Source organism: Magnolia sinica, chromosome 12 (genome assembly GCF_029962835.1).
Source record: "Magnolia sinica isolate HGM2019 chromosome 12, MsV1, whole genome shotgun sequence".
Classification (NCBI taxonomy): domain Eukaryota; kingdom Viridiplantae; phylum Streptophyta; class Magnoliopsida; order Magnoliales; family Magnoliaceae; genus Magnolia; species Magnolia sinica.
This window is the reverse complement of record NC_080584.1, coordinates 6,617,757-6,761,935: the sequence shown is the minus strand read 5'-3', so window position 1 is coordinate 6,761,935 and position 144,179 is coordinate 6,617,757. Positions and strand designations below refer to the sequence as shown.

Here is a 144,179-nt window from a genome sequence, read left to right as displayed (position 1 = left end):
TTCCAACTGGCTCGTGACTGTATTGAACTCGTTTAGATGTTCAGCCACGCTCCCACCATCTAACATCTTCATGTTGAATAGCTATTTCATAAGATGAACCTTGTTAGACGCAGAGGGTTTTTCATACATGGTAGCTAGGGCTTCCATTAATTCTTTTGTAGTTTTCATCTTTGCTATATTAAAGGCGGTGCTTTTAGACAAAGAGAGTCAGATCGTTCCTAAAGCCTTCCTATCCAGTAAAAACCATTTATCATATGTCGTCTTTTCTGGTTTCTTCTCTTTTCCTCCTAAAGGAATATAGAGATCTTTCTGAAAAAGATAATCCTCTATCTGCATCTTTCAGAAGGCAAAGTTTGAACCATCAAACTTCTCAATTTTAGTTTTTCCTTCTTTCGTCATCGCTCCCAATAGAACTAAATCAATAGCTCTGATACCAGTTGTTGCGCAGCACGCCAACAACGCAATGAACCGGGATCCAATCTTCGATATCACCCACAAACGATGAACAAGAAGAATTATAAACTAAAAACATATTAAAGTAATCCAAACAAACCATAAGACAAGATATACGTGGAAAAACCCCAAACTACGGTAAAAAAACCACTGATGCAAACTTCCACTATGAAGAAAAATGAAGATTACAAGGCAATATACTAACCTCTCCCTTGGAAGTATAGAGAAAATCTCTTGCCCACACCTTAGAAAAATTTCTCAATATTCACCTTAACCTTAGAATAGCCCTAGGGACCCCAATTTATAGTTTTGGCAACTTCCCTTTCGCACCCTTGCGAAAGGCGACTCAATTTTCTGCAGTCCGCATCAAATCCGAAAACGAATCTGCGTAACCTCGACTGGACGAGTGGATTGCACGACCGGTCAAGCGGATCCCACGACCAGTCGAGCATGGCCCACGACCGGTCAATCACCTCGGACCCAAAAACTAATGCTCGCTGGACTTTGAGTCGAGCCGGTCCACGATTGATCACGACCGATCGTGCAGTGATGCTCGCTGCACTTTGAGTCGAGCCGGTCCACAACTAATCACGACCGGTCGAGCAGACCTCACGACCAGTCGAGCAGGGGCCACGACCAGTCGTGTGTCCCCTAGATGTAGCTCCACATCATTTTCACACTGGGCTCGAGTGGAGTCGCCTATTGGATGCAGGGGCACACTTGGGGTGGGTGACCCATGCGATTTGGGGCCTATAGAGGAGGTCTCGTGTTCGAGACTCCTCACTATTTTGAGGGGTACAATATGTGCAGCCTTGTGGCTGGAGAGAGTACACCAGATGCTAGTGTAGAGTTACCCACTGAGGTCATTCCGGTAATGGATGAGTTACGTGATATCTTTCTTGATGATCTACCGGATGAGTCTCCCCTTAGGAGGGATATAGAGCACACAAGAATTTTTATTAATCTTCAATAAATGAAAAAAGTTATAAGGGGTGCCTATTTATAAGAAAACTTTAACCCCAAAACTTGCGCCATGTGCGCAATGTCACACCCCAAACTCGGAAACCGGGCTCACAAAATTTTCGATCGCCGAATCCGGCGCCGACAGCCTCCGTAGAACCCCATTCTCGGCTCCCAGCGCCCATTCGCCAGGTTCCGATCCTGGGATGTTACAAGGAGGATTTTCAACATCAGTTTGATTCGTAACAAGCATAACCAAAGGCATAACCCACAAACAACAACCAAAAACTCCATCACATTTCCACTATGACCAAAAACTTTACAAGTACAATGAGCATAAAGGGAAATACAATGATGATGAACCAAAAGCTCCAAAAGATCTGCTACGCGTCCAAGTCTCAGCGCTGCTGCGATCCAACGTCACCTGCACGCAACGGTCGTGCATAAGCTTATAGAAAGCTTAGAGGGTGGTGAAAGTGTATGCTCAAGGTGGTAATGTACTTATGCAGTATCAGAGTAATGCGGAACATGCTGATGAATGCCAAGAATCCCATTAGCCGTACCAAGGCCATGCGGTGCAAAGAATGATGTCGGCCATACCAAAGCCATGCAATGCGAAATGCAACTCAAGCATGCAAATCCTCATCTAAGTCCACATATCAATACAGCTCAAAAATCAGGGATATCACCGGGGTCTAGTATACTCCAAGCCAGATTGCCGCCCCATCGCGCGCAATAAGGTGAGTGGAAAAGACCTCACTATCTGCCTGCCAATATCGGGCTCGGCTCGTCAATAGCGGACCCATTCCTCGAGCTGGTCAGACTCAGCCTAGCATTGCCCCCTACTCTCGGGCGGGTAAGGTCGCACCCCCTTCCAACCGACCACGACACAGTGGAAAGCGCAACCGTCTGGTAATCGGCACTCAGCGCTCATGCATCCACTCGGTCTAGACGTTGGAGCAACCTCCTGGTACCATAAGGGTTTAGGGACTTTCACCCAGGGATATCTATCGCACCCCATGTAGAACAGTATTTCCGGTATTCAATCCTGCCAACCACGATACGTCTGTGGAGGCTACGGCCCTGATGTCGCTAGGGCATACAGTAACCATATCACATGATGTGAATGCATGAATCACACTATTCAGTCATGCAGCAATCCTGCGTGTATCGTGTGCTCATGTAGGGCAACACATCCTGTACGGGAGCCCCTAAACAATCTGCCCAAAGGCATATGCTATGATCAGTCATTTCTCATATCAAACATACGTATGATGCATATGATCATGAATCATGGAATTAAACATGTTATATGGGATGGATGATGTTCATAACGAAGATGAGCCTAGACAACCTACACATAACACGTACGGCCTATAATGAGCCCTAGGGAAAGTCATAATGCGGACATTTAACCAACACTATACTTGCAATGGGGACGTTAAACCGCCATTGCTCCCAAGGTACAGCCCGACGTAAACATCATTACATAACCCATGTTGGGATCGTACATTGCAATGGACCTTAGGCACATCCCATTGGGCCTTAAGTACGTCAAATGGGCCATATCATATGGGCCTTATATTCATCAAGTGGGCCACATCATTAGGCCGCACCAATGGGCCTTATGTGCATTGCAATGGACCATGACCCGTGGGCCTTAGAGTGCATCAAATGGGCCTACTCACATGGGCCTTATGTGCATCAAATGGGCCTCGCCAATTGGGCCCCATATGTACATGAAATGGGCCTCAACCCATAGGCCCTAATACATCTTAACGGACCATAACCCATGGGCCCCTAACACATCAAATGGGCCTCGACCCATGGGCCTTACATATAAATCAAAGTGGGCCTCAATCATGGGTCAAAAATAACTGAGATGGGCCTTTTATATATATATATATATATATAGATATATATATATATATATATATATATATATATATATATATATATATATATATATATATATATATATATATATATCAAAGTGGGCCACAACCATCAATAAATTGTATATAATATAATATGTGTATATATATAACATATAATATTATATATAATATATTATTTTATATATATATATATAAAACATATAATATTATATGTAATATAATATTATATATATAAATATATATACACACACCAACACACACACGCACACGAACACAGCCAGCCCACCGTCCCTGGACGGTGGGAATAAAACACTAGCATCACTGTGGGCTCCATGTGGGGCCCACCATAATGTTTATGCTTCATCCAAACCGTTGATAAGGTCAAGCAGACCTAGATGAAGGGTGAAAACAAATTTCACCTTAATCCAAGACTTCTGTGAACCCAAAAAGGGTTTCAAATGTAAATATTCAATCCCACTGTTTCCAATGATGTGGGCCACCTGAGTCTTGGATCAAGATGATTTTTGGGGTGGACCCACGTCAGGGGGTGGCCCACCCGATGGACGAGTCAGATGTCATATAAGCATCAAGGTGGGGCCCACGACTACAGCCATGCTTGGCTGTACGTCCAGCGTCCGTCCGCTGGGCCTGGCGCGCAGGCAACGCCTGCTACCCTCTCTGACACAGCAGCGTTGCTGCTGTGTTACGTTATATATATTTTTTTTCTCTGAGGATTTTGCAGGTGGGGTCCATATTTGGACAATCCACTCCATCCAATGTTCTTCCATGGCTCACCACGAGCAAAACAAGTCCAATATTGGACATATTTTGGGGTATAATAGTTTCAGGGAAGGTTTCAATGGTGAAAACCACCATTTGCTATGGTATGGCCCGCCCGAAGGTCTGATTGATCCCATCTTTCGGGTCAACTCCTAAAAGAGGCTTGGGAAAGGAATGGATGGTGTGGATTTAACACATACATTAAGGTGGGACCCATATGAGTGGACCATTCCAAAGCTTGGGAAGAAGCTTATATTTGTGTTTCTTCCAGCTGGCATATGCGTTGGAGGTGGGCCCTGCTTAGGTGGGCCACCAAGTGATGGATGGCATGGGTACTGCACATATAAGATGGGCCCCACTTATAAATGGTTTGGATAAAGTACCTACCTCATGGTGGGGTCCATTCAAGTGGGCCACATAACCTCATTATCATCATAAAAATAAAATAAAATAAAATAAAAGAGAGAGGGATAGAGAGTGAGACCCGCGTGATGGAGGGACCCCGACACTATGGGCCCTCCCTTGCACTAAATCATACATCAAGTGGGTCCCATTACATGTGGGTCCATGAAATCGAAATCCAACGGTGGAGATCCCTTCTCCACTAAAAGAGACGGTCTAGATGACCCTAAGCATGTAAAGAAATAAACATCATGATGGGGTCCATGGAGAATGGCCCCATCATGGAATGATCATGATGATCCAAGGGGGCCATCGGCCACATCTTAGGGTCCAAAGTGAGATCCAAACCATTGATCGGTTGGCCTCACTTGGCCCATCTTAAAAATATCAAAATCTACCCTATCAAAACACCCACCACTTGATCTTCTTGCTCCCTTGGCTTCCTTAGCTCCTTGTGCTTCTCTTTGATGGAGGAAGATGAAAAATGGATGGTTGAGATGAGAGATGAAGGGGTAGGAAAGGTGGGCCTCACAAATGCATTTTCTCACCATGGGAGGGCTTGGAGAGGTTCATACGTATGATGCTTTCTTGCTTGGATTGAATTTGAAAAAAAATGAATGAGAGAGAGAGTTGTAAAGGGAGAGAGAGAGAGGGAGTGATGGGTGATGGAGTGATGGATGGGAGAGAGGGATGGGGGATGTAAGGGACTTTATGACTTTTTGGCAAAAGTTGTAAGAGAGGGTATGGTTGGTGTAAGAACTTTTGACTTTGGGGGTTTGCTTGGGAAAAAGTGAAAGGTGATGTGTTTTTGACATGATGGGATTGATGGGATTGATTGATTAATGTGACACTTTGTAGAGATTTCCTCGAAATTCGCACGCGCGGCGTTTTCCTCGCACCGAACGCTGGCCCACATCTCCCAACCAGAGCATCGCATCAGCGCGCGAGTCGCGGCATCGGAACCGCGGCAACGATGCGGTCGCTAAGGTATAAGTCCTGAGTTGAATCGACTCGGGTTGACGGCATGAGAATCTAGGTCGCGCGCAAATACCGGTTAAGGGTCGAAGGTTGCCGAAATTCGACCGGGAAGACCGCAGAAGCCTATGGAACGGTACGGTCTAGGATACGGGGCTTACACGCAACCTATTACTTAGCAATGAAGTAAACCAAAATAAAAACTAATCAAATAAATCTAAAACATTCATGATGTTCTAAATAACATTAATAAGCAAAACCTAAAATATGAAATCAATCTGACTAGTGGGCCACGATCATGAGATCACATGATGGGCTTTTCTTGACTAACGGGCCTACTCTTTTGAATCAAAACTCCATCTTCTACCTAGGAGGCCCTCCCTGGACATCGTCATTGATCCAGATCGACGGTGGGGCCCACCTTCTTCTAGCATACGTATGTCAGAGGGGCGGCGTGAGTGCGCATATATGCGTGATGTCCCCATCAATTCTCTCTAGCTGCGAAGATTTCGCCACTGGCGAAATAAAACTCCTGAACCGCTCCAGGATGTCAGGATCAAGTCTCTAAAGCTCCTCCTCAGTGAACCACGTGCTGTCTGAAGCTGGGCGTGACTTCCATTTAACCAGGTACTTCTGAAACCCGGCGTTCGACGTTGAAACTATCTGATGGTCCAGAATATCCTCTATTTCCTTTTTGGGTCTGTGAAGGTTAGGTATGAGAGGTAGAGGCTGAGAAAATGGGTCGGGAAGGGTAGGTATGAGAGGTAGAGGCTGGAAAGATGGGTCGGGACGGGTAGGTATGGGAGGTAGAGGCTGAAAAAATGGGTTAGGAATGGTAGGTATGGGACGTAGGGGCTGAAAAAATGAGTCGGGACAGGTAGGTATGGGAGGTAGAGGCTGAAAAAATGGGTCGGGATGGGTAGATATGAGACGTAGAGGATGAAAAAATGGATCGGAAAGGGTAGGTATGGGAGGTAGAGGTTGGGAAGAAAGGTTAGGAAGAGTGGGTATGGGAGGTAGAGGCTAAAAAAATGGGTCTGGAAGGGACCATGGTTCAAGGGTTAAATATGGAGAATGAGGAGGGTAAGCGAAAGGCCGAACAAAGTATTAGTGATCCCCTGAAAAGTAACTAGATCCTCCACGTTGAATGTGGAACTAATTCCCATAGAAGGTGAAAGATCTACCTCATACGCATTGAGACCGTTTCGTTTTATAATTTTGAAGGGTCCAGCACTATGCATGTGTAACTTACGAATGGTCCTTAAAGGGTACCGCTCGAGCCAGATGCGGCCTGTCACAGAGTCCCCAATATTGAATTATTTGAAACGTTTATGTTGATTTGCAGAAAATTTGTAATGTTCATTACTAGTAGTGATCTTCTGCCTGATTCTTGATGCCATGAATGAATGTGATGCGCAAAAGACTCTGCAGGCTCTAACACCTTATGGGACAGTGACATAGGGACAAGATCAATAGGTTTCCCAGGTTTATAAACAGTAACGACTTCATAAGGACTGAGACCTGTAGACCTATCAACAGAACTATTAAACGCAAACTCGGCTGAGGTATTATGGTGTCCCATGTTTTGGTGTGCTCTATATCCCTCCTAGGGGGGGAAATCATCCGGTAGATCATCAGGAAAGACATCACGTAACTCATCTATTATCGGAATGGCCTCAGTGGGTTACTCTACACTAGCCTTTGGTGTACTCTCTCCAATCACAAGGCCGCACATGTCGTACCCCTTAAAATAGTGGTCTTGATGTCTCTCATGGGGTGGGTGCACGGGTGCACACCCATAAATGATTCCTTCACTAACTCCATTCATTGGTTTATCCTCTAGGCCACCTGCCTGAGATTGGACATCTACCATAATGGTTGGGTTTGTCCTGGCGATGGTCTTTAGTCGAGTAATGCGTACATCAAGCCACTCAAAGCATTAGTCCATTTCTAAGCGTTTAATCAAAAACTCCAACTTTTGGGACAGCTTGTTTAGTGACTCTTGCAATTGTTCCATGTTTAGTATAGGGTGCCAACTAAAATTCAGCAATATAGTTGTCAAAATATAAGGTTTTTTTTTTAAAGAAACAACCTAGTTTCTAAAAACGAAAAAGGAAAGCTTTTTTAAACAAGTTAGGAAAGTTTCTATAAAAAAAAAAAAAAAAGCAACCTAGTTTCTAAAAATGAAAAAGGAAAGTTTCTAAGAAAAACAAATTAGGAAAGTTTCTAAAGAAAAGCAATCTAGTTTCTAAAAACGAAAAAGGAAAGTTTTTAAAAACGAAAAAGGAAAGTTTCTAAAGAAACAAATTAAGAAAGCTTCTATAAAAATTTAAAAAAAAACAAATTAGAAAAGTTTCTAAAAAAAAAAAACCTAGTTTCCAAAGAAAAAGAAAAAGGAAAGTTTCTAAAAATAGAAAGTAAGTTAGTTTCTAAAAAAGAAAAAAGAAAATAAACTAGTTTCTAAAAAAGAAAATGGAAAGGAAATTAGTTTCTAAAAACAGATTAAGAAAGTTTCTAAACCTAGAAATAGAAATGTAACGCCCTGAAAATCGGGGGTCGAGTAAAGCTCTACTCCCGAGTTCCAACGCATCACTTATGCAACATAGATAATGATGAGTGAATGTTGTACATATTAGTGCATTTAAACATGAGTAGGATTATACTAAAACAGCATATCATACGCCAGAGTTAATGTAATTTGGCAAGCGGAAGACTGAAGTATATGCATTTAATTATGAAAACGTTTCACAAATTTTAGAGTATAAGTATGGAACCAGGCTAAATATGTACATGTGTTGTTTCTAACCATATAAGATGCAGGAAGTAAATGTATTCAACTAAATAAGTATCCCAGTAGTCCCTGCGCATCGGTATGAAATATTCATAGATCCGCCCGATAGTTGAACGTAAGAGAATCCTTCCTCCTCACCTACGAAGTCCAACTCTACTGTATAGACCTCGCCAACCTGCATCTAAACCAGAGTCTGGGTGATGTTTTAAAACACCATCCCAGGTGGGAATGAGTAGCTAATTCAGTGGAACTATAAAGCAAAAGTTAACATGTAATCAATTCAGTCAAGTAGTAGTGATAAAGCAGTGCAACAATCATTCCTAGGTACTCTGGTTAATGCAATGATGATATGTGTTAATAATGCATGCCCTCGCCTACACTCCCTCTACGACATCATCTTACGATCGCGACATGCACCCCTTCCTCTGTGCTCAAATCCAACGCCAAAGGCACATGCAAATGCGGTGCATGTACGAGATTAATCAGGTTCTTAATTAGACTTATTTATACAGTAGGTTTGGAAAGCTAAGGTACCTCCATTTATATCATTTACCCAAACAATGATCCATCTAGGGTCATCAATCCTAGTTTGTCATATACGATAGGCAAGTTCCAGGTCGCTATGGAGAGGCTTGTCACCTCAGCGCAGGCCTAGTTTATACTCGAGGTCACTATGGAAAGGCTCGTCACCTTAGCGCAGTCATAGTGTATACTCGAGATCACTCCATCGACGCCCTACCAACTAGCAGTCTATTTTCAAAGCCTTGTTACCAACCTGACTGGGGACCACAACTAGGATGCGCCGAGGTAGGCCGACAGCTCGAATACAGTGTCTCATACTATCGTATTCGGCTCATGAGTTTGGGTTGCTCACTGGTCACTACGGGGAGACTCGTCGCCCCAGCATAGGCCGACAGCTCGACCACGGTGTCCCATACCACCATGCCTGGCTAATTAGTCTTAGAGGATCATGGTATCAAGGTTAAACGGGCTTTGCACTGGTAAGTTGGTACCTTAGATTCAAGCAGTAGCGTCCATACATGGTGAACATACATTTGGTCAATCGGGTTACTTGACAAGCTCAACTGGTACGAGCATACGTTGAATTAATCAACATGGAGTGCATACGCACTCCTCGTGGCCTAACCACTGCCAATAATTACCGTACGACTCGGATTCCTCGAACGTATCCGTCGTGACTAAAACAGTTCGGCCACCAATAGTAAAACATTATCGATTGCTTGGACTACATCATAGCCCCAATCTCACTCCAAGTGATAGCATTCACATGTGATAATCAAAGACAACATGTGACAACCAATCTTATATAAATCTCATTTTGAGCATTTCAACAAACACTTAGTACACATGTTATCATATACAGGCATTTCATCCATAAATCACATAGTAGTAAGATAAGTTACACAAAGGAAACTATAACTATAGATGAGGGAATTGAGAATCCTATCTCAACACCCTCATTAAATACATTCCAACAAGCATTTTCTCATTCAGGCATTTTATCAAACACTTATACTACACATATCAACATACATGTAATATATTAGTTAAAACACATATTTTAGCAAATCCTTTTACATAGGAGTTGCCACACGTACAACAATAATGTATTCTTAAACATCAATCATAACAAGCATAAACCATAAATCCATATTCATTCAAACCATTCAACAAACACGTAAAATGCATTAAAAATCAACATAGTTTATATATATATGTGTGTGTGTGTGTGTGTGTGTGTGTGTAATATACAGAAGATATCATATCACACATGTGATAGTAATCAAGTCAGTCATAAATCATTAACTGACATTGAAAGCCTTGAAAACCATAACCTAAACGTTTATAGTCCACATCTTTCACCGGTAAACCCGTACCGAGCTCAATTTAAACACTACGTCTTTGTCTACGGCACAACGACAACCTATAGCATGAAATATGTTAGTTATTTCACAATTTACTCTATTTGGATACCTAAAACAGGTTCGGGTTAGGATTTCTTACCCAAAAACAGAGTTGAAAGCAATGGTGTAACGACACGGAAGAGACGATTCGATACGTGGAGCGGTGGGAACGAATCCCAACTACTAACTCTAGATCTCTCTCACTTCTCCTCACTTTCTCCTCCTCTTTTCTCTCTTCTCTCTCCTAGGATTAGAAAAATCGTATGAAATGAGAGAAGGGTGGGTTAAGGGTCTTATATAGGCCCAGAACTGGTTCAAATGGCCCAAGGGCCATGGTATACTTAGGTTATAGCCAAAGAGTGGCTGTTTTGGTCCAACGGAGCTCATCTTGAGGTCCATTTCCTGCATATGGTATGGAAAAAGTATTCTGACATTGGATCTAGGTCAGGTTAAGATTTTGGTTGGATCAAATTTGTGGATCGACCGTGGAGGACCAGTTTCGGTTCAACGGTCATCGTCACTCGATCAGGGACACAAGTGCACTGACATGTGTAGAAAATTTTTTCTAATCTGAGGGTATAGTTGGGTCAGAATCTGACGGTCTAAAACCTTAAATTTGGCCTGCAAGCAAACAGCTTAAATCACTTAAGTTTAAGTTCATTTCCTAAAAATATTCGCGTTTCTCACACACTTCGCTCCGGGCTTAAGTTGTGCGGTTCGGGATACTATTTAGACTTGATTTTCGGGATGGTTGTCAAGGCCAATAAGGTGGTCATAACCGTATAGTTTTGCGATAATCGAACTTTCGACGCGCGGTCCAAGTCCGATACGGAGTTTCAATATGCTCCCGAGAGCAACTGGGTTTTGAGATTGATCCTAGATTTCTAGATAATGTTGGGTTAGCGATTCTAATGGTTTTAGGTCTTGAAATTCGTATAGAAAGTGGTTCGAGCCAATCCATCGATTGTTTAGTTTAGTACTTAACTAAATTCCGCCCTAATTACGACAGAATAAGGTCCTAGGGTAGTTCTATGCCCCCTTTTGGCATTTTTAGTTAATATTTTATTTTAATTATTTTTTAAGTAGTTCTTCATTAAGTCTACTCCATCTCTACTAAATTTCATTAGATTTTATGTTGTAGAAAATCCTAGAAGCAGCAGCTGTCCAAACTAATATTTTTAAATAGTTGTCACGACGACCTATATTTAACTATGTTAAAATTTTTATTATATTTTTTACATATTTTTATATGAAACTAGACCTATCAAGCTTCAATCTAGCTTTTGAATCACATAAATCAGAATTATAACGAGAGAGATGACTTTTTGAAGTCGAAAAAAAAAAAGGCAGAAAACGGGCCGCCCGGCCCGCTTTAACCCGCTCGACTCGCTAGATGGCAAGGCCTCACCATTTCGGCGATGGCATCACCGTTCGCGGTCTATTGGGGTGATGCTACCCCCCCTCCCCCCCCGAGGTGCCGGATACGCAAGAGACCCACCTGGGGTCCCCCCAATTTGCTTTGTTTGGCCCCTCGAGTCCGTTTGATGTGGTTTCACCACCCGATATTTGAAACGGGTATATCTTTCAATCTTGAATGAGTTACGCGACGTGCAATATATGATTTTGGGGTAGGAGAAGTTGTTCTATCCAAATAACCTATTTATTTCATAAGATTTCAAAAGTTTAATGGTTAAAAAACTCATTTTATTTATTTATTTACTATTTATAATAAATTTTAGTTTAAGTATTGTTCTTTATCATTTAAACTTTAGGATTCATGTCTAATATGAAAGTACTTAGAAAATTTTTAAAAATAAAGTGGTGAAAGGTGAGATTTTGAAGGAAATGGATTGAAAAGGGATTTTAGACTTTGGGATTGAGTTTTTAAGAAGTTAATAAGATGTTAGGATCGACCCATTGCCTAATGACGTCTAACTCCAGGTTGGCAAAAATTTGGGGCGTTACAAGAAAACTAAGTTAATTTCTAAAATAATTCAAATAAGGGGATAACAGAAAATTTCAGCAGCTTATGTCAGGGTTTATGGACCTCTAAACAACCCTATATGATAAGAATTGATACGTAATGGACATAAACAACCAAACCCTAAACATGTAATGAATTTCCCTACAAGAACCCTAGGCTTTGATACCAAATTTGATGCAGGACATGAAAATTAAATATGATCTGCGAGATTTCAGGCTTAAGATCACGTTAGTTCAGAAACAATTACACAAATTCCATATCCCACATGAAAGTCCAAACATTCAATTAAAGGGAATCTATGCGGGTCCAGGCCTATGCATGATAGGGCTGGATCAATAAAAATTATGAACCAAACGATACTCAAAGATAAGAAATAATCATCCACACATACATAGTAATCAGTCCATAATCCAAGGGATTCATAAATTCCAATTCGAGGAACCCTAGGGTAAGAAAATGGGCATAAATTTGAAATTTTAAGTAATTTAGGGTTAGGTTTAAGGATTTTAGGTGAAAGCGGAGTGAAAGAGAGGAGAGAAACGAACCATAGAAGTACCGCACGCGTGGACAACAACAATGGCCCAGACGCATATGCGTGTGATCCCGGCCGCACGTGTGTAGGACTCACTATTCAGAAAGGAATAGGGGCTCTGAGAGGCCACTGTGATCACAAACTAGCTAGGAAGGAATAGGGGCTCTGAGAGGCCACTGTGATGTAGGGATTTTATCTATATTGTTCATCCATTTTGCCATATCATTTTAAGGTAAAAGCACAAAAATACATCTATTTTGCTATATCATTTTAAGGTAAAAGCACAAAAATAAGTCACATCCAAGGTTCCGGTCCTTGCCCTTGTGGTAGACACCGAGGAGTTTCAACAAGAGGTCTTGGGTTCAAAACCCATAAATATGAGATCCCACTATGGCGTGCGTGAGTGTTCCCCACTGTGTGGTCCAGTCGAGCCTTGGATCTGTCTCATTTTTTGAGTTTGTACCTTAAAATGATATGTACAAATGGATGGACGGTGTGGAAAAAACCCATAAACCATAGTGGCCCCTCAGAGACCTTGTTCGTTTGTAGCTAGGGATGGATAGGGTGGTACCTAATCCACATCCCAACCAGACCCGTTTTTTATCTGGTTCCCAAAAATGGACGATGGACGTGTTTAAATCATGTAGGGTCCATCGATTACCCATGGGGCTGGGTGCTGACAACCATGTAGCTTAATCAAACCGTTCATGTGATGGGCCCCATCGCTGATGCCAGATGAACTAAAACTGTCCAAAGATGGAAAATTCTACAACTTTGATCAATGGCCCACAAATAGACAGTTAAGGAAAAGGTAGAGCAGTATTTCACAAGAAAAGGCTTGATATTCCGGGCCTCTTTGAAGTTGGAATTTCTATGGATTGTCCTCCATCCATAGTAGGAAGAATGATTTCAACGGTTCCGATCATCTAACTAGGAGGCTGATCAGTTGTAGCAACCGGACACATCGGGGCCTGTTAATTAATGAAGTATGAGATCAAGGTGTAGGCCCCACACAGGATTAACTCGCCCAAATGACGTCTGTGGACTGTTCAGGCCAGCTTAATGGGTGCTGGGCCACCCTTGAGTTAGAAAATTAGACCCTGCTTAAGTAAATGCGTTGGGCCCACTTAGTTACCATGGCCAGAAGTCTCATAATCCAGACCACATAGGTCCCCTAATGTAGATTATTTTCAGGCATCTGCATCCAAAGGCAGAGAGTCCTCATTCATTCATACTTTAGAAATGTAAGAAAAAAAAGGAGGTCCACCCACCACACCAATGGTCACAATCACCATGCCATGGAATCACCCGCACCATATGCATTTCACAACAAAAATAGAAGCCAAATAGCTTGTGGCATCCACCATAGGGATATCTGCTGGCCTGACATGGCCTAAGTTCTGTGGGGCCCACCATGATGTATATATTTTTATTAGGTTGTCCATCTATTTTGTTAGTGTAATGCCCCGTGTTTTCAGGACCCGAGTATATGACTCGTTTTCCAAAAACTCGAGTGTTAATCTTAAAGAATAGTCGAATTTGAGTATATATATATATATATTTTTTCTTTCATCAGAGTAAGCAGATGAGCGTAGAATGGACAAGTAAGCATAAAAAAAAATTTCAAATTTCATTTAAAATATACGAAAGGTTGTCCATAAGGACTTATACAAACCAATGTTTCCAAAATTAACAAATACAAAAATTACATGATTCAATACATGAGAAATAGTAGAATGCAAGTAAATTTGAGCCGCAAGACCCCTCAGCTTCTCAAGGTAAATACAATCATGCAACCCTAGCAGTTGAACCCGACTCATCATCAACCCGAACCTGAAAATACCTAAGCCACTTGTGCTACCTGTACGGTTTTATTTAGTTAATAGATTAGTGGCCAACTCAGTGTGAATTCCCCTCAAGATTACACATTGCCGCCTTAGCTAAGCATAGTTAAAATGATAAGGCAATCAAAACAATATATGATGCAGTCTTTTTTATATGCATGGATGCGTGAATGCACATCAACTTAGGGATGCACATCCAGTCGGACTTAGGCTCGTCGCCCATGCAGTCATCGACCTGGGAATGATCATCTAGTTGGAATAATAGGTCGATAGTCGGTGGTCTGGGAGCTAGCGAAACGATACCCTAATAATTCTAGGGCACATGCTACAGCATTCAGAATTAACCACCTGTCATCGCTAATATGTTATGAATGTATGATTAGCCAACCACTATTAATCCAGTTACAATCAGCCAATTTAAGTAACTCAATGGTCACTACGGGAGGCTCGTCACCCAGCGTAGGCCGACAGCTTGGGCATAGTGTCCCATGACCACCATCCCCGGCTCATAAGGTTTCCTCATCTTAGGATGTTTAATGGATGCTCGTCGACCAGTGGCCAATCAAATTTCATAAGTAAGGATTTCCATCGCATGGTATGGGTCATCGAAGGTACGCAAGGCAATCACCAAAACATAAGAAGACGTTAAATCGCAGCAGAAAAAGGGTGCTCGGTACATTAAATCAATACGACAAAGGGGTGAGATAAGATTAAACCAGGACGGTTAAAGAGATTGTTTCTAGGCCACTCAAGCCGTATGGCCTATGGATGGTAAATCTCACATTAATATTCCATGTCCCACATAACCTCCAATCGAGGGTCTATTCCATTCCACACTCCATCATGTTACATTCTAAGTATGGGTTCACATACACGAGAAGGCTTACCCACTAATAAGTGTAGTGAATATAGGTCCATAGTGACTTACAACGATTCATGTGAAAATATACCGCTACAGCATGGCAGGCATATGTTAAGCATAATAATCACAACAAGTCATGATGTGAACTATAAATTAAAATGAGAGCTATCATGTAAGTAACTATCGCATGCAATCATGTTTCACAATTATCAACCGTAAATCAGATATAAATTATGTAAGAGATCGCATGCTATGAATTAACAATTTTGATTCTTAATAAAGACTATAACTTAAACTAATTTGGAGATAGAAAGCTTAAGGAGAAGAAATCATCACCTCATGTATCAAATCGCCAACTGACGATGCTAGGAAGCGCATGTGCCATTAGAATCAAATCCTACCATACATTATAAAATTCTACAGTTAGATCCGACCCCAACACACTATTTATGTTTAAAATCCTAACCTAGGGTTTGGATTTCATATGTCTTGAGTTCAGGTCTACGATAATTTTTAGAATTTGAACTTTAGTTGGTGTATCATTAGTTACAATAACTATTAGCATTGATATTATAATTTATATTACCTAACATGGTAATAAAAATCATTATAATAGAATTAAAATTGATGATAATAATATCACACTATTAGTGCATTGTAATATTATTTCTAGTCGAAGTTATTAAAATAACATTAATTGTTACAACAGATGTAAAATAATGGCAACATTATTAATAACAAAATAAGTGATGACGAATCTGAAGAGAAATGGGAATTCTCACCTTATGACCCGGTTCGAGTCGAGTTGACTCGTCTGAACACAACCACCCACCCACTGACTCTCTCTATCTCTCATTCCTTCCTTTCCTCTATCACTCTCTTTCCCTTATTCTCCTTCTCTTCTCTCTCCCTAGACTTCCCAAAAACCTGAACTGGACCAACCCACACCCAGCCCAGATGGACAGCAACCCTGACTCCCCTGACTCGGCCCGATGACTCGGCTCGGTTTGAGCTCAACCCGGCACCCACTCTCTCTCTCTCTGTCGCCATTCTCCCTTTGATTCTCCTTCTTTCCTTCTTGCTTCCCTTCTTCTTCTTCTTTTCTGGCTAGAAGCAGCTCCAACCTGACCGGGACTCGCCCGACTCGTCCCAACGGTTCATCAGCGAGTCAGGCCGAGACTCGGTGCTAAATGAAACCGGACAACAGTCCCCTGCTCTCCCTGTTCTCCCCCTCACTGATTCTTTCTCTCATTTCTGTTTCTTTCTTCTTCTTTTCTTCTCTCCTTCTGCTGCTGGAAGCGTCCAACAATGGGCGCAGCAAACCACGCCCCAACTGGCCCAGATTTGGCTCAGTTCGAGCCGCTGCCGCACAGGGCAGCCGCTCAGTAATCTCCTTTCTCTCCTTCTCTTCTTTTCCTTCCATCTTCTTCCAACACCAGGGACATCTCCGTCTGGCGAGACGCTGGAGATGGCACGCCCGAACGGATCTCGACTCAGCTTCGAACGGCGGAGAAGACGATGGCCGTTAATGGCGTTTTCACCATCGCCGCGTTTTCTTCGAATCTGCCTCCATCAGACAGTCCATGAGGACTCTAGAGAGCTTCATCGAAGCTTTAAGGAGGATCGGCTAGTGGTTCGAGGGAAGGAGGCTGCGGTCGTTTTCTGCTCTGTTTTCTTTCTTTCATTCTCCCTTTTCTTTTCCTTTTATTCACACAGCTAGAATCAGCTGGCATTGGACGGCCAGGATTTTCTTCCCATGGACGGCTGAGATCCGAGGGTGAGTGTTCACGCGGATCGCCGGCAGCTTGCACGGAAGGCAGTTTCTGTTTCTGGAAACGTGTGTTAGTAGGGCCTGTTCGCTCCGGCGATTGTGCGAACACACGTGTGATATTTCGTGTGAAGCAAATAGTTTTGGTCAGGGCTGAGGGACGCACACGATGGACGGTTTGGATCGTCCATGGGAAGATCATATCGTCCATGGGAAGATCATGGTGGGCCGTAGATCCACCCAAACAGGGTCAATCCGTTTGAAACGGACGTTGGCAGGAGATCCTCCCTTTTTTGGGAAACAATCGGGTCAAGCCCGATTTGACCGAAGGTGGAGTCCTGTGCACTGCTGGTGCTTTCGCACTGATCACGCACACCAATGTGGGGCCCACCGTGATGGTTTTAGTGAATCCACTCCGTCCATTATGCTTCATGGCTTCATTGGGCCATCTTGGCCGGAGATGTAACAGATCCAAAGCTTATGTGGGCCATACGCTTCAATTCCTAGTTCTAATGGTGGATTTCCATTGATCAAATGGTTGGATCATCCTGAAATTGAATATCAGTGGTTAAAATGGTCTTAGGGACCGCTTAGTGGTGAATTTGTGGCTGAGCTAGGGAATAGATGACCCAATATGCCTTTAGATCATTGAATATTATTATTACATATTATTTCTATCACATATATAGTATCTTATTTTATTTCCCTCTAATTTGCTGTTGAGGGTTAGGTTATTAGGACCATCTGTCTCAGAATTTCATATTAATATTATTATTATTATAGTTTTTAATAGTATATTATATATTTTGAATATCAAGGATTTGATTGATTTTAATTTGTTGATTTCTATCAATTCTATGGGCGGATAGCTGCTAACTCTAATCAACCTGCTTCTACAATGTCATAGGGCTCCAATAAGCATCTAGATAAGGTTTTCCAGTTGAGTTTTAAAGACTGGTTAGCAAGTCGATGTAGTTTTGTTATACCTTGGGTTATCTAGTTATGTGACAGTCTTCCATATTGAGTGATGTGGCTTGATAAAATGGTGGATCTAATGAATGATGATTGATACATAGTTCCTCTGATGAGTCCTACTACAAATGTATGGTATACCTTGAGATTGAACAGTGGGTTTGGTGATCCAAGAGCTAATGTTCGTAATGGACGGTTTGATTTGTCCATCAATGAAGTGGTGATCCTAAGGAAGGTCTCTTCAATGGTATAATGGCCCATCTTGAAAATCGACCGATAGATAGCTTGATGTATGGATTGGGGCTACATTTAAATGGTCGGATTTAGACTACAATGCACATCAGTGTTTACTTAAGTTAGGCTTGTATTTATACCAAATTTGGTTACACGATAACACTCGAGTACTAAAAAGTACGGGGTGTTATAGTTAGCTCATTTAAAGGCATGAGCCCAAAAAATGATGTAGATCCAAAGCTCAAGCGGACCACACCATAGAAAATAGTAGGGATTGAACGTGCATTGTTGAAAGGGCCATGAGACCGACATAGGCCACTAATGTAGAGTGGGTCGTGGACAGTTTCATGGCCAAGATGGATTAGAAAAGGTCTGGTCGATGACAGAAGTGATCTGGACCGTTAGAACTTAAAATGAATGTATCTTGCAAATTAATTGAAATGAGCTATGCGGGGTTAAACATGCTAAATTTGTGAAAAAACTATCAGATCGATGATCAAATTCATGTTTTATTTTCGTTTTTACTATTTATAGTAAGTTTTAGTTTGATTATAAGTCTTCATCAGTTGTGCTTTAAGAGTTGTGTCCAATGTGAAAAATACTTAAAATACTTAGGGGAACGTCATAATTCGGCCTAGGACACTAACTATTTTTGGCCAAAATCCATGCGCACTAGTAGGAATCATAACTGTAAAGCCGCGAATTCTAGGAGTTTTAGTTGTAGTTTAATTCTGAAACTTAGTATCCCTATTTAAAGGGGTGTAATCTCATTTTTATTCATCAATCAAATTATTTTAAATTTCTTAGAATTATTTATATTTTCTTTTCCTTGTGGATTCAAAATTTCTCTCGAGGAATCCATAAAAGTTCTGTAGATTCGGAATAATTATCTCCCTCAGGAAGACGATGCTCGACCTCATGTCATTCTATATGTGTGTGTGTGTGTGTGCGTGTGTGTGTGTGTGTGTGTGTGATTTTTAAATGGTATCTATTAAGGGCTTGTTTGGATTGATGGTCAAGGTTATTTTGCACCGTGTTAAATGTTAAACAGCGAATCTAATAGATCTACATTGTGCATCAAGAAGATTCCAAAAATCGATTCAAAAGGTAAGATTTGATTAATCATTAGATGCAAGATCCTTAAGAACATAATTAAGAAGAGCCCAAAACCACCCGCTTCTCGTAATAGGCCATACAATCATATCATAAACATGGTATAATAAAAATATTATTAATTCTAGTCATAAACTGAACCGTGAAATCTACTATTTAAATTTACAATTCCAAAATAAGATTGTTTGAAGAATCTCATGAACCGTAGACACTTGTTTGTTGAAAGGGGACCACTGGATAATTTTCACTTTTAACCATCCAACAAATGATAGTCAGATAATTGAATAAGTGTAATTTGTAGTCCTTAATACATCTAAATTGACAGATATGTGAACTATTTAATTTGAAAGTTTTAACTAATTGTATGCGGCATGCGTATCATCCATCACACTCCGCTGGATTATCAAACTTTTTTCTTTTCTATCCTGAACAACCTAACGAGAGATCCCAGAATTCCAACCGACTAGCCAAACCCCGAGACCCGCGTCAAACACGAGACAGATTGGCTGCGGCCCAACCAACGGATGTAGGGCCCACAGGGAGACCCACCATTGTGTTTATATTCCATCCAAACCATTCATAAGGTTAATCTCACTGGGAAAAACTGAAAAAAAAAATATATTATCCCGATTGGAAACTTTCATGGCCCCACAAAGGTTTCAATGGTCAGAGTTCAATTCTACTGTTTCCTGTGTACGATTGGAAAATTTTCATGGCTCCACAAAGGTTTCTGAGATTTTGAAACTGATGGACGCATTGGATTTCTCTTTGGCCCATATACGATTCTATACGAGAAGGCATATACAATCAGCTGGCATCGTCGGTTGTTTCTGAGTGGAACTAAGAAACGTGTTAACCCGGTAACACGAAAACATGCACAGTTCGCCGGACGGGGATTTCCTGCGAAAGCCATTCGCATGAAGTTCCAGTGCAGGGATGTGGGGAGGCCCACGCCATGTTTTTGGGAAATCTATCTCGTTCATCCATTTCGCGAGCTCATTTTAGGATAATAGATAAAATATGAGTTGGATCAAAAACTCAAGTGACACAAGCGGGAGGGAAAATTAAAGAAAGAAATACTTACCGTTGAAATCTTCCCGGGCCCCGCCTTGATGTTTATATGCCATTCAAACTGTTTATAAGGTCATTACCACCGAAATGAAGTGGAAATAGGAAAACTTTAGCCTTAGACAAAGCTTTTATGGCCACGGGAATGTTTCAACGGTTACCACTGAATTCTCACTGTTTCCTCTCGTGTGGCCCACTTGAGTTTTGGATCCACCTATTTTTTAGTCGAATAGCATAAAATGATCTCTCAAATCATATTAACAGGGTAGATTTCTTACAAACATGGCGATGGGCCCCACCTAGCATCCTTGCGTAAGAACTTGAAATCCGCATCCCAGTCAGCTTCCTTCGATTTTTTTTTTTTTGTTTTACGGCGAAACGGGAGTAATCACGAGAGGGAAAATTAAGAAAAGAAATACTCACTGTTGAAGTTTATATGCCATCCAAACCAGTTATAAGGTAATTACCACTTAAATGAAGTGAAAATAAGAAAACTTTATCCTTAGACAAAGCGTTCGTGGTCACAGGAATGTTTCAACGGTTATCATTGAATTCCCACCCTCGTGTGGCTTACTTGAGTTTTGGATCACCTCTGTTTTTAGTCGAATAGCATAAAATGATCTCAAGGTAAATTTCTCACAAACATGGCGATGGCCCCACTGCAGGAACTTGAAATCAGCGTCCCAATTAGCCTTGATTTTTTATTTTGTTTTTTGTTTTTTTGACAAAACGGAAGGAATCACGAGGGAAAATTAATGAAAGAAATACTTGTGTTGAAATCTTCTTGGGCTCCACCTTTATGTTTATATGCCATCCAAACCGTTGATAAGGTCATTACTACTGAAATAAAGTGACAATAGGAAAACTTTAGCCTTAGGCAAAGCTTTTATGACCACGGGAACGTTTCAACGGTTATCACTGAATTCCCACTGTTTCCTCTCGTGTGGCCTACTTGAGCTTTGGATCCACCTCTATTTTAATCAAATAGCATAAAATGATCTCTCAAATCATATTAACCGAGTACATTTCTCACAAATATGATCGTGGGCCTCACCCAGCATCCTTGGGTGGGAACTTGAAATCCGCGTCCCTGTTCGCTTCCTTTCATTTTTTTTTTCTTGTTTTTCGGTGAAACGGGAGGAATCACCGGTGGAAAAATTAAGTAAAGAAATACTCACCGTTGAAGTTTATATGCCATCCAAACCATTTATAAGACCATTACCACTGAAATGAAGTGAAAATATGAAAACTTTAGCCTTAGACAAAGCTTTTATGGCCACAGAAATATTTCAACGGTTATCACTGAATTCCCACTTTTTCCTTTCGTGTGGCCCACTTGAGTTTTTGATCCACCTCTTTTTTATTCAAATAGCATAAAATAATCTCTCAAATCATATTAACGGAGTAGATTTCTCACAAACATGATAATGAGCCCCACCTAGCATGCTTGGGTGGGAACTTGAAATCCGCGTCCCAGTTCGCCTCCACTATTTTTTTTAGTTTTTCGGTGAAACTGGGGGAACCACGGTAGGGAAAATTAAGGAAATAAATACTTACCGTTGAGGTTTATATGCCATCCAAACCATTTATAAGATCTGAAATGAACTGAAAATAGGAAAGCTTGAGCCTTAGACAGCTTCTATGGCCACTGGAATGTTTCAACGGTTATCACTGAATTCCCGCTGTTTCCTCTCATGTGGTCGACCTGAGTCTTGGATCCACCTCTTTTTTAGTCAAATAGTATAAAATAGATTTCTCACAAACATGGTGGTGGGCCCCACCCAGCTTCTTGCGCAGGAACTTGGAATCCGCGTCCCAGTTCGCCTCCTTTGATTTTTTTTGTTTTTTGGTGAAACGGGAGGAATTGGCCCAATCATTAATCGCGTTTGAAACGTGGAATAAACAGAACTTAGAAATATCCAATCCGCTCATCATTCGGGTCCCACGACATAGATTCTTCTTGTAATAATTCAGGTTAGTCTGCTAAAAATTTTGGTCATACATTTACGGAATAATGTAACACTAAGACGACGCAGCCAACTTTTGAAATTGAAATCGTGTGGGCCAATATAATTATGGAGTCAATTTAATTTCAAAGGAAAGGCATTTAATCACTAGAATGCACCTGATGAACGGCTTTGATCTTTCAAAGGTGTACCATATCTCCATGCATCCATGTGCACAGGAGTGACAGGACGTGTGCTGACCGGAAGGCGAAACTTCTCCGAAGGATACCCAGAGAAAAAAGGATACCCAGAGAAAAAGCAATGGATTGCTCTCTCTATAAAAGAAGATTCTCATTTCTCTCTCCGAACATCCCCACTCTCATTCTCTTTCTGCAACTCATCTATTCCGTCCAACGAAACAGTGGGCCACTATATCATCAACGCCCCGGAGGATTACATAGACATCTCGGTCGCAGTACTGGCGCCTCCGTCATCAGGAGTAATTAAAGATAAGAAAGAAGCCCAGATGGACGTGTTGAAGGTAGTGGCTGTCCTTTTAATCGTAGTTTCAGCAGTTGGGATCGCTGAGCTCTCTTTTGAGGTTGGGTTTCATGCAGACCCATATCAGAAATTTCTCTTGAAAGTCTACGCCATGGCGATTCTCACTACATTTGAATTGGGAATGGGACTACTTTTTATCTCTGTGGTACCTGTGCAGGTGCCTATATCGGTTGCTATAGCCAGGAAGCTACCATGGGTAGTTGTTGCGTTAGTCTACATTTCGCTTTACCTTGTTGAGTTTGGTGGGTTCAAGTAGATTTGCTATTGTCCTTGATAGTACTGGTGTCGCTGTTCCTGCTGAGGTTGTTTGTCGTTTCCATTATGGTATCGGTATCGTTGTTGCTGCTGTGGTTGTTTGTTGTTATGGTTATGGTATTGGTGTTGTGTGGTCGTCCTTGTCTTTCCATTTCCACGTCCATAGTAAATGTTGTTGGAAACGTTTGGTATGTGCTACTATAAAAAGTGTTTGGTATGATTGGTATTGTTTTATTATGGTTGTTTTCAAATCCTAGTCTTTTAATTCTTATCTATAAATGGACGGTGATAAAGAGATGGGACGTAACATTCCAATCGGCTGTCACGTTTTTCGTCTGCAGTAGAGTGGGACGTAACACATGGGCCTGACATGGGTTGGTTCCGGCTCAATTTTGAACTGATTGGGCGAACTTAGTAACACTGACACACCAACGGTCTGGATTCCAGACCGTGCAGAGTCTTCGATGCTCCGTACGTTTACTTGTTTGATCTGAAATTTAGGCCCCACCACAACAGATCGTCTACAAGTGGGCCAGGATTGACTAATCAAGAATGAAATGAATGTGTGAGGCCCTACATAGCTGAAAAATCAGCTCATGATAGCATAGCCCAAAAGTGTGATATTTGAAACCAGAAGGCATTGGCCCGAACCCGGTTCGGAGCTGAATAGGTTGGAAAATTAGACCCGTTTACGTTAATGAGTTGGGCCGGGTTGAACAGTACCCAACTGGCCAGCCTCAACTAGCTGGATCAAATCCAAATATCAAGTGGACCATACCACAGGAAAGAGTGGGGATTGAATGCCCACCGTTGAAATTTTCCTAGGGCCCACCGTGGTGTTTTATTTTCCATCCAACCTCTTCATAAGGTCACACGTACCTGGTTGAAGGGAAAATACAAATATAAGCTTGATCCAAGACTTCTGTGGCCCTCGTGAAGTTTTCAACGGTGGTCGCTCAATCCCCACTGTTTTATGTGGTGTGGTCCACTTGAGCTTTGGATCTGCAATTTTTTTGGGATCATGCCCTTAAGTAAGCTGACAAAATGGATGAACGGCGTGGATAAAACACATACATTGCATCTGAAATTCATCCACCCATTCTCCAAAAAAAAAAAAGACCCTATAAAATTAAACAAAAATGATAAAAAGTACCTTTTTTAACAAAACGAACACCCTCAAACTCCAAAATTCCAAACCAACCCTTTTCACATTGCTTTTCCAGAGGTCTGCCGAATCAACCCCAACCAAAAAAAGCAACCCATTTCCAGTATATTCCGATCAAACCCAGATCCCCAAATCCTTCAAAAAACAAAACCCAAATGAGATTTTCGAATGAATTTGAAATCTCTAACCGCTTCTGCCCAAACCGAGCTCCAGAAGAGGCTTCCCAGCCGCCTCGGGCCGTCGTATCGATCGGAGAAAATTCGTGATTTTGGAAAATATCGTTGAAAATCGGATCTAGGGTTTTAATTCCGAGGATTGATTTGGCGGCATTGCACGAATTTGGGAGAGGGGAGAGCTTGATGACAGCGTGAAAAGGGTCAAAATACAAAGGGCAGAAATGGGGGAGAAAAGGGGAAGGGGAGTACGAAGGAATTATATTATCCTCGGCTCGAGGATATGCACATTATACTCGAGCTTTTCATTTGTGCTGGTGGGGCCATGAGACGCGGATTTCCTGCGAATTCCTGAACTAGGATGCTGGGTGGGGTCCATCGTGATGTTTGTGATAAATCCATTCCGTCCATCCGTTTTCCGACCTCATTTTACAACATTTTAAGAAAATGATGTGGATTCAAGACTCAAGTGGGCCATACGAGAGGGAAAACTGGGGAATGAGTTTTCTACCGTTGCAACCTTCCTGGGCTCCACCTTGATTTTTATATGCCATCCAAACGGTTTATAAGGTCATTCCCACTGGGATGAAGTGAAAACACGAAAAAAATTAGCGTAATAGGAAACTTTTGTGGCGTTAAATATGTTTCAACGGTGGTGACTGAATCACAACTGTTTCCTCTCGTGCGGCCCACACGAGTTTTTTATCATCTAATTTTCTCTAGATTGTCCGAAAATGATCTCATAAAACAGATGAACGGGATAGATTTATGACAAACATCAAGGTGGGCCCCACCTAGCATCCCCGGACAGGAACTTCCTTCAAAAGGCTTTCGCCGGAAATCCCCGTCCGGGGCCATGTAGCGACACCACCATGCCATCTGTAAGCGGATTGGCTGGTGCACCACACACCAGCAACCTAGCTGGTGTGTGGCCTTAAATATGTTTCAACGGTGGTGACTGAATCACAACTGTTTCCTCTCGTGCGGCCCACTCGAGTTTTTTATCATCTAATTTTCTCTAGATTGTCCGAAAATGATCTAATAAAACAGATGAACGGAATAGATTTATGACAAATATCAAGGTGGGCCCCACCTAGCATCCCCGGACAGAAACTTCCTTCAAAAGGCTTTCGCAGGAAATCCCCGTCCGGGGCCATGTAGTGACACCACCATGCCATCGGTAAGCGGATTGGCTGGTGCACCACACACCAGCAACCTAGCTGGTGTGGATACGTGTCGTGCGAAGACGAGCGCTGACGCTCCTCAAGCTCCGATTTGTACGAACGGTTCAAAGGAGATCAAAGTTACATGGCCCCAAAATGATGTATTTATCATATCTACACCGTTCATTCATTTGGAGAGATTATTTTAGATATTGATCCTAAAAATGAATAATTTCCAAGGATCAAGTGGACCACACTACAAATAACAGTGGTGACAATGATTTTCACCATTAAAACATTCGTAGGGCCCACCGTGACGTTTAATTTCCATCCAATGTGTTCATAAGGTCACGCAAATAAATATCATACTGATCCAAAATTTCCGTAACCCCCGAAAGAGTTTCCATGGCAGGCGTTCAATCCTCCATTGCTTTTTACAGTGTGGTCCACCTGTTTTTTGGATTTGACTAATTTTTGGGCTCAATCCTTATGAAGAGCTCACCAAGTGGACAGACGGTTTGGATACAACTCATGATGGCCCACCATTGGATGGTAAGTAAATATCATGGCGGACCATGTCTATGAATATCTATGAACAGGTTCGATGGGTTATTCTCTAGTATTTTTCCTGCTTTTACGGATGGTTAACAACTTTGTTTGTTATATTTTTTATCTTCTACTTGATTTCTTTTTCATCTCTATTTTGAATTTGGAAATTTCAGTTAGGGTAAAAATTAGCTTTGGTAGTTCTTAGAACCACTTGAGATCATAGTCCCGTGGGTGTCATTCTTAGTGATGGGAACCGTTTATGTGGTGGCAGCCGGAGATGGACCATTGTCAAATTTGAAAGGATAAATACAAGGGCTCATTTGGGAGCGTGGCTTCAAAACCCTTGGATTCAAAACCCCTTGGATTTGAAATCCTCTTATTGTGTTTGGCACCTTGGATTGGGATGGGTATGCATGACATATTTACGGGCAGTTTGAATTTAATTAGCAAATCAACTTAATATCTCTAATTAGTAACCATATATAATGTTTGACACAATGGTTGTAATAAACCTACTGAAATATATACTTTGCTCGAAAATGATGAAATTCTAAGTCTTCAATGGACCACAAGCACGAGATCATGTCCGAGTGATTAATCAACGATTTTTTATTTAAATGGATAATGTTTAGACGGCACTGATCATCATATTAAAGTAATTATAATAGTGCAATCGTCAATCTAGTTGTTTCGGGATATCAATAGTGGGCCATGTGCCTAATAGTTTAATAGCGTAGTGACACATATTACATATACAACCTTGGTAAGGATTTTACATGTAATCCAAACTCTCATTTGTGGATTTCAAACCCCTTCTTTAACAATCATTTTTGCCTGCAATGATCACAAGCACAATCATTCCTCTATTTCTACAACAAAAAGTGGCTTTCATCTCTAAGAAAATGCTATTAGGGCCTTAGGACTTATTGACAGTGCTCATGCGCTGGAAATGTTGATGGTGATGAACGTACACCAGAAAATATAATTGAAAAGGATGATGGTGGGTCCCTGGAAAACATGTTTGAAAAAGAAAAAGAAACCCTAAGAAAACAACAAATAAAGAAGAAAAATAAGCTCCGTATGGGAACTAAGTTCTAACGTATGGGCATTTTCGTCCACGAATTCTCTAAACAGTAATTAGAATGCCAGCCAAGGGATATATTTGAGAGGTCAGATTTTTGGGGCTTTTCACAATACCATAAGGCTAGTATAGTGAAAATCTCATTATGTTATCTCTTTCTTCAATTTGCTATGTAAGTAGCGAACTTTGCATCATATAGGGTGTATTTGTGATGAAAGGAGAAGATTTCGTGTGTGTGTGTGTGTGTGTGTGTATAAAATCTTAGATGGGTTTTGCTTATTTTCTAATGATTTTACTTCTAGCTTTGATTTTTGGAGAGAAGGCATTAGCTGGTGTAAGAAGGGAAATGGTTCGATTTTGCCATTTTAGATACTCTGGGAATTAGAGAATGGAGAAACTTGAAAAGATTTCTATCAGAGAGTTTAATGAGGGGGGGGGCTGTTTCTCAGTTTCTTTGTCCTTATCAAGCATGTACTTGAGTAGACAATATATACCCATCGTTTGTTTCTTTGTTACTTGCGCTAACTTGAAGTTGTTTCAAGTTGTGTTTAGATGTAATATGGAATTGAATTGTAATACTTCAGTATTTCTACTAGAGTAGAAGCATGGAAATGTTTGAATTGTAGTTGTCCCTCTTTACATCATATTGAGAGATTGGCGTCTAAATCACAATGACATCCCTTTCAAGTTAAAAGGATTTGTAACTGCAATTTGTGTGCTAGTTCCTCATTATAAATACTAAAAAACATTGTCAAATTTTGTTGTTTCCTCATAGTAAAAATAAAATTTCGCAATTCAATTCATCTACATGTCCATGTCAGCGCATGGCATGGAGGAATTGAAATACAATAAGTGGATGTTGGTGTGTATAGTTTTCTGAAAATCAAGTAAAGTAAACACCCTAGTCTATATGAAGCCTCTATAAAGGAGAGAACTCCTTTTTATAACTTATAGAGAATATAATTGAGTTTGTGTCTGTTATTAATGGTGCTTACTATCCATGTTGTTACATCGTTGCGAGTACATTGAAGAGAACTGCTGAGGTGATAGATGAAAGAGGTGACTTGCAGATTTGTGAGAGATCCATGCCACTCGTTAGGTTGGGACCACGGCAGGGCATGTCCCGGCCTAGGAATCTAGCATGGACCACACAACGACGTTGGACACATAGCATTTGTTGTCCTTCTCCAATGGACTTTTTGGCTCAAACATTCGGCCTGTAGGATGCATGGACCAGCCTAATTATTTCCAACAGCATGTTCAAGGTGTGACCCACCTGATGCATGGCCCATACAGAGCAGTTATATCTTAATATGTTGTCCAACTTGTAGCTATTGAGTGATTTATACAATAGAAGCTAGTAGTTATAAGTTGATCATTTGATTAGGTTGATGAATCTTGTTATTTGCAGGAAAGCTTTAGACCTCTTTAACAACCTCATTCGTGATAATATAAAGTTTAAACCTCTCTAACAACCTCATTCATGATAATCTGAAGTTTAGAGCTCTCTAAGTTTTAAGTACTAATGGAATTACTCTTTTTAAAGTATAAGAGGATATTTTTTTTTAAAGATAACAAGATTTATTTAAAAGACAGGGCCAATAAGCCAATAAAAAATACAATAGTGTACAATAGTTCTATGCAGGTAATAGAAGACTCAAACACAACAAATTTCATACACCATAACCATTGAGCCATATATATGAGGATTACGACTACAGATTATTCCAACATGAGCAATTCAAATTGTAGTCCTTCAGTGAGGACAAAGAGGTTGCCCACTTAATGACTTGAGATTTAACATTATAAAAATATCCCCAAAGCAAAAACAAATAGATTGTCAAAACATTTGTTACTTCTTTCCCACCATGATTCTCGCAAAATCACCATCAAATGTATTGGACAAACACATTTCCTGGTTAGTATGAGAGGAATTTGTCATGTTACTTGGGAAAATTGGAAATGTACTATTTCAGTCCTGTGCATCCACCCTTGACTGAACTAGCTCAAAGCAAACTCGATTGGGCTCTTGATGAGAAGATAAAATTAGGTAATTTTGAATCTATATTCTCTTTATTTATTTGTGTTAATTGTAGGTTCAATAGCTTTAAGGACATGAGTTGTTGAGTTTGTTTGCTTGGAGAAAAAGAATTTGTCATTTTGAGTTGTGTTTGTTTGCTTGGAGAAAAAGAATTTGTCATTTTGAGTTGTGTTTGCTCAGAGGATTGAATTTGGCATCTTGGGTTTTATTTTTGGGAAGATTTTGAGGGTGTTTACATGATAAAGGTGAGATTTTTATGATTTTGTGGGGTGAAATTTTAAGTTTTTGCATCTGGGTTTTGTTCTTCGGAGGATTTTGAATGGGAAGAAAAGGTGGGTAATTTGAATGTTCAAAAGGGTGATATGATTAGGTAAAAATTCATTTTCCATTCTTTTTTTTTTTTTTTTTTTTTTTTACAGTAGAGTTTTTGTTGAGAAGGTTTTTTTTTTTTTTTTTTTTTTTGAAGTTTTTGAATAAAGAAGCTAAAAAACTTATCTTTTTTTACCTTAGTTCTCATGAAGATGGTGGTTCTAGAGTAAGAATTTCATGTAAGAGATTTTCTTGTTTTGAGAATTTCATGTAAGAGATTTTCTTGTTTTGACGAAGTTGTTTATCTTCTGGGCATTTACCTTTATGTTTATGTTGGTTTCGTGTCTGAAATTTCACGTGAAAATTGTTGGCTTTTTGGGTTATGGTTGTTTTTGTTATATTATCTTTGACACTGAGAGGTTTTTGGAGAGAAACAAAGGATGAGAATGATAATTTTTTTTTTCGATAAGTGAGGTTGCTGATTTTTATATGGTTAGAGTATAAATTATATGCAGAATTGCAAAATGACCTTATTGTGCATTGAGTATAAAGATCAGATAAATGAAATAACATACCTTATTGGGACGTCATTGATATAGGCTTGATGTCGTAACCTTCCTTTCTCACTTTGATGTCATAGCTTTCCTCTCCTTACACCCTTATAGAAGAATTGAGATATAAATTCTTATTTCTATTGATGTGTCAAATTGGAAACCCAGCCCTATTTTATAATTATAGAGGGTCGAGGAGTTTAAAACCCATCAAAACTCCTCTCCCTAAGGCTCCCCACGAATTTGGTAATCCCAGTCTCACTAAAACATTGTGTGTGTATTACAATTGTAGCACACCACCCCTTACACGATTTTAAATGCATCATAACTTAGTGGGATCTACCACCCGATCACACTATCCAGCCCTTAGGATAATCCAAATTGTTGATTAATAAGGCCACCTTATAAAATTCTTACATATAGAGTTCCAATGCAAGACTTCTCCTTCTAACATAAACTCAAGGTATTCCGTAATAGCAATGGTGGCTGTAACAGCCACCACTGACACCTTTACAATATGGGGTGTAATGGCCGTTATGGCCTCTCTCTTTTTTAATTGAAGAAAATCTAAAAAACCTATATTGGCCCTGTAATGGGGGGTGTTATAGGCTATTACGGGGTTGTAACGGCCTTTACAAGTCGTTTTTCTCGTAACATCGTTTATGACCCCATAACGTGTAATGGTTACCGTTACATTTACATAACGGCCTTTATGACAAACCATGCATAAACTACAAAAGTCAATTGGGTTCCCTCCCCCCTTTCATGTATTATCTGTTTGCTAGGTTTGTTTTGGCATAACTTTAACAATAAATTATATATGCTTATTTGAATTGGCACAAAATGATTGAGAGTTTTTCTCCTTCCTCGATTCATTTATTTCTTTTGAGGTTACTATGAGAATTTGACAGCCAATGCCATGGATAAAGTCCTTGGCTAAACATGGAGATTCTGTTCACCAAGCACAAAGTTCCACTTAACAACTGGCTTTGATGTGTATGTGCACCAATTGAGAACTCAAAAAGAAATTAGGAACTATACCCCAAACAATGGTGTTGGTTGTTAAATGGCAACACAAGACTTTCTATAGATTTTTCGCATTGATTTCTTCCATGTGCTAAATTTTCAAACATTTTATAGGAATAAAAGTGATGGTCATAATATTTGTTTTTAAACATAGAAAATATCAGACAATTAAACAAGACTGAGAACAATACAACAACTATTTAACCAATGCCAAGAGCACCATTGACAACATTTTATGATAGATTCAATGGGGAGGCATCATCATCAGCTCTATTTTACAACTTGGAGAACCTACGAACGAAGTACTTGGAAGCTACAATGTATTAGAAGATTTGGAGCAATTAGCCTATTTTAGTATCTTTAATTTGATCAAGATTTAACGGTCCAAAAGGCATAACTTTAGCACAGATTGAACAATGACATTTAACTTAAATTTTTAACAACTCCAAGAGTATTCGCGCATCTCATGCACTCGCCATGGAAGCCCAGGTTGAATGGTTTGAAGCGTGATCTCGTGTCGATGTTTAAGATGGATGTCAATTTCGCTAAGACGAACGTCTTTTTATAGTTTCAGATTCAGTGGTCAATGAACGAGTAGTCTAAAGTTGATTCAGTTAACCTGGGCATTTTAAAAATAAGTTGAGAAATAAGATTTTTTCATGTACGATGATTAGGGTTTGGATTAGCTAAGCTCATAGTGTAACCCATTCATAATTAGCAGATATAGTAATTTGCTCCTAATTAACCTAAAATCTTCAATTCCAGGTTAAATAGGATAATTAATCGGACTTGTATAGTTCCCTAATAGTAATACTTGCCAACATACTAGGATCTAATACGAAAATTTATAGTCATTATAATGGATGTAAACAAGACATATCAAATCATCGGCATGGATCATTAGACTATGTGCTCCTCGTTCATTTCCTTGTTGCCCGCGTTTAGGAGTGTCGATGGGCCCAGCTTGGGCCCGACAAGACCCAACCCGAAACAGCTCAAAATCTGGGCCGAGACCAAACCCAGGCCCTGCCCATTGACAGCAGTGAAGCTGCTTTGCCTTGTACACTACCAACATGATGTTGTCCTCCGGGCGCACAATAGGTTTTAGCTCTCCTATTTAACGCTGGGACACCTACTAAGTTCAATAGATTAATCTGGAGTGTCCATTATGTTTAGTGCTCTTTTCATCATAACCCATGGAAAGATCACATGATCCAATGGTTCTGATCATCTGATCAATAACCTATAAAATGGCAGGATCAATCCTCAATTTCTACACTAATCCCCCATATATCGAAACATATTGCGTGGTGTAGCACACACCGTCAACGTCCGTGGGGCCGACTGAACTCTGCCACGTACAACACACCACTCAAATCCTTTTCCCATAAATCCTGGCGCTATGAACGGCTTGGATTCTTTTTCCCAGACGTGCCATGTCACTATGTGGGCAGCTGACATGTGGTAAGCGGATGGCGTACCGAGTAAACTCTGTGAGGCCTACTGTGATGTACGTGTCTTATCCACGCCGTCCATCCGTTTTATCAGTTCATTTTATGGCATATGACAATATTGAAACACAACCAAAGCTCAAGTGGACCACACCATAGGAAATCGTGTGAATCGAACGCCTGCCTTCGAAAACTTCTTAGGGGCCACAAATGTTTCGGATCAAGTTGATATTTGTGTTTCCCTTCATCTACGTTTTTTGAACTTATAAACAAATATACATCGACGTGGGCTCTAAGAAAGTTTCAACAGTAGACACCATAAGTCCCACTGTTTCCTGTGATGTGGTGTTGAGCCTTGGATATCATTAAACATTGGGTTCGTGTCCTAAAATGATCCCGTAGAATGGATGGATGGAATGGATAAGACTCGTTCAACACAGTGGGCCCCACAGAGTTTACTCAGTACGGAATATGCTATGGCCCCTATGATGTATGTGTTGTATCCACGCTGTCCATCCATTTGAAAACATCATTTTAGAACATGAACCAGAGAATGAGGTACATCAAAAGCTCAAGTGAGTCCCACCGTAGAAAAGCAGTGGGGATTGAACGCTTACCATTAAAAGCTTCTTAAGGTCATAGAAATATTTAATTAAGTTGGTATTTGTGTTTTCCTTTCATATGTCTCAGTGAACTCATGAACAAATTATATCTTAAATAAATATCATGCTGGACCCTGGGAAGGTTTCAACGGTGGGCCTCACTGTCCCCACTGTTTCAAGTAATGGGTCCACTTGAGCTTTGGATCTGCGGGGCGTGTCTTAAAATGATCTCTCCAAATGAACGGGCGTGTGTGGATACAACACATACATCATGGTTGGCCCACAGAACTTGGTGAAATCACTACGGTAGGTAAACGGGATGCGGATTGCGTCCTACCCCCGCTGAATGGTAATCCGTCCGGATAGGATCTGTGGGGCCCAACATGATGCAAGTGTTTTATCCACGCCCTTCATCTATTTTATCAGATCATTTTAATTAATAATACAATAAATTGAAGCACATCCACAGCTCCAGTGGACCACATCAATGGAAGCTGCAGTGATAATGACGCTCACCGTTGAAACCTTTCTAAGGGCCACCGTGATGCTTTACCATCCAACCTATTAATAAGGTCACGAATACGTGGATGAAGTGAAAACACAAATATCAGCTTGATCTGAAACTTCTCCAGCTCCCCAGAAGTTTTTAATGGTGAATGTTAAATCCCTACTTTGTAGTCCATTTAAGCACTAGAACTTCCTTATTTTTTGAATCAAACATTAAAATGATATGATAAAAATAATGAACGGTGTGGATAAAATACCTACATAACGGTGGGCCCCACAGATCCTGCCCGGACGGTAATCCGTCTGGGCAGGGCAAGGGCGCAATCCGCGTCAAGGTAAACGGGAGTCCCATCAACGCCTTGCGTGAACCGAGAAATCCGCTTCCCACATGGTCGGCAATAGGTCACTGAACAACGGTTGTTTGGCTCTTACAAATCAACCTTATAATGTATAATACTTGTGTAATAATTATTTAAATATCTTCCCACTTAGATCACAAATCACAATAGTCAGCACTAATTAAATAGGAGAAGATTAGCTGATACCCAGGTAATAACTTAGTGGGTGTTAACCTTACCATGTTGGTCCCACCTTGATGAATGTATTTCATATCCATGCGGCTCATCCATTCTTTCAACTCATTTAAGGATGTTACGCCAAAAATTAAGTAGATCCAAATCTAGGGTCGACCACATCACTGAAAAAAGTGGTGAATGTCAATTACAAGCATTTTGTAAGCCACAAAATTTTGGATAAAGTTAATATTTTTGTTTTTCCTTCATCCAATTTTGGTTGACTTTATCACTAGGTTAGATGACAAATAAACGTTACAAATCTATTTAATGTGGCCTTTGAGAAGTTTTTAACGGTGAACGTTCAATCATTAGTGTTTCTTGTAGTGTGGTCCACTTAAGTTTTATGTATAGTTAAACTTTGGGATCATGCCCTTATATAGCTTATAAAAATGAGTGGACGGAGTGAATATACAACATATCATCAAGGTGGGCCCTATGGTAAGGGTAACACCCATTGAGCTGCTATTTAATCCGTGGCCTAATTAAATAATTAGGTATCTTTAAAAAAAAAAACCCTTTTAACTCTTTGATACGTCTTCTTTTTTATAACATATAAGACTTTCAACCAAAATGCCCTAGGATCTCATTCTTCTTCCATTTTACTTCTTTATTTTAGTAAAAAAGATGATAAATTTAAAAAATACTAATAATTATCCTAAATATATTTTTTTCCTTTAGAAAATAAAAAGAGAATAAAAAAACATCGAATAAATAAAATAAATTATCTTCTATTTTTGTTGTCGTTGTTTTTGTAGTTTCTTTTTTAAAAGGATAAATATATCAGAAGAAATACCTTTAATATCTTCTTCTTTTTATTTTAAAAATAAAATAAAAAAATAAAAATAAAAATATCAAATAAGTAAAATAATTTACCTTATTCATTTTGTTCTTCTCCTTTTCCCTTCTTCCTTTTTCTGAAAAAAAATAAAATTTACTAATAAACAAGAAGAAAAATAATAATAATAATAATAATAATAAACAAGAAAAAAATACTATTATTATTTTTAAATAAAAATATCTAATAAATAAAATAATGTACCTTCATCTTTCCCTTCTTCTTTTTTAATTCTTTTTTTCTTTTTTTTTTTCTGAAAACTGAGATCTTAACAATCAACGAAAAACTAAAACTCTAATATTCAACAAAGATATTCAATAGAGAATTAAGACCCTAAAACTCAATAGATATTTGAGACCTTAATATTAAAAGAGAACTCAAACCTTAACATTGACGGAAAACTGAAACCCTAACACTCAATAGGGAATTGAAACCTTAACATCAAGGGAAGATTAAGACCCTAACACTCAAAAGAGAATTGAGACCCTGACACCTAATGAGAAATTGAGACCCAAACATCAATAGAGAAAGGAAGCCCTAATGCTCAATATCAAACTAAGACCTTGTCACCAATAGACAACCTAGACCCTAACATCAACAAAAGACTAAGACCCTAACACTCAATACAAGATTGAGCCCTAACACTTGATAGATAACTAACACCCTAACACCCAACAAAGAAATAAGATCATATCCTAACAATATAGGATCTTAGTTCTCTTTTGAATGTTAGAGTCCTGTTCTCTGTTGAGTTCTTAGGTCTTAGTTTTCTATATATATATATATATATATAGAATAAAAAATAAAAGTACATTGTTTTATTTATTTATTCTTTTTTATTTAAAAAGATTAGTAAGATTTTTTTTGGTTCATTAGTTAATTTTCTAATTTATTTTTAAAAAAAAGGAACAAAAAAAATAAATATTTTATTTATTTGATATTTTTATTTCATTTTCTGTTATTAAAGTTAATTATTAGTATTATTTCTTATTCATTTATATTTTATTTATCAAAAAAGAAAAAATTGAAGATAAGGATAAAGAACGAGGAGTAAGGACATTTTGGTCCGTAAAAACGTACCTAATTACTTAATTAAGGCAGACTAGGTTTAATTTATACTTAAAGATATATCCACTTACGAGGAACCTTCTGTAGTCGAGACTTTCCGGACTACCCCAACTCCCTATAAATGGGGAGCGTGCATTTCGCTTCCTCCCATGACCGTTTCCACCCTTCTCAACTCCCTCCAACAAAACAACGGCTGAGATGGCAGTGGACCATTCCATCATTGACATCTCAGACGGCAGCACAAACATGTCAGTCACAAAGCTAGCCCAGAAGTATATGTTGAAGGTAGCGGTCCTTTTAATTACAGTTTCTACAATTGAGATCGTTGGTGGTCCATCCATCAGGGTTTATGAAAACCCACATCATGAATTTCTCTTGAAAGTTTATGCCGTTGTGGTTCTGGCCACCTTTGAATTAGGTATGGGACTGTTTTTGCTCTCAGTGCCACTTCCACGAGTGCCTGTATCCATTGCTGTGGCCAAGAAGCTGGTGTGGGTAGCTGTTGTAATGCTTCACGTTGCACTTGCCTTGAAAACGGTTCTTCATTTCATATATTGATTTTGTGGGGGAGCGTTGGGGGCTATCAAGTAGAATTGCTATTGCTGTAGTGGTTGTTGTAGTTGTTATTATGGATGACGATGCAGTTAGTTAGTAGTGAAGTATAATTGTTGATGTTGCTGCTGCTGCTGCCCTGCTTTGGTTGGTTGCTGTTGCTGCTTGTGTAATGAGAATACTACCCTATTTCTACTTTTAAAATAATAATAAAAGATATTTTCTTCTATCAAAACTCATATCCCCTTGAAGGAAGAGGATTACACGGTAACTCTGGTGGTGGCGGCAGGATGTAGCGTAAAATGATTGGCTGATGTAGATTTGTCAGAAACGAGCCCACAAATTAAGGGAAGTAGGGAATTTGATTCGGTGAGCTTTGGGGAACAGCGAGTTTGGTGAGGACAGCACCGTGGGGCCCACCTTGATGTTTGTGTTGTATATCCACGCCGTTCATCTGTTTTTTGCAGATTATTTGAAGGCATGGGTACAAAAGTGAAGCTGATCAAATCTCATGTGAACCACGCTACAAAGAAATAGTTGTTGATTAAATGCCCAACATTAAAAAACTTCAGAGGGCCCACAAAAGGTTTTTGATTGTGAGTGTTAAATAATCAATGTTTCATGTGGTGTAGTCCATGTGATTTTTCGATTTACTTCATTTTTGGGACCATGCACCAAAAGGATATGGAAAAACGGATGGACGGCATGGATATTTAACAATACATCAAGGTGGGCTCCATGGTGCCGGCCTCATAGGACCCGGTTTCAGAAAATACCCCTGTTAGTCGAGTTTCTACTCGACCCAACGCGCAGGAACTCAAAATTACCCTCTCAGAGCTCTCTCTTGCAATAATTTATGTGGAATTTACAAAAGGACTTTGCTGTGAATTGAATATGATTGAAATAGGGCAAACTTGATTGAAATGCCATTATTGTAGATAGGATACCGAAGTTTTCCTCTCCTTACATCCTCAGAGGAGCTATGATGGGGCTGAAACTTTGGTAGATGGTGTTGGATTGGAGACATGGTTTTATTTTATGATGCAGAGGTTAGAGGAGTTAAAATTACTTACTCTTTAAAAAAGGATTTTGCTATGGATAAAAACCATAACTAAATTGCCACGGTTTTAATCCGTACCTAAAAGGTTGCCACACCACTATTAATTAATAGTGTTGTAAGGGGCTCTATAAGGCTTAAAAGAATATATTTTTTCTATTTAAGCTATTCATATATTTTGAAATATTACTTTAGTTTTAAAAAATCAGCTAGATCGAAGGCTCGATTGGACTACACAGTAGGAAACATGGAGATTCAATCACATTTACTTCCTATGGTGTGGTCCACTTGGGCCTTCAATCTATCTGAAGTTTGGGGTCGTGAACTAAAATAATTTATTAAAATTAATGATTAGGATGGATAAACCAAATACATCATGGTGGGCCCCACGGATCCCCTCTCCGGACCGTCCACGGTCTGTCTGACGAAACGACGCCCAAATTTGGGCGCGCGCTCGAAACAGAGCCGCGCCCAAAACAAGACCATCCCTTTCTCTCTCTCTCTCGCTCCCTTTCCTAATTCTCTCCCCGTTCCCCAATCCTCTCTCTCTCCCTCCCGATTTCTGCTCCATCTTTCTCGTTCTCCTCCCTTCCTCTTCATTGCAGCAGCCGTGAAGCTCCTATCCGAAGAAACACACGCCATTCGAAACCCTTCTCATATCTTTTGAGGCATAGGTTTGATATCTTCCTCTCTTTATGTCTCTTTTTCTATCTTTCATATTTGATGCATGCTGCTCTCTCTCGCTCGCCATGAAATTCTTCATCTGATCTTCTTCCCTAAGCCTACAACTTGCCATCTTTTTCTGGAAAAGGGAAGGCGACAATGGTGGACCCATTGATAATGATGGTTGAATGGCATTGCGTTACAATTGCGGGTATGAGGTTGTTATTTGCTACAGATCTGTTGTGGATCTATTGCTTTTTTTTAGGCAAATAGCAACAGCAGGATCTAGATTCCTGTGGAAAATACCACTTATTCCTTTTATTTTATTTTATTTATTTTTATTTTTTAGTGTAGTTGAAACAAAGCTAAATCATCATCTCTCTCTCTAACATATTCAGTGACTAAGTCAAGCTGGGAGGGGGGGTGTATGTTCAAATGTTACTTGTACTTCCCAGTAGAAAGTTTTTGCTCATAGCCACAAGCCTCAGGCTATGCCACCTCTTATGGCTGTCCTGATTATCTGAAACAGGGATGATCTGATGATGACAAAAACAAAGAACTCCAACACAATCGGCCCAACAAGGCAGTCATTTCATTTCTTTATTGTTGTTTCAGGAACAAATCCCCTCTTGGTGATATTTTTCTGAAACTTATCAATTTTTATGTCTGCAAGGCACCTTGAAGTCATCATTTTCTGGAGAGAGCGAGAGAGAATGTGTTATGAATGTGTTACCTTATCAGATTTATTAACTGTCATGAATCTGTTGTTGTATTTGTTATGGTTCTCCTATAGATTTGTTGGTGCATCTGTCAAGAATGTGTTACTCTATCAGTTATCCATCTACTGTTCTGTCAGTTGTGGATTTATTGTTGTATCTGCTATATATCCAATGTTTATGTGTTACTAAGGATTTTTTCTAGTGTGGCAGTAAATTTTGGGCTCTACTCTAACTTTTTTTGCAGCCATTAGATTGATCGATATGTACATGAAGAACAGGGGGATAGGGAGCACACACATGGTGTTTGATGGAATGGCTGAGATTTGTTGACTACATGTTATCCTTGTTTATCTTCACATGTTTTGAAAGATAGTTTCTATATAGTAAAAAAAACCTGCATTGTTTGAATCCTTCTGGATGATTTCTAGTCCATTTTTAAGGCTAACCTTCATTTACCATTTGCAGATTCTTGACTTTACTCATTTTGTATTTGCAGTTGTAGCTTTAAGTTAATCTAGAGCCAGTTTTAGGTGATCATTCCTACTTTTCCATTTGAATGGTTTAAAATTTTAGAAGATAATAATATGAATTAAGAAGAGGAAAATAAAACATGGTAGAAGAATTCTTTTGATGACTGTTGATATTTGTGACTTGTGCATGTCACCTCAATGCAAGGAGGTCATGTTAGACAGATTTTGTATCCAAAAATAACTTTTGAGATAGACGGCGAAGTTACAACATAACTGATGTGTCCTTTAGGGACAAGTCTCAGATGTTAAAAGTCAGAAAAGAATAACCATGTCATCAGACAACATTCATCAAGGGACTTCATCTTGGACACTAGATATCAGGTTATGGGAGAACTGGGAATGGAGAGCCAATCATTTGCTTGTTTATGGAGATGGGTGTTGTGGGATTCGCAGCTAACAAGAGCACTTGTGTAGGAATGCTAAACGGGTGTGCAAACATGGGCTCAATGTTCTTATTCCAAGCAACCCCACGCACAAGTGATGTCTATGAAATGGTATATGCATGGGGCTATATACTTCCGTTTTCTAATTTTGTGTTAGTAATGGGATTTTCATATTTTTATTTTCTTGTTGTTGAAGATTGTGTTTGGAATGCTTCAACCGTTTATTTTCAGGTTGCCTTGCTTTTTAAGGAACATCAGAATTTGCTAGAGGAATTTGTAAGTTTCCTACCTAATGCCACCGGGGTGGATCTTATGCAGCGTGCTTTGGTAGAAAGGAGCTTGGCTATGCCCATGGTGCAGCAAGTTCATGGGGAAGAGGTACTTTCTTTCTTGCTTTTGTCTTTGGATATCTTGTTGAATCCAACTGCCTAACCGTCTAACCATACAACTCAGTGAATGTAGACTTGTGCCCAAGATTCTGAATACTGGCATCGGTTCTGGTATTCCAATCAGAAGTGATACAATTCGACTGTATTTAGCTCTATCAGTGCCCATGTTAGCCATATCTTCTTCTTCTTCTTTTCTTTTTTTAAATTTTTTTAATTTTTTAGTTTATTTTTTTTATTTTTAAGTAATAGATCTGAAAAAGGGATACTCACAAGAAAAGAAAAGAAAAATGCTTGTTTTGATATTTGGTTTGTGTTTTCAGTAATATTTTTATTTATATCTAGGCCGATGCTGTTTGTCTATCCAATGTTGAAGCTTAGTTTTTTTTTTTCACTTGTCCAGTGGCTCTCTTGAATTCAATTTTAGAGTTTTAATGTTTTTAGTAGTTTGCAAATCAACTAATTCAATAGCATTGTGTATTTGTCCCATCTATGTTCCATATCATGCTACCTGCTTGGAACTTTTGATGATTTGGAATGAATTTTTAGACAATCTGATAATGTTTGCTTTCAACTTTTGTGTAGGGAAACCTATTGAAATTTACTACGGGATTGGAGCGATTTCCAGTTACCTTATAAAAAGGGCCGAAACCACCTTTCCTAATCTTATTTGTTGGACAGAAGTTATCTGTAGCAGCTACTACAGTTGCAAAAACTATATAATGGCAACTTCAGACCTTTCTTGTCTTCTCTGAGCCTATTTGCACTAATGAATCCCCTGTCATCTAACCATTATTTCCAAATACTTATGTAGTGAAGTATTGGTTCTCAATTGATTGAAATGCTTATTGGAATTTCATATCTGTAATAATGTTGTTCTTGCTCCTTTTTATGATTTAGCGCAGGTAATTTGGTTCTGCATGCAATCTGTTTCTGGAAATGGCACGACTGCTCAGATGCCGACTCGGTTGAGTGCAACCCATCCACCCTTAAAAGTGGGAGCACCCAAATGTGGAACTTAGGTACCATTTGAGTCTAAGCCAAATCACTGTTGTGTTCAATACCTGTGGTAATAAATTGCTTGAGATTTTTGGAAAGTGTGGGAGCATGAAGGATACCCACCATGATAAATTGCTGATAACCCGACAGAGAAATATAACTGGGTAATCCAAGCATACACCAGACCTGAATCCTATGACAGGTAAAATTTGAAGTGTTGAACTTCAAATAGTGAAGGTATTTAACCCCAAATTTTCAAACTCACACATAGCTTTGTTAGGAGATGCCTTACTATAATCATTTGATGATGAGTACAACTGGCTTTAATGTTTTCTTTTGCTACTGGGTTCAGTCACAGTAGTTCTCTGCCACAATGCATGGTAATTGTGTGTGATGCCTCGGGTTTTTTTCTCTCGCCTAAAATATGCAGGGTGCAGCTGCTTGTTTAGAAGAATTGTTGATTTTAGCAGCTGCTTGTTTAGATGTACATGGGGATGACAGTGTAAAGTATCCGTAATGGAAGTTTGTTATAAGGGTGAGCATGCATATGTTACTATAACTCAAGAAAGGTTACTGGCAGGTGAATCTTCCACAACATTAGACCATTCATGTACCGCAAGTGATATGCTATTACACCACTATTCTGCTCCATACACTCATCCAGAAAAAGATGTCGCCTTCGCTTTACCATATTATTTAGTTGCATCTGTCAGGATTAACTTTCTTACAAGTTAATCCCTTCTAATTGACACCATATAACAAATATTCCTTTCATTTCCTTTTAGAATCAGTTTCCAATTGAAAAATAGATGCTTTTTACTTAGTTGTACTATGGTGTTATAAAACTGTACTTTCTTTTGAATGTTTAAGGCATTATCTATGAGGATTCAACCTGGATTGGAACAAAAGATTGTTATTCTGCAAGATTCGTTTTCTTCAGGTGGTGTTTCATATTTCTCTGATGCACCAATTCCATTCAGTTTTGTGGTGCTCTTTCATGTCTTCTTTGAATCTGCAATGCTGCTTTGTGGAACCATCTGATGGACATGTCATGCAGGGTTATTTTGATAATGTTTCAGAGCATCTCTAAGTAGGACCACCATTATATTTTGTTGTGAAGAACTTCAACTATAGGTATTATGATAAATGTTATTTTACTCATCTGCCATTCTTTTGATTTCTAGATTTCCAATGTGATTTCATTTCATGAGAATTTAGCATTAAGTACTGTCCAGCAGTTGTGATATTAACACTTCTTTTCTTTCTGTTTCTATGAATTGAATCAACACTGAGCTGAACTAAGCAAATTTCATAGTATGAGCAAACGGTTAAACAGAGATATCCACAGCCAAACATTAAATACAATGGCTTATCAATTCCTTTTTCCCTTTATATTTATAGATTTCCCAACTGAAGTTTGGGAGTAGTGAAACCTTTTTCTGAGTTTTCTCATTGTCAAAATCATTCTTTTCATGTTTGAACTGGTTTTCTTTGTATTATCGCACTGCCAGTCAATGCTGCTATATCACTAAATATGTTTCCACTAATGTCTAATGTCCCCCATGGAAACCATTGCAGGTGATCGATTGGCAATTGCTAAGGAAACTGAGTGTCGGTTGGGAATGGGTACAAACTTGTACCCATCTTCATCTCTTCTGGGGGACAGCAAGGATGAATTAGTTTCGGCTCTACCTGTGGATGAACTAATTGAGAAAGCTGATGGTTTTGCTAGGGTGTTTCCTTGTAAAATTTTCGCATATTCTGTTGGTCCTATCAATTTATGTCATTTCTTATACTATGTTTTCTTCCACAAAGCACAAGTATGAGATTGTGAAAAAACTCCAAGCTAGAAAGCACATCTGTGGAATGACAGGTGATGGGGTCAATGATGCACCTGCATTAAAGAAGGCAAACATAGGAATTGCAGTGGCAGATGCAACAGATGCTGCTCGAAGTGCTTCTGACATAGTTCTAACAGAGCCTGGACTGAGTGTAATCATTAGTGCTGTTTTAACAAGCCAAGCAATTTTTCAGAAAATGAAGAACTATACGGTAGTCTCATGCTTTCATTTGCTATATTACAGATAGGGACTGTGCATGTGCTGCTGTTCCACTTTTGATATTTACGTACCATGACATGGATCTGTTTCCAGGTACTATCATGACAATCTCCAAGGACAGAGTCAAGCCTTCTCAGCTGGAAACTCAGTGAAATTTTAGCAAAGTGAAGTATTGTTTATTTAGATATGTAAATGTGTGATGCATTATATGATTTGATTGCTATTTGTAACAAATGCATCGTTTTTTTTTTCCTGATTGCATTTTATTTTCTATTTCTATCAGCATTAAGCTTACATAGCTACGGATTTTAGCCGTAACTCGTTTTGAAACCGTAGCTATCACTAACTGCAGCATATTGCTACGAATTTCATTCCACTTTTAGCTACTAATTTTAACCGTAGCCATAGGTTAGCTACCAAAATTATAGCTACGGCTTTTATTCGTAGCTAGTGATGTCTATTGCTACGGATATAATCCATAGTTGGCTTTTGACCGTTAGCTACACCACCAATAGCTCAAACATGCTACGGCTAGATCCGTAGCACTGAGTATTTAGCTACGCTTTTATCCATAGCCTTTGCCCCTTTATTTCTTAGTCTTTTACTTATTGATATGTGGACATGATATTATACCTTAAGAAGATAATATGATTATCATGGTGATGCTCTTTCCTTTCTTATTTCATTTACTTTTCTTATCTTTATAGGACATTCTTTTGTCATATTGTGACAAAAAGGGGGAGAAATTGTGGAGATGATTGTGTGATTGTGGAATATGGATTGTAAGGTCATTTTTTTTATAGGTTCTGCAATTCAACTCTCCTAGATTAAGTGGGAGAAATGGAACGAGGGGGAGTTGAGTCTATTGATCATTTATTGCTCATATGGTGCATGATTATTTATTGTGCGTATAATCGGTGCATGATTCTTATTTGGTTTTGTCACAAATTTGACAAAGGAGGATATTGTAAGTGCTATAGTGTAAATCTAGCACCCGAAGGGTTGTCAAATTATGTTGTACCAAACCATTTAGAATTTGTATCATGCTTTAAGTTGAAGTGATCGCGTTCGTGCTTTTTAAAGTTGTCTGTATCTTCGTCGAACTTGCCTACATCTTCAAGTTGAAGAGAAGATTGTTGAAGTTCATAGTTTCAAGCTCAAATTCAAGAACTAAGGTTCAAGAACTCAAGTTCAAGTTTGAAGTTCAAATATTGTACGCTAAAAATTCAAGAACTCAACCGTAACTCAAGCTTCACGTATCACAAGTAATCAAGATTCTGAAGCAAATGATGTTTCAATTGTTTCAACTCACAAACAAGGTATGGATGACCTTAGATTGACCATAGGTTGTATCATATTCATTGCATATTGTATGTGGGTCATTTCATAAGTTTATAGGTCATTTTCTCGACTAGTCTTAGTCCTTGTTCGACTAGTCCAAGTACTGGCTCGACCAGTCCAAGGTTTGTTGTGAATTTTCAGAATTTTCTGTTGGACCCTCGACCAGTCCAGGAGACATTCTACCATTCGAGTGAACAGTGCTCGACCAGTCGTGTAGTCTCGACTCAAAGTCCAGTAAGCTTTTCTGGTCCCACTCGACTAGTCGAGTGTAGTGCTTGACCAGTCGAGTAACGATCTTATCTTATCGCGCCAGAAAATTTGAAATTTTGTTGGTCCTTCGACCAGTCGAACCGACCCTTAGACCAGTCGAGTGAACAGTATTTTCACCTATAAATAGAGCATGAATTTCAGAGTTTTTTCGTTCTTTCTAAGCTAAATCAAGACACCACTCTGAGAGATAAGTTTGTGATTTTATGAAGTTATATTGTGCTCATTTTAGATTCTCTTTAATTAGCTTTTGTAATTTGATTTTGAGATCTTTATTCCAATCTTACTTTAAGAAGGGATTTGTGTTTTCCCCTTTCTTGAGATCAAAATCAAATCAAGCTAGCCCAGGTTGATTTAATTTAAAAATCATTTAGAACTAGAACCTTTTCATCTGTGAGACTGGACATTAAACATTTTCGTCTACATCGAATTGGTTCTATCGGGCTTCTTCAAAAGGAGAAATTCAAGATAAGTACATTCACATTTTGTATATCTCTTTTTGGTTTTTGAAGTTGTGCCAGAAAAATCTCTTTTTGGTTTTGTCTGAGGTGATCCAGAAAATCTCAGAGTGTGGAGTTTTTGTAATTGTGTAAGCCCATCTAAAGACATAATTGTGAAGGTTTTAAGGTGAACCTTGGAAAACCTTTTTTCATAGTGAACGCTAATATCCCAAGGGAGTGGATATTAGGAGTGGAGTATTTGTGTGGCTGTTTTCTAAGAGTTGGTGTACCTACAACCAAACCACTATAATTCCTGGAGTTGTGGTGATTGATTGAATGTGCTTATGTGTGTGAATGTTGTAATTTACTTTAAGCATTTATGGTGAATGGTGTAATTTATTTTATGCACTTGTGGGAATGTTGTAATAACTTTGTTTATTTCCTTTGGTATTTCCTTTGCCTCTTTATTGGTTTCGGTTTTTGATACTTATAAACGTTCTAGTAAGGTTGTCCTGCCATAAGCCTTTGGTTTTTAGTGTTAGATTGTCCTTAGAACTAAGTTTGTATCAACCTCTCAAGACTAGTACATTTGAGGTTGTTATTTACATGTGCTTCTTTAATTTTGATTGTGCTATCTTTCTTACAATTCCGCATTTATTTTTTAATTTGACATAGTCCTATTCACCCCCCCTCTAGGACGTTTAGCTCGGCCTTTTCAAGCCTGGAAAAACCAACTAATGTCCTTTCGTAGGCCTCCAACATGATATTACGTGTCGGGTTCGGGAGTAGTACCATCGCTCTTGTATAGGGTATAAATTTTAAGTTCGAGAGTAGGACCTTAGCTCTTGTGTAGGGCATAAATCTTCAGGTTCTTGTGTAGAACCTTGGCTTGAGAGTAGATCCTAAATTGTCAGGTTCGGAAGTAGGACCCTTGCTCTTGTGTAAGGCATAAAATTAGAGTCCTTATGTAGGGCTGTAAATGTTAGAGGTTAACCTGATTTAAAACCATTGATAGTGAAATCCGACATACGCATGGGTTAAGTGCGTCCTCCACGAGTGGAGTAGGCAAGTAGCCGAACCACTATATATGCTTATGTTTGGGATTGTTATTTGTGCACTTGTTTAATTATGCATTTGTATTTGAATGTTTAATTATACATGCATGATTAGATGAATGTTTAGTGATTGAATAGTTAGCACATCCCACACACACATGTACACTATCTATATAGACTAGTTACTTATTTGCATATCATTTGTAGTCTATATGATTGGACCCTCTATTGGCTTGAAAGCCTTAGAGTTATAGTCTTACTTAGCTTAAATTGCATATTAGTTTTAGTTAGATAATTTTTGTTTTTAATTGACATAATTTTTAAATAGGTCATCATCACACCCCCCCCCCATAGGACATAGCCTTCATTCTCTAGATCCGTCATACTTCCGCACTTAAACGCATAAGTGGTTTATCTGCAATTTCAAGCACATCCCATGCACACATATACACTATCTTGTTATAGACTAGTTGTCTTACTTGCATATCTGTTGTAGTCTATGTGATTGGACCCTCTATTGGCTTGGAAGCCTTAAAGTTATTTTGCATTGCTTAGTTTAATTGTTAATTAGTTTAAGTTAGGCAATTATCATAAATTTTAAATTGGTCTTAATCACCCCCCTTCTAGGACATAGCCTTCATTCTATAGCTTCACCAAGCTTCCACACTTAACGCATTACGGTAAAAACCGTAATTTCAAAGGCAGCAGAATAAGGTATTTGATGCACTTAGCCACCATGCATCACTACTTGTAACGTCTCAAAAAAATCCATACTAAGACTCGAGTATCACCTCAGGTAGAAATCACCCAAGACCGAAACCTTTAGAAATTAGACGAAAATTAATTAAGTGTTAAACTAAATCATCTGTGAAATTAGCTTGGATCACTTTAAATACGATCTGTAAGACCCAAAACTTGTAGAATTGTTAACGTTACATTACCCTAAAACCTAAGATCAATCTCTAAACCCAGTTGCTCTCAGGAGTGCATTGAAACTCCGTATCAGACCTGGACCGCGCGTCGAGAGTCCGATAACTACGAAACTATACAGTTATGACTGCCTCACTGGGCTTGACAACCATCTCGGAAATCAAGTCCTAATAGTATCCAGAAACACACACCTTGAGCCCGGAGCAAAGAATGTGAGAAACGCGAATATCTTTAGAAAATGTACTGAGATTTAAGTAAACTGGGCCGTTCACTTACGGACCAATTCTAAGGTTTCAGACCATCAGAATCTGACCCAAATACACCCTTGGATCAGGGAAAATTTCATACACATGTCAGTGTACTTGTGGCCTTAATCGAGCAATGGTGACCGTTAAACTGAAACTGATCCTCCGCGGTTGATCCACAAACCCGATCAGACCAAAAACTTAACCTGATCTAGATCCAATGTCAGGAAACTTTCTCTCGACTGTATACAGGTAACGGACCTCCAGATGGGCTCCGTTGAGTCGAAACAGGTGACTTTTGGCTATAACCTAAGTATACTATGGCCCTAGGCCATTCCTATCAGTTTTGGGCCTATATAAGGGCCTTAAACCCTCTCCCTCCCTTTACATACGAATTTCAAACCCTAAGAGAAGAGAGAAGAAAGAGAAGGAAAGAGAGAGAAAGTGAGAGAGAGAGCGTGGGATCGTTCCTGGGATTCGATCCCACCACGCCACGTGCTTAACCACCGCTACCGTGTCGCTATACCGGCGATTCCGATTCTGCTTTCGGGTAAGAAATCCTAACCCAAAGGTGCGGACTATAAACGTTTATGTTATGGTTTTCAAGGCTTTCAATGTCAGTTAATGATTTATGACTGACTTGACTGCCATCACATGTGGTTAGATACGATGTTTCCGCGTTTTATACATATATATATATGAACTATGTTAAATATGATGCATTCCATGTGTTTGTTGAAATGTTTGAATGAATATGCACTACCAAAAAATCGAGCAAAGGGCACGGACTTTGAAAGTTTTTGGCTATGGATTAAATCTGTAGCAATTATGTTACGGATTTAATCCATAGATAAAACCTAATTGATCTGTAGCTAAAGTCTATATCCTCACCAAAACATTATTAGATATTGATGGTGCTTAAAGGGCTCCATGGGGCCCATTGGAATATATGTGTTTGATTTAAGCCGTCCATCAATTCTGATATATAATTTTAGTGGATTAGCCCAAAAATTATGTAGATTAAAGGTATAAGTGGACCACACCATAAGAAATAATAAAAATTAAATTTCAATTGTTAATATGTTGTGTGGTCTTCTTACAGCTTCGATCAGACTCATTTTTTGCGTCAACCCTTAAAATAATATTTTAAAATTAATGGACGGAGTGGATAAATAACATACATCACGGTAGGCCCCACGGTCCAAAAACCCATGGTCCTAATGGGCCGTCCGTTACGCGCCCTCCCCAAAATGAAAATCTCAGTCCGCCTTTTTTCTCCCGCCTGCAGCGTCTGCCCTTTTCTCCCTCTCTCCATCTCCCAAGCTCCCTCACCCTCTCTCTCTCTCTCTCTCTCTCGGCCTCTCCCTCGCCCTCTCTCGATCTCCCACTCTCCCTCACCCTCTCTCTCTCTCTTGCACTCAGCCTCTCCCTCGCCCTCTCTCGATCTCCCGCTCTCCCTCACCCTCTCTCTGTCTCTCGTCCGCATTCCCCTCTCTCTGTTTCCCAACCTCTCTCTCTCTCTCTCGTTAGCGTTTTCAAAACCCCTTTTCACCGTAAGAAAGAGAAGAAGAACGGTTAGTCTCTATCTCTGTCTCTCTCTCTCTCTCTCTCTCTCTCTCTCTCTCTCTCTCTCTCTCTGTTTCTGAAATCAGTTGCATTTGGATGCCATTGAAATCTCTATTTCTGTATCTAATGACTCAAGCGTAGATAATAGGGCTGCAACTTAAACCCAAGTTCTGGTTGTGTTGGGTCAGGTTGTTGAAAAACACCAACCTTATTTAAATTGGTGTTGGGTTTTCGTTGAGCAAATTCATGCATTTGGGTTGAGTATTGAGGACCTTGGATTGGGTTGTAGATATATGGCATAGAAGCCCCTTTCTACCAAAGATTGTCTCCAAAAGGTGGCACGATTTGATGGGCCCACATGAGTTTTGGATCTGCCTTATTTTAGAATCCTGTCCACTTGTATTTTTGAAAAACTGATGGACAGAGTGGATTTATCGTGGCCATCTCTATAGGCACACATAGCTTCCGACTACAAGAAATTCCTGTGGGCGGATTAGGGATTGCCCGAGTAACACCGTAGCATGTGTTTTTCCTGACTGTGGGCCCACCTTGATGTGTGTTTTATATCCACGCAATTCATCAGTTTTTCCAAATCATTGTATGGAATGTTCCCAAAAATGAAATATATCCAATTTTCAGGTGGACAACCTCATAGAAAAGGCTAGTGATTAATCATTAAAAACTTCCTTGCATGCCACAAAAGATTTAAATTGGGCTGATATTTGTGTTTGACCTTACTAACAAGAGGCAAATAAATATTAAGGTGGAGCTGGGAAGTTTTTAATGGTGGGTGATTGTTTCTTGCGCTGTGGTTCATATGAGATTTGATTTGCTTGAATTTGACATTAAATCCTTCTTATAAACGAATCTCTTTCCAAAAGGTGGCATGATTTTAATGTGGTCCAAAGCAGATCCTACACAGTGTATGCTTCTTAGCAGCAGATGTTTTCAATGATAACTAGTTCAGGTATATAGACTTGCAGCTAGGCTGTCAACAGGGATGCAAATTGTGTACTGAGTTACTCAGTGAGCCCACCGTTATGTCTTCTTGACTTATCATGAAGTATGTAACATACAAGGGGGACTCTTTGTGCATGCATGTACACCTTGCAGATTTTTTTTAAAGGCTTTTGCAAGCTTGAAATTTTAAATGCTCACTGGATTCCCTCCTCTGTCCTTTAATGGTGAGGATGTGAAAGCGCAACTTTCTTAGTGTTGAGTGCATCTAGTTGTGCCCATGTATATAACTACCTTTGCAATATAAAAATGAAAAATAATAATAAAGTTAGTACATTGACCCGTCTTGCAATATATATTTTCTCTGTTAAGAGCCATTTATACCATGTTTGCAAAAACATGTTAAAACTAAGTATCTTTCTTCTGAGACTTTTTATGAAATATCTCATTGCAGTGGTTTCACAGAAACCACATTGGGTAGAGCAAAATGTTATCAACATTATTTATTTATTATAAAAATACAATGATTGCAAACTCCTTAATACATTGTATTTGGTAGATAATATCTATCTGGGTTCAATCATCTGATAGTGCAGTGAGTATCTCTGGTTTTATGGTTTTACTTGTACATTCCTGTATTGATTGCTCATGCATGACGGTTATGCGCATTCTTTCAGGTGGATGTTGCATGTGGGAGGATTGGAGCTGCGTATTTCAGATTCAAGCTTATGTTGTTGTCATACATGCAGATCAATTCTTCTATGTTTGGGTGCATGGCGATTGGATCTGAAAATTTGAGATTTTCATTCATTTATTTCATGGCTTTCGGTAATATCTTCTTTAATTGTTAATTTATTTAATTTAAATGGAAGAAGGATTGATTATTCAATGCAAACTCAGTTTATGGAGAGGTGTAGTTTTAGTCTAAAAATACTTGAGCTTTTATTTGAAATTAAAAAAAAAAAAAAGGAATTATACTTAATTTGATGTTTCATTTCTTGGCATATAACTCAAAGAGGACTGCATGCATAAGAGCATTTGATGATTTTTGGCCGAGAGTCCCAGCTCAAAGAGGACTGCTGTTATTGGGTAACATCTGTCATATGTAATGATCAATTCAAATTTGATTGAGAATCCAAATACAGCTTTCTTGCATATGCTTTTCCAGCCACTACAACTCGAATCTCTATTCGGGCTCTGGTTTTCCTGATTTTCTCAATAAAACAGTTTGATTGAAGACTGATTTGCTCTGTTTTTCGTGATTTTCTCTTGTTTTTACAGAAATTAGGGTTTGGAGAAGCTATCTTGAAGAAATTCTAGGCCATTGACTCACAAGTGTAGCTGGGTCACGTGCATTCAGCTCAACTCGAAGAAGCTAAAACGTCTACATGACAGCTCCCACGCGGGCCTCGTTCCTACCATCACAGTGCACCCCACTTGATGAATGGACTAACCCTTGCCTAATTGGTAATCTGGACCTAATTTCCTGAATGCTTGCTTGAATTACGGAATCACGTCACCATTGGAAAGTTAACTTGATAAGCTAAAACTGATTTTTTTTTTATAGCTTGAGTGATGTTTAACCTTTGAACTATAGCCATGCTCTTTGTTGACAAAAAATGGATAACCGAATTGATTATTGTCAGCAATAAGCCTTTTGAGGCAAATATCTGTAGAATGATAAAACCATGAAGTCATCGACTTGGGTTTCATCTTGGACCCCTAACATTGTTTCACGAGAACCCTTGGCCAAGCCTGCATCACAGGTGAGTGATGTATCCATCAAATTCACTTAAAATTTGCTTCTAGGAACAGATTCACATAGAGAAACCTCCATTAAGTTGTGTTTATAGGTTTTAGGTTTTCCAGAAGACGAAATCCGTCCCTTCTCCTTTGTTATTTCCATTGTAACAAACATGTCCTTTGTGTATCTGTTGCAATCAATTAATAACCACTTTATCATTCTTATGTTAATTGGGCATATTTTCAGTATTACATGTGTCAATGAAAAAAGTTCTTTAAAGCTATTCTTTGGGCACATTGGTTCTCTGAAGAAAATCTTTGCTTTTAGTTTCTCTCTGTATAGTTTCTTTGGGCACTACTCTTTGTACCACATCTTAACATAAGTTTTTTATGGCAGTTTCATTTTATGGTTTCTGTTTTTGAAGTTTTTGATAACAATTCCTCGGATGTGGGTCTGGATGTTGTATTTTTGACCTTTTCTTTCTAGGTTTTGTTAGGTTATTTTAGTTGTTTTAGTTGTCTTTTCTTTGTATAGCTCCTTTAGGTTTTCTAATCTTTCTAGGTTTTGTTAGGTTATTTTAGTTGTTCTTTTTTCCTCAAAATTTTTTCTTTCCTTTTGTTTTCTTCCTGTTTGTAGTCCCTTGTGTGCTTTAATAAATTTCTCATCTTTCAAAAAAAAAAAAAAAAGGCAAAAAGTGGATGTGTTAATTGAACTTCTAGTTAATTTTTCATATTATTTAAGATTCTTGCAACATTATATATATGAATTTATATTTGTAGATTACTTAAGTATATTGTTTCCTTTCATAATCTACTTTCCCAGTCGTTGGTCCTATTGTGGGCAGAGCATAGCTGAAATTCACACTGTTTATACAATCTGAAATTTTCAACTCAACTATTGAATTTGGGACACGGACCACTTTCTCTTCAACTTTCCATTTGACAATCACCAATGGGATGGTTAGGATCGTCTGGCCAGTAAGACTTTTGTAAATTAGCATGCATGTATGCAGTGTGTTGGGTTGTGATAATGTTGCGAGTTGGGGGGAAAGCATATTGTAGAGATATGTTGTCTTATTTATGGACATTATGATCACTTAAGTTTTCAGTTTCTACAACTAGGCCTGTTGTTCAGTGTTCCAAACCACCAATATGATGGGCCATGCCCCATATTGGTTGCCCATGTACCAATAACCATTCAGTTTGGAAGAGCCTAGCCAAGAATTCTTGGCCTTCATTTGTTTTTGGAACACTGCTGTATTAGAACTGGAAGCTTGAGAAAATGAAAATTGGACAAACGCCTCGTCTTAATTTTCATTCTTTTGATTGTCCTGTCTATATATATGTTGGCAACTGGATAAAGGGTCAGAACTTCCCCATCTAATCTGGAAGACTTAGAATGCATGGGCCATACATAGGCCCTCAAATAAATATGGTTTGGACGTGTTTGGTTCGTCGATGGCCCTGCTGATGTGGCACGATTTCCTGGAGCAAACGTGGCATCTTGCAAGAATCCATCCTCTAGCAGAATATCTCCCAGACGAGCGATCAGGGAAGCCTTTGAACCTTCCTACATTGGTAACATTCGGCCTTAAGTTGGTTATCATTTTTCTTGTGTTGCTTTGTTTAATGAAATTCTAGTGAGCAGCAAGCATGTCAGGTGTTTGATGAAATTCCTAAAACAAATGTGTGTAGTATTATCAGGTCGATTGGCCTCATACATGCATCGCTTTCACCCCCACTTTGTTTCTATCCACTGTAAATGGTAATTAGTTGAGTCAATTGCATTTGACTGAAACTGAGCATCCAAATACAAGCTGAAGATTATATTATAATTACTGAATATGGCACAGGTCTTGTATCTTCCCCAATAGGAGTCACTTACAAAGTCACCAACCAGAGAGAAGGCATATGTGGTCCCTGTTTATAGCATGTTCATACAGGCCTTTTAGTTCCCATTTGAACTTTGAATTTGAAATCAACACAGCAACTGAGGACAGATTATAATTACTGAATATGACTCTCAAATTTACCCATGTTTTTCCTTGTATTTGCCTTAAAATACTCTGCAAAGCTGCATAATAGTGGTTATTTGATACTCTAGCAAAGTGTGATGCTCTGGACACATGCACAAATTATACACGTGGAATACATGTACCACAAAGTGAACTGGGCAAATAGCGGGACACACTATAGATAGCATGCAGTGCCGAAAAAAGATTTTGATTAGATGAACTGGGCCTCAAAATAATGGACATTTGTTTTGCTGATTTTGGACTACTGAAATCTTTTGATCACAACTGTCCATTTTGATGTCCATTAGTCAGCTGTTTGCAATCATGTATTCAGTGCACTTTTGTGCTACGGTCCATCTGCAGTAGGGCACACATTTTTATGTTGAAAATTTATCATTTTTTTTGTGCTAGTATTGTAATATCTATTGTTGATTCTTACTTATATGTACATTTATCTGGAAGTAGAAAGCTTTTGCACAGTTTTGTTCTAGTAATGTCTTATAATTGGATGAGGTTTTCCACTGAATTAACGTTCATTACAGTTGTGACTTGTTACTATCTCTCTCTCTAATTACCATATTTAGCTTTGGTTTTGTATATCTTGCATTTTGAATGTTTAGCTTTGGCTTGGATATACGAAAGCTTGAGCTGATTCAGGAGATGACAACTACTATTTCCACGGCAAGGAAATAGCTAGGAGTTGTAAGTCAAAGGAAATATTAAAGAATAATGTGGTTGCCTTAGAGGAGAGTTGCATTAAGTAAGAGAGAATCACGATCTCCAACTAGCACGGGTGTGGACCTTAAAGGCTGAAATAGATAGATAAACCGAATATACTGGAAATCCTCTATAGAGTAGGAAAAGTTTAACTGCAATAACAAATTTACTTTGAGGTATGTTGGTATCTTTTACTAAATTTTTATCTTGTTTAAAATCTGGCAAATATGGTATGTGATTTTGATCTTCTTTTACAACAAGATGCGCCTCTCAGAAAGAAGAAATAAGAAAAATAGATAGTTTATTATGTATGAAACTGTAACTGACATTGAAATGGGTGGTGTTCAATTGACACAAGGAAATGTTACTGATTCATGCATCAGTATAACTATGGATTCTGTCATCAAGTTACAATCAAATTCTTTAATCTCACCCATTACTATTGCAAACAAAGCCACCATATCTCAGAAATTCCTATCAGTTTCCAAGTGCCACAAGAAATGTGGAAGTATTCCTCACAAATGAACATTCATCATGGCTTGAGGGTAAACAGGCAAATGCTCTGTTATGGCTAACCAGATCAGAAATCTTCATTTTGCACATTACAAATGCAAACATAATGTAATCAAATTCCTTTCAAGTGGGACATCCATTGCTTGACAAAAGAAAAAAAATGTATTGGTCCTGTAAGTATTTATGGACTGACAGCCATGATCATAAGTTAAAACAAGGGGATACATGCATGATCCCACTTTTTTTTTTTCCTTCTGTATTTGCAGATTCTCACATACGAAAACTGTGTTTATAAGAATGACATTCTCGATGTCCAGCTATCGGGGCCCACATATGATGGATGAACCATTATTAGCAACTGAATTGAAACATATACAGGCTATCTGTTTCACTGGCCATTTGTTGGATGGTTAGGATTGTCTTATAAGAGTGATTCCTAAAGGATATGGACAATCCAACGTGGGACTTGTATGATAGAAAGTCTAGACTGACTTGATTTTATAAATTTGATTTAGATCAAACATTGTCATGGTCATTGATATCATGGTAATGAACTTATGGTCATTAAATCAAAACGATTGTCAAGAGGTCTGTGGAATGGAAGATGGATGTCAAATGATCTCCGTTTCAAAGTGACAGAAAATACTGAGAAATGCTTATTTGTATGCAATTTGCCACATTAAGGTGTATGAGACTGGAGGTTCTATCTTTCTTGACTCTTTTCTTTTTTCTATTTTGGTTTTCTGCAAATCAGAGTTTGGCAACTAGTCTTGGATTTCTGTTATTTTTAGGGGAAGAGGAAGATGATCTATGTTTCTACTTCGTTAAACTACATATTATGAAGGTTAGGCTATTGCAAGTTTTTTCAAGGTATGTCCTGTACATCTGTAAATGCAAATTCCTTTTTCTTCCAGACCTTTCTTAATGTTATAGGCTTCATTGTATGCCCACCATTTAAAAATTCCTAGGGCCCACCATAATGTTATAGGCTTCATTGAATGCCCACCCTAAGAAGTTTTTAATGGTGGGCATTGGGTCCCTATTGTGTGGTCCACTTGAGGTTTGGATCTGCTTCATTTTTCAGACCATGTACTAAATAAATACATAGGCCAGTAGCTGATTGGAGTTTGTTGTGTTTTGTGGTTTTTTTGGTTTTGATGGTAACAATGCAGTGTTTGGGTGATGATGAATAAACGGACTAGAAGATTGTCCCAAATGCCGGAAGAAGTTAGAGGGGAAATAGAACCTTATTTTATCGAGCATGCTGCTATCTTGGATGAGGACAGCCGAAAACTGCCAAAGCTCAACGATAACTCTGCGGATTACATGAGGTGAGAGTGAGCATATAATTTCTTCTATTTCTTTTTTTCCTTTTTTGTCAAGTGGTCAGTATACATTGTGTATCATCTGTGTTTGGGTAAACCATATTCCGGCAATATGATTGGTATTGGAAACATTTGAAAATCATGTATGCTCCCAGTGATTTTATATTAGATTTTGATTTCCTTCGAATATTCTCGTGACACGTGGTTTCTCTCTGGTAGTAGTGAAGCTAGGAGAGTATCTTAGTACCATAATTACTATATTGATTTGCTAGAGCATTTGATTCAAACATGCATGATTTCTATTTTAATGATTGTCTGAGGTCATTTCATAATTGCTTCCCAAAGTCATGATCCTTGATGTGTTGCTGACATACATTATTTAATTTAATTAGGTTCATGTAATACACGAATGGGCCTGGGCAGGTACTCCAAATGAAGGGGCTGCTTGGCTCCATTTGCAGAGACTAGCTGATACATGGCACGAGATACTGTTAATTCCAGTGACTGGAGGAGTTGTCGTTGGCATGATGCATGGATTACTTGAAATTTTCGACCAAATAAAGCAGCCAAGGTCTTCTCAGAGGCAGGGCTTTGATCTACTGGCTGGAGTCTTCCCTAGAATAAAGGCCATACAGGCTGCTATAACATTAGGCACTGGTTGTTCTTTAGGTCCTGAGGGACCCCATATTGATATTGGTAAATCATGTGCAAATGGGTGTTCGACAATGATGGAAAACAACAACGAAAGGAGGATAGCTCTCGTGGCAGCTGGTGCAGCTTATGGAATTTCTTCAGGTTCGGTATTTCTCTCAATTTTCTGCTCTGCAGATGTGAATGGTTGGTCTAGTTGAATGACTGACCATGTCTTTGTCGAAAGTTGCTTTGAAACCCACCTCTACATGGGCCTGGGCAGGTACTCCAAATTTACTGTTCACATACAATTGCCAAACAACATCGAAGTTAAATTGTGAATCCTTTGTTATCATATTCAAATCAAATAGTAGGATTTGATTCACTATCAATTTTATTAACACGCTTTCCTCATCAGCAATGTCTCAATGCTTGGTTTTGCCCCATTTTCATCTACATATCATTCCTAGGGCAACTAATAGAAAATCCGAACGGTTCTATACTGGCAAAGTAAGCATACATTAAGTTTCTTCCTATCCTATGCAGGGCTTTGACAAACTGAAAGAGACAGTTGAGAAGTGGGAGGGCATAGCAAAGGCACCGGCATGATTTAATTTAAAGCTTTTTGCTAACAAAGACACATACGAAGCCATGGATGAACTTGCAAAGCTGCAGAACAAGACTGCTCACCAGCTGGCCATGGAAGTCATACGCAACTTTGTTGCCGCCCAACAAAATGGCAAAAGTGAATGATCAGCCCCTTTTTTCAGCTATTGCTATTTGTTGAATAAATACCAGTTCAGATGAACTTATCTTTTTTCTAAATCATGGATGAGCTAGTGAGACTTAGTTGAAAAGAACTTGAGATATATAACCATCTACCAGGCTGTTACATCATTTTTCCATGTACAAACAGTTTTGATTTTATTTTTTTTCAATACAAAGCGATCCCTTTGTCAGGGCCATGGTATGAAATGAAGATTGTAATTGAATGAATGAATGAATGAATGAATGATTATGCAGGTGGTAATTGAATGAATGAATGAATGATTATCCAGGTAGTAATTGAATGAATGATTGTAAATTTTTTTAATGTAGGCAATAGCTGCGGATATTAACCGTAGCTTTTACTTTGATAACCGTAGGTGTTATAAAATTCGGTATATTGCTACCGATCTAAGACTACTTCTAGCTACCAATAATATCCGTATGCTTTTGGCTATAGAAATATTTGCTACGGATTATATCCGTAGCTATTTTAAGCTATGGCTATGGATTAAATCTGTGGCCAGAGGTTTTAGACCTATTGGCACTTATGATGACGATCATGCTACGGATTAAATCCGTAGCATTTGCCCAAGTTTCTGGTAGTGATGGAATTTCCATTGTGCTTGCCATGATTTATAATTGAGAATACATGGCTGTCGTATGTATGACAACTCCCTTGTAAAAGGATTTGCCCTAATATATGTTATGACTAATTTATTACATGTATGTTGAAATGTGTAGTCTAAGTGTTTGATAAAATGCCTAAATGAGAAAATGCGTGATGAAGTGTATTTAATTAGGGTGTTGAGATGTGATTCTCAATCCCCGTAACTATAGTTACTATTTTCTTCATGTAACCTATCTTACTACTATGTGATTTATGGATAAAATGCCTATGTATGTTAACACGTACTCTATGTGTTGGTTAAAATGCTCATATGAGATTTATATTTAAATTGGTTGCTGCATGCTGTTTAAACTAACACATATGAATGCTTATTATATCAGACTGTGATTGGGACTATGACATAGTCCAGTCAATCGGTAATGGTTCTCGATTAAGTGGCGGAACTACTTACACCACATCAGACGCGTTCGATGAATCCGAGTCGTACGCTAATTGTCGACAGTGGTTAGTCCATGCGAAGTGCTTACGTGCTTCATGTCGATCAACCCAACGTGCGCTCGTACCAGTTGAGCTTGTCAAGTAACCCGATTAACCCAATGTATGTTCACCATGTATTGGACGCTACTGCTTGAATCTAAGGTACCAACTTACTAGAGGAAAGCCCGTTTAACCTTGGTACCACGATCCGCTAAGACTCATGAGCTGGGTATGGTGGTATGGGACACCGTGGTCGAGCTGTCGGCCTACGCTGGGGTGATGAGCCTCCCCGTAGTGTCCAATGAGCAACCCAGACTTGTGAGCCGAATACGATGGTATGGGACATTGTATTCGAGCTGTCGGCCTACGATTAGGTGACGAGCCACTCATAGTAACCTCGAGCATATATTTGGTCTACGTTAAGGTGATGAACCTTTCCGTAGTAACCTCGAGTATAGACCAGGCTTGCGTTGAGGTGACGAGCCTCTCCGTAGCGACCTGGAACTGTCTATCGTATGAGGCTAACTAGGATTGACGACCCTAAATGGATCATTGTTTGGGAAATGATATAAGAGAGGTACCTTGGCTTCCCAATCCTACTGTATGAAAAGGCCTAAATAAGAACTTGGTAATCACGGTCATGCACCGCATTGCACATGCCTTTGGCGTTGGAGTTGAGCATAGAGGAAGGGGTGCATGTCGCGATCGTGAGATGAAGTTCGCAGAAGGAGTGCAGGCGAGGGCATACATCATTAATTAATACATATCATCCTTACATTAACCAGAGTACTTATGAATGCTTGTTGTATTGCTTTATCATTACTGCTTGACTGAATTGATAACATGTTAACCTTTGCCTTATAGCTCCATTGAGTTGATCACTCACCCCACTCTGGGACAGTGTTTTAAAACACCAACCAGACTCTGTCTTAGCTGCAGGTGATGGCGATGCTTACGAAGTAGGGCCTGACTATTATGACGACAACGAGGAGTTCTCCTACATGCAACTCTCTGGCGGGTTGATGTAGACCTGGAGTTACGCATCGGGGCTACAGGGATATGGATAGATGACATTACACTTCATTATTTCGTATATTTTGGAATCATACTTGTAATTATTTAACCTGGTGACGTTCATACTCTGGAGACTTACAATCACTTATATGTTTTATATACTTATCATAGTCTTTCATTTGCGTAATCTAACTGTATCTAGAGTATGATATGCTGATTTGGTATAATCTCACTCATGTTAATGCACTAATATGGATAACATTTAATCATCATTATTTATGTTGTATAAGTGATGTGTTGGAACTCGGGAGTTGGGCACCTGCTCGATCCCCGATTTTCAGGGCGTTACACTACTTGTTATGATAAACAATGAGGTGGTCGGCTTCAATGATCTTAAGAAGTTGTATGCTGAAGATGAGGACTTCAAGGATGCATGGATGGGATGACAAGAAGGTCATTCCAGCGACCTATATATGCAAGACGATTACTTCTTCAATAGAAATCAACTTTGCATCCCCTGAAGTTCTCTGGTGGAACAAATTATCCAAGAGCTACATGAAGGTGGCCTTGGTAGACACCTTGGGTGAGATAAGACATGAGCTCTTGTTGACGAATGGTATTACTGGACACAATTAGTACATAACGTGGGTAAAACAGTGCAATGCTGTCATGTTTGTTAGACATCCAAGGGGCAATCCTAAAATATGAGCCTTTACACCTTGTTACCTATGCCTGATGACCATCGGGAAGATTTATCTATGGACTTTGTGTTTGTTCTCCCACGAACACAGGGTGGCATGGATTCGGTGTTCGTGGTGATAGATTATTTTTCAAAGATGACATACTTTATCCCATATAAGCAGACCCTCAATGCAATACATGTAGCGAATCTATTCTTTAGAGAGGTCGTGCAGCTACACGGGGTTCCCAAGACTATTACTTCTAACCATGACACAAAGTTCATTAGCCATTTCTGACAGACTTTGTGGAATCGGTTTGGTATGTGACTTCAGTTCCGTAGTGCTTACCACCCACAGACCGATGGAAAGACTGAAGTTATGAATCACACATTAGGAAACCTCCTCTAGTGTATTTCAGCTACCAAACCAAAGTAGTGGGATTTGACTTTGTCTCAAGGGGAGTTTGCATTCAACAACATGGTGAACCACTTGACAAAGAATTCTCCATTCCAGATTATTTATGATTGAGTGCCCCGTCACACACTTGGTCCCTTTGCCCAAGTTCCTATATATGAGCATTGTGGTAGAACAAATACCGGACCAAATCGTGAGCATTCATGCGGATATGTCAGCCAAGTTGCAAGCTTTGAATGACAAGTATAAGGAGCAAACCGATAAGCATCGGCAACAAAAGATGTTCGAGGTGGGAGACTATATTATGGTGTATCTATGCAAGGAAAGAAATTCGACCAGGACCTACAACAAAGTAAACAACAAGAAGATTGGACCGGTACCGATCCTCCAAAAAGATCAATGATAACGCTTACGTTATTGATCTTCTGCATGACATGGAGATCTCCCATACTTTCAACGTTGCGGACCTAATTGAGTATCATGAACTGAAGTTGGATGAGAACTCTTTTGGAGTGAAGGAGACTGATGTAGAGTGGGTCACAAACACTTTCATGGCAAAGATGGACTACAAAAGGCCGGATCGGAGGCAAAAGTGATTCAGATTGTCAGAACTTTAAAACAATCATATCTCGCAACCCATGATGAGTTTTTGGACATCTCGTATAAGATTTTGGGGTAGGAGAAGCTACTTTAGCCAACCAACCCGCTATGCCAGATTACCCACACTGGATTTGCGAGATTCCATCAGATCAATGGTCAAAAGTCCCATTTAATTTCATTTTATTATAAATAGTAAGTTTTAGTTTGAGTATAACTTTTGATCCTTTAAGTTGGAGGAGTCGTGCCCAACATGAAAAGGGCTTAGAAAAGTTAAGAGAATAACGTAGTTCAGCCAAATTGGACACTTACTATTTTGGCCGAAAACTATGTAGTCTAGTAGGAATGGAGACCTTCTATTATAGAAAGTTTACTATTCATAGTAAGTTATGTTTTCAGGGTGTTTGAGTTTGAGTTTGAGTCTAAAACTCTGCCTTAGATTTGAGCTTATTATTTAAAAGGGTTGTAATTTTAGTTTTTTTTTTTAATTATTATTATCGGTCAATTTATTTTGAATTTATTAGAAATTATTTTTACTTTTATTTCCTGTGGATTCGAGGAAGCTCTCCGAGGAGTCTAGAGAGTTCCGTGGATTTAAAGTAGATATCGCATGAGGAAGATGATGATCGACCTCATCACGTCCCCCGTACGTCAGGCTCTTATGTTTTCTGTTGGCTCATCTTCTGCATGCAAGGTTAAAATAAGGCTTGTCACCTAATGGATAGAATGAATTTCACATGTACGAAAGAGCTTGGCTGTCATAGGGGCTAACTTCAAATAGGGATGCATACGATTCTGATCCAGCTTAAGGGCCTGTTTGATTTTTGAAGGAAATGGTAATTACCGGGTAAATAAGTAATAATTACTTACCAGGGAATCGTTTCCGGCGCCTGCATGGATGGCTGAGCTTTTTGGCATTGAAATCGAGAATGGCTGCCAAAAGAATATGGGGCCCACTATGATGTAAGTAATGTATCAACACCGTTCATCCTATACATACAACCTCATTTAGGCCATGAACCCAAAAATGAGGTAGATCCAAAGCTCCAATGGACCACACCACAGGAAACAATGGAAATTGAATGCTTGCCATATAAAAATTTATGTGGCCCTTAGAAGTTTTGTATGAAGCTGATATTTGTGTTTACCCCTTATTAATGTTTTTATGACCTAATGAGCAGGTTAGATGACAAATAAACATTAATGTGGGCCCAATAAACAAAATAACTTTTAATGGCGGACATTTAAGGTCATTGTTTCCTGTGATATGGGCCACTTGAGCATTGCATTTGTCTCAATTTTGGACTTGGGCCTAAAATCTTCTGATAAAATAGATGAATGGTGTGGATATGTCATGCACGTCATGGTGGGATCCACAAATGCAAGTTAGCTTTTTCGGACCAATTTTGGAGATAGAAATGCATTTGAAATTTTAAACAAGGGGAAAAGGAATAATGACCTTTTTCAAGGGTATTTTCCTATTCCCTCGAAATCAAACTGGCCTAAGAGAATGCAATAACCAAGATGAATATAGCACATGTAAACAAGGTAGCAAGTACAAACTAGAGGCTTGCAGCCCAACATGCATCTTTATTGTTACATCCGGTACATATATGCCAAATTGGTCCAAGACGTCTATAAGGCGGGCCATGCCGTGAAGGTAACCTGGACCAAATCAGGCCAGTTCCCACGCCAGGTGGCTTACAGAACAAAGTTTTTAAAAGCTTGCCGGTGGTCCACATTCAACGGATTTGTGTGGCCCGTCCGAAGCGTGAGCCAGCCCATATTTCCAATACACGTGCTAGATAGCTCATGCACGAGCTTGTGAGAGGTCTAATAAGCCTCATATAAACTAATATGACGGTGGGTACTAGAAGCTAGAGAGAGGAGGGAGGAAGGAGGGAGGAAGGGGAGAGAGTCAAGCCATTGGAGGAGGGAAGGGCTTTGGAGGCTTTGGAGGGAAAGGAAAGTGTGGCGGGTATGGCTTCGGAGGCTTCGGAAGCTTTGGAGGGAAAGGGAATGGAAATGGAGGGAGTGGCTGAGCGTAGCCGCACATGCCATAGAAGCAAAGACTCCCCAGTTGGCATCGTTTCCAGCACTGGCCACAGTGGAAGGGATTTATATTGGTGTCGATGCAAAGCCCATTGCAGCATTGCCAAGTGAAAGGGCACCTAATGCCGCATAGACCGCAGTTGTTGATATCGGAGCTCACCTCGACGCACCGGTTCTTACAGCACATCCTCTTTACGAAGGGTGCTGGTGGGAACTGATTCACCCCACCTTTTTCTCCTCGGTTACAAATCCATGGCTGCTTCCAGCACCCGGTAACAGCTCGTGGGTCCGACACCTTCTTCAGCCATGCAGATGATGATGGTGTGCCAGCAACTGGACTTGGATTTGAGATGATTAGTACTATTAGTGATAGTAGCATCAAAATACTACTAGTAGTAGCAGTACGAGCGTTGAAAGAACATGACATTCTCTCTCTCTCTCTCTCTCTCTCTCCTGGTTGTGAGTGTGAGAAGAGAAGGGTGAGAGGCACATGAGAAGAGTGACAGAAGTGGTGGTTGTATTATGTAAGGAGAAGATGTCCGTTATTTTCCTATTCTACGCAGAAGGTTGCGGAGTAAAGGGCGAGAAATCATGTTTTTCTTCCATTGCAAAGGTTGCTTCGGACGCGAATCGCGTGTAACATCAGCTGTGGTGCAATCACGATCGACGTGAGGGCTGGCCTCCTTTTTCTTTCTACTTTACTAGCTTTTTAGACTTATTTTCTTGAGTCCGGATCCTCTGTTTCCGGGAGGCAGAGAGTCTCTGCCTCCCGCAACCTCATTGGTCCACCTGTACAGACTGCCACGTAGGAGTTTTTATTTAAAAATAAAAAATAAAATTTCCATCTTCAGAGCTTCCTAACGGCAACGGCAGCCACTAACGGTGCTTTCCATTTTCGTTCTCCAGAGATTTTTACAAGACATTTCTTCTCCCGTCTGTGATTCTAATTTCAAATTCTTTCATTCGATCAAAGCTACCGCCGGAAGAAAAATCCCCCTTTTTCTTTTTACGATCGGAGGCCCCTCCTTCCCCAATCTCTCTCGCCCATTTTTCATCGTTCGATTCAGGACAGGCTGCCCCGCCGATAGCCGATGTCAGCCCATTGAAGTCTATTTCGTCCATTCATCCATCGAAGATTCACTCCATCTCACCGGTATTTATTTATTTTATATATTTTTTCGTCCATTTAATATCCTTTGTTTTTTTGTTTTTTGTTTTCAAGGCCATAGCCATTGAAGAATTGGTTGTCTACATCTGAATTGGTTGTTGAAAAAATGGACTTCTATCTTTATTTGACCCCAATACGAGAGAGGGCATTCTAGTTTTGAATGCTGTTGTTGCTTGAAAGAAAATTGTTAGACATCAATCTGTTCATGATAATCTGCAAGCACCACACCAACATTGTCATGGAAAATTCCTAATGCTTCAAAACAGTAACAAGAAGGATGTGTGAAGTTGCATTTTTTAACGTCTACTTTATATGTTTTATTACACTACTTAGTTAACATCTGAGTTTTATTCCTGAATTGTCTAGTTGAATTTGTCAGGACTTAAACTTCATACATTCAAAGTTTAACTGAGTAGTAGATCATGTTGGTACATTAGAAGGAATCCATGTGAAGATATTGTTCTTGTTTGTTTAGGAGTCTTTCATAAACTAGTGTTCTTACACACCGAGCCTATTGAAGTTCCCACAGGCATATTGTGTGCGGCTTGATTCCAAACTAGTGTGTTTTGTTGACATTGAATGCCTAAAGAAAGAGAGAGAAGCTCTTAGATTTGCTTCCTACTCTACTATGTAGAGAGAAGCTCTACTGCCCACTGTTGTTTGTGTGTTTGGGAGTTGATTTTGTTTGTCAGGAGTCCTAAAGGTGGGGAGATGAAGAGTGGTTGCAACTGGTTTGGCAGGGCCTGCTTGAAATTATACAATCTGTTGTTTTTTCATGGAGCCCACCCAAATGGTTGTACATCCTTTGTTTTTCACACACACACACACACACCCATCTAAATTTGTGAATGAGATCAACACTATTAAAGACAGATTTCAGAATCAGCAGAGGTAACCAACACTTCAGATGGGTTCACTGGGAAAACTATTCAAACATGAATTAGATGGCGTACATAAAAATACGAAGAATTTTACATTCTAGAAAAATGAGAATCAGTCATGAAGGGGGTAAAAATCTACAGTGAGAATGGAACCATCCCAAAGAAATAACAAACTTCTTATCAATTCTATCATCCAATGTTGATATGACAATAGCATTCTACTAATTAGAGTACTCAATAATGCAATTCCAACCATTTATAAAATATACACAAAGAAAATGCTTCTGATATGCGCAAAAGATGTTTCAAAGGTGAGAAACAACCCATCTCAAATTTAACAAATAAAATAAAATAATAATAATAATAACAACAAAACATATAATATTCAATCGCTCATTCCTGAAGCAAGAATATAGTTTTCCTAGCTACAATTCACCTAGATGAATTAACCAATGAAGAATAAAAATACCAGAATATTCTGATATTCCACCATGTACTTCCATTCCAAGCACAAATTTCATGAAAGAAGCAAATACCCACCTAAAATATAGAAATAAGTAAATTCCAAAATCATACCATTAACTAGCCTTACAACACCCACATAGCCATCTAAGAAGAAAAAACTGGCTACAATAACACTATCTACAACAGCATGAGCACGAGATTCATGAAAAACTAATAACCACCTAAAATAAATAACAAAAAGAGTAAAGCACCCATAGTTTAATCATCTAATTTTTGAACAAGTCATTTACGGAAAAAATGCATATCATCCACAAAAACTACAAATTTAAGGAAAAAGTAACATCGACCTAAAACAAATAACGAGAAGAACAAATGTGCCCAAAATTTGTAATCTACTGTATGAACAAGCAAACATTTGTGATAGTAGGAGATGAAAATCAATGTCATTTAGATAATAAATTTATCTTAGAACATTCATATGTCACGAGGGTTGTTGTCCTTCTTTTCTAATTATTGAACTACTACTACAACCTGCCACAGGATGTTGGAATGCCGCGTAATTTGTATTATTCTGCATATTAATCATTCCATGAATCCAACATGAAGATTTGTAGTATTCTGCATATTAATCATATGCCACTATGGTAAGATCATTAGGAAGGGTAAGTAGGAAATACCCAACGTGAAGATTGAAGATTTGTTATATTTTATCTTTGGACAGCTAAACATGGTGTCATTATCATTGATTCAGGGTCAACTTTCTCATGATTTCCCTGCAGAGGTTGGGCGATTGGCTGCATAACTGACATCGACCCTCCTTTGCCCAGGCTGGAGAGCTAATAGTGAGGCACATTTTGTTTTGGGGGGATTTATTCTAAAATGCCAATTAAAATTGAAGCGTTCTCTTCATGGCATATTTGTGCATATGGGCCAGTTGTGGATTTTCCTATAGAATTTTGATTGTTAGAATCTAGCAATAGGTGCTGCAATTCACTTTGGTCATTTGGATTTATGGTTGATTGTGAGCTGGATTTTATATCTAATTGCTGGAAATCCAATTTTGGTGGCTGAAAATTGTGTTTGCACTGTTGGAAACTAATCATAGTTGCTGGAATTGAAATCTATGTACAGATTTTATTGGAAAATTACCGCAATTGCTAATATTTGGGCAGTTGGAATTGTTGGGGACATATCCTTAGATGACTCTATGTTCGAAGATCAAAATCAATCAAGAAGTTAGTTAAATTCCTACATAAACTGCATCACCAACCAGTTGCCCTAAGTAATCAGCAACATTAACATAACTTTGAGTAGGATTAATATCTAGCTAGGTATATCCAATGCAAAAAATTACAAAGGTGCATTATTTTGGTTAGATTTCTTTGCTTAAATAATATATAAAATACCTGTGACATGGGGTGAATCTTCGATGGATGAATGGACGAAATAGACTTCAATGGGCCGAAATAGACCGTCCATTTGACCTTTTGAAACAAATGGACGGTCCAGATCATCCTGTTGGTGGCCCACACTGAGATGACGGACGGACCGCTCGTTCGTCTGTTGTAAACAGAGTCAGACTCTGTTGCGGGCGGAACTTGCTGTCAAACGCAAGTTGGACTTTTCCCTTTGTACGCACGGTGGGTCCCATCTTGATGCATGTGAGAACTCTGATCCGTCCATCCTCTTTTTCATTTAAATTAAGGGGTTGATACCGAAATTGAGGTATATCCAGAGATCAGGTGGGCCCAAAATCGATGGTTTATGGGCTGATCTACTGTTGAGCCACTTCCATAGTGATCCGAGGGCTGAAATTTGATATGTACGGTTAATTTATGGCCCTCAGGCCATGTATGAAGTTTGAGCCAATCAGATGGCGGGAACTATGTGATCTTGCATTCTTCACCAATTTTGGGCCTCTTTCATGTGAATGGCTTGATTTCCTCGGATCCCTGCCATGTAAATTCTTCATTCTTGGTTCTCTAGAGTGCGTCCCTTGCTCTGGTAACTTCAGAGTATCAAATCCACGCTTTTAGTACTATTTTTCAGTCCACGCTCCTGATTACATCCTGCAATAAAAACACAATTAAAATATGACATTAAGCATTATCATGTACGAAAAATCAGGCAATAACTGGGGTCTGATATGTAATATTTGACCCTCAACACCTGTCGTGAATCGAATGATGAAAAATGGGCGAAAGAGATTGAGAGAGATTGGGGAAGGAGGGGCCTCCGATCATCAAAAGAAAAGGAAAAAGGGGATTTTTCTTCCGGCGGGGGCTTTGATCGAATCAAGAAGGAATTTGAAATTGGAATCCACAGACGAGAAGAGATTGAGAGAGATTAGGGAAGGAGGGGCCCCAACAGTGGAATTTCAGTCTTTTTTTTTTTCTTTTTTCTTTTTTCTTTTCGCCAGCTGAGTTTTTGCCGAGTAGTTTTTTTTATATTGAGCTTTTGAATGAAGAAGCTACAAAGCTGATTTTTTTTGCTTCAGTTCTCGTGAAAATGGTGGTTCTGGGGTGAGAATTTCAGGTGGGAGGTTTTCTTGTTGTGTTGCAGTTGTTTCTCATATGGGCTTTTACTTTTGTGTTTATGTTGGTTGTGTATGGAATTTAATGTGGAAATCGCTGGCTTTTGGGCTATGGTGGTTTTGGTATATTATCTTTGACAGTGAGAAGAGAGTCGAAAGGTTTTTGGAGTGAAGAGAGGATGGAAGCCTTGGAAGCCTTCTCCTTCAAGCGTAAGGAGATATTTCCTGTTTTGAGAAATGAGTTTTCTGGTTTTGGTATGGATATAGAGCTCCAATGCAAGCCTTCTCCTTCAAGCGTAAACTACAAAAGCCTTCCCCCTGCCCCCACTGTTTGCTAGGTTATCTTAGCACAACTTTAACAATGAATAATATATGCTTATTTGGATTGGCTTGAAATGAGAGGGAGTTTGTTCTTTCCTCAATTCCTTTGTTCTTTTGAGGTTACTATGAGAGTTTGACAGCCAATTCTATGGAGAAAGTCATTCGCTAGACATGGAGATTCTGTTCACAGGCCACAAGGTTCCATTTAACAACTAGCTCTGATGTGTATGTGCACCAGTTGGGTACTCAAAAAGAAATTGGGAACTCTACCCAATACTGGCACATCCATAAGCTGGAGCTTTTTCGGACCAATTTTCGAGATGGAAATGCATTTGAAATTTTAAACAAGGGGAAAAGAAATAATGACCTTTTTCAAAGGTATTTCCCTGTTCCCACAAAATCGAAGTGGCCTAAGAGAATGCAATAACCAAGATGAATATAGCGCATGTAAACAAGTTAGCTAGTACAACCTGAGGCTTGCAGCCCAACATGCATCTTTATTGTTACATCCGGTACATATATGCCAAATTGGTCCAAGACGTCTATAAGGTGGGCCATGCCGTGAAGGTAACCTGGACCAAATCAGGCCGGTTCCCACGCCAGGTGGCTTACAGAACAAAGTTTTGAAAAGCTTGCCGGTGGTCCCCATTCAACGGGTTTGTGTGGCCCGTCCGAAGAGTGAGCCAGCCCGTATTTCCAATACACGTGCTAGATAGCTCATGCACGAGCTTGTGAGAGGTCTAATAAGCCTCATATAAACTAATATGACAGTGGGTACTAGAAGCTAGAGAGAGGAGGGAGGGAGGAAGGAGGAAGGGGAGAGAGTCAAGCCATTGGGGGAGGGAAGGGCTTTGGAGGCTTTGGAGGGAAGGGAAAGTGTGGCGGGTATGGCTTCGGAGGCTTCGGAAGCTTTGGAGGGAAAGGGAATGGAAATGGAGGGAGTGGCTGAGCGTAGCCGCACATGCCATAGAAGCAAAGACTCCCCAGTTGGCATCGTTTCCAGCACTGGCCACAGTGGAAGGGATTTATATTGGTGTCGATGCAAAGCCCATTGCAGCATTGCCAAGTGAAAGGGCACCTAATGCCGCATAGACCGCAATTGTTGATATCGGAGCTCACCTCGACGCACCGGTTCTTACAGCACATCCTCTTTACGAAGGGTGCTGGTGGGAACTGATTCACCTCACCTTTTACTCCTCGGTTACAAATCCACGGCTGCTTCCAGCACCCGGTAACAGCTCGTGGGTCCGACACCTTCTTCAGCCATGCAGATGATGATGGTGTGCCAGCAACTGGACTTGGATTTGAGATGATTAGTAGTATTAGTGATAGTAGCATCAAAATACTACTAGTAGTAGCAGTACGAGCGTTGAAAGAACATGGCATTTTCTCTCTCCCTCTCTCTCTCTCTCTCTCTCTCTCTCTCCTGGTTGTGATTGTGAGAAGAGAAGGGTGAGAGGCACATGAGAAGAGTGACAGAAGTGGTGGTTGTATTATGTAAGGAGAAGATGTCCGTTATTTTCCTATTCTACGCAGAAGGTTGCGGAGTAAAGGGCGAGAAATCATGTTTTTCTTCCATTGCAAAGGTTGCTTCGGACGGGAATCGCGTGTAACATCAGCTGTGGTGCAATCACGATCGACGTGAGGGCTGGCCTCCTTTTTTTTTCTACTTTATTAGCCTTTTAGGCTTATTTTCTTGAGTCCGGATCCTCTGTTTCCGGGAGGCAGAGAGTCTCTGCCTCCCGCAACCTCATTGGTCCACCTGTACAGACTGCCACGTAGGAGTTTTTATTTAAAAATAAAAAATAAAATTTCCGTCTTCAGAGCTTCCTAGCGGCAATGGCAGCCACTAACGGTGCTTTCCATTTTCGTTCTCCAGAGATTTTTACAAGACATTTCTTCTCCCGTCTGTGATTCTAATTTCAAATTCTTTCATTCGATCAAAGCTACTGCCGGAAGAAAAATCCCCCTTTTTCTTTTTACGATCGGAGGCCCCTCCTTCCCCAATCTCTCTCGCCCATTTTTCATTGTTCGCCGATAGCCGATGTCAGCCCATTGAAGTCTATTTCGTCCATTCATCCATCGAAGATTCACTCCATCTCACCGATATTTATTTATTTTATATATTTTTTCGTCCATTCAATATCCTTTGTTTTTTTGTTTTTTTTTTCAAGGCGATAGCCATTGAAGAATTGGTTGTCTACATGTGAATTGGTTGTTGAAAAAATGTACTTCTATCTTTATTTGACCCCAATACGAGAGAGGGCATTCTAGTTTTGAATGCTGTTGTTGCTTAAAAGAAAATTGTTAGACATCAATCTGTTCATGATAATCTGCAAGCACCACACCAACATTGTCATGGAAAATTCCTCCTGCTTCAAAACATTAACAAGAAGGATGTGTGAAGTTGCATTTTTAACGTCTACTTTATATGTTTTATTACACTACTCAGTTAACATCTGAATTTTATTGCTGAATTGTCTAGTTGAATTTGTCAGGACTTAAACTTCATACATTCAAAGTTTAACTGGGTAGTAGATCATGTTGGTACATTAGAAGGAATCCATGTGAAGATATTGTTCTTGTTTGTTTAGGAGTCTTTCATAAACTAGTGTTCTTACATATCGAGCCTATTGAAGTTCCCACAGGCATATTGTGTGCGGCTTGATTCCAAACTAGTGTGTTTTGTTGACATTGAATGCCTAAAGAAAGAGAGAGAAGCTCTTAGATTTGCTTCCTACTCTGCTATGTATAGAGAAGTTCTACTGCCCACTGTTGTTTGTGTGTTTGGGAGTTGATTTTGTTTGTTAGGAGTCCTAAAGGTGGGGAGATGAAGAGTGGTTGCAACTGCTTTGGCAGGGCCTGCTTGAAATTATACAATCTGTTGTTTTTTCATGGAGCCCACCCAAATGGTTGTACATCCTTTGTTTTTCACACACACACACACCCATCTAAATTTGTGAATGAGATCAACACCATTAAAGACAGATTTCGAATCAGCAGAGGTAACCAACATTTTAGATGGGTTCACTGGGAAAACTATTCAAACATGAATTAGATGGCGTACATAAAAATACGAAGAATTTTACATTCTAGAAAAATGAGAATCAGTCATGAAGGGAGTAAAAATCTACAGTGAGAATGGAACCATCCCAAAGAAATAACAAACTTCTTATCAATGCCATCATCCAATGTTGATATGACAATAGCATTCTACTAATTAGAGTACTCAATAATGCAATTCCAACCATTTATAAAATATACACAAAGAAAATGCTTCTGATATGCGCAAAAGATGTTTCAAAGGTGGGAAACAACCCATCTCAAATTTAACAAATAAAATAAAATAATAATAACAACAACAAAACATATAATATTCAATCGCTCATTCCTGAAGCAAGAATATAGTTTTCCTAGCTACAATTCACCTAGATAAATTAACCAATGAAGAATAAAAATGCCAGAATATTCTGATATTCCACCATGTACTTCCATTCCAAGCACAAATTTCATGAAAGAAGCAAATACCCACCTAAAATATAGAAATAAGTAAATTCCAAAATCATACCATTAACTAGCCTTACAACACCCACATAGCCATCTAAGAAGAAAAAACCAGCTACAATAACACTATCTACAACAGCATGAGCACGAGATTCATGAAAAACTAATAACCACCTAAAATAAATAACAAAAGGAGTAAAGCACCCATAGTTTAATCATCTAATTTTTGAACAAGTCATTTACGGAAAAAATGCATACCATCCACAAAAACTACAAATTTAAGGACGAAGTAACAGCCACCTAAAACAAATAACGAGAAGAACAAATGTGCCTAAAATTTGTAATCTGCTGTATGTACAAGCAAACATTTGTGATAGTAGGAGTAGAAAATCAATGTAATTTATATAATAAATTTGTCTTAGAACATTCATATGTCACGAGGGTTGTTGTCCTTCTTTTCCAATTATTGAACTACTACTACAACCTGCCACAGGATGTTGGAATGCTGCGTAATTTGTAGTATTCTGCATATTAATCATTCCATGAATCCAACATGAAGATTTGTAGTATTCTGCATATTAATCATATGCCACTATGGTAAGATCATTAGGAAGGGTAAGTAGGAAATACCCAACATGAAGATTGAAGATTTGTTATGTTTTATCTTTGGACAGCTAAACATGGTGTCATTATCATTGATTCAGGGTCAATTTTCTCATGATTGCCTGGCAGAGGTTGGGCGATTGGCTGCATAACTGACATCGACCCTCCTTTGCCCAGGCTGGAGAGCTAACAGTGAGGCACATTTTGTTTTGGGGGGATTTATTCTAAAATGCCAATTAAAATTGAAGCGTTCTCTTCATGGCATATTTGTGCATATGGGCCAGTTGTGGATTTTCCTATAGAATTTTGATTGTTAGAATCTAGCAATAGGTGCTGCAATTCACTCCGGTCATTTGGATTTATGGTTGATTGTGAGCTGGATTTTATATCTAATTGCTGGAAATCCAATTTTGGTGGCTGAAAATTGTGTTTGCACTGTTGGAAACTAATCATAGTTGCTGGAATTGAAATTTATGTACAGATTTTATTGGAAAATTACCGCAATTGCTAATATTTGGGTAGTTGGAATTCTTGGGGACATATCCTAAGATGACTCTGTGTTCGAAGATCAAAATCAATCAAGAAGTTAGTTAAATTCCTACATAAACTGCATCACCCACCACCACCAGTTGCCCCAAGTAATCAGCAACATCAACATAACTTTGAGTAGGATTAATATCTAGCTAGGTATATCCAATGCAAAAAATTACAAAGGTGCATTATTTTGGTCAAATTTCTTTACTCCAATAATATATAAAATACCTGTGAGATGGGGTGAATCTTCGATGGATGAATGGACGAAATAGACTTCAATGGGCCGAAATCGACTATCGGCGGGCAACCTGTCGTGAATCGAACGATGAAAAATGGGCGAAAGAGATTGAGAGAGATTGGGGAAGGAGGGGCCTTCGATTGTCAAAAGAAAAAGAAAAAAGGGGATTGTTCTTCCGGCGGGAGCTTTGATCGAATCGATCTGTAAAAGGAAGGAATTTGAAATTAGAATCCATAGACAGGAGAAGAAATCTCTTGTAAAAATCTCCAGAGAACGAAAAATGGAAGGCACCGTTAGTGGCTGCCATTGCCATTAGGAAGCTCTGAAGACGGAAATTTTATTTTTTATTTTTAAATAAATACTGCCTACGTGGCAGTCTGTACAGGTGGACCAATGAGGTTGCGGGAGGCAGAGACTCTCTGCCTCCCAGAAACAGGATCCGGACTCAAGAAGATAAGTCTAAAAAGCTAATAAAGTAGAAAGAAAAAGGAAGCCAGCCCTCACGTCGATCGTAATTGCACCACAACGGATGTTACACGTGATTCGCGTCCGAAGCAACCTTTGCAATGGAAGAAAAACATGATTTCTCGCCCTTTACTCTGCAACCTTCTGTGTAGAATAGGAAAATAACGGACATCTTCTCCTTACATAATACAACCACCACTTCTGTCACTCTTCTCATGTGCCTCTCACCCTTCTTTTCTCACAATCACAACCAGGAGAGAGAGAGAGAGAGAGAGAGAGAGAGAGAGAGAGAGAGAGAGAGAGAGAGAGTGCCATGTTCTTTCAACGCTCGTACTGCTACTACTAGTAGTATTTTGATGCTACTATCACTAATACTACTAATCATCTCAAGTCCAAGTCCAGCTGCTGGCACACCATCATCATCTGCATGGCTGAAGAAGGTGTCGGACCCACGAGCTGTTACCGGGTGCTGGAAGCAGCCGTGGATTTGTAACCGAGGAGTAAAAGGTGGGGTGAATCAGTTCCCACCAGCACCCTTCGTAAAGAGGATGTGCTGTAAGAACCGGTGTGTCGAGGTGAGCTCCAATATCAACAATTGCGGGCTATGCGGCATTAGGTGCCCTTTCACTTGGCAATGCTGCAATGGGCTTTGCATCGACACCAATATGAATCCCTTCCACTGTGGCCAGTGCTGGAAACAATGCCAACTGGGGAGTCTTTGCACCTCAATAAAATCAGCAAGCTCCCACAGGCATCTCTCGATTTTGCCCAGCCAATGGCATTATTGGAATCCCTTCAATAATGATCCTATTGAAGTTATGGCTGAGCGCTAATTTAATTTGCTTGCAGTAAAGCCACCGCTTAGAGTTGCCTATACCTAACAGACTGCTAAACAAAGAATCACCCAGGCAATTCCTGATCAGTCCCCAATTATAATACTTCAGTCAAGCTATTTTTCTTCCAAGCCATCATGACACCTGACATGTTCTAAATATTGTGAATGAAAGTTTGATAGCTTGGGCATTACACCAAGGTCTCTTGATATTCTTGCCAGAAGTTCTCCTGTTTGTAGGGATGTTGCCTTGTCATAATCCCAAGCAGGTCAGCAGTTAACTCAGGTGAGATATGGCCTCTGCATTGCCTTATATTCCTGCATTTCACATTTATATTGGTTCCTGAAAATGTGTTGATCTTAGGCATCGCCGTGCACGGTGCATCTATGCAACCAAAGCCCTCCACTTTTCTATGGCTTTCTCGGTTTGGAAGGATGAGTTCCGGCATTCAAGTGATTATCCACAATGCCCTCCCACATCTCATCCATTCCATCACTTTTGCCAATTGGGGTATGTGTGTATGATGTAAAATCTGTTCATTGATCACCTCACTTTGGATTTATGACATAACTGTGAACTGTTTGCTTCTTGCTTATATAGATAAAAACATTTATGGATCTACCCATTAACTTGGTTTTATTGGCATAGGATGACACACAAAATGTCCAAAGTGATTTAGCTGAAAAATACCCTTGAAATGATCAAATTGGCCCTCAAGCTGTTCACACAGTCAACATACGTATGTGGCCCACCAGATGCACTGCTTGGATATCCCACACACATTTGCTTCTGTACTAAGCAAAAATCTCATTTTAGATACAAAGCTAAGTGAGTGCGTATGAATGCGATTATTTAATAGAATATTTGAACTTGCTAAACTGGCTTCTTATTGTTGTTTTCCATTGCATTTTGCAGACAATTCCTGGAGCAACTGTATACTATGTCCAAAATATGTGAGATCTGTTCTAAATCTCTGTTTCTTGATTTCTCGCATGTGGTCCAAAATATGTTGTTAGTTTGAAACCTAAATGACTCATCTTCGATCTGAACAAAAGGATAATCTTCACTTTAAGTTTTCAATTGCCCCTTTTTCCTACATTGTGACCGTAGCTACTGCTGCAGTTTGCAAAACACCAAATGCAGTCTGCATGCAACAACATATGCCAACCTGGCAGCCATGGACCCATGGGACTGATGGATCCAAAACTAGGCTGGTATGCCCTGCAAATGAGTGTGGGAAAATCTTTTTCAACTAATCGGGTTTCCCACATGAATGGAAACAATGGACAGTAGAAAAACTTGATGACTTGACCAGTCTATTTTTGGGCCAACCTGATTGAGTTATCAAGATGTCACTACCCTGCTATGGCAGCGTAGATCTGATGATTCAATACAACTTGCTGTTGGAACTACACATGGCTACTATCTTAAAATTCCAACAGTTGTTTCAGATAATAGATGGTTGCCGTTCAAAAATTATCCGTTGATGTGAATAATTGATTCAGGACAGTCTGATCATCTAATGGGATAAAAGTGGTCCCATTGCTGGTCAATTGGCACAGAGACCATCAGATTGCAAATCAAACCCAAATCAGGCTCATCTGAGGGTCTTGTCAAACACCCAACACTCCAAATTGCATATCTAGACCTTGGCAAGGGCTCACAGATTAATCTGATGGAAGATCAATACCATATTAACGGTCCTGATAGATACCCAAGATGAGATAGACAGTCCTCAGTTTTTTTTTTTGTTCCTGCTAACTTTTTGGGCCTCTTTCTGGGTACCAAACAAGTGCTTAAATAAAATGAAATTGGTCCTGTTTGCAAGCCGATGAAGTTAGCTTTGAAAAGGGCTGGAGATCCGTTTGTAAATCTCCATCTCTTGATAAGCACTCTACACATAGCCACATGGGCCAACCTAGCAGCCATAGACATTCACGTGGGATCCAGGGCATTGATGGATCCAAAACTAGGCTGGTGTGCCCTGCAAATGAGTGTCCTAGATCTTGGTTATCAATCACCACATAACAACAATTACTTGTCCACACACCATCCAGCGAGAATGTGACAATCAGATCTCAGGCTATCGCCGTCAACCAGTCAACAGAGAAGAGAGGGGAAACCTTCGGCAAATTCTGCAGCGATTTCAAGGGATGGAAATGTGGTAGCCCAGAGGGGGGCTTTGCTGCTTTATATGGGGATCGATATGGACTTCATTCGGTATGGCTGTTTTTGCAGGATATATTTATGACCGAAAATTTAATTTTAGATAGTGTAACTCAGATTATGAGTGTACATACTATTTTATTAGCTGACCTCTATGCATGGCAAGGTGCTGCTGACAAAGGCCCTCTATATGGCATGGGTCCTGGTTCTTGGGGTGCATTTGGGAAGTCTGGCCTCGGGCGTCGCTGACATCCGTTGTTTTTTTTTCTCCTGCTTGTCCCTATGTCTCAATCTGTAAATTTTCTGTACATTATGTAACCTTTCATTCTCAGGATGCTTATAAATGGGGCTGGTTGTAAATGATTTACAGGTTGTGTTTGAATTCTAATTTAAGCCCGTAAAGGTCTTCTGATCTAGAAGATTCAGCCTAGCAGAATTTTTAATTGTTTTTTTTTTCTTTTACATTGTAAATGATTCCGGTAAAAGATACAGGGATGCCTCCTTTTAGCGGCACGTGTCCTACTGCCGATAGTTCTTATACCAGCAGTTTTTGGGACATTTATGGACGGTTTTTGACCGCCGGTAAAGCCCATTTTCCTTGCAGTGTCACCAAAATCAGGATTAGGCTTAATCACAATTTTGCAAGTAAATAGATTGATTTGAGTACTAGGGACCATAAACAAGACCTTCAACTGCAAGCTAGCCAGGATCAGACTTGCATTGAGGTCTTTAGAGATCATCTTGATATGTGAAGGTCATGACTATGCATTTGATCATTTGTGACTGTTAATCCAGTGGGCCATCACCTGGTAAAAATTGCAGTGAATCATTATCTTACAGTTAGATTGTTACAGTTTTGCCCATTAAATGTGGACTCCTTTTTATGTTTGAATGCTTGAAAAATTCTATCAACCCTCCATTTTTATTTGGCTAAACAGATGAGACATCTATGGTCAGTCGATTCATTGCCCACCAAATCAATGATTCAGCTCAAAATGAAGATATGCAATGTGCACAGTTAACATGTCTCAGACTGCTTTGTAGAATTCCTTGTTGCTAATCCATTTGCTAGCAATTCATCAGCTAACTTGCATAAACGGAAAACCCATCTGGGGGACATTTTCTATGGGCCCCACCAGTGGATGATGGCCCATTCAACAAAAGGGAGCTTTGGCAACTAAAAACTTCCAGGTGAGGTTTTAGTGCCTGGAGCAACCTGGGGGGCCATAATGTCAACGGTATGGATCTCTGGTTCGTGAGCCCCACTTGTTCAAAACAGGAAACCGCTATGTACTGTGGATCTTCTGGGTATAGCTCAAAAGCCGGAAGCTCAATTCAATTAGATGTCTAGCTAGGATGGGTTGACCCGAAGATTCAACTAGAGTCGACATTTAATTACTAATTAAATAAGAGTATTTAAATAATAGCACCTATTTAAATTGTATGAATATAAAATAAAAATGGGATTTTTATGGCAAAATGCCTCTAGGATTTGGATTTTACCAAATAGTACCTTTAGGAACCAAAATACTTAGAGAGTGCTTTTTTAGATGGAAAATTATAATGTGGGTGTTACCCTTACCGTGGGGCCCACCTTGATGATGTGTTGTATATCCACTGACGTCTATCCATTTTTCCATCCCATTTTAGGACAATGTCGCAAAAATTTAGCAAATCGAAATCTCAGGTGGACCACACCATAGGAAACAATGGTGACATGAACACCCACCATTAAAACCTTATCAGAGCCCTTTGTAAGACGAAGTGACGAGGTTGCTGGACAAAGTGACGGGGTTTAACGTGGTGGGTCCTTTAAATTTCAAGGGTGGATGTCTCTCATCTAAATATTTTATTTGTATGGGTCGCGACCATTGACTTTATTGGGGCCTAATGCAACCGGTAGATTGTTGAAAAAAGTGACGGGTTGTCGAACAAAGTGACCTGGTTCCACTAAATGAATTGACGAGGTTGTAGTACAAAGTGATGGGGTTTACTAGACAAAGTGACGGGGTTCACCAGACATAGTGATGAGGTTGCAATCCAATCTAACCATTAGATTGTTGAAAAAAGTGATGGGTTGCCGGACAAAGTGACCCGGTTCCACTAAATGAATTGACGATGTTACATTACAAAGTGACGGAGTTCACTAGACAAAGTGACCTGGTTCCACTAAATGAATTAACGAGGTTAAATTACAAAGTGACAGGGTTCACTAGACAAAGTGACCTGGTTCTACTAAATGAATTGACGAGGTTACATTACAAAGTGACGGGGTTCACTAGACAAAGTGACATGGTTGCAGTGCAAAGTGACGAGGTTGCAGTACAAGGTGACGGGGTTCACTAGACAGTGACGAGGTTGCAATCCAATCCAACCATTAGATTGTTGAAAAAAGTGACGGGTTGCCGGACAAAGTGACCTGGTTCCACTAAATGAATTGACAAGGTTAGATTACAAAGTGACGGGGTTCACTAGATAAAGTGACATGATTCCACTAAATGAATTGACGAGGTTAAATTACAAAGTGACGGGGTTCACTAGACAAAGTGACATGGTTGTAGTGCAAAGTGATGGGGTTCATTAGACAAAGTGACGAGGTTGCAATACAAGGTGACGGGATTCACTAGACACAGTGACGAGGTTGCAATCCAATCCAACCATTAGATTGTTGAAAAAAGTGACGGGTTGCCGAACAAAGTGAACTAGTTCCACTAAATGAATTTAATAGGATCCAACTATATTAGCAAGCCGCAGAGCATACATTTGAAATGATCAAGTGAAGGGTGCAAAGGATGCTTGATGCTATATGGATGCTTATGAAAAACGATGGTCAATCGACTAAGGTTTCTAGTAGACCTGCAACAATTATATTGGATGGTCTCAGAGCATACGCCCGCCAGTCAGATACAATGAAAACGATGGGATGTAATGTATATGTGAAAACGACAGGTAACTGGCTAAGGTTTCTGATGGGCAAGATCCAATTATATCAGTAAGCCAAACAGCATACGCTCGATAGTCATATGCATGAAAACGATATAATGCACTATGATGCTGATGCACTGATTTGATGAAACTGATAGAGGTTTGGATATTAGGATAAACAATAGTGTTGTAAGGCTATATTGAGTGACTCAGATTTGAACTTAGGTGGCTCAGGAGGCTTGGACTATGGGTAGGCTAGGCTAGACCAGGACTGAGCTCTCTCACTCTCACTCTCATTGGTGGAAGGATAGTTAAGCTAAGGCTAATGGGTGAGCTCTCTGAAATGAGAAGGCTCTCCGACGCTTGGTGTGTCTCCAGAAATGAGAAGGGATGCTTGAAATGAGAAGGGGAGGGGGCTATTTATAGTCTCCAACCCTGATTTTCTGGTAATTCTTGGTGATCCTACGGCCAAAATGTGGCTGAATCGCTGGGATTGAAGATTGCCACATGACATCATCTCATGGGTTAGATGACGTCGTAAAATGGTATTTTTGGGTAAGGAGATGGGCATGAGAGTAAATGCACATCAACTGCACACTTAAGGTTCGAAAAAGGAGCAACCCACATGCTTGAGGGATGTTGCTTGAAAGAGGGGGAGTGCCACATGGCCAACAGCAACCTGGTTGTCGTTGGTCCCCATTTAGACTCCTTGTTTTGGCATGTAGCCCTCTAAGCGTGTGAAGGCTCTGTTGTGAGGGTTAGTGATTTGAGGTTTCGACCATTTCTCCGATTGGGCTTGCATTCGGGCTTGGTTTTGGGCTTGACTATGTGAGTTGAATAGGTTATCGGCTTGGGTAGGCTCACCGAGTGAGTTAACTCCAGGCTCTAGGGTTTTTTGTTCCTGGGGCTTAGGGTTAGGCTGACTAGGTTGACTACGTTAGATGGCCTGAGTTTAGGGTTTCAGATTGAGTTTCTTAGAGTTTAGGCTTCTAGGGTTATGTTTTAGGATTGTGGTTTGGTTAAGATTGGGGTTGCTAAGGTTTAGCCTGTTAGGGTTAGGGTATAGGAATGGGGTTTAATTGTCCATCCCTCTATTCAAACTCTATAAGCTTATCAGCCTGAGGTAGGGTGTCTATAAATGCCTCTCTTTAGCAAATGTTGAAAATTCACTTGTGGGGTAATGGGTTTACCATAGTTGTATGTGCAGAAGTTTGGTGGAGCTAAAGAATGAAGGTTATGTCCTAGAGGAGGGCTGATCAGGAGATATTTAAATATGTCTTTTAAAAACTTAATTGCCTGACTTAAACTAATTAACAATTAAACTAAGCAAGGCAATTTAAAGCTTCCAAGCCATTAGAAGGTCCAATCACATATGCTAAAAATGATTTGCAAGTTAAGTAATTAGTTTACAAACTATAGTAAACATGTGGGTGTAAGATGTGCTACCTATTTGATTCTAGCATTCATCTAATCATGCATTTATAAGGATTAAACATCAATCACAAAAGAATAACTAAACAGATGTGTAAATGACAATCTCAAACACAAGCATGTATAGTGGTTTGGTTACCTGACTCCACTCCTGGCGAACGCACTCAATCCATGAGTGTACCGAATATCACTAAGGGAGGTTTTAAATCAGGTTAACCTCTAACCTTTATAATCCTATACAAGGACCAGTTTTCTATCGGCTAACCAACAACCTCGGTCTTACCCAAGAACCTACACAAGAACTTAGTTTAGGTCCTACAAAAAAATCAAGGTTCAACTCAAGAACCTAATTGAGTTTGGTAATCAAACTCTTACACTCAATCTTATATAAGGACGGAGTGTATATAGGCTTTACGAATGGCAACATTACTTGTTGGATTGAACCCCGTTGTCGTTTGCTCTCCCGTGCTTCAATCAACTTCCCATTGCTCCCTTGAACATGATGCCGCCCCTTTGCGAAAGCTTTAGCTATAGGATCAAACACCTTACATTTGATGTTCATATACGGTGACCAAGGTGATGGGAGATTTGGTTGAATTTCCTATATTTAATGGGAAGTTAAAATGCCTAGGAGATTCACTAGGATGGAAACTCTAAAAATTGATAGACGTTTGGATTTACCAGTAAGCATTGTGTTCATACTTTAAAGAAGGCTTGAGATCATGATCTTCTTCAATAGGAGCTTGGAATGCTTGTTAGAGTGAAGAATAACTAAGAATAGAGCATAAATCTCATTGGGATAGAGTTTAAGATGTTTGGTAGAGCTTGAGATGTGCTAAGGTCTCTAAAATTCCAAAATTCATTCTTTTACAAAGATCCAGATGCTATATTTATAAAAGAAAAGCTCAAACGGATCTATAATGGCTATTCTTCGGTTGCACCGAGTAAATCTTCGGTCGCGCTGAAGTATTTTTGGTCACACTAAATTGTAGTTCGGTCTAACTGAATTATGACTGGTAAACTACAGGAGAGTTTTTTGGTTGCTTTGGTCGGACCAATCTTGACCTTCGGTCGCACCGAGTCCAGCTGAAGGTTCACTTGGCTGGAGCTGAATATATATATTTTTTTTTCAAGATTGCTTATTGATCAGATTTGGTCACTTTTGGTTGGACCGAAGTCATCCTTCGGTGGCATCGAGTCCAACCAAAGGCCTTCCGGCTGGAGCCGAAATTGGCCTAAATTTCGGGTATGAGCCCGTCGTCCTATTATGGCTAATTTTGGTAGGACCGAAGTGTTCTTTGGTGGGACTGAAGATTACTGATTTTTTGCAGTTATTTCAACAACTTGGGACCTCTAAAGCCAATGTAAGAGTGACAAGTTTGGGCTCCTATAACTTAAGGGATGATCATTAGAGATTTTACTAATTAGGTTTTTAAGATTATCTAAAGGTAGGTTGTTTTCGCTCTAGGATTAGGGTCACCAAGGCACTTCATTTATCTGCTCATTGCTCCTTGATGTTCCATCTTCACTTGTGTCTTCAGTCTCCAAATACCAAAGGTTCAACCGACTACATGACACATGGGCTCACATGATTGACAAACCAAGATGCAGAAATCAGTACACTAAACATAACATATACAACAATGTAGGCCTACGATGTGGTCATAATATGTACATCTAGGTGGCCCATGGTGTTGTCACAATACACCATGGTGCGAATACATCACAAACAATAAATTTGGGCCCATGGCGCGGCCACAACTTATATATCAAGGCCATAATACATACATCAAGCAGGCTACAATGTGGACTTAATACACGCCTCAAGGTAGGTCCCATATGGGCCAACAAGTTGGATCGCAAGTAAACACCTCTATGTGCTCCACACTAGGTGGGCCCATGACAGTTGGAGGATAAACAACATTGCGGTGGGCCCTAGAAAGGTTTCAATGGAGGGCATCACTTTCCCCACTGTTCAAAAGGTGCGGCCCACTATCTATATGGTGCGGCTCAAAACTCCTCGGCTCGAATTTGACAATCCTAGTTCCTCTAGAATATGGTGTGTATCACAATTGTAGCACTCTACCGCTTACACGAATTTTCTGAATGTATCACAACTTAGTGGGGCCCACTGGTATACCCGATCACATTATCCAACCATTGGGACAATCCAGACCCTTGATCAATAAGGCCCACCTTATAGAATTCTTACATCTCTCTCACTCTCTAGCAGATCTCGAAAGGTAATTTTCGATTTCTGTTTTCTATTCTATCTTTTAGTTCATCTCTTCAAGCCTTCGTTCCTTCCATCTGCTATGTAAGCAGTATAACTCTGCATCGTATAGGATGCTTTTGTGATGATTTGAGGACTGGATTTCGTTCTTTTATGGGAAAATCTCAGATGGGTTTTGCTTATTTTTTGATGATTTTGCATCTAGCTTGGAATTTCTGGGGAGAAGGCATTTGAAGGCAGTAGAAGAAGGGAAAGGGTTCGAGCTGCCATTTCAGAAATGCTATGAATTGGGGAATGGAGAATCTTGAAAATATTTCTATCAGAGAGTTTGATGAGAGAGAGAGAGAGAGAGAGAGAGAGAGAGAGATGAGATGGGGTTGCTGTTTTGCTTTTTCTTTCCCCTGTGCTCAGGCGGACGGTGTATGCCGATGGTTTGAGTTTTGTTTGCTTTGAGAAAAAAAAGAATTTGGCATTTTGAGTTTTGTTTGGTTGGAGGATTGAATTTGTCATTTTGAGTTTTGTTTTGGGGAGGATTTTGAGGGTGCTTGTATAATAAAGGTGAGATTTTTGTGATACTGTGGGGTGGGATTTCTGGGTTTTGTTCTTGGGAGGATTTTGAATGGAATGTAAGTTTTACTTCATTGTTCTGTTTCTCATTTTCTTTCTCCTTGTCAAACATGTACTCGAGCAGATGGCATTTGCCCTTGGTTTGTTTGGTTGTGACTTGTGCTAGCTTGAAGCTATTTCAGGGTTTGTTTGGATGCAATGTGGAATTGAATTATAATATTCTAGTTACTCAATTAGAGTAGAAGCATGGAAATGATTGAATTATAATTACCTCCCTTTGCATCATATTGAGAGATTGACCTCCGAATCACAACGAAATTCCTTTCAAACTGAAAGGAATTTAAACTGCAATTTGTGTGCTAGTTCCTCATTATGAATTCTAAGAACCATGATCATTTTTTGTTGTTTCCTCTTGGTAAAAATAAATTTTCACAATCCAGTTTAGATAGGTTTCCATCTCAGCCCATGGCATATAGAGGAATTGAAATGCAAGATGTGAAATCAAATAAAGCAGACACCCTAGTCTGTATGAAGCCTCTATAAGGGAGAGAACTCCATTTTGTAAGCCTCTAGCATGGAGAGAACTCGTTTTTGTAACTTATAGTGAATATCATTGAGCCTGTGTCTGTTATTAATGGCGAATACGGAGCAGTTGTGTCATGATAAGCTGTCCAACTTGTACCTACTGAGTGATTCATACAATAGAATTTAGTAGCTATGAGTTGAGCATTTGATTAGGTTAATGACTCCTATTATTTGCAAGAAAGTTTTAGACCTCTCTAATAACCTCATGTGTGATAATCAGAGGTTGAGACCTATATTAAGCTATTTTGCGATTGTGTAAGCACAGTATGACATGAAACATGCTGCTGGGTTCAGAAAAATAACCATTTACTCCAGGACTATGTTATCTTGTTTTATTTGTTATACTTAAGTATTCGCTAGCAGCTCTCATGGTTATTGTTAACATCTAGTTCAATTGCGTATCGTCCTTCTCCTTTGTCTTTTGACCTGTGTATCCTATATTCTTATTTACCAGGTTAACTCAAGTTCTTTCTTTTCAGTGGTACCTTTTCCAGTTAAGGTATGGTTAGATGTTAATATTGTTTCTCAACAAACACTCATACTCATCTCTTTCTTTTTTAGTGTTTTTATATCTTTCATTTGCAAGAATTGGTGTTGCATCTAAGTTTTTATGTGAGAATAGAATTACTCTTTTCAAAGTGCAAGAGGAAAATATATACATTTTTAAAAAAAAGATGACTAGATTTATTTAAAAGACAGGAACAAGAGGCAAATAAAAAATGCAAGTGTACAACAGCTCTATGCATGTGCTAGAAGACTCAAATACAACAGATTTCATACGCCCAAACCCTCAGGCAATCATATAAGGATTACAACTATAGATTTTTCAACAGGAGCAATTCAAATTGCTATTCTTCAGTGAGGACAAAGAGGCTGTCCACTCAATGATGTGAGATTTGGCCTTGGAAAACACCCCCAGAGCAGAGAGATTGTTAAAACATTTGTTATTTCTTTCTCTCCATAATGCCCACAAAACTGCCAGCAAAAGTATCCACCAGACACGTTTCCTGGTTAGTATGAGAGGAAATTGTCATGTTACCTGGGAAAATTGGACATGTACTATTTCAGTCCTGAGCATCCGCCCTTGACTAAACCATCTCAAAGGGCACTCGATTGTGCTCTTGATGAGTCAGGCAATTTTGGAACCATTTTCTCCTCATTTCTTTGTGTTGATTGTAGGTTTAATAGCTTTAAGGACATGATTTCTTGAGGTTTTTTGCTTGGAGGAAAAGAATTTGGCATTTTGAGTTAAAAATAATATAATAATTAGGCATATACTTCTATAAGAGATCTTTTTTGTTGTCAATAAAATAAAATATAGAGAAATTCTCCACCTTCAAGGGAAAAAAAAAGGAGGAGAAGAAGAATTTGGCAATTTGAGTTGTGTTTGCTTGGAGGATTGAATTTGGCATTTTGGGTTTTACTTTTTGGGAGGATTTTTTAGGGTGTTTGTATGATAAAGGTGAGATTTTGTGATTTTGTGGGGTGGGATTTCTAGTTTCTACATGTAGGTTTTGTTCTTGGGAGTTAAAAAAGGTGGGAAATTTGAATCTTTAAACAGTGGTGAAATGGAGGTATGATTGGGGTGGAATTTCAGTCTCTTTTTTTTTTTTTGCTTTTTTTCTTTTCGCCAGCTGAGTTTTTGCCGAGTAGTTTTTTTATATTGAGCTTTTGAATGAAGAAGCTACAAAGCTGATCTTTTTTGCTTCAGTTCTCATGAAAATGGTGGTTCTGGGGTGAGATTTTCAGGTGGGAGGTTTTCTTGTTGTGTTGCAGTTGTTTCTCATCTGGGCTTTTACTTTTGTGTTTATGTTGGTTGTGTATGGAATTTAATGTGGAAATCACTGGCTTTTGGGCTATGGTGGTTTTGGTATATTATCTTTGACAGTGAGAAGAGAGTCGAAAGGTTTTTGGAGTGGAAGAGAGGATGGAAAGGAGATATTTCCTGTTTTGAGAAATGAGCTTTCTGGTTTTGGTATGGATATAGAGCTCCAATGCAAGCCTTCTCCTTCAAGCGTCTACAAAAGCCTTCCCCCGCCCCCACTGTTTGCTAGGTTATCTTAGCACAGCTTTAACAATGAATTATATATGCTTATTTGGATTGGCTTGAAAAGACAGGGAGTTTGTTCTTTCCTCAATTCCTTTGTTCTTTTGAGGTTACTATGGGAGTTTGACAGCCAATTCTATGGAGAAATCCTTCGCTAGACATAGAGATTCTGTTCACAGGCCACAAGGTTCCATTTAACAATGTGTATGTGCACCAGTTGGGTACTCAAATAGAAATTGGGAACTCTACCCAATACTGGCACATCCATAAGCTGGAGAAATTAAAGACACAAAGCTAACCACGAAGAACACGTTCAAGATAGCAGTCCCTTTAATTACGTTTTCACTGTTGCGCGATTGTAAATGATTTCTCTATTGTGGTTTATGTAGACCCATACCATGAATTTCTTTTGAAAGCCTATGCCGTTGTGGTTGTTGCCACCTTTACATTTGGGATGGGACTATTGTTGCTCCCAGTGCTACCTTTGTTAATATTGCCGTAGCTCTTAAAATAAGTCTTTTGGTTGTGTATTGATTTCGTGGGAAGTGAGTAGAATTGTTGTTGCCGTTGTTGTTGTTGCTACTGTTGTTATTGCTGCTGTTGTGGTGGTTTTTACAAATATAATAAGGTTGTTGTGTGAATGTTTTTTTACTTTCTCTATGTTGAAATAAATCCTGTTAAGACGGCTTGGTATGTTTTGCCAGGGTCCATAACCATTGGTTGTTATTGTTGCTGCTGCTGTGGAGGGGTGTTAATGGGCTGGGCTCGGGCTTAAAATTAGAATTTTAAATAGGCTCAACCCAAAGGCCCAGCCGGAAACAGTTCGAAATCCTGGCCAAGTCTACTCTAAGCCCGGCCTGGGGACAGACTTACCTTGGGTATTATTAATGTATGGTTGTTTTCAAATCCTAGTAGCATTTCAATTAGTATCTATAAATAGACAGCAAAAAAATAGAAGATGAAATATTCCAATAGGCTGTCACGTTTTTCATCTGCAGTGGAGGCAGGACGTCACACTTGGGCCTGGCAATGGCGGGCGTGGTTTGGTTCAGGCCCAAATTTGAACTGACGGGCCTACAAAAAAATTGATTATGGATGGCCCAGGCCCGCCCTGGTAACACTAACATACAAACGGTCTGGATCATCTTCTTTTATGGGATGGGTTAGATTAGCGTTGGGCAAAAATTGGTGGGCCCATCAATCAGGTTTGAAAATAATCTCTGATGATGGCTTTTTCACCAAATGGAACTGAAATTTAGGCCCAACCACAATATATCACTCGCAAGTGGGCCAGGATTCTGGCTTGGACCACGCCTCATTAAAAAATTGTTTCAAAACATAGCTAGAATACTGACTGTTGATCAATCAGGCATGGACCCCACACAGGTCAAGATTCAGCCCATGATAGCACAGCCCAGAAGTCCGAGATTGGAACCATAAGGCATGGCCCACGTTATCAACTTAGCCCGAATGGCTTTTGATGCTGATTCAGGCCAAGCTAATTGGGTGCTGGGTCAGCCATGGGTTAGAGGTAAACGGGTTGCGCTAGGGTTGAATATTACCTAACTGGGCCAGCCTCAATTAGCTGGGTCAACCCAACCCAAAACGTGGACTAAGAGTAGCAAAACAGATGGACGGATTGGATATAGAATACAGAAATCAAAGTGGGCCCAATGGTAAGGACCGCACCATCATGGGTGAGGGCGGGCCGCACCTAATCTGCTCTAGTTTGGAAGTTGTTACATACTCAACCATGGGCCAATCTTTGCGTGGCCCAATCCCGCGTTATTCACATGACGGGTGCACTTGAAGGGATGGATTAGATCCTAGACGCAAAATATAGGAGATGGGCCCCATCTCGACTGGGTGTTTATTGGGTCCAAGATGATGGACTTAGACTGGGACCCAACAACACCTGCTTTTTGAGCAGGGTCCCAAAAATGAAAGGCCTGATCCTGACCGAATTTCACAGCAGGTCTGAGAAATTGAACCAGGAACCGTTAAAACGATTTGGGCCCACTGGGGTACTGTGGGCCTGTTGGCTGACATTGACTTGGGCCCATTGAGTTTATAACAGATGGACTTCAGTTTGATATTTGACCATCATTTATGGGACCCTTTCACTTCATCACGTTATAAGGTCCCCATGTGCCAGTTCATGACAGTGGGGCCCACTGTTAGGTTAACCAAACCGTTGATATGATGGGTCCTATAGCTGATGCCAGATGAACTAAAACTGTGATAAGATGGAAAATTCTACCATTTTGATTAGCAGTGGCCCATGTATAGATGGTTTAGGAAAAGTGAGAGGAACAGTAATGCATTGTCATTTTCGGACCGGGTTTGAGTGGGGTAGATCATAGGACGCGGGACATACTCGGGTGGGTGGCCTATCTGAGGCGAGTGGCTCATGTGAAACGGAATCCACCTGAAGTGTAGCCCATGGGGGGATTCAACCGAGGTCCTAATCGAAGGAACGTGAGGTGATAGAAGGATTGACGGGTCGTACGTGCTCTACCAATTCAAGCTTTTCGATGAAGTTGTTAGTTGTACTGCATTTAATAGTTCACAAAAAAGAAGTGGATATGATATTCTTGGTATCTTTGAATTTGAAGTTTATTTGGATTATCCACCATCCATAGCAGCAAGCATGATTTCAATGGCTCTGATCACTTAACTAGGAGCCTTATAGCAATTGGACACATCACAGACACTATTCTGTTTTTGTGCATCGTGGCCCTTAAATTTCTCTTGTGGTGAGTACCGCTGCTAATATCTCTTTCTCCAGGTGTTTCACTCGTGTGATGGTGTATGCACCGTTTAAAAAAGATGATGATAACTAATCCTCCTCAAATGTGTCACAGATGGCACTGATATGATATAAAAGAATTGACATGGCACTTATATATATAGAGTCATGCTCACCTGTGCACCTACACACGTGCGTGTCTTTGCACACGTGTGATGGGTGTCTAATCTGAACGGTCCATGTAATGCGGAATCCCATGAAACCTCTTGTGACAAATTTTCACTTTGATCTAAAATTCTGTTGTGCCATGGAAAAGAGAAATGCAAATCAAGGGAGGAAACTGTTTTCATTTTTCATGGCCCATCAAATTTTTAGATCAAAGTAAAACTTGGACCTGGGGGGTTTCACGACGTTCTGCTTCACATGAACAGTTCAAATTTTAGATCCACATCACGTATGATGGATTCTCAAAAAAGTTCGCACCAGTTCCCTACGAACTTGTGCGCTGGTGAGCATTTCCCTCTCTCTCTCTCTCATCTAAAGAAAATTCAACTTTTCAACAAAACTTTTCAACAAATCATAAAAGATCTTAAGAGAAAATAATTTGAGTGCATTTAAAGATATACACATCACAAAACTCTACGATTTAACCTACTTTTATCCTCAATAAATTCAACTTTTCATGAAAATATTAATACTAGATGATATAAAAGAAAATTCACCAAATCAAGACAATACTTAAATATCAAAGGGAGAACTTAAAATTAATATAAAGATCATATTCGTATTTCAAGACAAGTGACTAAAACAATATTATGCAATAAGAGATGAGTGCCACTAACTTTTAAAAATGATTTAGAGAAACATAAACTTAGAGGAAATGATTTAAAAATTTTATAAAGAATCTTCATAATACACGTGGACGACTAAATGACATAATCTTTTGAATCCTAAAGAGAATTTCTTTGTTTTCTTCATATTTTGCATGCTTTGTTAGAAATGCATGCTTTGTTTGAACTTATAAGAGTTTAGTCATGTTAAGTTGCATATTTTGTTATTTTTATTTTTTTGTTATCACACTTCATTGTTAGCCACCCCCACCAAGAAATTGATGCCAAGACCTCAGCATTGAAAGGAGGCATCTTTCACTCAGTCTACCACTTGAGCTGTGGATTTAGGTGTGTTAAGTTGCATATGTATATATATATATACATATATATATATATATATATATATATATATATATCATGATCCTATATTTGAAAGAATGATTATTAATCATGCTCTAATATATGCATTAATTTCCTATTCAAATTCTGTTGTTGATGCATGTTATCGTTTAGCCATAAACATGAATTCAACCTACAATGGTATAAGAGCCAACAAGCATTAGCAGCGTTATATCGTCTCTCAACCAACTAAGGCCAATCAGGCATCCCATGGTGATAATTTAAAACAAAAAACAAAACAACAACAAAAACTTATGTCTATCTTTTTTATTCTCCTCTAACCATGGTAAATCAGGGTCTATGAGTGCCACCGCCAGTAATTATAGTATCAAGGATCCATGCGGTATGAAAATCGAGTCGGAATCCTCTGTCATCAGGTCAATAGAGAATTCCTGATACCCTAATTCTCATTGGTCCACGTCACCACTCACTAAAAAAATAAAAATAAATAAAAACAGCTTCGGACGCCAAACCATTTAGGGTAACAGGAATTCTCCGTTGACCTGATAACAGAGGATCCCACTCATGAAAATCAGGTGGGTCAGGCCATTAGTTAGCAACACGTAGATAGTACATGGACCATTGGTAAATTTTTAGGTTTTTTATTCTTTCATATATAAATGGCCCACCTCAATATATATTATGTTCCCTCCATAATAAGAAAATGATTGAACGGCTTGGATCAACTTAAGCGCACTTCATATGCACATAATGTAGTTCACGTGCATCGATGACTATACTCCTCACCGTATGTAATAATATCTCCTATATAGTTTCAGTTACCTCAGACCTAATCTGACTTCCGCTAGGGAGGGTATTTATTACAAGGCAAATGATATGATGGGCGCGTTCCTATCATAACTGATAAAACCACCTTACGCCGTCCGTTTACAGCGTCTATTTGGAAAAGTAGATAGTGGATCGGGACCGTTCAGAGAGTTTTTCATGCATGAGATGGCATACAATCCATTTATTCATATCACCTTCAACCGCAAACATTTTAGTAACGAAGTCTCTCTGTCTTCCCATTTTGAGATCACTAATAAAAATTTCATCCATACGGTCGAGATTCTCTATATACAATTTCACGTGGAAGATTAGAAGGATGTGTGCATAATATATGACACTCTATCATATCATCTCCGAAACGCTCGACTCTACGCGGAAACGGGCACGGAAGAAGGACAGGTACAATGAGATTTACTAATTCCACGCGCGTATGAGAATCTTTCCATTCACATGCAGAAGCACGTCTATATGGAAAATATGTAACTGATCGGATCCTTTCATCAGTTCGGAAAAATTTATATATATATATATATATATATATATATATATAATTAAATTAAATTATTAAAATACTAATACAAGTCAAATAATGCAAATAAATGGACGGATAATGAAGATTATTTAACCATTAGTTCATATTCTAAATTGTAGCCCAAAATGAAATGGTTATTAAAAATTAATATTTTAATATTATTTTTAATCAGATGGAAAGGACAGATTTTATATAAAAAAAAATTATATTGACACGTATGCAGCTCTCCACACGTGTCGAATCAGTAAAACTCTTTCTTCCACATAAGGTAATAAGACAAGTGTCGCTATCGTTATTTAAGAGAAAAAAAAATTATACGATTTCCAGGTCCCAGCATTCTAACTACCCGACCGACCAACCCGCGCCGCCTCAAAAATACCCGCGTCAACTACAGGACGGATCGGCTGCGCCCCCGCCAACGGATGTAGGGCCCACAGGGGGACCCACCGTTGTGTTTGTATTCCATCCAAACCGTTCATAAGGTTAATGTCACTGGGAAGAACTGAAAAACAAAATTATTCCGAATGGAAACTTTTGTGGGCCCACGAAGGTTTCAATGGTCAGCGTTCAATTATACTGTTTCTTGTGGCTGATTGGAAACTTTCATGTCCCCATAAAATTTTCTGAGATTTCGAAACTGATGGACGGAGTGGATTTCTCTTTAGCCTCACATAACATCCTGTAGGAGAGGGCATATGCAATCGCCCGTCCTCATCGTCGGTTGTTTTTGTTTTTTTTGGGTGAAACGGGAGGAATGGACCCAATTATATCGCCTTTGGCACCTGGAATAAATAGCACATGTGCAATATCCAAGCCGCTCATCATTCGGGTCCCATGACTTAGATTCTTCTTGTAAAAAGCCATGCCAGTCTTCCTAACAGTTTTATCATACGTGTACGGAATAATGTAACACTAAGAGGACTCAACCAACGTTTGAAATTGAAATCATGTGGGCCCATCAAATTTAATTTCTAAGAAAAGCCAATTAATTAATCACAGTAACATATCCAGCTGCCTGGGGCCATCGAATCTATCGGAGAAATTTCATGGTTTTGGAGAATATCGTTGAAAATCGGAGCCAGGTTTTTAATTCCGTGGATTGATTTGTTGGAATTGCGCGAATTTAGGAGAGGAAAGACCTTTGATGACCGTAGGAAAAGGATCAAAATGCGAAGGCCAGAAATGGACAAAAACAGTACGAAGGAATTATATTATCCTCGGCTCGAGGATATGCACATTGTACTCGAGCTTTTCATTTGTGCTGGTGGGGCCATGTAGCGACACCACCATACCATCGGTACGATGGGACCCAACTTCTTCGACTGTTCGCAAGAACATATATTTGAAGGGAAAATCCTAACCGTTGGTCGGTGTTCTGATAGCAGACATTCGAGATGGCAACGATCCACTGGGAAAATTTTGCATCATACCACTTATCTAGAACACCGGACCATGGCCCACGACCAACTTGATGAACGCTGATTGATCAACTCTGTGGGGCCCACTATGATGTACTGGTTTCATCCACGCTGTCTATCCATTTCAGCAGCTCATTTTCGGGTATGACCCAAAAAATGAGGCAGATCCAAAGCTCAAGTAAGCGAAACGGTGGAATATTGTCGCCCACCATTGAAAACAACTTCCCTGGCCTAACATCGAACAGGTTGGATGGTAAGTAAGTATTACCGCGGAACAGGTACTGGATCTTTACTATTGCTCGACGGAACAGGTTATGAAACTTTGTACGGAAGAGTGAGCCCCGTAAAAATATAAACTATATTGTCCTAGCATAGATCTTTACTATTGCTCGACGATAAGCTTGACGAGTTTTAACATCCGCTCAAGGGTTCGAATACACTCACAGAGAGTGAAATCTCATTACCGCGTGAGTGTGCGTATAAAAGACTAAAAAGTGTAGCACTACCTCCCATGGCTGGTGACTTGGCCGCATCCTAAAGCATAAACGACTTTCGAATTCTAAAAAACGTAAACTGACGCACTTTCCTCTATTCACATCTTTTAAAAAATTATAAATAGATTACTTTTGCATCCTAAAACATAAACCACTTTCGAATTCTAAAAAAGTAAATTGAAGCACTTTCCTCTATATCCATCTTAAAAATATATATATAAATAGACCGCTTTCGCATCCTAAAACATATACCACTTTCGAATTCTAAAAAAGTAAACTGATGCACTATCCTCAATACCCATCTTAAAAAATATATATAAATAGACCACTTTCGCATCCTATAACATACACCACATTCGAATCCGAAACTAATTATATATATATATCCTAATATATATATATATATATATATATATATATATATATATATATATATATATATATATATATATATATATATATATAAACATAAACCACTTTCGTATCCTAAAAAACAAAACTGACGCACTTTCCTCTATATCCATCTTAAAAATATATATATAAATAGACCGCTTTCGCATCCTAAAACATAAACCACTTTCTTATCCTAAGACAGTAAGCTTCACCCTCTCTACCCTCCCAACTCCCTCCGACAATCCAATGGCTGAGATCGCAGTGTGCCACTCTATCATCAACGTCCCAAATGACCTCACAAACATTTCAGTCCCACCGGCGCTTCCATCAGCCGGAGAAATTCAAGAAAGGAGGCTATCAGACCAGAAATACATCTTCATGTTAGCGGTCCTTTTAATTACTGTTTCTGCTGTTGGGATCGTTGGTGACATCTCCATCCAGGTTTATGCAGACCCATTTCATGAATTTCTCTTGAAAGCCTATGCTGTTGCGGTTCTCGCTACCTTTACATTCGGTATGGGACTACTTTTTCTCTCAGTTCTGCTTCCACGGGTGCCTATATCGATTGCTGTTGTCAAGAAGGTAGTGTGGGTAGCTGTTGCTCTGCTCTGCCTTTCACTTGCCCTGAAAACCACTCTTCATCTCATATATTGAATTCGTGGGAAGCGTTTGGGGCGTTCGAGTAGAATTGCTATTGCCGTTGTGGTTATTGTTGTAGTAGTTGTTGTTATTGTCCTTGTTGTTGTTGTTGTTACTGTTTTTCTTTATATTTCGTTGTTGCTCTGCTTTGGTTGGTGTCTTCTACTTCTTATGTAATGGGATTAGCTCCCTTTTGCCATAATTAAAATAATAAAATATTTTCTTCTATCAAACTCTTCTTCCTTTTAAGAAGGAAGAGGATTACCTGGTGGCAGGATGTGGCGAAAAATGATTGGCTGAGGGAGATTTGTTTAAGACAGGGCCACAACTTTAGGGCGCAGCTGGTTCGGTGGATCCCCTGATGTGAGGCCCACGGTGATGTATGTGACTACATCCATGTCGTTCATCTGTATTTAAAACTCATTTTACGACAAGATCCAAAAAATGAAGCAGATCCAAATCTAAGATGGATCATAGTACATGAAACAGTATTAATCGACCGTTAAAAACTTCTCGTCGGCTACAAAAGCTTTGGATGAGGATGATATTTGTGTGATCTCTTTATCTATATCTATATGACCTTAACAACGGGTTGGATGGAAAATAAACATTCTGGTGGACTCTGTGAAAATTTTAATGGTGGGGATTCAACCACAACTGGGATTCCGGACCTGGGAGGATCCGGGAATCAATCCAAACTGCGCCCGGTTTCGGTGAGCCTGGTAAAACAGCGAATTCGGTGAGGCCGGCACCATGGTGCCATCTTGATATATTTCTTATATATCCATGCCGTCCATCTGTTTTTTAAGATTATTTTAGGGCACGGACCAAAAAATAAGTTAGATCAAAATCTCTTGTGAACCACACAATGGAAAATAGTGTTGATTGAACGGCCACCAATAAAAACTTCCTAAGACACACAAAAAGTTTTTGATGGTGGGTGTCCAGTAGCCTAGGAAATGCCCTAAAATGATACGAAAAACATCGGATGGACGACGCGGATATATATCACATACAGGTGGGCTCCACGGTGCTGGCCTCACCGAATCGGTTTCGAAAACTGCGCTCTATATCTGCAGCAACGTGAAATAGATTTTTTCCATTATATATCCCACTTTTGCGGAAACGGATTGGCCACTTCCCCGCCACCGGCCAAATGGCTGGCTGTTGGTGCTCTGTGGGACCTACCATGATATATTTGTTTCATCCATTCCGTCCATCTATTTTTATAGATCATTTTAGTTTATGAGACAGAAAATGAGATATATCCCAATCTCAAGTCGATCACATTACATGAAACAGTGTTGAATGAGCACTGACGATTAAAACTTTTTGAGGGCTGTAAAAGTTTTGGATCAAGCTGATATTGGTTTTTCCACTTAATCTATGTCTGTATGACCTAATCAACAGACTGGATGCCAAATAAACACTACATTGGGCCTTAGGAAGATTTTAATGGTAGATACCTAATCACTATTGTTTTCCTGTGGGGTGGTCAACCTGAGAATTATATCCCTCTAATTTTTGGAATCAAGTCATAAAGTGATCAGTAAAAATGGATGAACAGAAGGTTAAAACACATACATCATGGTGGGACCCACAGAACGCCGACCACCAGCGACGGGGCTGGTAGCAGGGGAGTAGCCAATCCGTTTCCCAGCTTCACTACTATCAATGGGCTGGGCCTGAGGTTGGTCTTAGGCCAGTTTTAACCTCTTTTGGGGCGGGCCTATAAAAATTCAGATTTTTTTGCCCAAGCCTGGTTCATTCACAGCTCTAAGCTTTAGAACGACTGTGGCCCTATGAATGCTTTAACGGTGAGAATCATTGTCCCCACTGCTATTTGTGGTGTGGTCCACTTGAGTCTTGAAAATTACTTATTTATGAGATCAAGATCTAAAATGATCGGAAAAAAATAAATGAATGGTGTAGATTTGACAAATACATCATCGTGGATCCATTTACTTTTATATCATTTAAACCGTTTGGTATAACTTGGAGCCCAAGGAGCGTCAGCGGGACGCTGGTTAGATACTGAAAGGTTGAGTAGACCGACTCCCTACTGAAGTGACGTCACCAAGGTATGTGGGTCCCTCCATGATGTATGTGTTGTATAGACACCGTTCATTATATTTGAGATCCAACCTGTCTATTATAAGTTAAAAAAAGGCATAGCCTAAGTGACAACACGAGATTGATCGAAAACTTCCGTCGAACACCCCCACTGTTTTCACTGGTGGGGTCCACTTGAGATTTTGATCTGCCTCCTTCTTTAGCTCATGCCTTACAATGGTCTCTCCAAATAGATGAACGGTGTAGATACAACTCATAGACACACAGACTATGCTGGGCCAACGGAGCACTTGGACTGCTACCGAACCGGTCAGTAGCTAATCCGCCTCCACGTGGAAATTAATGGTCCAAGCCTCAATTCTGGCCCACTTGAGGGCGATCTATTGCGGTGGGGCCTAAATTTCAGATCAAACAAGTAAGCATACGGAGCATCGAAATATGGAAGCGGATTGGCTGGTGTACCACACACCACCGAGATAGCTCATGTATTGATGTCAGCAAGTTCCGTGGGTCCCATCATGAGGTATTTGTTATATCCAAACCGTCCATCTATTTGGCGAGCTGTCTCAAGGCCTGAAGCAAAAAAATAAGACATATAAATATCAAGTGGACCACACTGCAAAAAGAAGTGGGGGATTGAACGTCTACAATTGAAACCCTTTTACAGGTCACATAAAATTTGTATCAATATGATATTATTTTTTACTCTTCATCCAAGTCTTTTTGACATTATGAATATTGGATGGAAAATAAACGTTATGGTTTGCCTTAGAAATGTTTTACCGATAAAAATCACTATCCCATTGCTATTTGTGGTATGGTCTAATTGAGCTTGGGTTATGATTCAAATTTTTTGTCTCATGCTCTAAAATGATCTCAAAAAATGAATGAACGGTGTGGATATGTTAAATACATCATGAAGGGGCTGACATAAATTTGACCTCCTTTGAACCGTTGGTACAACTCAGAGCTCGAGGAGTCTCAGCGACTACTCCCCCTCCCCACTAGCTCAGTGGCTGGAAATCGGATTGCGTACTGAGTTACTCAGTACTCTCTTATCGTACTGAGTAAACTCAGTTGGGCCCACCGTGAATCCACTCTGTCCATCCGTTGTTTAAGATCATTTTAGTGGTTAGCCCAAAAGTGAGGTATATCTAAAGCTCAAATGGATCGTACCACAGGAAATAGTGGGAATAATGATTTCCACCGTTGAAACCTTTCTATGGCCCACAGTGATATTTATTTGTCATCCAACCTGTTAATAATATCACAAAGACATTGATGAAGTGAAATCAAAAATATCATATTGATCTAAAACTTCTATGCCCCACAAAATTTTAGATGTTCAATTGACATTGTTTCTAGTGGTGTGGTACATTTGATATTTGGATATTCTTCATTTTTGGTGTATATACTTAAAATTATCTGATAAAATGTATGGACGGAGTGAATAAAATGCATGAGTGAATGTGGGACCCACAGAGTTTACTCAGTACGCAATCCGCTTCCCGTGGCTGGTGGTCGGTTCTCTGTGGGCCCCACCATAATGTATGTGTTTCATCCATTTTTACAAATCATTTCAGGGCTTGGTTCCAAAAATTAGAAGGATATAAATCTTAGGTGGTCCTCACCGCAGGAAAACAATAGTGATTGGATATCCACCGTTAAAATCCTCCTAAGGCCCACTGTACTATTTATTTGACATCCAATCTGTTGATTAGGTCATATAAACTCAAATGAAGGTTAAAAACAAATATCAGCTTGATGTAAAACTTTTATGGCCCCCAAAAAGTTTTTAATGGTCAATCGTTCATTCAAAATTTTTTCCTGTAATGTGGTCCAGTTGAGATTGGAAAATATCTAATTTTTGGTCTCATCCCATAAAATGATCTAGAAAAATAAATAAATGGAATGGATGAGAGACATACATCCTGGCTGACCCATTTGTGTTCTTAGTTCCTTAGGTCCTCACTAGGGTTGTTAGTGTCCGTGTCAGGCTCCAGCCGGACTTTCGAGCCCAGAAAGATCATGGCTTAAGCTGTGTAGCCTGAATACTGAGCAAAGATAGAAACAATAAAGATGAACAGAGAAAAAAAAGGGAGAGACATTCACAATCAATAAGAAGTGATAATCTCACTTAACATGCTGAAGTTTCAACAACGAGGTCATGGGTTCAAGCACCCATTGTGGTATGAGTCTCCGACTGTGGGGCCCACCTTGATGTATATGCTTTTCATACACACCACCCATCCATTTTGAAAGCGGGCCACAAAATTTTTTGATCAAGCTGATTTTTGTGTGGTCCCATCATCCATGTCCTTGTGACCTTATCAACAAGTTGGATGGCAAATAAACATTTTGGTGGTCACCAGGCATCTAGGTCCTTGTGACTTTATCAACAGGTTGGATGGCAAATAAACATTCTTATGGACCCAAGAAGTTTTTAATTGGGGTATTCAATCACTACAGCTGCCTGTGGTGTGGTCCACCAAAAATTTGGATCTACTTCATTTTTTTGGGATCATGCCCTAAAATGGGCTGTAAAAATAGATGAACAATGTGGATGTAAGGCACATACATCAGGCAGGCCCCACAGGGCTCCACTGAAGTTGCACCTGTGCGTTTAATTGTAACAAGGCAGACACTAATTAACGTATGCCACATTGCATACTAAACTCATTTTTCATAAAAGAAAATTTTGAAAAGTGCTTTGAAATGCCATGTAAGCATTCGCTAATTGATGATCTATATTCAATTAATCTGAATTCCACAAACAATCATTAATTAGAGTAGGATCATCCCTTAAAACATAGTTTGTGGCGGTACAAAATTCCCTTCAAGCGCAGTGATGTCTCTAGTGGCATGGAAGAGAATGGAGAGCGCTTCCGTCATCAATTTGATCTTCTGCTTATACTTTAGGAGTGATGTCTCTGGTGGCATAGAAGAGAATAGGGAGTGCTTCCATCATCAATTTGTGTATAAACTATCAATAATAACGGTCTCTCATTTTATTGGATATACAACCATAAAAAACCAATAGGAATTATCATGATTCACGGGTACATAAACCTGTTCATGTTTGAGAAATTAATATATCAATAAAAAAACATGATCATAGAATACATTACAACCAAGCTTAATGTTATGTGACGAATGCTTTACCCATTCACAACACCAAATGGCCTTAGTGTATGGTTTTTCCCGCTGCGTAGACATTGCTCATCTCGCCTACCAACTTCGCACGTTTCGAAGCAAACTTAGAGTCTCAGTATGTTTTCATATTCAACATATTTACTTGAAGGCATTGCTATTACAAATGTAATTAAAGATCAATACAAGTAGCAAAAAAATGAATTAAAATGAAAATAAATTAACGATAGTCCGTAGAAAACATTTACCATAAAATACATGGGATATAACTTGCAATCCTGAGGATATCCTATTGAAAGGTCAGACTGCCTTTTCTCTAGGAATTTAATATATTTGTCAATAGCTTAATCCACAGAATAGTATGATTCGACAATAATCAACTATAAAAGAAATATATGAAAATCAATGTATATAAACACTTAATTAGGAATGTTTACCACGCTATCAACCCACACATCCTCTACCCATATAGAATTGAACCATAAAGCCGTTGCCGTCTCCTTATTTGCTTCATACTAGTTCTCTAATTCTTTCAGTTCATCCGTTGATAACATCCTGAATGGATCCATCTATACATGAAATGATATCGGAGATGTAGGAAAGTTTGTAGTTTCCTCAGGTCAGCTCACCACGTTAGGGGCTATATCGATTGAAGACAGAGACAAGAATGGAGAAAGCATATAATAGGATGGCTTTAGTACCATTTTAGATCTCCTTCGATAAATAGGAGGAGAAACGGGTGCTTCATCCAATAGAGTGCACTCGGCCATACTATATGATTGGACCTCCAACTCTCCATTTTCCTGTTCATTCTCTTCCATATCCTCTACTTTCCCTTTTTTCTTCAAGTCTTCATACTCCTTCTCCCTTAAAAGCTGTCCCCTCTGTGTACAGAAATCTTCCTTCTCCTTCTTCAAGTCCTCCATCTCCTTCACTAAATTTTCAATCTCTCTAAATAACTCACACTTCCGCCTATTCAACTCGTCTTTCTCCTTAAAAAATAATTTCTTCTCCTTCTTCAACTGCACTCTCTCGTTCAGATCTTCTCTCTTTATCTTCAACACTTCTTTCTCTTTCAGCAACGCCTCCCTTTCATCGAACATCTCTTCTCTCCTTCTCAACTTTTCCTTCTCTTTCCTTAGCTCATCCCTCTCTTTCTTCAACTCCTCCTTTTCCTTCTTCAACTCTTCGCTCTCAAAACTAAATCCATCCATCAAAAGAGATGAGATGGTTTCACGATATCCCACCCCCCCCTGTACGCCTTTTTCATCACTTTTCGTTGATCCCTCCTCATCTTTGTCATCATTCTCATTACATTCCTTCCCATCATCATTGTCGTCATCCTCATCCTCATCCTCATCCTGGGTTTCAATGACCTACAAAATATATCAATGGAGATATAAGAGTCGGGATACTTTTATAATGACATTGGGTTTACAGAATGGTGAATTAAACAACTAAAAATTTAATTAAACATTCATAATATCTTACCTGAAAACTATCATAGACCAAGCGAACGACGTCCGTTTTCCATTCTCGTAGGATGGGTTACAAGTTCTTTATTAATAAAGTCTGTAAAAGAACCCAGACTGATATTAATATACGGAGTGTAAGTGTCAAATTAAGTAAAGTAAACAGCGGAGAAATACATATACTTACAACTTTACTCTAAATTTTTTTATATATTTTGTTGTACCTCCAACCCTTCCAGTCTTGATATTGAATGAAGCTTGGAATTTTCGAGGGAACATACGAAAATAACACACTCTTGTAGGGTCGGTAATCTCTCTACAACCCATATCTGTTATAACAAGATTGCATGAGGTTAAAAATCCAATTGAATATAATCATATAGAATAAAGAAAGAGTTCTTACTTGCAAAGGAAAGACACAATCGAATACATTGTATCGAATTGCACCTAATGCCATCACAGCAACTGCGACCCCTTGCGACATTATTTTGTAGGCCAAACTAACCCAAGGATAGCTATAGAAATCCTCTATAGGGTCTACTAGGTACATACAATCTATGTTACATATAGTGTTCGATTCGGTTCCCCTAACAAACCACTCTACACACATGAGTAGGGCAACCTTCACGACATCTTTGTGCTTATTGGTGTCAACTAATTTTCTAAACACATCTAATAAATGCTTTTTTAAAACTGGATATTCTTTAAAGTATTTGTCCATTAATGTATTCCTGATGGGACGTTTTTCCGGTATTGTAAGCTCTCCAGTCTTAAATCTCGTTATGAGGGCGAAGTCCATCTCAGTGAACTGCAATCGTGTCCTCCGTATCTCAAATATAAGATCACATTTATATCTTACAAAAAGAATGTGAAATAAAGCCCTTATAAATCGAAAGGATGAGAGGTGCAATAAAAAGGAAAATGAGAATTGCTTAAACAGACTTGGCCGAGTATCATGCTTCTCTAATCCACCCTTCACCGTGTCGAACCACCATTTCAATGAACAATTAGAGAATGAGTTTGGAAATTGAGAACAAGAATCGTCACCTACAAATATGAATTGAAAAATATATCAAAAATAAAGTTCACTAAATAATTAATAAATCATACTGCAAAAAATTAAACATAGTTGAAATCAATCGAGATTTTGGTGAAATTAAGCGAGCTTAAACATAAATCGAATAAGACTCAAGTGAAATTAAGCGAGGCAAGTATGAATTTGATCGAAGAAAACTAGAAGTTGATTGATGCAAACTGGAAATTAAGAGAGGCAAAGTACAAATTGTGCAAGGGAAACATGAAACTGAGCGAGGCATACTGAAAATTTAGCGAAGGAAACATAAAATCAAGTAAGAGGAGTTTGAATTTAAATGAGACAACCTAGAAATCGAGCGAGGCAAACTAAAAATTGAGCGAGGGAAAGTAGAAAATGAGCGAGGGAAACAAGAAATTCAGCGAGGCATGCTAGAAGATGAGCGAGGCAAGCTCAAAATTGAGCAAGACAAACTAGAAATTGAGCAAGGCAATGTGAAAATTGAGCACGACAACCTAGAAAATGAGCGAGGCAACCTAGAAATTGATCGAGGCAAAATAGAAAGTGAGCGAGGGAAACATGAAATTTATCGAGGAAAACTAGAAAATGAGTGAGGCAAACTAAAATTTGAGCAAGGCAAACTAGAAATTGAGCGAGGCAAGGTGAAAATTGAGCGAGACAACCTAGAAATTGACTGAGGCAAGCTAAAAATTGAGTAAGAAAACCTAGAAAATGAGCGAATTGAGTAAGACAACTTACAAATTCAGAGAGGCAAGTTAAAAATTGAGCGAGGCAACTTACAAATTGAGTGAGGCGAAGTAGATAGTGAGTGATGCAAACAAGAAATTGAGCGAGGAAAGGTGAAAATTGAGCGAGGAAAACTAGAAATTGAGCAAGGCAAGCTGAAAATTGAGCGAGGAAAATTAGAATTGAGCGAGGCAAGGTGAAAATTGAGCGAGACAAGCTAGAAATTGAGCGAGGCAAGCTAAAAATTGAGCGAAGAAAAATAGAAATTGAGCAAGAGAAACATGAATTTGAGCTAGGCAAGCTTGAAATTGAGTGAGGGTAACTTGAAATTCAACGAGGCTAACATGAAATTCAGCGAGGCTAACATGATTTTGAATGAACTTTAAATGAGATTGAACTACCCTAACACATAATTGAACGAGCTTCACATGAAATTGAGCGAGGCTAACTTGAATTTGAGTAAGGCTGACTTGAAATTCAGCAAGGCTAACATGAAATTCAGTGAGGCTAACATGAATTTGAATGAACTTTAAATGAAATTGAACTAGCCTAATAAAAAATTGAACGAGCTTCACATGAAATTCAATCTCTTCAGTGAAGTTGACCAAGCAATTAATGAAATTGATCGAGCGGTTCATAAAAATTTCCATTATATTACATGAATTCGTGGAAGTTCCCCATCATATTTTTATAATATCTCTATCAAAATTTTAAATTGCTCAGGGAATTTCACCAATCATGAACCAGGAATGTTGGCGACGACGACTCAAGCATATTGTCAAGAAGTAGGTCAAATGGACCAAAACTTTCACAAATTGGAAATCAATTTCTCAGTACGCTCTTATTGTACTGAGTTAACAGAGTTGGGCCCGCCTTGAATGTATGTGGACTATCCACAATGTTCATCCGGTCTTCCATCTAAAGTAAGGGTTAGCGTATCCAAATATCAAGTGGATCATATCACTGGAAACAGTTATTCCACCTTAGAAACCTTGGTATGCCCTACAATGATGTTTTATTTGTAATCCATTATGTTCATAGGATGATTTTTACATGGATGAATTGAAACCCTAGATGCAAGCTTCATCCAATAGTTCAATGGTTTACAAAAAATTTACACCTGCGGTGCATGCTTTCTTATGTGGTGGGACCATTTTCAGAAAATTGAGATAATGTAGATGTATAGAGATGGGGCGATCCAAGGAAAGGATTTTCGTGCAGGGAAAGGGTTTTTTGTCTCTTTCTTTTTTGGGAACAGGGTGAAGCAAGGGAGAAAGGAATGGCGGTGAAAACTAGGGGTATTTTTGTCCTCAAAATCTCAGTCCGTATGTGAAATGTCTAAGTTGGGAAAATAAGTTTTGCATTATTCATAGAAGACGCTGGATAAAAGGTGGCGTAGACAGTGATAATTTTCTCGAGGCAGCCCAGTCATTGCTCGCCGTTCAAACGTGGGGCAACAATACATATTTGCATGATCCGAGCCGTTCATCACATGCAGCCTACCACTTGGATGCTTACATAAAAGGTTAAGCTAGTCCGTTAATCATTTTAATCATAAATATACAAAATAAGTATAGGATCGAGAGGCCTCCACCAACATTGCAAACTGAACTTATTCGCCGCCCCTTCTGATGATGGGTTCGCATTTAACCTGTAGGATCCACTTCATGAACGGCTTGGATCCTTCCCATACGTACCATGTCACTATGTCCATCAAAATTCTAAAAGATGTGTCTGCTGAGTCCTCATGCTAATGTACGCCCCTGCAGTGACTCATGCTAAGCCATGCGCATGTACGCGGTGACTTCGAGTCCATTCTGTGCTAATGTACGCTCCTGCAGTGACTCATGCTAAGCTATGCGCATGTACGCGGTGACTCGAGTCCATGCTGTGCTAATGTACGCCCATGGTGATACTCTCCTTTCAAACGCAATCCCGTCTCTGAAAATATAAATTAGCCTAATGGCTTCGCTTCCTCCTGCAAAAACATCTCTCCTCCCAGCACCCTCTCTACCCTCCCAACTCCCTCTGACAATCCAATGGCTGAGATCGCAGTGTGCCACTCTATCATCAACGTCCCAAATGACCTCACAAACATTTCAGTCCCACCGGCGCTTCCATCAGCCGGAGAAATTCAAGAAAGGAGGCTATCAGACCAGAAATACATCTTCATGTTAGCGGTCCTTTTAATTACTGTTTCTGCTGTTGGGATCGTTGGTGACATCTCCATCCAGGTTTATGAAGACCCATTTCATGAATTCCTCTTGAAAGCCTATGCTGTTGCGGTTCTTGCTACCTTTACATTCGGTATGGGACTACTTTTTCTCTCAGTTCTGCTTCCACGGGTGCCTATATCGATTGCTGTTGTCAAGAAGGTAGTGTGGGTAGCTGTTGCTCTGCTCCGCCTTTCACTTGCCCTGAAAACCACTCTTCATCTCATATATTGAATTCGTGGGAAGCGTTTGGGGCGTTCAAGTAGAATTGCTGTTGCCGTTGTGGTTATTGTTGTAGTAGTTGTTGTTGTTGTCCTCGTTGTTGTTGTTGTTGTTGTTGTTGTTACTGTTTTTCTTTATATTTCGTTGTTGCTCTGCTTTGGTTGGTGTCTTCTACTTCTTATGTAATGGGATTACCTCCCTTTTGCCATATTTAAAATAATAAGATATTTTCTTCTATCAAACTCTTCTTCCTTTTAAGAAGGAAGAGGATTACCTGGTGGCAGTATGTGGCAAAAAATGATTGGCTGACGGAGATTTGTTTAAGACAGGCCACAACTTTGGGGCGTAGCTTCGGTGGATACCCTGATATGGGTCCCACGGTGATGTATGTGACTCCATCCATGCTGTTCATCCGTGTTTAAAACTCATTTTACGACAAGATCCAAAAAATGAAGCAGATCCAAATCTAAGATGGATCATAGTATATGAAACAGTAGTAATCGACCATTAAAAACTTCTCGTCGGCTACAAAAGCTTTGGATGAGGATGATATTTGTGTGATCTCTTTATCTAGATCTATATGACCTTAACAACGGGTTGGATGGAAAATAAACATTCTGGTGGACTCCGTGACATTTTTAATGGTGGGGATTCAACCACAACTGGGTGGATCCCGGACCTGGGTGCATCCGGGAATCAATCCAACCGCGCCGGTTTCGGTGAGCTTGGGAAAACAGCGAATTCGGTGAGGGCGGCACCATGGGGCCATCTTGATCTATTTCTTATATATCCATGCCGTCCATCTTTTTCAAGATTATTTCAGGGCACGGACTCAAAAATAAATTAGATCGAAATCTCTTGTGAACCACACAATGGAAAATGGTGTTGATTGAACGGCCACCAATCAAAACTTCCCAGGGCACACAAAAAGTTTTTGATGGTGGGCGTCCAGTAAGCTGGGAAATGCCCTAAAATGATAGGAAAAAAATGGACGGACGGCGTAGATATATAACACATACATCAAGGTGGGCTCCACGGTGCCGGCCTCACCGAATCGGTTTCGAAAACTGCGCTCTAAGTAACGGGAAATAGATTTTTTTTCCACTGTATATCCCACTTTTACGGAAACGGATTGGCGACTCCCCCGCCACCGGCCAAATGGCTGGTGGTCGGTGCTCTGTGGGACCCACCATGATATATTTGTTTCATCCATTCCGTCCATTTATTTTTATAGATCATTCTAAGATATGAGACCAAAAATGAGATATATCCCAATCTCACATCGATCACATTACAGGAAACAGTGTTGAATGAGCATCGACTATTAAAACTTTTTGAGAGCTATAAAAGTTTTGGATCAAGCTGATATTGGTTTTTTTTTCTCTTAATCTGTCTGTATGACCTAATCAACATATTGGATGAGAATGGATTGGCTACAGCCCCTCGACACCAGCCAATGGCTGGTGGTCGGTGCTCTGTGGGCACCACAATGATGTATGTGTTTCATCCATGCTGTCCATCTATTTTTACAGGTCATTTTACGGTAGGAGATAAAAAATGAGATATAGCCCAATCTCAAGTGGACCACATTACAGGAAACATTGTTGAATGAGCGTCGACTATTAAAAACATCTTGAGGGCCATAAAAGCTTTGGATCATGCTGATTTTTGTTTTTTACCTTCATCTGGGCCTGTATGACCTAATCAACAGATTGGATATCAAATAAACATTACAATAGGCCTTAAGAGGATTTTAATGGTGGATATCCAATCACTATTGTTTTTATGTGGTGTGGACCACCTGAGACTTATACACCTCTTTTTTATGGGGATCAAGACCTAAAATGATCTTTAAAAATGGATGAACGGAATGGATAAAACACATACATCATGGTAGGGCCCACAAAGCACCGGCCACCAACCACGGGGCTAGTGGCAGGGGGAGTAGCCAATCCGTTTCCATATTGGATGCCAAATAAACAGTACAGTGGGCCTTAGAAGGATTTTAATGGTAGATATCCAATCACTATTGTTTTCTTGTGGGGTGGTCAACTTGAGACTTATATCCCTCTAATTTTTCAAACCAAGCCATAAAATGATCAGTAAAAATGGATGAACGGAATGGATGAAACACATACATCATGGTGGGGCCCAAAGAGAGCCGACCACCAGCCACGGGCCTGGTGGCAGGGGAGTAGCCAATCCGTTTCCCAGCTTCACCACTATCAACGGGCTGGGTCTGAGGTTGATCGCGGCCCAGTTTTAATCTCTTTTAGGCCGGGCCTATAAAAATTCAGATTTTGTTGGCCCGAGGCTGGTTCATTCACAGCCCTAACCTTTAGAACGACTGTGGGCCTACGAATGCTTTAACGGTGAGAATCATTGTCCCCACTACTATTTGTGGTTCAGGCCCAAATTTGAACTGACGGGCCTACAAAAAATATTGATAATGGATGGCCCAGGCCGGCCCTGGTAACACTAACATACAAACGGTCTGGATCATCTTCTTTTATGGGATGGGTTAGATTAGCGTTGGGCAAAAACTGGTGGGCCCATCAATCAGGATTGAAAATAATCTCTGATGATGGCTTTTTCACCAAATGGATCTGAAATTTAGGCCCAACCACAATATATCACTCGCAAGTGGGCCAGGATTCTGGCTTGGACCACGCCTCATTAAAAAATTGTTTCAAAACATAGCTTGAATATTGACCGTTGATTAATCAGGCATGAAATTAAGGCATGGACCCCACACAGGTCAAGATTCAGCCCATGATAGCACAGCCCAGAAGTCCGAGATTGGAACCATAAGGCATGGCCCACGTTATCAACTTAGCCCGAATGGCTTTTGAAGCTGATTCAGGCCAAGCTAATTGGGTGCTGGGTCAGCCATGGGTTAGAGGTAAACGGGTTGGGCTAGGGTTGAATATTACCTAACTGGGCCAGCCTCAATTAGCTGGGTCAACCCAACCCAAAACGTGGACTAAGAGATTAGCAAAACAGATGGACGGATTGGATATAGAATACAGAAATCAAAGTGGGTCCAATGGTAAGGACCGCACCGTCATGGGTGAGGGCGGGCCGCACCTAATCTGCTCTAGTTTGGAAGTTGTTACATACTCAACCATGGGCCAATCTTTGCGTGGCCCAATCGCGCGTTATTCACGTGACGGGTGCACTTGAAGGGATGGATTAGATCCTAGACGCAAACTATAGGTGATGGGCCCCATCTCGACTGGGTGTTTATTCGGTCCAAGATGGTGGACTTGGGCTAGGACCCAACAACACCTGCCTTTTTAGCAGGGTCCCAAAAATGAAAGGCCTGAACCTGACCGAATTTCACAGCAGGTCTGAGAAATTGAACCAGGAACCGTTAAAACGATTTGGGCCCACCGGGGTACTGTGGGCCTGTTGGCTGACATTGATTTGGGTCCATTGAGTTTATAACAGATGGACTTCATTTTGATATTTGACCATCATTTATGGGACCCTTTCACTTCATCACGTTATAAGGTCCCCATGTGCCGGTTCATGACAGTGGGGCCCACTGTTAGGTTAACCAAACCGTTGTTATGATGGGTTCTATAGCTGATGCCAGATGAACTAAAACTGTGATAAGATGGAAAACTCTGCCACTTTGATTATCAGTGGCCTGTGTATAGACGGTTAAGGAAAAGTGAGAGCAATAGTAATGCAGTATCATTTTCATATTGGGCTTGAGTGGGGTAGTTCTTAAGACGTGGGGCACACTTAGGTAGGTGACTTGTCTAGCTTGTGTGAAGCTAGCAGAATTCATGTAAAGTAGGGCCTACGAAGGGATTGGACCGAAGTCCTAATTGAAGGAATGTAGGGAGATAAAAGAATTGATTGGTTATGTTCTATCAATTCAAGCTTTTCCAGGAAGTGGTTAGTTGTACTGCATCTAATAATTCACAAAAAAAGAAGTAGATATGATATTCGTGGCATCTTTGAATCTGAAGTTTATTTGGATTATCCACCATCCATGGCAGCAAGCATGATTTCAACGGTTCTGATCACCTAACTAGGAGCCTTATGGCAACTGGACACATCACAGGAGCTATTCTGTTTTTGTGAATCGTGGCCCTTTAATTTCACATGTGGTTAGTACCGATGCTAATATCTCTCTCTCCGTGTGTTTCACTCGTGTGATGGTGTATACACCGTTTAAAAAAGATGATGATAACTAATCCTCCTCAAATGTGTCACAGATGGCACTGCTTTGATATAAAAGAACTGATATGGCACTTATATATATATATATAAATTGAACTATCCCATATTTAAATAAATCATAAAAGAACTTAAAAGAAAGTAATTTGAGTGCATTTAAAGATATACACATCATAAAACTCTACGATTTAACCACGTTTATCCTTGATAAATTCAACTTTTCATGAAAATACTAATACTAGATGATATAAAAGAAAATTCACCAAATCAAGACAAAACTTAAATATCAAAGGGAGAACTTAAAATTAATATAAAGATCATATTTGTATTTCAAGATAAGTGACTAAAACAATATCGTGGAATAAGAGATGAGTGCCACTAACTTTTAAAAATGACTTAGAGAAACATAAACTTAGAGGAAATGATTTGAAAATTTTATAACGAATCTTCATAATATACAACTAAATGACATAATCTTTTGAATCTTAATGAGAATTTTTTTTTTTTTCTTCATATTATGCACGCTTTGTTTGAAATGCATGCTTTGTATGAACTTGTACGTGTTTAGATTCATGTTAAGCTGCATATGCTTTTTTTTTTTTTTTTTCCTCGTTATCACACTTCACTATTAGCCACCCCGCTCGAGAATTGATGCCAATACCTCAGCATTGAAATGAGGCATCTTTCACTCAATCTACTACTTGAGCTATGGATCTAAGTGTGTTAAGTTGCATATATTTGCATTTCATGATCTTATATTTGAAACAATGATCATTAATCATGCTCTAATATATGCATTAATTCCCTAATCAAGACTCTATTGTTAGTGCATGTTATCATTTTGCCATAAACATGGATTCAACCTACAGTGTTATAAAAGCCAACAAGCATTAGCAGCGTTTTATCGCCTCTCAACCCACTACAATCAATCAAGCATCCCATGGTGATTTTTTAAAACAAAAAACAAAACAACAACAAAAACCCATCTCTATCTCTTTTAATCTCCTCTAACCATGGTAAATCAGGGACTATGATTGCCATCACCAGTAATTATAGTATCAGGGATCCATGCGGTCTGAAAATCAGGTGGGTCAGGCCATTAGTTAGCAACACGTAGATAGTACATGGACCATTGGTAAATTTTTAGGTTTTTTATTTTTTCATATATAAATGGCCCACCTCAATATATATTATGTTCCCTCCATAATAAGAAAACGATTGAACGGCTTGGATCGACTTGAACACACTTCATATGCACATAATGTAGTTCACGTGCATCGATGACTATACTCCTCACCGTATGTAATAATATTCCCTATATAGTTTCAGTAACCTCAGACCTAATCTGACTTTCGCTAGGGGAGGGTATTTATTACAAGGCAAATGATATGATGGACGCGTTCCTATCGTAACTGATAAAACCACCTTACGCCGTCCGTTTACAGCGTCTATTTGGAAAAGTAGATGGTGGATCGGGACCGTTCATAGAGTTTTTCATGCATCAGATGGCCCATTATTTAAAAATTAGATACATCCCTTTATTTTTATCCTTCAACCGCAAACATTTTAGCAACGAAGTCTTTATGTCTTCCCATTTTGAGATCACTAATAAAAATTTCATCCTTTCATTGAAGTTTAATAATATGCTATGTACAGAGAGGGAAAGTATATATACGGTCGAGATTCTCTATTTACAATTTCACGTGGAGGATTGGAAGGATGTGTGCATAATATATGATACTCTATCATATCATCTCCGAAACGCTCGAATCTACGCGGAAATAGGTATGGAAGAAGGAAACGTACAAGATTTACTAATTCCACGCGCGTATGTGAATCTTTCCATTCACATGCAGAAGCACCTCTATATGGAATATATGTAACTAACCGGATCCTTTCATCAGTTGGGAAAAAATTATATATACATATAATAAAATTAAATTATGAAAATACTAATCTAAGTCAAATAATGCAAACAAATGGACGGATAATGAAGATTATTTAACTATCAGTTCATATTCTAAATTGTAGCCCAAAATGAGATGGTTATTAAAAATTAATATTTTAATATTATTTTTAATCAGATGGAAAGGACAGATTTTGTAAAAATTTTCTATATTGACACGTATGCAAGCGTGTCTTTGTGCAGCTCTCCACACGTGTGGAATCAGTAAAAACTCGTTCTTCTATATAAGGTAATAAGACAAGTGTTGCTGTCGTTATTTAAGAGGAAAAAAAAATTATACGATTTCCCAGCATTCCAGCTTTCTAACCGACCAACCCGCACCGCCTCCAAAAACCCACGTCAACTACAAGGCGGATTGGCTGCGCCCCCGCCAACGGATGTAGGGCCCACAGGGGGACCCACCGTTGTGTTTGTATTCCATCCAAACCGTTCATAAGGTTAATGTCACTGGGAAGAACTGAAAAACAAAATTATTCCGAATGGAAACTTTCGTGGGCCCACGAAGGTTTCAATGGTCAGCGTTCAATTATACTTTTTCTTGTGCCTGATTGGAAACTTTCATGTCCCCAGAAAATTTTCTGAGATTTCGAAACTGATGGACGGAGTGGATTTCTCTTTGGCCTCACATAACATCCTGTAGGAGAGGGCATATGCAATCGCCCGTCCTCATCGTCGGTTGTCTTTGTTTTTTTCATGTGTGAAACGAGAGGAATGGATCCTTTCCATTTGAGAGTGGAAATCGTCAAATGTCAGATTTTTTTTCTTTTTAACATAAAGGATGCAGGCGCAGACTCCAGCATGTCGAGTCTCGGGTGGCACGTGTGAACCCCGACCGGATACCGGTAGTCGTAGGTGGATGCGTACGGACAATGCCAGGGTGGTGGACAAGCAATGTCTGGCAATTACCACTGACAGGATATTCGCGCGCGTTAGCTTGAGAAGAGTGGCTGCAGGATTTTTGCCAGCATGCGAGCGTGTGAGAGATCCGTGTCATTCATCAAGTTAGACGTTTGTAAGCACACTCTGAAACAATGATCTGACTCGTACATTGATCAGATGGACCAAAGGGTTAAGAAGAAATGGACGGCTATAAAAGTAAAACCAAGCAGTTTGCATTCAGCGTCAATGCATGGCCCATCTGATGGATGGACCAACCTGATGCTTGGGCTATGAAAAATCTGCCATGGGGACCAGCTGTTGAGTGGACCCATATGGTACACCTGCCACGATTACCCATGTGTGGGATCGCTTGCTTTTTCGATTAAGGAGATGCGCGTCTTCACGTAGATTCCTCACGCGGAGAAATCCTTTTCTTCTAATATTTCGGTGGGACCCACAATACAACTTGCTGCGCTTCCCTTCCGAGGTCTCTTTTCGGTCCTCACAATCTCCTACGACCATCAAAGGACAGTTCGACGCGTGTCAACCTGTCGACTATTAAGAGCAGTTCGACACGTGTCAACCTGGCAAGGGTGGGAGATATCTCAGTCGTGCCATAAGCTAATCTCCTACGCCAGCAAAGGACAGTCGACACGTGTCAACCTGTTGACTATCAAAAGCATTCGACACGTGTCAACCTGGCAAGGGTGGCAGATATCTCAGTCGTGCCGTGTGGGACTAAGAAACATTGACGCCCACCACTGAAAACAACTTCCCAGGGCCCACATCCAACAGGTTGGATGGTAAGTATCACAGCGGATCAGGCATTGGATGGTAAGTACGAAAGTTTGTGCTGAAGGGTGAGGCCCAGATACATATAAACTATATAGTCCCGGCATACATCCTCTTTTTTTTTTTTTCTTTTTTTAAATATATTTATTTTTACACACGCACACACACCCTTCACACGCACGCCATGGGATTTCACCACCGTGGGTATTCGAACCCATGACCCGGTGTTGAAACTCCTGAGGGTCTGTTTGGGCAGTGGGATTAGAAGGGATTAGGTGGGATGGGATTCATCTGATCCTGTGCCAATTCCACTCCATGTTTGGTAAGAATGGGAAAGCTTGGAATTACATCAAATGGAATTGCATTGGGTCCGTGCTAATTTTACTCAATGTTTAACAAGTTGTGTAGGTCCCACCATGATGTGTGAGCTATATCCATACCGTCCACCCATTTATCGAGATTATTTTAAAGCATGGGCCAAAAAATCAGGTAAATCTAAAGCTCAAGTGGACCCCACCATAGAAAGCAATAGGGATTGAATACTCACCGTTGAAAACTTCTTTGGGACCACATAAGTTGTAGATCTACCTCATTTTTAGGCCCATGCCATAAAATGAGGTTACAAACCAAATGAACCGTTTAGATATAACACATGTGTGTTATTCTTAATAATTTCAAATGATGGTGGGTATATTCATTCAATGTACCACCGTATTATCAACAAAGCATGGCATTAATTTTATCCCATGTTATTAGGGGACAATCCCTACCATAGGTAATAATGATATTTTTTGAATCCTATCTCATCCAATCCCTTCTAATCCCACTGCCCAAACAGACCCTGAGAGTCTACCACGCGACCAATAGTAAGGAGTCGCATGCATCCTTACTTATCGCTTATAGGCCTGAAAAGTGTAATCTGTGCAAAAAGGGCAAAAAAGTGTAATGGATTTCGTATCCTACACTCCTAACTCCCTTCAACGCACTTCCCACTCTTTACTTTTTCTTTCTTTTTCTTTCCTATTATTTTTTTAAAAAATATTTATACACACGCACTTCCCTCGATACCATCATCCTAAAAAAATATAAATAAACCTCAGGGCATTCGTTTCCTTCACCCTCTCTAACCTCCCAACTCTCTCCGACGCACTTCCCTCGATACCATCATACTGAAAAATATAAATAAGCCTCAGGGCTTTCGCTTCCTTCTACAAAAGCTTCCCTCGATACCATCATACTGAAAAATATAAATAAGCCTCAGGGCTTTCGCTTCCTTCTACAAAAGCTTCCTTCACCCTCTCTACCCTCCCAACTCCCTCCAACAATCCAATGGCTGAGATCGCAGTGGGCCACTCTATCATCAACATCCCAAATGACCTCACAAACATTTCAGTCCCACCGGCGCTTCCATCAGCCGGAGAAATTCAAGAAAGGAAGCTACTAGACCAGAAAGACATTTTCATGTTAGTGGTCCTTTTAATTACTGTTTCTGCAGTTGGGATCGTTGGTGACATCTCCATCCAGGTTTATGCAGACCCATTTCATGAATTTCTCTTGAAAGCCTATGCTGTTGCGGTTCTCGCTACCTTTACATTCGGTATGGGATTACTTTTTCTCTCAGTTCTACTTCCACGGGTGCCTATATCGATTGCTGTTGTCAAGAAGGCAGTGTGGGTAGCTGTTGCTCTGCTTGGCCTTTCACTTGCCCTGAAAACCACTCTTCATCTCATATATTGAATTCGTGGGAAGCGTTTGGAGCGTTCAAGTAGAATTGCTATTGCCATTATAGTTATTGTTGTAGTAGTTGTCGCTATTGTCCTTGTTGTTGTTGTTGTTGTTGTTACTGTTTTTCTTTATATTTCGTTGTTGCTCTGCTTTGGTTGGTGTCTTCTACTTCCTATGTAATGGGATTAGTTCCCTTTTGCCATAATTAAAATAATAAAATATTTTCTTCTATCAAACTCTTCTTCCTTTTAAGAAGGAAGAGGATTACCTGGTGGCGGGATGTAGCGAAAAATGATTGGCTGAGGGAGATTTGTTTAAGACAGGCCGCCACAACTTTAGGGGGCAGCTTCGGTGGATCCCTTGATGTGGGGCCCACAGTGATGTATGTATGTGACTACATCCATGCCGTTCATCCGTATTTAAAACTCATTTTACGGTAAGATCCAAAAAATGAAGTAGATCCAAATCTAAGATGGATCATAGTACAGGAAATAGTAGTAATTGACCATTAAAAACTTCTCGTCGGCTAAAAAAGCTTTGGATGAGGATGATATTTGTGTGATCTCTTCATATAGATCTATATGACCTCAATAACGGCTTGGATGGAAAATAAACATTCCAGTGGACTCCGTGAAATTTTTAATGGTAGGGATTCAACCACAACTAGGTGGATCCCGGACGTGGGAGGATCCGGAAATCAATCCAAACCGCGCCCGGTTTCGGTGAGCTTGGGACAACAGCGAATTCGGTGAGGCCGGCACCATGGGGCCATCTTGATCTATTTCTTATATATCCATGCCGTCCATCTTTTTCAAGATTATTTCAGGGCACGGACCCAAAAATAAGTTAGATCGAAATCTCTTGTGAACCACAAAATGGAAAATGGTGTTGATTGAACGGCCACCAATAAAAATTTCCTGAGGCACACAAAAAGTTTTTGATGGTGGGCATCCAGTGACCTAAGAAATGCCCTAAAGATGATAGGGAAAAAACGGATGGACGGCGTGGATATATAACACATACATCAAGGTGGGCTGCACGGCGACCTCACCAAATCGGTTTCGAAAACTGCGCTCTATCTATGCAGCAACGTGAAATAGATTTTTTCCACCTGTATATCCCACTTTTACGGAAACGGATTGGCCACTCCCCCTGCCACCGGCCAAATGGCTGGTGGTGGGTGCTCTGTGAGACCCACCATGATATATTTGTTTCATCCATTCCGTCCATTTATTTTTATAGATCATTTTAGGATATGAGACCAAAAATGAGATATATCCCAATCTCAAGTCAATCACATTACAGGAAACAGTGTTGAATGAGCATCGACTATTAAAACTTTTTGAGAGCTATAAAAATTTTGTATCAAGCTGATATTGGTTTTTTTTTTTTTTTTTCCCTTAATCTATGTCTGTATGACCTAATCAACATATTGGATGAGAATGGATTGGCTATAGCCCCTTGACACCAGCCAATGGTTGGTGGTCGGTGCTATGTGGACCTCACAATGATGTATGTGTTTCATCTATGCTGTCCATCTATTTTTACAGGTCATTTTACAGTATGAGATAAAAAATGAGATATAGCCCAATCTCAAGTGTACCACATTACAGGAAACATTGTTGAATGAGCGTCGACCATTAAAAACATCTTGAGGGCCGTAAAAGCTTTGGATCATGCTGTTTTTTGTTTTTTACCTTCATCTGGGCCTGTATGACCTAATCAACAGATTGGATATCAAATAAACAGTACAATAGGCCTTAAGAGGATTTTAATGGTGGATATCCAATTACTATTGTTTTCATGTGGTGTGGACCACCTAAGATTTATATACTTCTTTTTTATGGGGATCAAGACCTAAAATGATCTTTAAAAATGGATGAACGGAATGGATGAAACACATACATCATGGTAGGGCCCACAGATCACCAACCACCAACCACGGGGCTAGTGGCAGGGGGGTAGCCAATCCGTTTCCATATTGGATGCCAAATAAACAGTACAGTGGGCCTTTGAAGGATTTTAATGGTAGATATCCAATCACTATTGTTTTCCTATGGGGTGGTCAACTTGAGACTTATATCCCTCTAATTTTTCAAAACAAGCCATAAAATGATCTGTAAAAATGGATGAACGGAATGGATGAAACACATACATCATGGTAGGGCCCAAAGAGAGCCGACCACCAGCCACGGGCCTGGTGGCAGGGGAGTAGCCAATCCGTTTCCCAGCTTCACCACTATCAACGGGCTGGGCCTGAGGTTGATCTCGGCCCAGTTTTAATCTCTTTTAGGCCGGGCCTATAAAAATTCAGATTTTGTTGGCCCGAGCCTGGTTCATTCACAGCCCTAACCTTTAGAACGACTGTGGGCCTACGAATGCTTTAACGATGAGAATCATTGTCCCCACTACTATTTGTGGTTCAGGCCCAAATTTGAACGGAAGGGCCTACAAAAAATATTGATTATGGATGGCCCAGGCTGGCCCTGGTAACACTAACATACAAACGGTCTGGATCATCTTATTTTATGGGATGGGTTAGATTAGCGTTGGGAAAAAACTGGTGGGCCCATCAATCAGGTTTGAAAGTAATCTCTGATGATGGCTTGTTCACCAAATGGATTTGAAATTTAGGCCCAACCACAATAGATCGCTCGCAAGTGGGCCAGGATTCTGGCTTGGACCACGCCTCATTAAAAAATTGTTTCAAAACATAGTTTGAATATTGACCGTTGATTAATCAGGCATGAAATTAAGGCATGGACCCCACACAGGTCAAGATTCAGCCCATGATAGCACAGCCCAGAAGTCCGAGATTGGAACCATAAGGCATGGCCCACGTTATCAACTTAGCCCGAATGGCTTTTGATGCTGATTCAGGCCAAGCTAATTGGGTGCTGGGTCAGCCATGGGTTAGAGGTAAACGGGTTGGGCTAGGGTTGAATATTACCTAACTGGGCCAGCCTCAATTAGCTGGGTCAACCCAACCCAAAACGTGGACTAAGAGATTAGCAAAACAGATGGACGGATTGGATATAGAATACAGAAATCAAATTGGGCTCAATGGTAAGGACCGCACCATCATGGGTGAGGGCGGGCCGCACCTAATCTGCTCTAGTTTGGAAGTTGTTACATACTCAACCATGGGCCAATCTTTGCGTGGCCCAATCCCGCGTTATTCACATGACGGGTGCACTTGACGGGATGGATTAGATCCTAGACGCAAAATATAGGGGATGGGCCCCATCTCGACTGGATGTTTATTGGGTCCAAGATGGTGGACTTGGGGTAGGACCCAACAACACCTGCTTTTTTAGCAGGGTCCCAAAAATGATAGGCCTGAACCTGACCGAATTTCACAGCAGATCTGAGAAACTGAACCAGGAACCGTTAAAATGATTTGGGCCCACTGGGGTACTGTGGGCCTGGTGGCTGACATTGATCTGGGCCTATTGAGTTTATAACAGATGGACTTCATCTTGATATTTGACCATCATTTATGGGACCCTTTCACTTCATCACGTTATAAGGTCCCCCTGTGCCAGTTCATGACAGTGGGGCCCACTGTTAGGTTAACCAAACCGTTGATACGATGGGTTCTATAGCTGATGCCAGATGAGTACTAAAACTGTGATAAGATGGAAAATTCTACCACTTTGATTATCAGTGGCCTATGTATAGACGGTTAAGGAAAAGTGAGAGCAATAGTAATGCAGTGTCATTTTCATATTGGGCTGGAGTAGGGTAGTTCTTAAGATGCGGGCACACTCGGGTAGGTGGCTTGTCTAGCTTGTGTGAAGCAGAATTCATGTAAAGTAGGGCCCACGAAGGGATTGCACCGAGGTCCTAATTGAAGGAATGTAGGGAGATAAAAGGAATGATTGGTCGTGTTCTATCACTTCAAGCTTTTCCAGGAAGTGGTTAGTTTTACTGCATCTAATAATTCACCAAAAAAGAAGTTGATATGATATTCGTGGCATCTTTGAATATTCTGAAGTTTATTTGGATTATCCACCATCCGTAGCAGCAAGCATGATTTCAACGGTTCTGATCATCTAAGAGCCTTATAGCAACTGGACACATCACAGGAACTATTCTGTTTTTGTGAATCGTGGCCCTTTAATTTCACATGTGGTTAGTACCGATGCTAATATCTCCCTCTCCATGTGTTTCACTTGTGTGATGGTGTATGCACCGTTTAAAAAAGATGATGATAACTAATCCTCCTCAAATGTGTCACAGATGGCACTGATATGATATGAAAGAACTGACATGGCACTTATATATATATATATTTTGAGGTATCCCATATTTAAACAAATCATAAAAGAACTTAAGAGAAAATAATTTGAGTGCATTTAAAGATATATACATCATAAAACTCTACGATTTAACCTACTTTTATCCTTGACAAATTCAACTTTTCATGAAAATACTATTACTAGATGATATAAAAGAAAATTCACCAAACCAAGGCAAAACTTAAATATCAAAGGGAGAACTAAAAATTAATATAAAGATCGTAATCGTATTTCAAGACAAGTGACTAAAACAATATGGTGGAATAAGAGATGAGTGCCACTAACTTTTAAAAATGATTTAGAGAAACATAAACTTAGAGGAAATGATTTGAAAATTTTATAACGGATCTTCATAATATACGTGGATGACTAAATGACATAATCTTTTGGATCCTAAAGAGAATTTCTTTTTTTTCTTCATATTATGCACGCTTTGTTTGAAATGCATGCTTTGTTTGAACTTGTAAATGTTTAGATTCATGTTAAGTTGCATTTTTTTATTTTATTTTTATTTTTTTGTTATCACACTTCACTGTTAGCGACCCCCACTTGGGAATTGATGCCAAGACCTCAACATTGAAATGAGGCATCTTTTACTCAGTCTACCACTTGAGCTGTGGATCTAGGCGTGTTAAGTTGCATATAGGTATATGCATTTCATGATCCTATATTTGAAACAATGATGATTAATCATGCTCTTATATGTGCATTAATTCCCTAATCAAGACTGTTGTTGATGCATGTTATCGTTTAGCCATAAACATGAATTCAACCTACAATGGTATAAGAGCCAACAAGCATTAGCAGCGTTTTATCGTCTCTCAACCAACTAAGGCTAATCAGGCATCCCATGGTGATTTTTTTAAAGCAAAAAACAAAATAACAACAAAAACTCATCTCTATCTCTTTTATTCTCCTCTAACCATGGTAAATCAGGGACTATGAGTGCCACCACCGGTAATTATAGTATCAGGGATGTAAACAAGACATCAAATCATCGGTATGGATCATTAGACCATGCGCTCCTCGTTCATTTCCTTGTTGTCAGCGTTTAGGGGTGTCGATGGTTCTGATCATCTGATCAATAACCTATAAAATGGTAGGAATGATCAATCCTCAACTTCTAACCCTAAATTTTTTTATTTTTATTTTTTTTAAAACCTTCTACACTAATCCCCTGTATATCAAAACATATTGCGTGGTGTAGCACACACCATCAACATCCGTGGGGCCGACTGAACTCTGCCACGTACAACACACCACGCAAATCCTTTTCCCATAAATCCTGGCGCTATGAACGGCTTGGATTCTTTTTCCCAGACGTGCCATGTCACTATGTGGGAAGCGGATGGCGTACCGAGTAAACTCTGTGGGGCCTACTGTGATGTAAGTGTCTTATCCACGCCGTCCATCCGTTTTATCAGTTCATTTTATGGCATTATCACATTATTGAAGCACATCCAAAGCTCAAGTGGACCACACCATACGAAATAGTGTGAATCGAATGCCTGCCATTGAAAACTTCTTAGCAGCATCGACGTTTTTGATATTTGTGTTTCCCTTCATCCACGTTTTTGACCTTATAAACAAAGAAACATCGACGTGGGCTCTAAGAAAGTTTCAACAGTAGACACTATAATTCCCACTGTTTCCTGTGATGTGGTGTACTTGAGCCTTGGATATCATTAAATATTGGATTCATGTACGGTAAAATGGATGGATGGAATGGATAAGACTCGTTCATTACAGTGGGCGCCACAGAGTTTACTCAGTACGGAATATGCAATGGCCCCTATGATGTATGTGTTGTATCCACACTGTCCATCCATTTGAAAACATCATTTTAGAAGATGAGCCAGAGAAGGAGGTAGATCAAAAGCTCAAGTGAGTCCCACCGTAGAAACTGTGGGGATTGAACGGTTACCATTAAAAGCTTCTTGGAGCCAGAGAAAGTTTCAATCAAGTTGAAACTTGTGTTTTCCTTTCATCCATGTCTTAGTGAACTCATGAACAAGTCAGATCTTAAATAAATATCATCATAGACCCAGGAAGGTTTCAACGGTGGGCTTCACTGTTCGCACTGTTTCATGTAATGGGTCCACTTAAGCTTTGGATCTGCTTTATTTTTGGGATCAAGTCCTAAAATGATCCCTACAAATGAATAGACGGTGTGGATACAAACATACATCATGGTTGGCCCACAGAACTTGGTGAAATCACTTTGGGCAGGATATGTGGGGCCCAATATGATGTAAGTGTCCTGCCTGTTGGGCAGGATCTGTGGGGCCTAATAAGATGTAAGTGTTTTATCCATGCCGTTCATCTATTCAGCTCCAGTGGACCACATCAAAGGAAGTTGCAGTGATAATGACACTCACCATTGGAACCTTTCTAAGGGCCACCATGACGCTTTTTTTACCATCCAACCTATCAATAAGGTCATGAATACATAGATGAAGTGAAAACACAAATATCAGCTTGATCTGAAACTTATCTAGCTCTCAATAAATTTTTAATGGTGAACTTATATCCCTACTTTGTGGTCCATTTAAGCCCTAGAACATTCTCTTTTTTGGATCAAATATTAAAATGATCTGAGAAAAATGATGAACCTATGATTAAAATACTTACATCACAGTGGGCCCCACAGCCCTGCCCAGACGGTAATCTGTCCAGGCGGGTGTAGGATGTAATCTACGTTCCGTAAATGGGAGGCCCATCAACCCCTTTATGTTTGTTTTTTCAAAGCCAGTGTAAATACACGAGGTTTACTTTATTTAAAAATTCATAGGAATTTGTGTAATCAAAATTAAATTAAAAGAGATAATTTTAATTTTTGAATGATACAGTAATGTATATGAAATATCTGTTCCGTTCACCTATTTTACTACAATATTTTGAAGCATGAGACAAAATATGAAGTAGATATAACACTCAAGTCGCTCACACCAAAAGATACAAGGGCCCCACAAAGTTTTTAACAGTAAGTATTCGATTCCATTTTTAGTATGGTGTGGTCCACTTGAGTTTTGGATATACTTTTTTGGTCATATTATAAATTCAAATGGATAATGGATGAATCAGTGTGGATAAAGGAAATGCATCAAGGTGGGACCCATATATATTTTATAATGTTTTTAGTTTCCGTGTCAAAAAAGTAAGTAGCCAAATCACACATGCTGTAAATACACGCGGAAATAATTATTACTCTTTTAAGTGAACCGAGAAATCCGCTTCCTACACAGTCGGCAATAGGTCACAACTACTGTTTGGTTCTTACAATTCAACCTTAATGTTTAATACTTGTGTAATAAATATTTAAATATCTTCCCGCTTAGATCACATGTCACAATAGTCATCGCAATAGTCAGCACTCATTAAATAGGAGAAGATTGGCTGTTACCCAGGAACAGCTTAGTGGGTGTTAATCTTACCATGTTGGTCCCACCTTGATGAATGTATTTCATATCCATGCCGCCCATCCGATTCTTTCAACTCATTTAAGGGTGTCATGCCAAAACTTAAGTATATCCAAATCTAGGGTCGTCCACATCACTGAAAAAAGTGGTGAATGTTAATTACAAGTTTTTTGTAAGCCACAAAATTTTAGATAAAGTTAATATTTTTGTTTTTCCTTCGTCCAATTTTAGTTGATTTTATCACTGTGTTAGATGACAAATAAACATTACAAATATATTTAATGTGGCCTTTGAGAAGTTTTTAATGGTGAACGTTCAATCATTAGTGTTTCTTGTGGTGTGGTCCACTTAAGTTTGATATATAGTTCAATTTTGGGATCATGCCCTAATATAGCTTATAAAAATGAGTGGACGGAGTGAATATACAATATATAGCTGGTGGGCCCTATGGTAAGGGTAACACCCACTGAGCTGCTATTTATTCCCTGGCCTAATTAAATAATTAGGTGTCTTTTTTTTTTTAAAATCTTTTAACTATTTTAAAAGTCTACTTTTTCTATATCTTATAAGACTTTCAACCAAAATGCCCTCGGATCTCATTCTTCTTCCATTTTACTCCTTTATTTTAGAAAAGAAGATGAATAAAATTTAAAAATACTAATAATTATCCTAAATATTTTTTTTTCTTTTTTTCTTTAGAAAATAAAAAGAGAATAAAAAAATATCGAATAAATAAAATAAATTATCTTCTATTTTTGTTGTCGTTGTTTTTCTAGTTTCTTTTTTAAAAGGATAAATAAATTAGAAGAAATACCTTTGATATCTTCTTCTTTTTATTTTAAAAATAAAATAAATAAATAAAAATGTAAATATAAAATAAGTAAAATAATTTATCTTATTCATTTTGTTCTTCTCCTTTTTCCCTTCTTCCTTTTTTTGAAAAAAAAAAATTTTAACTAATAAACAAGAAAAAATATTATTAATATTTTTAAATAAAAAATATCTAATAAATAAAATAATGCACCTTCATCTTTCCGTTCTTTTTTTTTTAAATTTCTTTCCTTTTTTCTTCTTCTGAAAACTGAGATCTTAACAATCAACCAAAAACTAAAACTCTAATATTCAACAGAGATATTCAATAGAGAATTGAGACCCTAACACTTAATGAATAATTGAGACCTTAACATTAAGAGAGAACTCAAACCTTAACATCAATAGGAAATTGAAACCCTAACGCCCAATAGAGAATTAAAACCTTAACATCAACGGAAAATTAAGACCCTAGTACTCAAAAGAGAATTGAGACCCTGACACTTAATGAAAAACCGAGACCCATACATCAATAAAGAAATTTTGTCAGGAAATTTATCTGCAAAATTTATGACTTTTTTAATTGGCTTAATTGTATTTTGGCAAATTTTGAAACCTAAAAATTGGATTTCAGTTTGAAAGAGTTAGATCTTTCTTAGCAAAAGTACAAGACCATTTCTTTCAATTACTGTTTTAAATATTTCTAAGTGCTTTCAATGTTAATTCAGATTTTGAGAATAAATAAGGATATCTTCTATATAGATGAGAATGAAATCTTTATAGGAATTAAAGATATCATTCATAATTTTTTGAAATTCAGAAGGGGCATTTTTGAGACCAAAAGGCATTACATTTCATTCGAAATGTCCAAAGGGAACTGTAAAAGCCGTTTTGTATCTATCTTTTAGATGAATCTGAATTTGCCAGAATCCAGATTTTAGATCAAATTTAGAAAATAGATTGGCTTTGTACAATCTATTGAGCAAATCTTTTTTATTTGGAATGAGATATCTTATGATTTTTAAGACATGATTGAGAGGCTTGTAGTTTATGACAAGCCTTAGAACACCTCTTTCAAGTTCGGCAGCATTTTCAACATAGAAAGTAGCACAACTCCATTGAGATTTCGAAGGGCGTATGAGTCCCTTCTGGAAAAGAGATTTGATTTCTTCATCACAAAGTTGAAGAAGTCTGGATTCCATTCTAGAAGGACGAGCTTTGGTAGGTATTTAGCTTTCATTAAAGTCCTCTACATAAGGTAGAAAGACTAAATGGGTTTTTCTGTGCCAGAAAGCATTTGGGATTTCTGAACAGAGAGTTTCAAGAGTTTTTTGGAATTTTTTTAATTGATTTTGAAAAGTTGGCTGTTGGAGCTGTTTTTGGATTTGGAGGTGAGAAATTTCATTTCTCAGGAAGTTAATTTGAGTTTCTTTGTATGAAACACAATTAACAACCTCAAATATTAAACCAGTTTGAGGTGGTTTAATAAATTCAAAGAACTAATTTACAGAATTAATTTTGGTTTGGATACCTCTACTCGTAGTAGTAAAGGATTGGATTTTGAGGATAAAAGGGGTGTCAAGAATGATATCATGTTGTAAATTTTTGACAATTATAAGAGAGAGCGGTATGCATTCTCCGTTTTTACAAACATGAACATTTGACAATTTATATTCAATGTAAGACTCTTAACTATTAGCAGTATAAATTGTGTTATTAGTCTTCTTACAAAGATGAGTACAAATTAGTTCTTCGTGAAGACAATTTAAGTCAGCGCCTGAATCAATCAAAGCGATGACTTCCTTTTGGAAGTTTGGAGTTGCAAGAGTGATTGGTGTATACCATTTTTGAAACTGATATGTGGTCAGGGAATTAACGATATTAGGAGCAAGATACTCAGCGATTTAATCGTCAAGTTGTCGAACCATATCTAAGTTAGCAAGTTGCAAGAGTTCTACTTCTCTTCGGAGAGTAGCAACTTCCCTTTTAAGAAGATTTACTTCCTTATAGAGGTCTTGCAAATAAATAAATAAAATAAAAATATCAAATAAGTAAAATAATTTACCTTATTTATTTTGTTCTTCTCCTTTTTCCCCTCTTCCTTTTTGTGAAAAAAAAAACTAATAAATAAGAAAAAATATTATTAATATTTTTAAATAAAAAATATCTAATAAATAAAATAATGTACCTTCATCTTTCCGTTCCTTTTTTTTTTTTTTTTAAATTCTTTCTTTTTTTCTTCTTGTGAAAATTGAGATCTTAACAATCAACAAAAAACTAAAACTCTAATATTCAACGGAGATATTTAATAGAGAATTGAGACCCTAACACTTAATAGATAATTGAGACCGTAACATTAAAAGAGAACTCAAACCTTAAAATCAACAGAGAAAACTGAAACCCTAACGCTCAATAGAGAATTGAGACTTTAACATCAATAGAAAATTAAGAACCTAGTACTTAAAAGAGAGTTGAGACCCTGACACTTAATGAAAAACCGAAACCAATACATCAATAAAGAATTGAAGCCCTAACACTCAATTTTAAATGAGACCTTGTCACCGATAGAGAACCAAGACCCTAACATCGACAAAAGACTAAGACCCTAACACTCAATATAAGATTGACACCCTAACACTAACAGATGACTAACACGCTAACACTCAATAAAGAAATAAGAACATATCCTAATAATATAGGATCTTAGTTCTCTGTTGAATGTTAGGGGCCCAGTTCTCCGTTGAGTTCTTAGGTCTTAGTTTTCATATATATATATATATATATATATATATATATATATATATATATATATATAAAGAATAAAAAAAATAAAAGTACATTATTTTATTTATTTAATATTTTTATTTTCATTCTGTTATTAAAGTTAATTATTAGTATCATTTCTTATTCATTTATATTTTTATTTTCAAAAAAGAAAAAATTGAAGATAAGGATAAAGAACGAGGAGTAAGGACATTTTGGTCCGAAAAAACATACCTAATTACTTAATTAAGGTTAGGTTTAATTTATACTTAAAGATATATCCACTTGGGAGGAACCTTCCTTAGTCGAGACTTTCCGGACGACCCCAACTCCCTATAAACGGGGAGCATGCACTTCGCATCCTCCCATCACCCTCTCCATCCTTCTCAACTCCCTCAAACAAAACAACGGCTGAGATGACAGCGGACCATTCCATCATCAACATCTCATACGGCAGCACAAGCATGTCAGTCACAAAGCTAGCCCAGAAGGATATGTTGAAGGTAGCCGTCCTTTTAATTACAATATCTACCATTGAGATGGTTGGTGGTCTATCCCTCAGGGTTTATGAAAACCCACATCACGAATTTTTCTTGAAAGCTTATGTTATTGTGGTTCTCACAACCTTTGAATTGGGTATGGGACTGTCTTTGCTATCAGTGCTACTTCCCCGAGTGCCTGTATCAATTGCTGTGGCCAAGAAGCTAGTGTGGGTAGCTGTTGTACTGCTTCACGTTGCACTTACCCTGAAAACGGTTCTTCATTTCATATATTGATTTCGTGGGAGAGTGTTGAGGGCTATCAAGTAGAATTGCTATTGCTGTAGTGGTTGTTGTAGTCGTTACTGATGTAGTTACTCAGTAAGTGTTGGAGGATGGCTCTTGTTGTTGTTGTTGCTGCTGCTGCGGCATGGTTTGTTATCTGTTGCTGCTTGTGTAATGGGATTACTACCCATTTTCTAATTTTAAAATAATAATAAAAGATATGTTCTCCTATCAATCTCATCTCCCTTTGATGGAAGACGATTGTGATGACTCTGGTGGTGGCAGGATGTGGCGTAAAATGATTGGCTGAGGTAGATTCGTCAGAAACGGGCCCACAGTACCGAATTTGATTCGGTGAGCTTTGGGGTCTGTTTGGGCAGTGGGATTAGAAGGGATTAGGCGGGATGGGATTCAAAAAATATAATTATTACCCATGGCAGGGATTGTCCCTGATGCCATGGGATAAGATTAATGCCATCCTTTGTTGATAATACGGTGGTACATTGAATGGATATACCCATCATCATTTGAAATTACTGAGAATAACACACGTGTTATATCTAAACTGTTCATTTGTTTTGTAACCTCATTTTATGACATGGCCTAAAAATGAGGTAGATTCAAACCTTATGTGGCCCGAAAGAAGTTTTCAATGGTACGTATTCAATCCACGTTGCTTTGTATGGTGGGGTCCACTTGAGCATTAGATTTACCTGATTTTTTGGTCCACAATCTAAAATAATCTCGATAAATAGGTGGACGGTGTGGATATAGCCCACACATCATGGTGGGACCTACAACAACTTGCTAACATTGAGTGAAATTGGCACGGACCAATGCAATTCTATTTAACGTAATTCCAAGCTTTTCCATTCTTCCCAAACATGGAGTGGAATTGGCACAGGACCAGATGAATCCCATCCGACCTGATCCCTTCTAATCCCACCGCCCAAACAGACCCTTGGGGAATAGCGAGTTTGGTGAGGACGGCACCATGAGGCGCACCTTGATGTTTGTGTTGTATATCCGAACCGTTCATCTGTTTTTTTTTCAGATTATTTGAAGGTATGGGTACAAAAATGAAGCTGATAAAATCTCCTGTGGACCAGCCTATAGGAAATAGTTGTTGATTGAATGCCCACCATTAAAAACTTCCTAGGGCCCACAAAAGGTTTCTGATGGTGAGTGTTCAATAATCAATGTTTCGTGTGGTGTGGTCCACCTGATTTTTTGATTTACTTCATTTTTGAGACCATGCACCCAAAGGAGATGGAAAAACGGATGGACGACGTGGATATATAACAATACGTCAAGGTGGCCTCCATGGTGCTGGCCTCACAGAGCCCGGTTTCGGAAAATACCCCTGTTAGTCGAAATTCTACTCGACCAAACGCGCAAGAACTCAAAATCGCGCTCTCAGATCTCTCTCTCTCTAGCAGATCTCGAAAGGTAATTTTCGATTTCTGTTTTACTATTGTATCTTTTAGTTTATCTCATCAAGCCTTCGTTCCTTCCATCTGCTATGTGAGTAGTATAACTCTGTATCGTATAGGATGCGTTTGTGATGATTTGAGGACAGGATTTCGTTCTTTTGTGGGAAAATCTCAAATGGGTTTTTCTTATTTTCTGATGATTTTGCTTCTGGCTTGGAATTTCTGGAGAGAAGGCATTTGAAGGCAGTAGAAGAAGGGAAAGGGTTCGAGCTGCCATTTCAGAAACGCTAGGAATTGGAAAATGGAGAATCTTGAAAATATTTCTATCAGAGAGTTTGATGAGAGAGAGAGACAGAGAAATGAGATGGGGTTGTTGTTCTGCATTTTCTTTCTCGTGGTTGAGCATGTGCTCGGGCAGGCGGCGTATACCCATGGTTAGAGTTTTGTTTGCTTTGAGAAAAAATGAATTTCGCATTTTGAGTTTTGTTTGGTTGGAGGATTGAATTTGGTATTTTGGGTTTTGTTTTGGGGAGGATTTTGAGGGTGCTTGTATAGCAAGGGTGGGATTTTTGTGATACTGTGGGGTGGGATTTCAATTTTCTGCATCTTGGTTTTGTTCTTGGGAGGATTTTGAATGGAATGTAAGTTTTACTTCCATTATTCTGTTTCTCATTTTCTTTCTCCTGGTTGAACATGTGCTCGAGCAGATGGGGTATGCCCTTGGTTTGTTTGGTTGTGACTTGTGCTAGCTTGAAGCTATTTCAGGGTATGTTTGGATGCAATGTGGAATTGAATTATAATATTCTAGTTACTCAATTAGAGTATAAGCATGGAAATGGTTGAATCATAATTACCTCCCTTTGCATCATATTGAGAGATTGACCTCCGAATCACAACGACATTCCTTTCAAGCTGGAAGGAATTGTAACTGCAATTTGTGTGCTAGTTCCTCATTATGATTTCTAAGAACCATCATCATTTTTCGTTGTTTCCTCATGGTAAAAATAAATTTTCACAATTCAGTTTAGATATGCGTCCATCTCAGCCCATGGCATAGAGGAATTGAAGTACAAGATGTGGATGTTGGTGTGTATAGATTTTCTGGAAATCAAATAAAGCAGACACCTTGGTCCGTATGAAGCCTCTATAAGGGAGAGAACTCCATTTCGTAAGCCTCTAGCATGGAGAGAACTCCTTTTTGTAACTTATAGCGAGCCTGTGTCTGTTATTAATGCCGAATACAGAGCAGTTGTGTCCTAATAAGCTGTCCTACTCGTACCTACTGAGTGATTCATACAATAGAATTTAGTAGCTTTGAGTTTAGCATTTGATTAGGTTAATGACTCCTGTTATTTGCAAGAAAGCTTTAGACCTCTCTAACAACCTCATGTGTGATAATCGGAGGCTGAGACCTATATTAAGCTATTTTGCGCTTGTGTAAGTACATTATGACATGAAACATGCTGCTGGGTTCAGAAAAATAACCCTTCACTCCGGGACTATGTTATCTTGTTTTATTTGTTATACTTAAGTATTCGCTGGCAGCTCTCATGGTTATTGTTAACATCTAGTTCAATTGCATATCGTGCTTCTCCTTTGTCTCTTGACTTGTGTATCCTATATTCTTATTTACCAGGTTAACTCAAGTTCTTTCTTTTAGATGGTTCCTTTTCCAGTTCAGTTATGGTTAGATGTTAATATTGTTTCTCAACAAACATTCAAGCTCATCTTTCTTTTTTAGTGTTTTTATATCTTTTGTTTGCAAGAATTGGTGTTGTATCTAAGTTTTTTCGTGCAAATGGAATTACTCTTTGCAAAGTACGAGAGGAAAATATATACTTTTTTTTAAAAGATGATTAGATTTATTTAAAAGACAGGACCAAGAGGCCAATAAAAAAATACATGTGTACTACAGCCCTATGCAGGTGCTAGAAGACTCAAATACAACAGATTTTGTACACCCAAACCCTCAGGCAATCATATAAGGATTACAACTATAGATTTTTCAACAGGAGCAATTCAAATTCCTGTCCTTCAGCGAGGACAGAGGCTGCCCACTCAATGATGTGAGATTTGGCCTTGGAAAACACCCCCAGAGCAGAGACAGGTTGTTAAAACATTTGTTATTTCTTTCTCGCCATAATGCCCATAAAAATGCTTGTAAAAGTATCCGCCAGACACGTTTCCTGGTTAGTATCAGAGGAAATTGTCATGTTACCTGGGAAAATTGGACATGTACTATTTCAGTCCTGAGCATCCGCCCTTGACTAAACTAGCTCAGAGGGTACTCGATTGTGCTCTTGATGAGTCAGGCAATTTTGAAACCATTTTCTCCTCATTTCTTTGTGTTGATTGCAGGTTTAATAGCTTTAAGGACACAATTTCTTGAGGTTTTTTGCTTGGAGGAAAAGAATTTGGCATTTCGAGTTTTTTTTTTTTTTTTTTTTAATTAGGCATGTACTTCTATAAGAGAGTTTTCTTTTTCTTTTTTTCTTTTTTTTTTTTTTTGTCAATAAAATAAAATATAGAGAAATTCTCCACTTTCCATGGTACCAGATATTAGATATATTAAGCTTTCAAAAAAAAAAAACCAAGAATAATTTGGCATTTTGAGTTGGGTTTGCTTGGAGGATTGAATTTGGAATTTTGGGAGGATTTTTTAGGGTGTTTGTATGATAAAGGTGAGATTTTGTGATTTTGTCGGGTGGGGTTTCTAGTTTCTACATGTGGGTTTTGTTCTTGGGAGGATTTAAATGGAAGAAAAAGGTGGGAGATTTGAATCTTCAAATGGTGGTGAAATGGAGGTATGATTGGGGTGGAATTTCAGTTTTTTTTTTTTTCGGCAGCTGAATTTTTGCTGAGTAGTTTTCTTATTGAGTTTTTGAATGAATAAGCTACAACGCTGATGTGTTTTGGGGTGAGAATTTCAGGTGGGAGGTTTTCTTGTTGTGTTGCAGTTGTTCCTCATATGGGCTTTTACTTCTGTGTTTATGTTGGTTACTTGGTTTTGTGTATGGAATTTAATGTGGAAATCGCTGGCTTTTGGGCTATGGTGGTTTTGGTATATTATCTTTGACAGTGAGAAGAGAGTGAAAGGTTTTTGGAGTGGAAGAGAGGAAGGAAAGGAGAGATTTCCTGTTTTGAGAAATGAGTTTGCTAAGTTATCTTAGCACAACTTTGACAATGAATTATATATGCTTATTTGGATTGGCTTGAAATGTTAGGGAGTTTGTTCTTTCCTCAATTCCTTTGTTCTTTTGAGGTTACTATGAGAGTTTGACAGCCAATTCTATGGAGAAAGTCCTTCTCTAGACAGATTCTGTTCACATGCCACAAGGTTCCATTTAACAACTGGCTCTGATGTGTATGTGCACCAGTTGGGTACTCAAAAAGAAATTGGGAATTCTACTCAATGCATGGTGCTGGTTGTTGAAGGGCACCACAAGGCTCTCTATAAATTTTCCCATTGACTTCTTCCACACACTAAATTTCTAAATATTTTATAGGAACAAAAATGATGGTCATGACCTTTGTTTTTAAACCCAGAATGTATCAGACAGTTTAATAGGGATTGAGAGCAATACAGCAGCTATTCAGCAAATGCCAAGAGCACTACTGGCAGCATTTGATGAAGGATTTGATGGGGAGGTATCATCATCAACTCCATTTTAGAATTTGGAGAACCTGTGAACGAAGTGCTCGGAAGCTACAATGTATTAGAAGATTTGGAGCAGTCACAGGCCTCTAAGACCCTCGACATGAATTTGAAGGGGGGAGGCAGCAGTAGCTTTTTGCAATACGCAGGAAACATATCTGGTTGGCCCTGCCCTCAGTGGAGCTTTGGAGTCTGCCTGCAGCACAGTTCCAAAATGGATCCAGCAGTTTGTTGCAGACCCTTACACGGTTCCTGTTCTCAGGTGCCCGAATCATCAGATGGGGAAAGCATTGCATTTTCAACCACAAAAGCTGGGAGTCTAAAACTGAATTCCATAAATTCGTTAAATATTCAAACTTAAGCAGGCAAAGGAACAACAAAGAAAGAGGGCGTTGAGAAAGGAATGCTTGCAGCCAACTGATACTTCTGAACGGAATGCCTGCACCAGTGATGGAAGAGATCTGCTTGAGTGCTTGACCGAGGAAGAACTTCAAACAACACCAAAGATGTTGCATTTTAAGTTCATACATGTATTTACTTTTGTGGATTTTCAGTTGATGTTTTTTTTTAGTAGGAAAGGAGGGAAATGGAAGTGTTTAGGCATAGTTGTGATGACAGTTTGAATTGCTGTTATGTAGTGTTTAAGCATAGTATGATGGCTGTTTGAGATGTGTATCAATTCCAAAGTGTGGGGCCCATGGTAAATGGATCGTGAACGCAAACTATGTTTTAAGGGGTGATCTTACTCCAATTAATGATTGTTTGTGGCATTCAGATTAATAGAACATAGATCACAAATTAGCGAATGCTTACATCGCATTTCAAAGCACTTTGCAAAATTTTCTTCTCAATTATTTCTGAAAAGGTTATTTCTTTTATGAAAAGCGAGTTCTATGCAATGTGGCATACATTGATTAGTGTCTTCCTTGTTACAGTTAAACTTACGGGTGCGGCTTCGGTCGTGCCCTGTGGTGCCTCCCCTGATGTATGTGCCTTACATCCACGCTGGTCATCTGTTTTTACACCTCATTTTAGGGCATGATCCCAAAAAATGAAGTCAGATCCTTTTTTTTTTTTGGTGGACCACACCACAGGAAACTGTAGTGATTGAATACCCCAATTAAAAACTTCTTGGGGCCATCGGAATGTTTATTTGCCATCCAACCTGTTGATAAGTTCACAAGGACCTGGATGCCTGGCAACCACCAAAATGTTTATTTGCCATCCAACTTGTTGATAAGGTCACAAAGACATAGATGATGGGACCACACAAACATCAGCTTGATCAAAAAAATTTGTGGCCCGCTTTCAAAATGAATGGGTGCTGCGTATGTAAGGCATATGCATCGAGGTGGGCCCCACAGTCAGGGACTCACACTACTTACATGCATCAAGGTGGGCCCCACAGTCAGGGACTCGCACCACAATGGGTGCTTGAACCCATGACCTCAGTGTTGAAACTTGGGCAGGTTAAGTGAGATTATCAGTTCTTATTGATTGTGAATGTCTCTCCCTTTTTTATCTTTGTTTATCTTTGTTGTTTCTGTCTTTGCTCAGTACTCAGGCTACACAGCTTAAGCCCATGATCTTTTTGGGCTTGAAAGTCCGGCTCGACCCGCGAGAGGACCTAAGGAACTAAGAACACAAATGGGTCAGCCATGATGTATGTGTTTCATCCATGCCGTTCATCTATTTTTCTAGATCATTTTATATTAAAAGACCACAAATTAGGTATTTCCCAAACTCAGCTGGACCACGTTACGGGAAACAGTTTTGAATGAACGTTGACCAATAAAAACTTTTTGGGGGCGATAAAAGTTTTGGATCAAGCTGATATTTGTCAACAGATTGGATGTCAAATAAATAGTACAGTGGGCCTAGGAGGATTTTAATGGTGGATATCCATTTACTATTGTTTTCCTCTGGTGTGGTGCACCTAAGATTTATATCTTTCTAAGTTTTTGATCCAAACACTAAAACGATCCGTAAAAATGGATGAACGGAATGGATGAAACACATACATCATGGTGGGGCCCACAGAGAACCGACCATCAGCCACCGAGCTGGTGGCAGGCGGAGTAGCCAATCCGTTTCCAGCGCTGACACTCCTCGAGCTCTGAGTTGTACAAACGGTTCAAAGGAGATCAAAGTGACGTGGGCCCCTCAATGAAGTATTTAAAATGGGAACGGATCCCTGACACCAGCCCCGTGGCTGGTGGTCGGTGTTCTGTGGGCCCCACCATGATGTATGTGTTCCATCCTTTCCGTTCATCCAGTTTTACAGATCATTTTATGGATTGATCCCAAAATTGAGAGGTATATAAGTCTCAGGTGGACCACACCATATGAAAACAATAGTGATTGGACATCCATCATTAAAATCCTCCTAAGGCCCACTGTACTGTTTATTTGACATCCAATAGGTTGATTAGGTCATACAGCCCCAGATGAAGGGTAAAACAAAAATCAGCTTGATCCAAAACTTTTATGGCCCCAAAATGTTTTTTAATGGTCGACGTTCATTGAACACTATTTCCTGTAATGTGGTCCACTTAAGATTGGGATACAACTCATTTTTGTTCTCATACTGTAAAATGATCTGTTTAAATAGATGGACCGCATGGATGAAACACATACATCATGGTGGGGCCCACGGAGCACCGACCACCAGCCATTGGCTAGTGTTAGGGGGAGTAGCCAATCCGTTTCCATTTAAAATATCCACACTGTTCATTCATTTTTTGAGATCATCTTAGAGCATGAGACAAAAAATGAATCATATCCCAAGCTCAATTAGACCACACCACAAATAGTAGCCGGGATAGTGATTTTTACGTTAAAACATTCATAAGGCCCACTATAACGTTTATTTTCCATCCACTCTATTCATAATGTTACAAAGACCTGGATGAAGAGATAAAAAATATCATATTGATCCAAATTTTCCGTTGTCCCTAAAAGGATTTTAATGGTAGACGTTCAATCCCCCACTTTGCAGTGTGGTCCACTTGATATTTATATGTAGTATTTTTGGACTCCCTTAAAACGAGCTCGCCAAATAGATAGACGGTTTGGACATGACAAATACCTCATGAAGGGACCCACGGAACTTGCTGACGTCAATACATCAGCTATATCGGTGGTGTGCGGTAGACCAGCCAATCGGCTTCATTAATTCGATGCTCCGTACATTTACTTGTTTGACCTGAAATTTAGGCCCCACCACAACAGATCGCCCTTAAGTGGGCCAGGATTGAGGCTTGGACCATTCCACGTGGACGCGGATTAGCTACTGACCGGTTCAATAGCAATCTGGCTACTGAAGTGTTCCGTGGGCCAGCATAGTCTGTGTGTCTATGTGTTGTATCTACACCGTCCATCCATTTGGAGAGACCATTTTAAGGCATGAGCCAAAGGAGGCAGATCAAAATCTCAAGTGGACCCCACCAGTGAAAACAGTGGGGGCTGTTCGAAAGAAGTTTTCGATCAAGCTCGTGTTGTCACTTAGGCTATGCCGTTTTTAACTTATAGATAGGTTGGATCTCAAATAAACATCGTAGTGGCCCTTAGGAAGGTTTCAACGGTGGGCATCACTGTCCCACTGTTTTCTGTGGTGGGTCCACTTGAGCTTTGGATCTGCTCATTATTTGTCTCCGGCTTAAAAATGATCTCTACAAATGGATGAACGGTGTGGATACAACACATAAATCATAGTGGGCCCACAGAAGCTGATGACGTCACTTCAGCGGTGCATTTGCTACTGAACCAGTCCGCAGCTGGTGTGGGTACGTGTCGTCCGAAGACAAGCATCTACACCATTCATTCATTTTTTTTCATATCATTTTAGATTTGATCTCAAAAATAAGTAATTTTCAAGACTCAAGTCGACCATACCACAAATAGCGGTCCGACAATGATTCTTACCGTTAAAACATTCGTAGACCCCCGCTCAAACGTACAGTCGTTCTAAAGCTCAGGGGTGTGAACGGGGAAAACGGATTGGCTACTCCCCCTGACACCAGCCAATGGCTAGTGGTCGGTGCTCTGTGGGCCCAAAATGATGTATGTGTTGCATCCATGCCGTCCATCTATTTTTACAGATCATTTTACGGTATGAGACAAAAAATGAGATATATCACAATCTCAACTGGACCACATTACAGGAAACAGTGTTGAATGAGTGTCGAACATTAAAAACATTTTGGGGGCCATAAAAGTTTTGGATCAAGCTGATTTTTGTTTTTCCTCTTCATCTGGGCCTGTATAACCTAATAAACATATTGGATGTCAAATAAACAGTACAGTGGACCTTAGGAGGATTTTAATGGTGGATATCTAATTACTATTGTTTTCAGATGGTGTGGTCCACCTGAGATTTATATCCCTCTCGTTTTTGGTATCAAGTTATAAAATGATCTGTAAAAATGTATGAACGGAATGGATGAAACACACAGGGCACCGACCATCAGCCACGGGGCTGGTGGCAGGGGGAGTAGCCAATCCGTTTCCGTGAATGGGCAGGCTCGGGCCAACAAAATCTGAATTTTTATAGGCCCGGCCTGAAAGAGTTTAAAATCTGGGTCGAGACCAACCTCAGGCCTAGCCCGTTGACAGTATCGAAGCTGCCCGTTGACAATGATTCTCACTTCAGGCCCACTTTGAATGTATTCCATTTATCCACACCGTCCATCCATTTTTACAGATCATTTTAGTGGTTGATCCCAAAATTGAAGCATATCCAAATCTCAAGTGAACCATACCACAGGAAAGCGTGGAAGTATTGATTTCCATTATCTAAGGCCCCAGTGATGTTTATTTGTCATCCAAGATATTCATAAGATCACACGGACATGGATGAAGGGAAATCACAAATATCAACTTGATCTAATACCGGGACACCTACTAAGATTGATCTGGAGTGTCCATTATGTTCAATACTCTTTTTTATCATAAATCGTGGAAAGATCACATGATCGAATGGTTCTAATCATCTGATCAATAAACCTATCAAATGGAAGGCCAAGATCAATCCATGTGTGGTTTCACCTAACTGACTTGGGATGGACTCCATAACCCTTCCAACTACCGTTGCTTACTCGTTTTTGAATCATTCATACCGATATATTTAAATCGTCACTTTTGATAATTTCAACATTTCACCCCTAGTCAGCATTGGTGGTAGCCCCTTTATGTTGAATTGATTGACCACATGTTAGTGGGTGCAACACACTCCTTAAGACGATAGTCTCATGGGCCGGGGATGGTGATAATGGGATACTATGCCCGAGCCGTCGGCCTACGCTGGGCCATGTGCTCCCCGTAGTGACCGTAAGCTTATTTAAATTGGCTGTTTGCAAATAGACTAATAATGGGCTAACAAGTCATGCATACATGGCATATTTCGATGACTTGGATCACTCTGCCATGCGATTACGCTGAATGTTGCGCTTATGACCAGTCATTCGATTGTGATATTGACTCGGATTATCATGCCCTGCGATTACGCTAAATGTTGCGCTGATGACCAGTCTTATCCCTGGGTGACGACCCCAATGTCCGTCCGGATGTTTTTCCCGAGACATAGGCCGTCTGGATGTTTTACCCGGGCCGACGATTGTATTCATACATTCATATATTTAAAAAAGACTGCATCTACTGTGTTTTGGATTATCTGTATGCTTTTATGTTATTCCTTATTTAGGACGGCGATGTGTAATCTTAGTGGAAGATTACATTGAGTTGGCCACTCATCCATCAATACTTAACCGTACAGAGGACATAGGGACAGAGGGAGTTGCGGGGAGCAGGAGGCGACGGAGGCCGAGGAGGAGGCTTACAATGAGGAGCCGTACCAGGAGGCAGCTGCTTATTTTGGATTGAATCAGTAGTCTATTTGCTTATTAACATTACAGTTCTTTTGGAGAATTAAGGTTTTGTATATGGGCCCCCAGCTGAGTGGCCCAGGATATTATTACTGTTTGAATTTTATCTATACAACGCTTGATTTCGTTAATCGCACTTTGATTGGGTTTGATTACCCTTTGCTTATCAGTTAACACCTGGGTCTTCAAGAGACGAGTGTTATACTCGGGTCTCGAAAACCGGGGTGTTGCAATGTATGATTACATGATCATACCCTATCTGATTTCTCCATGTGTTGTGCCTCATTGTATGTATGATGTCATTTCTCTTGTGCATATGATTTCGTAATATGGAAGAAGTGTTTAACTTCCTCAAAGACCCACATAACTCACATGCACTTGTTTCATGATAGCGATAGTTTGCTTGTTAAGAATATTTGATTCATGTGATTGAGATGCATAAGAACATAATGTTGATATGCTAGTTGATAACTTGAATATGGGTATGTTTTGGATCTCCAATGCACCATTGGGTTGGTCAGGAATAAGATGAGAGACTGTAGCCCCAACGGTAGGACTATACTATGGCTAGAACCGCGGGTTTGGGTGGGTGTGTTCGTGTGGCTGTAGTTTGACTACATGATTCCCTTATGCCCGATGTCACTCGTCTCACGTTCGCCTGACTCGTGCGGTCTAGCTGTAAGCCCTGTATCCTAGACTGTACCGTTCCGTAGACTTCCACGGTCTTTCCAGTCGAATTCCGGCAGCCTTCGATCCTTAATTGGCATTTACGCACGACTCTGATTCACATGCCGTCAACCCGAGTCGACCAGATCCAAGACTTATACCATTGCGACCACGCCGACGCCGCGATTCCAACGCCGCGTCTCGTGCATCAATGCGACTCTTAGATCATGAGATGTAACTCGCGCATTATAATAGCTATGGACCACACATTTGTGGGGCCCACATATCACAATGACACCATTTCCTAGGTTGTCATGGGGTGATGTCATCACCCCATGCCAAGTAATAAATGCTTACAAGCAATTATGGCATTTATTCTCCCCATGGGTCAACCCTAGCATCTATGGCCATACATGAATTAATTATTCTCTTTCTATTCTTCTTCTTCATTATTTTTTCTCCCCTAGCAAGAGAAAAGGTGAAAACGTCCATGACAACCCTCCCATTTCTAGCCACATCCAACTTAGATCCCCTTCAATCCAACCACTAGAAGTCCATCTCCACCGTTGAAGGAGCCTCATTGGAGCTTTGGAGCACTATGGAGGAAAAGAAGGAATGTGGGTGCATCTTTAGGGAAGATTTCTCCATTTTTATGATGTGGGTGTCTTCTATGGTTAGATCCATCTTTATCTCTCTCTCCTCTCTTTATTTTCTTTTATGATAGGATGATATGTATGTATGGCCCACCTGATCGATAATCTGGACTGTCCAGATTTTCTGGACGTCCAGTGAATGGGACCCGTCTTGCTGCCCATTTTGAGCCAGTTGGGATGGAGCAAAATAACAAATATCATCTTGGTCCATGTGGACCCCACTATGACTGATGTATTTCATCCATTCATCCATGCCGTGTGGGGTGGCCCCATATACGTGGGACCTACCTTGGTAAAAATGTGTATGCAGTCCGTCAGACGCTGGACGTCTCTACTGGAGAGTTAAGAGCCAGTGAGGTGCACTCCCTTAAAAAAAAAAAAAAAACAAAAATAAAGAAGAAAAGAAAAAGGAGGAAAAACGGGAGGGTTTTTAGGCTTTTGGAAAGGGCCGCCTATACAGGCCCCACCTTGATGTATCGTTCTAATCCACACCGTCAATTCCACTCCCCAGCCTATTTTAGGCGTTGAGACAAAAAAAAAATAAAGCCAATCAGAGGTTTTGACGGGCCATAGCATAGAAAACAGTTATTTACCGTTGAAAACTACCCTGCTATTTTCTGTACCCCGAGACATGGCCAATATTGGACTCGTTGCATTTGTTATAGGTTGCAGGAGCCAATGGATGTAGTGGATTTTGTTATTGTGGGTCCCACCTATGAAAAACTACAGTAAAACAAAATAATAATAATAATAATAAGCATGCAGCAGGACACTGCTGCTGCCAGCGGGCGCTGACGGACGGACGACCAGGCAAGGACCCACGGTCCCAACCATGGGCCCCACCATGATGTGTTTGGAACATCAAGGCCGTGCATTTGATGGCCCCTTTAGGGAAGCGGGTTTCCCCCAAAAATTATCTGTATACAGCTCTCAGGTGGCCCACATCACAGGTAACAGTGGGATTGATCATCTGCCATTGAAATCCTGTTTGGTTTCACAGCAGCTTTGGATCAACTTGAAATTTGTTTTTTTACCATGCATCCAGGTCCTTGTGACCTTATCAATGGATTGGATGGAGAGTAAACGTTATGGTGGGCCCCGTGTGAGACACACCTCTGAAGAAGAGGGTTGGCTGGCGTACGTCACACGCCATCTATATAGCTGCTGTACGAGATGTCAGCAGTTTATGTGGGTGTTTGAAATCCACACTGTCTATCTGACAGTGGGACCCACTGATGTGTGGGTCTCGTCCATGCCATAGGTTCATCCGCATGGGCCTCTCTATAATGTATGTGCTGGATATGCACACAGTCCATGTGGACGGTGTTGCGGTGACTAACCATGATGTATGTAATTTATGTTCACCATGTTCAACGGTGGGCCCATTTTGAGGTCCGTATTTGGACGGTGGTAGGTGCAGTACACCGTGATGTATGTGTAATCCACTCCATCCATCCAATAAAGGAACGTGGACCCCACCTTGATGCATGTACTTCATTCCTTGTCGTCCATCTCAAGGGTCCACTGTGATGCATGTATTGCTCTAAGCCGTTCATCTGTTCAGATTAATTGGACCCACCTCATTGTACCCATTTTATGTGTTGCCCATGTACGACACGTGCGGTCTACTATAGGGCCACCCTGCACGTGCTGAACGTGCAGGGCATGGGCCATCTTTGATGTATGTAACTTGCATCCACGTAGTCCACGTGGGGCCACCTTGATATTGTGGTTCATCTACATTATCCACTGCTGTGGTATCCACCTGATGTATGTTTGTATATGCACCGTCCAGTTGCTGGACGGTGCTGTGTAGGTCCCACCTTAGCATCCATGCCACTCACTTGGTAGGCCTCCACCATAATGTAAGTGTGTTATCACTAACGTCCATCTTAGCCGTGGACCATACCATGATACATGTGTTTTATCTCCCTGGACAGTGGGTTGCACAATGACGTTTGTGCTCATTCGGACCGTCTAGGTCGTGGGCCCTGCTTGATGTACACATCCATACCATCTAATGTGGTAGATTCAAATCTCTGGTGGGTCATGTGCGTGGACCCATCCATGATGCATATGTTGTATCCATACCGTCCATAGTCTGGGCGGTGGGCACCCACCCACTGTGCACATCATCTAGGTTAGTGGGACCTACATGATATTTGTACATATCGTCCATTCGGTCGTGGGATAGTGGAACGCCGCTGTGATGTACGTGTTTCTCCCACACCATCCCGCGGTGCCGTGGACCCGCCGTGATGAACTTATTGTATTTACACCCAGTAGATCTGGACGATGGGCCACACCTTGACGTACTTATTGTATCCACATCGTCCATCCCTAGATGTGGGGCCCACCTTGGTGATGTATCCGTCGCACCATCCAGCATAGGACGGTGGGCCTGCCATGATGTACGTGTTTCACTCCATACTATCCATCAGTTCGGTAGATGAGGACCACCTTAATGTATTTGTGACCCATCTGTGAGGCCCACCTTAATGTATTTGTGACCCATCCATGAGGCCCACTCGTTGTATATTTGAAGCCCATGGTAATAGGCCCATTGATGTGGCCCATTTGATGCAGCCCACTTGATGTGTATGAGGCCCATTGGTGCGGCCCAATGTATCGACCCATCGTGATGTGTAAGGCCAACCTGTGATGACTATTTAAGGCCCACGTGTTGGATACTTGGACCCACCTTATGTTTGACTCCATGTGGTCCACTGTTTAAGAGCAATGTTGGTTGAGTGTCCACACTGATAGGTAATGATGGTTAAACGCCCACACTGTGACCTTCCCTTAGGCCTTATCGGCCGATTGTCGATTGTCGATCGAGGTCGATTACCGATTCTGATCTGTCATGGCCGATTATTGATTATCGATCGAGACTGATTATCGATCGAGCCCGATTACCGATTCTGATCTATCTTGGCCGATTGCAGAATACCGATCGAGGCTGATTATCGATCGAGGCCGATTACCGATTTTGATTTGTCGCGGCCGATTGTCGATTGTTGATCGAGGTCGATTACCGATTCTAATCTGTCGTGGCCGATTGTTAATTATCGATTGAGGCCGATTACCGATTTTGATCTATCTTGGCCGATTGCAGAATATCGAATGAGGCTGATTATCGATCGAGGCCGATTACCGATCTCGATTGTCGAGGCCGATTTTGATTGCCGAGGCCGATTGTCGAGACCTATATGATGTATATGCGATCCGTAGTTGAGGCGCATTGTGATGCATTTGAGGTTCAGGCGATGGAGTCCATTGTGATGTATATGAGGCCCATGTGAGAGGCCTATCATGATATGTATTAAGCTCTTGAGTAAGCCCCATGGTGTTCTATACTTGGCCCTTATGTAAGGTCATGGGTCCACTATATGTAGGATCTATGAGGGCCATTCCTTGGGAGCAATGTTGGTTAAATGTCCACATTGTCGAGGTTGATTATTGATACCGATTATGAGTATGTGACAG

The 144,179-nt window shown here is 39.6% G+C and overlaps 4 protein-coding genes and 1 pseudogene across 11 annotated transcripts; 3 read left to right on the top strand and 2 right to left on the bottom strand.

The window, feature by feature from the left end:
- Window positions 1-39,019: 39,019 nt before the first annotated feature.
- LOC131220851 (plasma membrane ATPase 2-like) lies at window positions 39,020-43,931 on the top strand. 2 transcript variants are annotated; one of them, XM_058215699.1, is made up of 7 exons: window positions 39,399-40,701; window positions 41,295-41,910; window positions 42,139-42,288; window positions 42,579-42,648; window positions 43,287-43,451; window positions 43,582-43,760; window positions 43,862-43,931. In XM_058215699.1, the coding sequence occupies exons 4-7, from the start codon at window positions 42,588-42,590 to the stop codon at window positions 43,871-43,873; spliced, it is 417 nt and encodes a 138-aa protein (XP_058071682.1). In that variant the 5' UTR covers window positions 39,399-40,701; window positions 41,295-41,910; window positions 42,139-42,288; window positions 42,579-42,587; the 3' UTR covers window positions 43,874-43,931. The 2 variants fall into 2 exon arrangements, with proteins under 2 accessions (XP_058071681.1, XP_058071682.1); XM_058215698.1 differs by lacking the exons at window positions 42,139-42,288; window positions 42,579-42,648; window positions 43,287-43,451; window positions 43,582-43,760; window positions 43,862-43,931 and having other exon boundaries at window positions 39,020-40,701; window positions 41,615-42,126.
- On the bottom strand, window positions 39,176-39,382 carry LOC131220852 (uncharacterized; annotated as a pseudogene).
- A 7,647-nt stretch (window positions 43,932-51,578) lies between the features above and the next one.
- LOC131220850 (uncharacterized) lies at window positions 51,579-58,381 on the top strand. 3 transcript variants are annotated; one of them, XR_009158866.1, is made up of 5 exons: window positions 51,579-51,658; window positions 51,851-52,036; window positions 56,312-56,427; window positions 56,730-56,894; window positions 57,275-58,049. XR_009158866.1 is itself a non-coding variant. In XM_058215696.1 (4 exons), the coding sequence occupies exons 1-4, from the start codon at window positions 53,771-53,773 to the stop codon at window positions 58,072-58,074; spliced, it is 411 nt and encodes a 136-aa protein (XP_058071679.1). In that variant the 5' UTR covers window positions 53,147-53,770; the 3' UTR covers window positions 58,075-58,381. The 3 variants fall into 3 exon arrangements, 1 of the variants encoding a protein (XP_058071679.1); XM_058215696.1 differs by lacking the exons at window positions 51,579-51,658; window positions 51,851-52,036; window positions 57,275-58,049 and adding exons at window positions 53,147-53,890; window positions 58,059-58,381 and having other exon boundaries at window positions 56,730-56,888; XR_009158867.1 differs by lacking the exons at window positions 51,579-51,658; window positions 56,312-56,427 and having other exon boundaries at window positions 51,666-52,036.
- Window positions 58,382-64,008: 5,627 nt separating this feature from the next.
- LOC131221959 (stigma-specific STIG1-like protein 1) lies at window positions 64,009-64,521 on the bottom strand. Its single transcript, XM_058217258.1, has one exon. It carries the CDS (start codon window positions 64,519-64,521, stop codon window positions 64,009-64,011), a length of 513 nt encoding a protein of 170 aa, XP_058073241.1.
- Window positions 64,522-64,908: 387 nt separating this feature from the next.
- LOC131220848 (uncharacterized) lies at window positions 64,909-133,584 on the top strand. 5 transcript variants are annotated; one of them, XM_058215695.1, is made up of 5 exons: window positions 75,432-75,972; window positions 76,051-76,197; window positions 76,603-76,640; window positions 86,049-86,093; window positions 133,384-133,584. In XM_058215695.1, exons 2-5 carry the CDS (start codon window positions 76,074-76,076, stop codon window positions 133,507-133,509), a joined length of 333 nt encoding a protein of 110 aa, XP_058071678.1. In that variant the 5' UTR covers window positions 75,432-75,972; window positions 76,051-76,073; the 3' UTR covers window positions 133,510-133,584. The 5 variants fall into 5 exon arrangements, 3 of the variants coding, with proteins under 3 accessions (XP_058071678.1, XP_058071676.1, XP_058071677.1); XM_058215693.1 differs by lacking the exons at window positions 86,049-86,093; window positions 133,384-133,584 and adding an exon at window positions 77,745-78,307; XM_058215694.1 differs by lacking the exons at window positions 86,049-86,093; window positions 133,384-133,584 and adding an exon at window positions 77,745-78,307 and having other exon boundaries at window positions 75,432-76,197.
- The last annotated feature ends 10,595 nt before the right edge of the window (window positions 133,585-144,179 follow it).

Coding starts and splice junctions, on each gene's coding strand:
- LOC131221959 (XM_058217258.1), bottom strand. CDS start 64,521: ATGCTACTATCACTAATAGTACTAATCATCTCAAATCCAAGTCCAGTT.
- LOC131220848 (XM_058215693.1), top strand. CDS start 76,153: ATGCCCTCCCACATCTCATCCATTCCATCACTTTTGCCAATTGGG. Junction 76,198..76,602: donor CATCACTTTTGCCAATTGGG/GTATGTGTGTAT, acceptor TGCATTTTGCAG/ACAATTCCTGGAGCAACTGT. Junction 76,641..77,744: donor GTATACTATGTCCAAAATAT/GTGAGATCTGTT, acceptor CACACCATCCAG/CGAGAATGTGACAATCAGAT.
- LOC131220851 (XM_058215698.1), top strand. CDS start 40,306: ATGGAGATGGGTGTTGTGGGATTCGCAGCTAACAAGAGCACTTGTGTA. Junction 40,702..41,614: donor AGCAAGTTCATGGGGAAGAG/GTACTTTCTTTC, acceptor GATTTAGCGCAG/GTAATTTGGTTCTGCATGCA.
- LOC131220850 (XM_058215696.1), top strand. CDS start 53,771: ATGGCCCTGCTGATGTGGCACGATTTCCTGGAGCAAACGTGGCATCTT. Junction 53,891..56,311: donor CTTTGAACCTTCCTACATTG/GTAACATTCGGC, acceptor TCTGCAAATCAG/AGTTTGGCAACTAGTCTTGG. Junction 56,428..56,729: donor CTATTGCAAGTTTTTTCAAG/GTATGTCCTGTA, acceptor GTAACAATGCAG/TGTTTGGGTGATGATGAATA.